General features: G+C 41.4%; 25 protein-coding genes, 1 long non-coding RNA gene and 1 other non-coding gene across 43 annotated transcripts in view; 12 read left to right on the forward strand and 15 right to left on the reverse strand.

The window, feature by feature from the left end:
* The first annotated feature begins 393 nt into the window (after nt 1–393).
* Nucleotides 394–5177, forward strand: LOC129583676 (uncharacterized). 3 transcript variants are annotated; one of them, XM_055475576.1, is made up of 9 exons: nt 394–604; nt 1939–2090; nt 2831–3110; nt 3464–3594; nt 3696–3783; nt 3863–3973; nt 4040–4100; nt 4285–4546; nt 4760–5177. In XM_055475576.1, the coding sequence occupies exons 2-9, from the start codon at nt 2058–2060 to the stop codon at nt 4883–4885; spliced, it is 1092 nt and encodes a 363-aa protein (XP_055331551.1). In that variant the 5' UTR covers nt 394–604; nt 1939–2057; the 3' UTR covers nt 4886–5177. The 3 variants fall into 3 exon arrangements, with proteins under 3 accessions (XP_055331551.1, XP_055331552.1, XP_055331553.1); XM_055475577.1 differs by lacking the exon at nt 394–604 and adding an exon at nt 642–804; XM_055475578.1 differs by lacking the exon at nt 394–604 and adding an exon at nt 1567–1690.
* A 485-nt stretch (nt 5178–5662) lies between these two features.
* LOC129583600 (uncharacterized) lies at nt 5663–11942 on the reverse strand. Of its 2 annotated transcripts, none has more exons than XM_055475461.1 (13): nt 11492–11942; nt 10756–10875; nt 10576–10638; nt 9472–9585; nt 8905–9153; nt 8738–8842; nt 8493–8648; nt 8024–8311; nt 7777–7893; nt 7150–7560; nt 6715–7002; nt 6593–6649; nt 5663–6504 (listed from the first exon to the last, which is right to left on the reverse strand). In XM_055475461.1, the coding sequence occupies exons 1-13, from the start codon at nt 11750–11752 to the stop codon at nt 5878–5880; spliced, it is 2856 nt and encodes a 951-aa protein (XP_055331436.1). In that variant the 5' UTR covers nt 11753–11942; the 3' UTR covers nt 5663–5877. The 2 variants fall into 2 exon arrangements, with proteins under 2 accessions (XP_055331436.1, XP_055331434.1); XM_055475459.1 differs by having other exon boundaries at nt 10756–10905.
* Nucleotides 11943–13422: 1480 nt separating this feature from the next.
* Nucleotides 13423–20187, forward strand: LOC129583766 (uncharacterized). Its single transcript, XM_055475717.1, has 14 exons — nt 13423–13811; nt 15346–15419; nt 15581–15661; nt 15905–16054; nt 16499–16579; nt 16731–16905; nt 17057–17189; nt 17876–18015; nt 18106–18268; nt 18478–18581; nt 18806–18958; nt 19121–19270; nt 19568–19725; nt 19836–20187. Exons 1-14 carry the CDS (start codon nt 13656–13658, stop codon nt 20008–20010), a joined length of 1893 nt encoding a protein of 630 aa, XP_055331692.1. The 5' UTR covers nt 13423–13655; the 3' UTR covers nt 20011–20187.
* Nucleotides 20081–22415, reverse strand: LOC129583770 (methionine aminopeptidase A-like). Of its 2 annotated transcripts, none has more exons than XM_055475727.1 (5): nt 22292–22415; nt 21323–21888; nt 20839–21002; nt 20591–20736; nt 20081–20477 (listed from the first exon to the last, which is right to left on the reverse strand). In XM_055475727.1, exons 2-5 carry the CDS (start codon nt 21836–21838, stop codon nt 20299–20301), a joined length of 1005 nt encoding a protein of 334 aa, XP_055331702.1. In that variant the 5' UTR covers nt 21839–21888; nt 22292–22415; the 3' UTR covers nt 20081–20298. The 2 variants fall into 2 exon arrangements, with proteins under 2 accessions (XP_055331702.1, XP_055331701.1); XM_055475726.1 differs by lacking the exon at nt 22292–22415 and adding an exon at nt 22012–22106.
* Nucleotides 22270–25763, forward strand: LOC129583767 (uncharacterized). The gene is made up of 6 exons (XM_055475718.1): nt 22270–22968; nt 23555–24020; nt 24490–24739; nt 24805–24846; nt 24908–25148; nt 25283–25763. Exons 1-6 carry the CDS (start codon nt 22632–22634, stop codon nt 25480–25482), a joined length of 1536 nt encoding a protein of 511 aa, XP_055331693.1. The 5' UTR covers nt 22270–22631; the 3' UTR covers nt 25483–25763.
* Nucleotides 25764–25885: 122 nt separating this feature from the next.
* Nucleotides 25886–28309, reverse strand: LOC129583769 (uncharacterized). 2 transcript variants are annotated; one of them, XM_055475724.1, is made up of 4 exons: nt 27774–28309; nt 27476–27568; nt 27132–27338; nt 25886–27047 (listed from the first exon to the last, which is right to left on the reverse strand). In XM_055475724.1, exons 1-4 carry the CDS (start codon nt 27957–27959, stop codon nt 26169–26171), a joined length of 1365 nt encoding a protein of 454 aa, XP_055331699.1. In that variant the 5' UTR covers nt 27960–28309; the 3' UTR covers nt 25886–26168. The 2 variants fall into 2 exon arrangements, with proteins under 2 accessions (XP_055331699.1, XP_055331700.1); XM_055475725.1 differs by having other exon boundaries at nt 27448–27568.
* A 543-nt stretch (nt 28310–28852) lies between these two features.
* On the reverse strand, nt 28853–31622 carry LOC129583768 (uncharacterized). 4 transcript variants are annotated; one of them, XM_055475721.1, is made up of 8 exons: nt 31436–31622; nt 31102–31314; nt 30778–30990; nt 30454–30681; nt 29913–30119; nt 29624–29827; nt 29331–29435; nt 28853–29238 (listed from the first exon to the last, which is right to left on the reverse strand). In XM_055475721.1, the coding sequence occupies exons 1-8, from the start codon at nt 31550–31552 to the stop codon at nt 29074–29076; spliced, it is 1452 nt and encodes a 483-aa protein (XP_055331696.1). In that variant the 5' UTR covers nt 31553–31622; the 3' UTR covers nt 28853–29073. The 4 variants fall into 4 exon arrangements, with proteins under 4 accessions (XP_055331696.1, XP_055331695.1, XP_055331697.1 ...); XM_055475720.1 differs by having other exon boundaries at nt 31102–31320; XM_055475722.1 differs by having other exon boundaries at nt 31102–31328; nt 31436–31575.
* Nucleotides 31623–31684: 62 nt separating this feature from the next.
* LOC129583765 (glutathione hydrolase 1 proenzyme-like) lies at nt 31685–36017 on the reverse strand. The gene is made up of 14 exons (XM_055475716.1): nt 35745–36017; nt 35326–35658; nt 34659–34810; nt 34453–34592; nt 34275–34391; nt 34012–34214; nt 33867–33954; nt 33675–33805; nt 33532–33620; nt 33326–33478; nt 33116–33221; nt 32443–32569; nt 32253–32363; nt 31685–32010 (listed from the first exon to the last, which is right to left on the reverse strand). Exons 1-14 carry the CDS (start codon nt 35745–35747, stop codon nt 31841–31843), a joined length of 1923 nt encoding a protein of 640 aa, XP_055331691.1. The 5' UTR covers nt 35748–36017; the 3' UTR covers nt 31685–31840.
* Trnan-guu (transfer RNA asparagine (anticodon GUU)) lies at nt 32658–32752 on the reverse strand. The gene is made up of 2 exons: nt 32715–32752; nt 32658–32693 (listed from the first exon to the last, which is right to left on the reverse strand). It is a non-coding gene; the product is annotated as a tRNA-Asn (tRNA).
* A 1386-nt stretch (nt 36018–37403) lies between the features above and the next one.
* On the reverse strand, nt 37404–39576 carry LOC129583514 (neuroguidin-like). The gene is made up of 5 exons (XM_055475325.1): nt 39371–39576; nt 38992–39188; nt 38601–38910; nt 37833–38302; nt 37404–37566 (listed from the first exon to the last, which is right to left on the reverse strand). The coding sequence occupies exons 1-5, from the start codon at nt 39423–39425 to the stop codon at nt 37528–37530; spliced, it is 1071 nt and encodes a 356-aa protein (XP_055331300.1). The 5' UTR covers nt 39426–39576; the 3' UTR covers nt 37404–37527.
* Nucleotides 39577–39758: 182 nt separating this feature from the next.
* Nucleotides 39759–44163, reverse strand: LOC129583513 (fibroin heavy chain-like). 3 transcript variants are annotated; one of them, XM_055475324.1, is made up of 9 exons: nt 43576–44162; nt 42997–43126; nt 41964–42924; nt 41512–41807; nt 41254–41374; nt 40923–41037; nt 40710–40860; nt 40496–40634; nt 39759–40189 (listed from the first exon to the last, which is right to left on the reverse strand). In XM_055475324.1, the coding sequence occupies exons 1-9, from the start codon at nt 43616–43618 to the stop codon at nt 40016–40018; spliced, it is 2130 nt and encodes a 709-aa protein (XP_055331299.1). In that variant the 5' UTR covers nt 43619–44162; the 3' UTR covers nt 39759–40015. The 3 variants fall into 3 exon arrangements, with proteins under 3 accessions (XP_055331299.1, XP_055331298.1, XP_055331297.1); XM_055475323.1 differs by having other exon boundaries at nt 41964–42615; nt 42685–43126; XM_055475322.1 differs by having other exon boundaries at nt 41964–43126; nt 43576–44163.
* A 1461-nt stretch (nt 44164–45624) lies between these two features.
* LOC129583504 (glutamate-gated chloride channel alpha-like) lies at nt 45625–48960 on the forward strand. Its single transcript, XM_055475295.1, has 10 exons — nt 45625–45898; nt 46452–46528; nt 46797–46897; nt 47084–47273; nt 47441–47489; nt 47591–47673; nt 47745–47897; nt 48039–48121; nt 48184–48334; nt 48400–48960. The coding sequence occupies exons 1-10, from the start codon at nt 45807–45809 to the stop codon at nt 48696–48698; spliced, it is 1278 nt and encodes a 425-aa protein (XP_055331270.1). The 5' UTR covers nt 45625–45806; the 3' UTR covers nt 48699–48960.
* On the reverse strand, nt 48937–50716 carry LOC129583662 (FMN-dependent NADPH-azoreductase-like). The gene is made up of 6 exons (XM_055475550.1): nt 50432–50716; nt 50162–50316; nt 50015–50096; nt 49754–49837; nt 49367–49494; nt 48937–49248 (listed from the first exon to the last, which is right to left on the reverse strand). The coding sequence occupies exons 1-6, from the start codon at nt 50568–50570 to the stop codon at nt 49210–49212; spliced, it is 627 nt and encodes a 208-aa protein (XP_055331525.1). The 5' UTR covers nt 50571–50716; the 3' UTR covers nt 48937–49209.
* A 97-nt stretch (nt 50717–50813) lies between these two features.
* LOC129583661 (NAD(P)H-dependent FMN reductase PA1204-like) lies at nt 50814–52324 on the forward strand. The gene is made up of 5 exons (XM_055475549.1): nt 50814–51190; nt 51249–51407; nt 51508–51585; nt 51657–51740; nt 51861–52324. The coding sequence occupies exons 1-5, from the start codon at nt 51061–51063 to the stop codon at nt 52076–52078; spliced, it is 669 nt and encodes a 222-aa protein (XP_055331524.1). The 5' UTR covers nt 50814–51060; the 3' UTR covers nt 52079–52324.
* A 393-nt stretch (nt 52325–52717) lies between these two features.
* On the forward strand, nt 52718–54781 carry LOC129583686 (NAD(P)H-dependent FMN reductase PA1204-like). Of its 3 annotated transcripts, XM_055475608.1 has the most exons (7): nt 52718–52820; nt 52944–53076; nt 53196–53486; nt 53730–53966; nt 54063–54146; nt 54259–54395; nt 54463–54781. In XM_055475608.1, exons 2-7 carry the CDS (start codon nt 53031–53033, stop codon nt 54487–54489), a joined length of 822 nt encoding a protein of 273 aa, XP_055331583.1. In that variant the 5' UTR covers nt 52718–52820; nt 52944–53030; the 3' UTR covers nt 54490–54781. The 3 variants fall into 3 exon arrangements, with proteins under 3 accessions (XP_055331583.1, XP_055331581.1, XP_055331582.1); XM_055475606.1 differs by having other exon boundaries at nt 52741–53134; XM_055475607.1 differs by having other exon boundaries at nt 52741–53076; nt 53186–53486.
* Nucleotides 54782–55005: 224 nt separating this feature from the next.
* Nucleotides 55006–56908, reverse strand: LOC129583685 (BTB/POZ domain-containing protein 3-like). 2 transcript variants are annotated; one of them, XM_055475605.1, is made up of 3 exons: nt 56446–56908; nt 55502–56384; nt 55006–55438 (listed from the first exon to the last, which is right to left on the reverse strand). In XM_055475605.1, the coding sequence occupies exons 1-3, from the start codon at nt 56601–56603 to the stop codon at nt 55274–55276; spliced, it is 1206 nt and encodes a 401-aa protein (XP_055331580.1). In that variant the 5' UTR covers nt 56604–56908; the 3' UTR covers nt 55006–55273. The 2 variants fall into 2 exon arrangements, with proteins under 2 accessions (XP_055331580.1, XP_055331579.1); XM_055475604.1 differs by having other exon boundaries at nt 55006–56384.
* Nucleotides 56909–57076: 168 nt separating this feature from the next.
* LOC129583649 (FMN-dependent NADPH-azoreductase-like) lies at nt 57077–59220 on the forward strand. The gene is made up of 5 exons (XM_055475534.1): nt 57077–57322; nt 57823–58059; nt 58121–58204; nt 58724–58857; nt 58938–59220. The coding sequence occupies exons 1-5, from the start codon at nt 57196–57198 to the stop codon at nt 58950–58952; spliced, it is 597 nt and encodes a 198-aa protein (XP_055331509.1). The 5' UTR covers nt 57077–57195; the 3' UTR covers nt 58953–59220.
* Nucleotides 59221–61307: 2087 nt separating this feature from the next.
* On the forward strand, nt 61308–65643 carry LOC129583648 (lipoamide acyltransferase component of branched-chain alpha-keto acid dehydrogenase complex, mitochondrial-like). Its single transcript, XM_055475533.1, has 9 exons — nt 61308–61874; nt 61976–62129; nt 62256–62337; nt 62573–62760; nt 62829–62956; nt 63186–63306; nt 63397–63686; nt 64804–65073; nt 65186–65643. The coding sequence occupies exons 1-9, from the start codon at nt 61818–61820 to the stop codon at nt 65423–65425; spliced, it is 1530 nt and encodes a 509-aa protein (XP_055331508.1). The 5' UTR covers nt 61308–61817; the 3' UTR covers nt 65426–65643.
* A 5623-nt stretch (nt 65644–71266) lies between these two features.
* LOC129583626 (fez family zinc finger protein erm-like) lies at nt 71267–75949 on the forward strand. 2 transcript variants are annotated; one of them, XM_055475509.1, is made up of 6 exons: nt 71267–71712; nt 73255–73896; nt 74036–74284; nt 74906–75097; nt 75217–75360; nt 75442–75949. In XM_055475509.1, exons 2-6 carry the CDS (start codon nt 73258–73260, stop codon nt 75730–75732), a joined length of 1515 nt encoding a protein of 504 aa, XP_055331484.1. In that variant the 5' UTR covers nt 71267–71712; nt 73255–73257; the 3' UTR covers nt 75733–75949. The 2 variants fall into 2 exon arrangements, with proteins under 2 accessions (XP_055331484.1, XP_055331485.1); XM_055475510.1 differs by having other exon boundaries at nt 73255–73869.
* Nucleotides 75950–76775: 826 nt separating this feature from the next.
* Nucleotides 76776–83771, forward strand: LOC129583591 (neprilysin-4-like). The gene is made up of 18 exons (XM_055475443.1): nt 76776–76970; nt 77109–77392; nt 77548–77575; nt 77715–77792; nt 79261–79316; nt 79625–79711; nt 79885–80300; nt 80664–80923; nt 80992–81214; nt 81294–81344; nt 81439–81567; nt 81819–81981; nt 82063–82182; nt 82555–82745; nt 82828–82903; nt 83084–83112; nt 83233–83284; nt 83497–83771. Exons 1-18 carry the CDS (start codon nt 76918–76920, stop codon nt 83619–83621), a joined length of 2421 nt encoding a protein of 806 aa, XP_055331418.1. The 5' UTR covers nt 76776–76917; the 3' UTR covers nt 83622–83771.
* On the reverse strand, nt 83368–88291 carry LOC129583589 (uncharacterized). Its single transcript, XM_055475442.1, has 7 exons — nt 87344–88291; nt 87013–87113; nt 86630–86799; nt 85862–86236; nt 84872–85697; nt 84405–84612; nt 83368–84131 (listed from the first exon to the last, which is right to left on the reverse strand). Exons 1-7 carry the CDS (start codon nt 88027–88029, stop codon nt 83894–83896), a joined length of 2604 nt encoding a protein of 867 aa, XP_055331417.1. The 5' UTR covers nt 88030–88291; the 3' UTR covers nt 83368–83893.
* Nucleotides 88292–90867: 2576 nt separating this feature from the next.
* Nucleotides 90868–95607, forward strand: LOC129583784 (acetylcholine receptor subunit alpha-like 1). Of its 2 annotated transcripts, XM_055475750.1 has the most exons (14): nt 90868–91615; nt 91688–91703; nt 91805–91833; nt 92151–92260; nt 92428–92554; nt 92669–92793; nt 92944–92977; nt 93253–93355; nt 93631–93770; nt 94019–94042; nt 94109–94144; nt 94269–94319; nt 94424–94768; nt 95120–95607. In XM_055475750.1, the coding sequence occupies exons 1-14, from the start codon at nt 91421–91423 to the stop codon at nt 95336–95338; spliced, it is 1554 nt and encodes a 517-aa protein (XP_055331725.1). In that variant the 5' UTR covers nt 90868–91420; the 3' UTR covers nt 95339–95607. The 2 variants fall into 2 exon arrangements, with proteins under 2 accessions (XP_055331725.1, XP_055331726.1); XM_055475751.1 differs by lacking the exon at nt 94269–94319.
* A 45-nt stretch (nt 95608–95652) lies between these two features.
* On the reverse strand, nt 95653–99916 carry LOC129583785 (protein phosphatase 1 regulatory subunit 7-like). Its single transcript, XM_055475752.1, has 10 exons — nt 99559–99916; nt 98903–99493; nt 98684–98766; nt 98506–98574; nt 98143–98273; nt 97611–97773; nt 97385–97501; nt 96972–97076; nt 96779–96865; nt 95653–96204 (listed from the first exon to the last, which is right to left on the reverse strand). Exons 2-10 carry the CDS (start codon nt 98958–98960, stop codon nt 96028–96030), a joined length of 990 nt encoding a protein of 329 aa, XP_055331727.1. The 5' UTR covers nt 98961–99493; nt 99559–99916; the 3' UTR covers nt 95653–96027.
* Nucleotides 99156–101743, forward strand: LOC129583786 (uncharacterized). Its single transcript, XM_055475753.1, has 5 exons — nt 99156–99836; nt 100313–100451; nt 100648–100831; nt 100909–100964; nt 101282–101743. The coding sequence occupies exons 1-5, from the start codon at nt 99490–99492 to the stop codon at nt 101462–101464; spliced, it is 909 nt and encodes a 302-aa protein (XP_055331728.1). The 5' UTR covers nt 99156–99489; the 3' UTR covers nt 101465–101743.
* Nucleotides 101744–103464: 1721 nt separating this feature from the next.
* Nucleotides 103465–104808, reverse strand: LOC129583713 (uncharacterized). Of its 2 annotated transcripts, none has more exons than XR_008689812.1 (6): nt 104694–104808; nt 104555–104636; nt 104246–104329; nt 103883–104010; nt 103655–103763; nt 103465–103538 (listed from the first exon to the last, which is right to left on the reverse strand). It is a non-coding gene; the product is annotated as an uncharacterized LOC129583713 (long non-coding RNA). The 2 variants fall into 2 exon arrangements; XR_008689813.1 differs by having other exon boundaries at nt 103528–103538; nt 103681–103763.
* Nucleotides 104809–114295: 9487 nt separating this feature from the next.
* The window catches only part of LOC129583726 (kelch-like protein 12), a 20551-nt gene continuing 4057 nt past the window's right edge, over nt 114296–130789 (reverse strand). The window contains exons 4-7 of the mRNA XM_055475659.1: nt 130748–130789; nt 130153–130227; nt 128823–130068; nt 114296–114824 (exon numbers count right to left, since the gene is read on the reverse strand). The exon at nt 130748–130789 is cut by the window's right edge and continues 582 nt beyond it. Coding sequence (XP_055331634.1) covers nt 129845–130068; nt 130153–130227; nt 130748–130789 — 341 coding nt within the window. The 3' untranslated portion in view covers nt 114296–114824; nt 128823–129844. The remainder of the gene's footprint in view (nt 114825–128822; nt 130069–130152; nt 130228–130747) is intronic.
* Nucleotides 124446–127793, reverse strand: LOC129583725 (uncharacterized). Its single transcript, XM_055475658.1, has 4 exons — nt 126101–127793; nt 124927–125950; nt 124540–124663; nt 124446–124486 (listed from the first exon to the last, which is right to left on the reverse strand). Exons 1-4 carry the CDS (start codon nt 127627–127629, stop codon nt 124446–124448), a joined length of 2718 nt encoding a protein of 905 aa, XP_055331633.1. The 5' UTR covers nt 127630–127793.

The following is a 130789-nucleotide window of genomic DNA, read 5'->3' on the forward strand; positions in this document are numbered from 1 at the left end:
GGTAACGATAAGAACCACAGAATGGAGACAGTAGATACAAGTTATGGCAGAACCTACAGTAGTGAAACGAGGGTACTGCATTAAGGCGGCCGAAAAAGAATTCACCGGCCGAAACCGAAGGTTACTATAGTACATTTTTGCAGCGCATAAAGAATAAATTAATTAAAGAAACGTATTTGGAAACCTTTTTTTGGGTTAGTAAAGGCTAAGATTAGTTGTAAAGTACTAATAATTAGGTATCAATTATATAATTCAAATAATTTAATTTTTACATGAGCTGTGAGTGTGTGAGAGTGCAGTGAGTTTCGTGTGTTTTTCCCCGTGAACTGTGCTTACGGACGCCATGGGTCGAGTCTGCTGTTTCTCGCAACAAAAAATCAATTCGTTCGGTTTAAGCAGAAAAACGCTTTTAATACGAGCTTCATTACTCATTAGTATCCCTTTGCGTAACTTATTGAGATGACATTTTCCGAATCTAGTTTATACTAATAATTAGCGTGCTCGTAATCATAATTAGCGGGCGACGTTGGAAAAGGATCCACGGCAAGACAGAACTTCGAGCGTATGCAACTTGGAGCCGACCAGATCGAACGTTAACCTGCAGGTTTGTCTAATACGCGTATTTGCATGGTACGTAGATTATTAATACGGATGTGGAAATCTCTTCATAATTAGTTTACTGCACAAAGTTTTCCTTTAGTATTTCCGTTTGTTTTTGTGCTCTAGCTCCTCAGTTTATTAGTCTAAGTTACCGTTGAGGTGGTGAATACGAGCTCTGTCTTTAACCCTGGAGTTGAACAGAAGGTACTGAATCAACTTGCACGTGCACGGTCATGGCTTGGTTTATCCAAATTTTACCTGCTTCCTAGTAATTACGTTTTTCGACACAACGAAACACACATTTAGAGATGAAAAACCACACAGTTACGTTTACGTACGCAGTTTGTTTATTCCAGCTAACTTCTTGTGGTGAGAATTGGCAAAACACTTGCTTTTGGAGATTTGCTGTGTATCGTATAATATTGTTAAGTATTGTACCGTATGTTTTGTATGTACCGTATAGTACGATCTGTGAGATTGAGAATCATGAGATTCCTGATCATTTCTGGCGTTCACTAAATATTGAGGCTTTTGTCATTTGTTCGTTTTTTCGTTTTCATTAAAACGAGAATTGTTTGCCAGGTTGCTAACTTCTCGGTGTTCCCAACCGGGATATGGTACACAATACACAGTACTAGCTAGTATGAGGCAGGAAGACGATGTGCGATGCAGGAATGTGTATGGTGTATGGCGAGCATGAACATTTTGAGACACCGTGAAGGCGTAAACAAAGTCCGGTGTTTTTTCCTTGATAATTCTACGCGCGTTGCACATGCTTTTGTTCCTGTTTGTCTCCCCAAATTGCTTCGTGTTTCTTACGTCATACCAGTCTATCATAAGTAAGATGATTATGGATTTGTCTGTGTGCATAGAGAGCAGTTATCATAATGACAGAGAGCAGTTTAATATCATGACTTTTCATAGGGCTCCTAGCAGGAAATATACCGAGTAGGCGAGTGCAGATAAAAAATACTTATATAAATGTTTATAGAATTGTTGATATTAATTGGATCATTGTTGACTGCTACAATATTAACTGTTTTCAAAATTAACAGTCTGTTATAGACTATTCTGTTAAAACATTAACAATGTAAGTCCAGTACTACACACCACCAAAGTGCTACTACCGATGCGTTGTACCCATGGTTTTACTTTGAAGTAACTATGAGTAACACCCGTACGTTGAAATGAGTTGCAAGGGATTAATTTGGCGTTACTGCTGCATGTACGTCTGCAGCATTCACATCCCTACTCATCCAATGTAGTCTTATATTTTCATGGAATTCTGTATAATTTTTAGGTATATGTGCACAATACGATGCTATATTCCCTTTGCAGGTGCGAAGGAAAAACACTTTTCGAATAAAGGCTGGGCTTGCAGGGAAAGTCCAGAGCAATATTCTTATACGCTATATGAATCTCTGCTGAAGGTGGCTAATTGTAAGCCAAAACAAGAAATGGAAGTGACCCAACGAAAAAGTAGCCGAAAGGTAATAACGGTGATGAAGTTCAGTGTAAAATTGTTCGAGATGTTTCAGCTGTGTGGAAAGATCAGTGGATAAAATCTGTGCACAGCATAATCTGTTGCTTAATGGGTCTCTTTCTCAGACAAGTAACTTGTAGGGCAACAAATGAAAGCCGCCGCGGAAAACTCCAGAGTAAAGGTGTAACTGTAGACATTTTAAAGTCACGTCTGCTGTCTTTAGCAGATGGCAGAGCGCTTAAAATGGAGGTGGTATCTTCCTTACTCGTACCAATTGTCAAACTATAACGCTGCTTACACGTTAGAAAAACGGGAGATCGAGCTCTACTGTGCTTTTCCGAATCTTCCGGTTTCTGCTTTTATTCTTGTTTAATTCTCGTTTTACAACTCGGAAGTGTCAGTCACTCCTGGGGTAATAAATACGGTAGACGTTTCATTGTACGTACAACATACTGCCAGAGTTATTTGGTTCTAAATTCTTTTTAAATTATAATTTCGTGTTGGATTATTCGAAATCTTTGTGATACCAGTATCTTTGTGATAGCAGTTTTGGGATCTAACACAAGTATTTTCTCTGTGCTTTTATAAACAAGGCAGGATGATTTAAAAATAAAAGTTTTATCTCCTTCTTTTTTGTTATTTATGTACTGTCAAAGCATGTTTTCTGATAAAATTTTTACAAGTAGTACTTTTAAATCAAGATTTGCAATTGGCACGTAAAGGAATAAGATGTCATTAATTTTTTAGCCTGTGCCAAAAGCTTTGCCACCGGGCTATGTGGATCCACGATATGCCAAGCAGTTCATGGCAGATATGGAGAAGCAAGATCAGCTGATGGCCCCTCTGCAAACACCGGCCAGGCGCAGCCGTGTAGTTGTGCGCCGGCGAGTAGTCGTACGGAGATCAGCTGCACAAACCCATCTTCCCAAGCAGCCGGCACCTACCACAATGCCGTGTTTTATATGCAGAAAGGCTTTTTTGCCGGAAGATCTCGAACGCTGCGAGAATTTGAACTGCACTTCCGCTGGTACGTGTTTCAACAGTTTTGGTCGCTTTAACTGAGTAATGTACCATAAAATTATCATATTACTGTTATCAGTCTCAAAAACTTGTTAAGTATTGCTCTATGGAATCACATGCTACATATTGACGATACTGTAACTGAAATTCGGAAGTGCTAATTTCGGATGAATTGACGTTGAAGCCGTTGTAATAAGTATACGGATATAATTATATTCGTAATAAATATAGACTGTATGCTATTCGGCATTTTGTTTTGAATGCTTATACTGCACAATGCCTGTTCTCTTAAGATTGCCGTGCAGCAGTCATTGCCAAAAGCCGCAAAAATTCGTATTAATTTGTGTCTTTGTATGGTAGCTTGTGGTACATGCAAGCATATTGTTCCGGCCACAGCTGAAAGATTCGCTCATAATGGAATTCCCCGTTATATCTGTCTGAAATGCGTTCGATGTGGGTTTTGTGGGAAATTCACGGACTGGACTTCGCGGGTAAATTGGAAAATTACTTTAGTTAATCTTCTTTTGGTGCCTTTACGTGGCACTCATATGCAGTCATGAACTTGAAGTGTAGCTAAACTTCTGATTTGCAGGAAATTTTGCGATGCTCAAAATGTGCTGTCAGCGTCATCCATCTCAGTTGTTTCCGGACATTGAATATTGGCTCCGAGGATTTTCTACGTATGTATCGTGACGTCCAACCGGCAAAATGTTTTACATACTGCAAAATATTTTGTATGGAAATCGTTATTTTGTGCAGACTGGACATGTACGGATTGTAACTTCAGCATCATGAAAAAGTTCATCGGGTGGAATGTGGACAAGGCTACAACAACATCGGATATCGCGTTGCCTCAGCAGAAAACTACCGGTAGGGTCGTTGCTTTACCTCAGAGGTGGAATTGCGTGCGGTGATTTGAGAACGTTATCGTTTTAGGAAACACTCTGAACTCATGTGTTCCGGAGAAATCGGTCGCCAAACTCGTGCCCTCTCAAAGGTACTGATATGAGCTATAGTGGATTATATAGGGATTAGGGATTCGACAGACAACCAACAAAACTATACTTAATGTTACTCATCTTCGTAAAAACAATAGAATTAATTAATATCGTATATTGTAAGATGTTAGTCGAATATTGATGGCATACGATTTTGATTCTAGCGAATTTTTTTCGCTCTAGCATGGCGAGTGAGGCGGAGGTGTCTCGACAATTGGTTCGTGATCTCTTTCTACCCGTATCTGACAGCAGTGCCATTAAGGTCTCAGAAGAAAAGCGCAAAAAGAAAAGAAAACTGAAATCTGTCGAAAAACCGTTTTTGTCTGGTGCGACTAACGCGAAAGCAGTCTGCCGAGAAACAGCAAAATGCAAATGGACGATCGAGCAATGCGTACAGCACTTTGGACAGTTTATGCCAGAATTTGGAGCGGTTATTGAAAAGCATGTAAGATTTGAGCAGCTTCTGCAAATTATTTTGAATTTTTTAACATTCATATGTCTAATTTCGGATGCTTAAATAAATTTCTTTTGCTGTTACATTTTTTACTGTTACGCATTAATGATCTCAAGTTCGTCGTTTTCATAGACAGTTGCTCCTGTTGCTTTTTTATTTCTTCCGGTTTGCCGATGTTACGAATACAGAGATAATGATTTGCAGGACTTGACTGGTGCCGCTTTGTATCTCATTCAACGGAATGACTGCGTAACGAAACTGGGACTTCCGGTTGGGATTGCCGTAAAATTTCATGCCAGGATTTGCGAATGGCGCGGAAGTCATTTCTAGTTCCAGTTACTGTTCATAAGATACTCTTTGGTAGAGGATGTTTCCGGGTGTACAGTTTTGACAGTAACGCTTCTAGCACATATCGGTGCGGTTGTTTAAATTTGGTGCTTTCGTTTACATAGTAAAACGATGCCGTTCCCGTTTTTCTGTCTTCTGAGGTCAATATTAGAACGGTTTGCTTTATATTATATGTTGGCACAGATTTTTCGGGATATTTTTTTGGTACTTCAATAATACCGATCGAGGTACTTGTTCTTTACGTGCACTTGCAGTTTATAAAGCGTTTTGAATGCGGATCGCTTCTGTAATGGTGTGCAGTTTCTGTTCATTTAAAATCGTATTATTTTCTTGAGTTCGCTGCAAAAATGGTGGAAATTAAACCTCCTGCGATGCGGAAATGTCCGAACACGTTGGCAATGTATCGCCCAGCTGCCGGCACTTTTTGCTTAATTATTTGTCGATACTTATTGTTAATTATAGATACTTTACTTGATAATTACTTAACTTTACTTTATAATTAACTTAATTTATAATTAATAAATTTATAATTAATAATATTATTAATATGTAATACTTTACTCAATAATTAATTCTGCGTATTGTACAATTAATTATATACCTGACCGTTTTCTTCGTTAAGGCGTTGACAGTTAACACATGGCCATTCAGTGTTTGCACACAGAGTGCAGATATGTGTTTACGTAAGTTACGTTTATCTGTTAATGTTAATTTATGTTTTGAAGGGACGCTGCCCCGTTACGTAAAATAGCGAATATAAATCAAACTACGCGTTTTATAGCGTGGTATTTGCACATTAGCAGAGGCTGAAGTAAAGAAAGAACACTAAGCAAAAACGGAGTCTGTACATCAGCAAAGGCTAACGAAATACGAAACGGAAATGACAAAAACTGCGAAATAGATCTGTACAACTATACATTATTACCCAGAAAAAAATCAGCAGAGCTTGATCAAAAATCAAACAATAACGAAAATCACGAGCTCTTAGCCTTTCTCGGGGCTCCCCGTCGCAGGGTGCTGGTGCTCGCATTGGAATTATTCCTCTTCTTAATAATCCATAGTGTTTCACCAGCGGTGTTTCCATCTTTATCGACCATATCGGTCGACATACTGCCATCCTCAGCGTTAGGACCCGCTTCTTCTATTTTCTCTGCTGTCGTTTTCTCTGGAGACACAGGCTCCTGTGTACTTACGGGGATGTTAGCTCGTGAATGTCCAGCATTATTTGCTGCCTCCTTTGTCACAGATTTCTTCCCTCTTTTCGCTTTGGCTCGGGTCGGGTCTTTGGCTTTCTTTTTTGTAGTTTTTGTCTTTTTGGCTGGTGGTTCGCCATCAGTTTCAGCTTTCCGTTTTCCGGTATTCTTTGTCGGCGAGATAGCTGTACGTTCTTTCTTCATACCATGTTCTCGCTGCATGTGTGTACATAAGGCTTGATAATTGTTTTGTTTGGCAAAACTGCAACCTTGTATGGGACACACGAAGATGAAAGTAGGATTAGGGTGTGTTTTTTGGTGTGCTTCCAGGACATGATTGCGCATATGCAGTAATACAGTATTGGAAAATCCACAGCCCGGCACAGGACACCAGAAGCTTCCAGATTTCTAACAGAACGTTTTAAATTTCAGTCTAAAAGTTTTACTCAAACTTTTACATCCGTGACCAAGGAAGGGTTGCAGATGTTCAACTTACGTAAGGGCGTCCGACTATCTGCACGGGGGTGTGGCACTGATCACCTGCGGCACTTTCCTACAAGCAAAATGCAAAACGATACTCTTCTACATTCAGTCACTGCAATTCCAACAAAAAATTACCTTAGTTAATGAAACATTGGCGGGATGCAGCAGACCACTATCATCCGGCTCAGCATGCACGGACTCCACATGGTAATACAAAGGTTTAGGCGGCCAAATACATTCGTACGTGCAGTCTTTCATTGGACAGGTAACGACAATCGGCTGTCTACGATCCACACTAGTGTGATAGTGCGCGTAATGCCTCAACAGTTGGGTTTTGTCCGCTCCACTAAAAGGAGGTTTCGTGCAACCTGGGAATAAACACTGCAACTGGAATGGTTTGACAAGCGTTCCCGGATGCAGAACCTGCAATTATAAAACCAACAAAATGCAAATACCGTAACAACTGGAGGAAGACGAAAAAAGACACGTGCCAAAACCAACTTTTATCATAAAAAATCAATAGTACCAGTTATCTTTATAAGAAATAATTATTCATTAGTATTCACTCACGTCTTCGACACCGCTGACACGCAACTGTTCTTCTGATTTTACAGGATCACCGGACGTCAATGTTTCTGCTTCAGCCTCTCCACCTACAGCATTTCCAGAAACTGCAGACGCCTCATCGGTTGCGTTTATCGGAGCAAGTTGTCCTGCTGCCATATCCGCCAGGGCATATTCGGGATGGCTTCTTTTAATATGTCTCCAGATGTTGGTTGAAGCCTGCTGCTTGGGCTGCTGCAACGTGGCGTTAGTAATGAAAGTACAACCCTCCACAGGACAGAGAAAATGAAATTCAGGATTTGGGTGGGTATAACGGTGCTGCTTCCAAAAATGCCGCTTCATCAGCACCGTGCTAGTAGCGATAAAGTCCTGCTTAGGACAGTCTTCAACCGGACATCTCAACGGGTCCACGATCATCTAATTTCACACAAAAGCTTATAAATTCGATTTCAATCTAAAATATCTATATCCAAAAGCAAAAACTTAGTGCGAAGTGAAGGACGAGATACCAACTATCCAAATAGGTATAATATCTACAGCATGTTGACGAATACGATATCCCTAGTTGGAAGGCTGAGCAAATACTCGACGTTTCATAACTAAGTTCAAAAAAACCATTGATTATCAGCTTACATTGGCAGAACCTTTCATAAATATTTTCGTTCCAAACTCTAGTGGCGCCTCAGAATCCATTTCGTCCGTCTTCGTCTGCTCAGTGGCATCAGCCACAACCGACTCTTCTGATGGCATCTACAAACAGAAATTACCACAAGTAACAAAAGGTCAACAAAATGTCTAAAAATTCGAAAAAGCAGCGTAACAAACCTAGACTGCACTCTGATGATTACTGAACAAAAGTGAAAAAAGCAATGGTTCTCACCAACACGTCTTCCACAGGCTCGGTTGTTTCAGATGGTTGTTCCCCGGTATGATGCACCAACTGCGCCTCATTATTGGCGATATCATCACCAATTTCGCCGTCAGAGAATATCATTCCCGGTTCGGTAACAGTTGGCACGGCCATGCCGTCTACTTCAGCCGATGTAGTCTGCAGTTTTCCTGCATCCTCCATTGGAACTAGTGGTACAGCTAGGAACATTTCCGAATGGTCGGCCTTCATATGCTTGTACACTCGAAAATTCCCCACTTCGGAACTATAATTGCAACCCTGTAAAATAATCCCCTAAAATTTCTGCAATATTCAAAGCGTTACTTTTATCACAACAAACTTTTATCTTAAGAAAATCGTATTTAATTTAGACATCAATAATACTGGTAATCTTTCTACGGAAATATTAATTATTTATAATAACCCTCCAGATGTAAGGATTTCGTAAAGCAAAAACTACCTCCACAGGGCAGCAGTAAATAAAGTATGGGTTTGGATGTGTAAAACTGTGCAGTTTCTCGAAATGCTCCACCAGTTTCTTCATGCTGCTGTATTTAAAGAGGACTGTGCCCGCCTGGCATACCGGTAGAGGACATCTCAAGCCAAGCTTCTCCATCTGCAAATTAAAGATACATCCTGATTATTCATGTAAATTACACAACATAGCGGTCGTCTCGACTCCCGTTGTGTAAGTGGAGTACATACACTAATCGTGCCCAAAATAGGAACCGGGGTTCTTTTGATTTCGCTAGGTAAGACATCAATGTCCACCCCATTAAGATCTCTTTCGGTATTCGGAAGCCCTCTTGCCTATGATTGACAACGAGTTTCACGGATTTAAAATGTCCATTAATATTGTCTTCCATCAGTACCAAGTTCTGTTCCAGTTGGGCTAAATATTCCCGGTGAACATTCTTGATGTGAGTGTAAAGGGCATACGATGGTTCGTTATATGAAATGTATTTACATCCATCAAACGGACAAAGATAATTGAATATCGGGCTAGGATGAGTGGCTTTGTGATATTTCTCGAAGTGCTTCCGTAGCAGATCGCGATCCCATGCTCGGTAGTCGGCATGTGGGCAGTCCGGTAATGGGCACCGTAATGGGATCTTTCGGGTCTAATAGCAAACAACACAACTTGTAAAAATTTGATCTATCCAGAAAAACAGCGAAACATTTTCAATATTCCAAATAATAGTTTCATCGTTTTCAGAAATGGCGAATCCAGTATTGATATCAGCTTACAGTCAATCACGAATTAAAGGCACTACCAAAAACGACAAACCATGTCAGCCGCATAGTATGTCCAAAAATTAGCTAAAAAACGACCGGATTAGCTCGTAACACTAGGTAGTAGTAAAGTTTAATATAGAGGAAAGATGCAAATGTATTTACTATGGACACCATATCTGGATGTCGGTAAAACGACGTCTTACATGAGGTGAGCCAAGGACCAGAACGTGCTGACCACGCTGTCGTTGTCCATCTTGCCGCACATTCTTGGCTTGGTTCTCAACAGGGGAAATCACCTCCTCGTCCAACTGCTGTTCCTGCAGAAAAGAGCAAGTCTGCACTAGCGAGTCTGGGTAGACCGACAAAAGTACAAACGCTGAAGGCTATTTCTAAACTAATCGTACAACAGACAAACGAAAACCGAAAAGCATGCGGCAAAGATGATCCCGAGCATAAGAAAAACTTTATAATACATTACGAGTGCACAATCAGCTTTCCTGTGTGTCAAGGAGTAGCGACGGAAAGAGGCGTTTAAACCGCGCGGACTGTGGTACAGGCGCAGTTGACAACCTTTTACTCGTCAGCCGGCCGGTTCACCAGTCAGAATGGAGCCGAAAGGCCTCTCATGGAAAGATCGCAAAAGGCCGGATGTAATCAAACTAATCATTACTCGTAGTCTTGTACCATGGGAAGTTGGGAACGCGGAAAGCCGCTGGCTTTCGACGTGACATGCGTGGACACACCCGCTGCCTCGTACATCAGTCGTACCTTGGTGAACGTCGGGGCCGCAGCGGAACACACCGAAGAGAGAAACTGACGAAACACAGCTTGCTAAAACCACGGTAGAACTTTATGGCGGCAGCATTTGAAATGAACAACGCAGCTTGTGGAGAAGACTAGAAGCGATATCGCCACCGCCACAGACCGGAAACGCGCGAAAAAGTTTTTCAGGAAAGCGACTTTCTATCCAGATACACGGGGAAATGCCAATTGTGTAATGGGTACAATTTCCGATCCGGATAGCATTGTGCTTCTGTTATAAATTTTTCCTAGTACAAAATTTGTACTCGTTCCGGGATAGTTATCAAAGGTATTATATTGCCATATGGATACGAAAACACTAAACCAGTAGACAATTTAAACTCCTCTAGCCAAAAAAATGGGCGAACAACAGGTAAAACGGGGACACAGATATAATCCAATGAACACCGAGGGGCATTCAGTTACGTAAGCAACTTCCCAGAATTTTTTATCGTGAGCTTTTCTACACATTATTACCGCCACCGGCAACTGGCCCATTTCTTTACCTGCGACATTTCTTCACCATCCGCTTCATTCTCCTCGTAATGTTCGTGCTCATGATCCTCTTCCTATAAAACACGCTTCGCCAGATATTACAAGCACCAAAGTTAAACTAAATGAGCGCTCCAGAGATTCAGCATAACTACGGTGTCCTGGAACGCAACTGGTTTTTTTACGTGTCTCACCTCCGTGGCATGGTTTCCAGCGCCACTCGCGTCTGTCAGCAGTGAACCAGACGCTTTGACGTGGAGTATTCGCTTGGATAATAATCCCTGCACGTGCTCCGCCGGCTCGATCGTGGTCACCTGCACAGATGGAACAGATCCCACGGCAATCTATACATATCCACAGATGCGATCAAAATTAAACAAACGCGTATAACAGAAGTCACAAAAAGGACTGAAAGTCAGAAAATTAAAGAAAATGCTAGACTACTATGTCCATAGTCTATGGCTATGACTTAGTCTCTTAGTCTACGAGATAGGCAGCCCGAAATACCGTACAACTCCGTTTTAACATAGAATGAGATGCGCAATCGATTTTCAAAGACCGCCGTAAAAGATGGCCCAAGTTTTCCATTAGATAACCGACTAGAAGTCCGTAAAAACGAAAACAAGCAGCTATTAATATGAAGTGTTAACATTTGAGTCACATAACTAAGGTCTTACGATTTTTTAATAACAAAGCAAATTACTTCTACTTCTAAAATCAGATAAAAGTTTTTTCCGTATGAGTAGTTAAAGTAGTATCCAAAAATAAATTCCGACTTATCAAAGTTGCTGTTAGTTATCTGACGGAGTTTAATTGTTTTGCTCAAGAATATATTGTTGGAAAATAAAAGCTCATTGTCCAGACTCCATACTATGTACATAGGTCTGCGGTGCCTAAACAATTACCGCAAAATACTAATATTAAACTTACCACAGGAGTTTGGACAAACTGCACTGGATGGACATCAGCAAATGCAGAGAGTTCTTCCAAACTAACGGTTGGGAATTCCAGATTCCCATCCGCATTCTGCACCAGTCCAGCGGCTGCAGCAGCTGTAATAATTTGCTGTCCTTGGGTCACACCTTCTCCATTCGTCAATCTGTGGATATACGTCTTCAGATTTTCTATCGTTTGCTGTAGATTTATAATCGTATTGTCCTTCGCTACGCATTCCCGACAGATTTCAGCCATTTGTTCAGCAAGCTGTCAGAATCCACTCAAAACACAACTCCAAAATAAAACGTACAGTCAAGAATAACCAGATAAAGTAATTCTTAAAACAGCATTTTAATGGGATCCGAAACCTGCCCAAAGATCCGGGGTACTGGCTTTGATAACAGAACTGTTATCATAAAAGAAAATCCAACCATCGCAAACCGTATGCGTCTATCATCTATGAAATGTGAAGAGCTGGAAAACGCAGAGTTTCTTCGTAAGGGATGTACATAACGGCGTACCATGTGCTTTTAAACGTAATTTTTATATTTGACTGCAGAGTGTATATCAATTATAATCCACCAGTTCTGATACTCGTAGCGCGCTGAAGGTCTGCGGTACTCACCACGGCTACCGGTAATGCACTGTACTGCTTTGTTCGTTCGGATTTTTGAATTTCAGGGGATATTCAGTATTTCTTTTGTTCATAAAGGCTAATGCAACAAAAGTACTTATACAGTGACCTCTTCCCGACTTATCGAACCAGTTTCTGCTGACAAGCAAGCCTTTCTTTATGATTAGTGGTGACTGGTGGTAACCTGGCTGTTGTGCTCGAACATACGAGAAGCCAAAAGCCTGATTTCTGAACATTTTTACTGACCACTTGCACATCGCGCGGCCAGTGTACTACCGGTATATACAAGTACTAGTACAGTATCTTGGAATCAGTCATGCAGTCACTTTTGACTTGGTTTTGATTCTTGCCATTTTGCTTTCGCTCCGGAATCTCCTGCTTAATTTGTGGCATTTCTCTGAATACTCGCTAATTACCTATAAGTTCTTCGCAAACGTTGTTGCCTGCGTCAAAGTTAGTTACGCAGCTTCCGGTCAACATCGCTGTCGACCAGTCAACCTCAGCCACATTAAGCAGTAAGACATATAATTAACAGATCGTAGTAAATAAAAGTGGACAAATCAATGCTTTTGCGCAGCAGCCGAACCGGCCAATATCACATTATATAATCAAACCATTTTATTTGGCCAAAGCCAGTTCAGATGACAGTTTTTCTCTTGTGCACATTCATTTAAAGGAACTACAATCAAAATTTCAACACCGAAAAGAACATCGTCATTGATGGTGAAAATCTACATATTGCAGGCCGTCGAATATTCTATATTCTTCCAAAACAGCTGCATTTCCTCTAACGACAGCTAATTGCGCGCTGCAGTGTCAGGAAGTCGTAAAACGAGAATCAGCTAACTTGTCGCGGATTTTTCTGCCCACAAAACGTATAGGTATGTACCTTCGCAAAAGGCCGCTCCGAATATTCGAACGGTTTGGACTGCTACCCTACTCGTAATGGGTGGAACAGGTTTTTGCAATATTAGTTATATTACACGTACATGCTCACACTTTACGGCAAACTTTGTTTAAGGCCGTTATGTAGATCTACAAGCAAAGTATCAGTGTATCACTAATCAGTAAGGCATAACAATCACAAAAAAAATATAATAATATGTACAAGACACTTCGATCAGAGGGATGTATGGTATACTGGAATGTGGCTTATGCCTAAGGGCAGTGCTTGCAGCATGTCTTCGTGTAGTTTATTGGAAATCATCACAGTAGATGTCCACAGGGTACGCCACAGTGAACCACGCCAAAATTAACAAGAGCCTCTTACAGTATGAGTGGTTTACAAAATGTGAGAATTAGCAGCCTACATTAACAATTTAACATCCAGCGAGACCCTTACCTGACCGCATGGGCAACACCGCGAGATTTTCTGTGGTGACCTTGAATTTGTTCTCTTTTATTCGCCAGTAAATATATCAATATTCCATGAATTCGTGGATATTTGTAAAGGATTAATTTTATCTAGCTAACTAAAACTTTGCAAGTTTCTACACTACTCTTAGACCGAGCATTTATTTTCAAATGTCGGCATCAGGTGCTTCGGTTGTCTTGTCTGTGTTACGCCAGTCGGATGCAAAATTTTATGAGTGGAATTCCTTCTGGAAGAAAAACATCGAGCCACTGGCATTAGCCGATAGCACAGACAAGGATGATATTCTTTTGATTGTGAGAAGTATGGTAAGCGTTTCACTATAAGGTAGTACTTGCTTGTTTGTACCAAGCTGTTTGTTACGGTAAATATATATAATAATTATGTTTAAATGTCACTTGCATTGGGGTGAAAGCCCCCTCGAGGCAACAGGCAAAAGGTCAAAGGGCGATGAAAACAGCATCAAAATAAGCAAAGCAGGGACTGAGGCAGACAGAGAAAAACCAAGGTTTCAAACCAAACACAGCGTAGTAGTATGAACACATGTATTGTAGCAGATTAATTATTATATAAACTTATAAATTTGAAACAGAGCAAAGTTCGTTTTGAGAATTAATGAACATTGAGAAGCCGTTTACATATCAGCTGTAAGAATTCTCCAGTCAACATTCGGGAGTGCCAGAAGGACGTCAACGGCAAGCAGCTTTTTGAAGGAAAACACAACTCATTCCATAGGGATCGGAGGCAGATAAATCAGAAAACAAACAGGCAACACCTTATTGTACGAGTATAAGCATACAAAAAGGCTGAAAGCTACGAGACTTTTACTTATGGTTAAGCGAAAACAGGATTTTTAAAAAACACGCGGCTCCGCTTCGTGACTTCGCTGTCTTGAGGTCGAGTTCTATGTATAGGCAATAATCTGAAAATATACAGTATTGAACTGATTATGTTTGACGGAACGTTTTTTGTAACTTGTTGTACTTAGGATAGCCTAACAAAACTGTTTTCTTTAATGAGCTTGCAGTACTGTAATAATTCACAAAGCACTTCGGTGCAGTACATACCTTGCACCGGTACGTATTGCACCGGTAGCTGCTGTTGTCAAATTTTACAAGTACTTTAACGTGAAAAATGAAAACAAGTACTTCGTCAGTTTTCTTCAAAAAGGCACGCACGTTGTAATCTGCCTATTAAACAATAAGATTAATGCTAGAGCAGCTTAAGTAGCTTTACCAACAGTTACAGATATGTAAGAGCATTTATTGGCTAATTGCCAAATAACAAAGAAAAAGCGCAAACACTGACTTGAAACCAGGCGACGATGTGACACTAGACAAACATCATTGAAACTGCAGTGCGAGAAAAAACGCAGCCGTACTTTGCGATTGCTTTATTCGGCTAGTTGTTTCGAAAAAAGTGCAGAAGTGCAAGCATTTTGCAATTACCAGCGTCCAGCTCTACCGTAAACCGCGACGCGATCTATTGTATAATACACTTATATTATACACACTATAAGAGTAGTCACTGCTTACCATTAGTGAATCAAATTCAAAGAATCGGATTGAAACGTCCGTTTTGAAAATAATAACAAAAAAATATGAAATTTGCAAAATGCGATATTTTTTGGCGCGTAAATTTCGATGTAGCTAGTTATGCTACCGTTTAATAATTGCAGAATCAATAATAGTTGTTACCCGGGCGCTTTTGCAAAAAAAAAACGTTCTAAACGGCTGGAAAGCGTTCTTATGGAAGCGAAACGCCGAAATATGCTAAAAGCGCCGTAAATAAAATACTGGGCAAGTTACAATTATACAGATCAACTTCTTGATTTTTTTTCAGGAGGATATTTATCAAGAAATATGTCGATCACAGCAAAGGATGTCTTCGGTTTACAGCCGTCCGTTTCAAAATGGGTATTAAAGAAATAAATATTACCGTACGAGTACACTTACAATTATTAAGTAGGAAGTCAATATAGCTGTAGAAAATATATACTTGATAGAGCAATATAGCGCAATGCAGTGCATTGTGCACGAGAATCGCTTGTCTTTTATGGTTTTACATGGTTTTTTAGCGGACAGCAAATTCGAAGTCCACCTTCTATCAGTCCCCAGTTGAGCTTGAACAGCGATGTGGATTTCAGCATACATCTTGGGTAATAAGTTACAAATAATTTCCCGTTTGGGTGCCTATAATCCGGTGCTGTAATAACTTGCAAAATACTGCTATCAACGATTTTACTTTAACTTTGATATAACTGTCTATACTACTTCTATTATCCTATAATATCTACAAATCCTTATGTACAAATAGCCACTATATAAAGCCAATATAAGGACTGTTCTTTGAATATGTATATATGACAATTTAACAAACAACCAACTTTAACTGTATATAGTACGATATCAGACGCAGAAGAGAAAGACGAAGTCGAAGAATTGGTGCACTCATTCGAGCCAGGGGAACGAAGAGGAACGCTCACTCCCATGCAGCTACCTCCGCCTGACCTTTCCGGATCCCCATCTGGTGGAAATCGATCAGTTAATAAGTTCGTGCAGAAGTTCTTGTCAAACGCTTTAGATAGACGTTTATGTCTGATTTAAACAAGTATGCCTTGAAAACCATGATAATTAATAGTAATCAGCAGTAAATAATAACCAATAATTACTAATGTTAATTATCAGTTACCATTACCTATGCAGCCTATTGTATAAAAACTTCATCGCGCTATTGTATCCTAATTACGTGTTAGCATTGCGATCAACATCATAATTATTAAACAATTCCGCTGCATGCATATCTGCATTATATATCTGTCAGGCTATATATTTGTGTTTCCAAACTTCGCATTTGATTTAACAGCAGCATCTGCTACTGTATTGTAGACGGTTAATTAATAGTGTTTTTAGCAAGTAATATTGCAAACTGCTTAGCTGTGTTCCATATGCTAGCGTAGTTAGCAAAAATACAAACGACCGAAATTAATTTTTAGGAAAGCGGCTCTAAAAAATTATTTGCGATCGTCCAGCGTGCAATCTTCTACGTCTGCTGAAGCTGGGTCGAATCCATCAAGGTACGAAGTACCTGCAGTATCATCAGTGCGCAAGACGAACTTATGAAAACCAATTACAACAAAAAATTTAATATGCCTTTATTAAAATGTTATCGGTAATTGTTAAAAACTTTTTCGTGTTATTAACAGCACGACTTTGGTTTCTTGATAGTCGCCGAATCAGTGCGATGAAAGCGGGGCTAGAAAATGATGCAGTTTCTCTGGATGGTCAGTCGTTATCGACAGATCAGTCAGTACCCGGGAAGAACAGCCGGCACCCAACTCGTGCACGTTCGCCCTCCAGTGTATCAATGGGAAATGTCTCGACCACCGGTACTATAATGACGGTAAGTGGATAACCAGTCAAGTAACCAACGCAATTTCACTTTACAGATTTAATAAACAGTTAGTACGTATACATTTCATTTATATTAATTAATGAACATCGCATAAATTATGTTAATACTGTAACATAATCCAGTGCTTATGTATCTGTAGAGCAACTACTTCCAAACAGTCGAAAATTACTCCGAACTGGACCTCAAGCCAGAAGTGATTCAAGGACTGGAGCTTTTTGCATCCAAAGATTTAACTCTAACGCAGAAAAGAGCTATTGCCCCGTTATTAGAAGGTATGTGTTGAACTAAAATGTGGCAAAATTTCAGAAATAGAGAGTTCATCCGGATCCGCTGACAAGCACAACATGATAAGGACAACATGACAAGCACAACATGTTCTAACCTTTCTATTGCAATTCCAAGAATATTCCAAGAAAGTGAATCGATATCCTCCCAAAAAATCTTAATGAAGCCTTTAAATTAACCATGCACCTTATCATACTTTACGATTTTGGTATCAGAATACTACCAGTTTAATCTATTTCTTTGATGAAAGCGCGTAAAACGTGAATTAATATTATTTAAAGCGGAAAATTGCGTAGTATTTGCCGGCTGTTCTGTTTGAAGAACTATCGGTCTATTACACAGTGTTTCTAATAATATTAACTTTTTTAACACATATTTCCGTTGAAATTCGATGTGTATTAGGTATTTTGCTTCTAGCGACAGGTCTACCTGCGATAAACAGCACCAGTGTTTTATTGTTCAAGTTGGTAATGCTACTCAATAATCACGTTCCGTTAGTTGACGGCTTGACGATAGCTGCAAAGTAATACCGAAACAGCAGTTACAAAGTAATTGCTTTATTTTTATTGCCTAAGATTTTAGTGTACTGCTTGGTATTCGTAAACTAAAATGCCTGACTTTTACCATATAGTTCACGCTTGGGCTTAAGCCTTTTGTATAAATTTTTGATCAGGCCGAAATGTTATTATGGAGGCACCGGAGAGGAGCGGAAAATGCGCGGTTTGCACAACCACTATCCTCCAACGACTGGATACATCGAACTTGGAATGCCAGATTGTTATATGCACAGCTGACAAAGACTCAACAGAAAGGGTGAGAACTGATCTGGAAATTTTGTAACTTGGTCTCCGTTTAAAAAAATTGAATACTTAACTGAACAATAATGATCCGTTTCTGCTGCAGTTTCGAAGCCTTTTGAAGACCGTCGGGCAATACGTCAGACCGAGAATGCATGTGTGCGATTCTTCCTCCGTAATGAATGACATTAAACGCTTAAAGAGTGACCGGCAGATTGTCATCGCTACTCCAGAGACTCTGGAAAAGCTCTGCGCAAAACGCGTTCTGTGTACGTGGATTTTAAATTTTTCAGTGGAAGGAAGCATGTACTGAAGTATTGTAATAAGGCTTTGGCACATTAAAGTTAACTTTTATTTATTTACTTTTTTATTTTACTTATGCAGCGATGAACTAGGGTTAGCTGTTAATTATACAGCCTCTAGGAATGTTATAGACTTATAATGTCAGAATATTACCTGCCTGCTTTCACTGTTACAGATTTAAAGGAAGTGAAAATGTTTGTTATTGACGACGCAGTCAGTATGAAAAATTCACAAAATGCTATACGCGATGTTTTCATTCGATTGCCGGAAGATGTGCAGGTAAGTGCAAAAACTATACAGCATTACGAAAATGGGGGTCTGGAATACGAGTACTGTTCACGACTTTTCTTAGAATACGAGAATAGGTATGTATATTCTTAGAATACGCATGCATATTCTTCTGTCTCGTGCACTGTAGACTGTAATGAGTACCGGCGACATGGGAGGCGACATGATTTAAGAGTAAATTAAGAGCATTTCAACATCAGATGTCGCTTTCACAGGTTGTCGTTTTCGCCCCCAAAATACCACCGGCAATGTACCGCCTCTTGAAAACCTTCGTGCTCGATCCTGTCTGCATCATGGTTGACGAAAAAGAATGGGCAGCTTCCACATCTCATGCATACTGGCACGGTTATTACAATGTGCGGAATAGTGTACGTACAAATTGTTCTAGTGTCAAAATTTTAATTTTAGTTACTTACTACCGTAAGTCACAATTTCTAATTTATTATCCTTTCTAACAATATTACCTAACGTGATGGGCGATTGTGCAGTTGTGAACTGCCCATTGGGTGATTAACAAATCATTTTCGCAGGAATGGAAGCTAGACACTTTAAAAGCATTGTTCAAGTCCAGAGCTCTGCCATATACAGCTGGAAAATCTCTTGTGGTTTGTCCCAATCAACCAGAAACACAGCTGATAGTGACGGAGTTGAAAAAAGCCGGTTTCGTGGTTTACAATATGGTTAGTAAATGGAATATTAATTTAGTAGACTTTATAGAAGGAGAAAAACTAATTACTTTTGTATTTCACCGACTCTAATAAAACTTGTCAAACTTCATTCAAATTTCCAAGACTACTGTCATGACTTATTAACGGTAAGTATGTACTCATACGACACGACATACGTAATAATAAATATAAAATTATTCCCTATTTTATGCTGTGAGTACTATGTGATTTTCCTACTCTAGAGTAGGTATCAGTAGTTACAGTAATTGTGTCTGGCATACCGTTCTACTGACAATGAATGCTTTGTAGGATCAGAAAAAAAATTTACCTGAAGAATTCCTTACCAAGACAACCGGCATACTGGTAATGACTTTAACAACACTCAAAAATTTTTCGGAGAAAATGGGAAACCTTAGGCTAATCGTGAACTATGGGTTACCTCCTGACATCAAAGACTACATCTATACGTAAGTTTTGTTCTCGTTCTTTGGTAAAACCTTGCAATTTTTTAGCATTCTCAGTAATAAAAAAAGGGTTTCATAACAGTCCATCTTTATAAATATATTAAACTTTTTAGACTTCAACATCTGGACTATCCACAAGGGAAATACAAAGGATACGTTGTAAATTTTGTGACGCCGGGAGAGATGCTTATTCTGCAAGCTATTCATGATTACCTTAACATAACAATCGAGCAGATTGACAGCAGCGTCTTTTCTGAACTTAAAAGATATCCAGCAAAAGTGACGTGACGGGAGCATGCCAGACTTTACGCTACAGCTGTAACAGTATATGGTACAAAGCGTTTGTCCGACTGCGGTTTTACTTTGAATATTCATGTTCGCATTTGTTAAATGAAATTTTATTCTCCTCAGAATTTTGGTATTTTCAGTGAATCCCGAATGTGCAAGACACAGATAAAAAAAACCTTTGAACCAGTCTAAAGTTTGTCCACATGGATAAATTATCATCATTCAAACCTTCTCCGGAAGAATACGGGATCACTTAGCGGCTCTAAAAGTAGTGTTATATTTCACGCTTCATCTGCTCAAGTCAGCAATCTCAATCGTATCATGGGCAACGGTCAGTATTTCGGCACAGTCTTCTTTAATTAAGATAGTTTCCTCAAACTGGGCGCTTCTGCTGTTATCCACACTGATAGCTGTCCAACCATCCTCAAGAATAGTAATCTTATCGCTTCCTTCCGAAACAACCGGCTCTAAAAGAAAATCAGCACTTCAGAATCTAAACCACTGATATAAAGTAACGAACTGTCTTAGCTCAACCAATCAAAGGAAAAATTTCGGCCGCATGCGACCAAGGTTTACAGACCTATTGTAAACACCATTCCTGTTTCCATGATAGTTTCATCGATATTGGCACGATGTATAACATCCGGCAACATATGGAAATCTTCACCGATCCCATGACCACAGAAAAACGGAATCACGCTGTAACCGTGGTCCGAAGCCGTTTTCCTGTAGATGTAAAAGAAAATTAACTGTTATTCTGCTCGGTCATCGGCGCCGGTTCTGACGTCTGCATACTGCATTCTTTGCATAAAAAAATGAAATGCGTACTCTATTATTTCACCGATTTCGGACATTGATTGACCGTTCCGACAAATGCTAATGGCATTTCTCAAAGCTAATTCAGTGATGTGCAAGAGCTTTTCCGCTTTTTCATCGATTTCGCCAACGGGAAACGTTTTTGAGCAGTCTCCATGATATCCACCTAGGAACACCTTAATTCTACGTCAGTTGCTCTCGACCTATATCACTTTGACATTAGAATTTACATGCAAAAACATTAATGGCAAACCGAACAAAACTTTAAAACAACTTCATTAAAACTGTAACAAGTGCGGTGAAAGGTAATCGGCGACTAATCGCATTTCATAAGAAAATAGTAATTAGAAACCCAGTCAAACTCAATTCGGTTTAGTTTAATTTACACGCATTATTCACTCTTTTGAAGTCCAATAAATAGTCTTTATATTTTTCACTTAATAAAAATCAAACCATTTACATAATAACAACAACTTCCCATTCCAGAAAAACTTACCGTGACATCAACATTGACAATATCTCCCGCGATCAGCTGTCGACTGTCCGGTATGCCATGGCATGCCACATTATTAACCGACGTGCAGATAGACTTCGGATATCCACTGTAATTCAACGGCGAGGGGTATGCGTTATGCTTGACAATAAATTCAAAGGCAACATTGTCCAAGTCGGCAGTGGAAACCCCTGGCTTGACGTGTTTCCCAACATACTCCAGTGTTTTCCTTGCTAACTGGCAGGATCGCCTGATGCCTGCAAGCCGTTCTGGATTGTGCAGATCGGTCTGCTTTTTATGCTGGCCAACCGGAGTTCCATCGCCATATGACGGCGCCCGGATATGGCTAGGAACTGTCTGAATGTTGACCCACGGGCTGGGATCCTGGAAGAGCCAGGGCTGAACAATGTCATAAGAAGACGGCCGAATACTGTTTGTCGAGGTAGCGATCAAATGTTGTTTAAACTTTCTCCAAGGTCTTAGCAAATGCTTCAGTATCACAAAGCGCGAGATCAACATTCCTTGCGCTTTTTCTCTTTAGCGATCAGTTGGCCAACACATCACATTTTCTAAATAGTGAATTGCATCAAAATTAAATCTTATGATAACATCATAATAACATTAACAACTTCATAATTATGTAGCTTTAATTCAAACGTAAACCACTCAATCCGGATGCTGCTGCAACTTGCCACTTGCCAACGAAGTTAGCAAAAAGATGCTGAGCAATGTATCGTTAGTATGTAGGAAGATGATCTAACGATAGAATAAGATACTTCAATGAAAATCTATAGAAACAAAAAAAGTTTAAGATTTCTAAAAATAAGGTATCCCAGATCTCTCGCATCAGTCCAGCCCACGCAAACTGCGCGAGACGGCAGTTACTATAGCAACTGGATCTTTAAACGTTTCGAAACTTGTTTTGTAATTTGAACCTGTGACTTCACGGGTTTACCTGGCTCTTCTACTGACCTACTCAGTCAGTGAGTAGTCCTAGCCATCCAGTTTTGGTCCACCTATGATAATTTTGTTGGGTTCGACAGGCACGATTTTTACAGCTCATTTTTGCATTGTGTGTTATTATTGTAGGGTGCCGAATGTGTGACTGCGGGTGTGTCCGGCGTACCAACTCAACTGTGAAAAATCTTGAGCAGACACGGTTTATAGATGGCGTGAGCCAGCCTAGACTCTGCCTTGGGTGCTTGCGGCAGACTTAACATTCACAAGCTGAGCAGTGTGATAATTATTAAGACTATTGAAAGAATGTTGAAAGAAGCCTACTGAACTCGGCTTTTTTTTCCTGTATTTGGCCATGAATTCGCCACTGGGATCGCCGCCTATGCCGCTCTTTAGTCCCGCTTGGATCAAGTGGGCTGCCAGTGTTCCCGTAGCAGCGACTCAGAAAGATCCCGAACATCGTTCGCAATATGCCGAAGACGACTGCTTCTCCAGCCTACCTTATGACTTGGTGATGAAGCTGTTTGTCAACTATCTCCATCCGTGCGATCTTGTCAACATAATGTGTCTGAACTACAGCAGCTATAAAAGGTTCCAGGACGAAAACATGTGGAAGTCCCTCTGTGCCAGGCAACTCAAGTGCAAAGCGCGAAAGGTGGACGTGCCTTACCGCTACAAGCATTGTGAATCAGGTACGTAATGCACAGTACTTACATAAAATTGCTCACTGATGTGTTTTCTGAAAGAGATTTTTTGTGATTGTGCACCCAGTTTTTCGAAAACCGCGTGCGGCATCAGTTTTCTCCAGGTTTCCATGAATTATTAGTCGTAGATTTCGTAGATTGATATATTGGGAGCTTTTGAAGAAACGCTGGGTAGTCACAACGGGATCTGATCTTGATTTCATAACCGCATTGTGCTTTGTGTGACGGGAACATATTAACATCCGAAATGTTTATAATAAGGCTCTTCTATCGTGTACCTCAAGTCTGCAGCTTTTAATTTGTTAGAAATTTAGAGTACGGCGACGTTCATAATCCTGTTCTTTAAACCAAATCTGAACTTTACGAAACAGCAGTTTTGTTTCATGAGGGATATCGAGTTCATGCAGTGGTGAGTGGATGTTAGATTAACATTTTGTTAACTTCTTGACTTTTATTTGGAAGCATACTTCTACATCATATTTGAAGAATGCTTGTAGAATAAAATTTTTATAAATTCATTTGGGTGAATCTGATCACACAAAATAAAATTTGCTAAAGTTGTTATTTTGTTTAGTGGGTGCCTGTAGCTCTTCCGTGAAGAAGCGTGAGCTGTCAACGATGGACAGCTTTGAGGTGATTCAAATGTCACCGATGTCCTATCGGGACCTGTACACCAAATTGTTGTTTCCGTTTCGCGGATTGTTTAACCGCGTTTTGCGGGCTTCCTCGGAATCGACGCCCTGGGGCCTAATTTTGACCGTTGAGTATCGGGATGGTATTGTTTACGGTCGGCAGTGGATGTTGCCTGAAGATGCCGCCAACCACATGATTCCCGTGGCGGATTTCTCTGTTTATGTTGATGGTGCCACCGATCGCGTGGAAATTGTTAATCATCTAGTGCGCTCCAGGATTTGTCGTGATGTCACACAACTCCGTCTGATGATATTCACCGATCAGTTCACGATGTCTGAGCATCAAAAGCCGCTGTGTTTTCAGTTTCGGCGGGGAATTGGGGAAAGTTATACTGGATGGAATGCTGAGTAAGTCTGGATGTTTAACAAAGTGCTAGTAGAAGCGCTATTTTTTTGCATTAACACACTTCTAGCAGATGGCGCCATGGCAGAAAACCGAAAGTATTAGTTGGTGTGCCTCAAATCAGTCAAATGGCTACAGTCATTAGAAACCGAATAACCACCGAATAATAATTAACAAGATAGCACTTGAATCTGTTTCGTTAACTATTAAAACGAAACGATCATCGGTGCCCCCGTAAACCGGGTGCACAGAATTCGGCGTAGTGCAACCAGTTTTCTTCCGCACGTCTTTGGGGTTTTGCGTCTCCCGGCAAATATTTACATGATTCTTCACAATTCAAAAAGCAGTTCAGTTTCTCTCTGAAACGCCCGGCCATGGATGAAATAAAAAAATTTGGGACTTCTTTTTTGTTCCAAGCTGGCTAACCTCGTTTTGCATTCGGTTTCTTCTGCAAAGCATCGTCATTTTATCCAGGTTGGACGATGAATTCGCATCATGCCGTAAATCCTGCGGTTGGTCATGGCCAGAGGACCAGTTTTTCGTCCCGGAGCGCGGTTTTTACAAAACGAAGATGAAATGGATGGATTTACTAAGGCATGATTTGAGTTATCATCGATTTTATCCTGATTCTTTGGGGCTGCAGCCATCGAATCTTCAAGGAGTTGGTGTCATCTATGGATATTTTAAGGCTAACCTGAAAGGGCGAGGTACTCAGTTGTTCAAGGTGGGATCATTTGAGTGTTTTCTAATTATACCATTTCCGTGGATGTAACTTTGTTTATTCCATAGGTGTTTTCACCGACCCGGGGGGATTCAGTTGATGGCGTGAAGGTGCGTCAGAAATTTTATCGTAAGTGCAGATATATACATCTGAAGATGTTATTGTTGATAGGTCACTGGAGATAGTGCTCGCTCGTGTGAAATGGTCGCGTTTTGGTTCAGCTTTCGAAATGGTATTATCGTGCCTCCTGATCAGTTGCAAGCAGTCCATCAGCCTCCTGAAAGCAAGTGGAAGCAGCTCAAAAGCAAAACTCGTTCAATTACGGGCGCTGTAAAGCAGGAATTTAAACTGCCAGTGGAGATGCATCCACATATCGCATTTGATTTGTTCAAAGTCCCGAAGTACTGTTTGGGTGAGTCTTTGTTTACCAATCATTCTGTTAAGTTTGTTGAAATTACTAACTCTTGAGAAATGCTTAAATTAAACAAATATTGACAGCTGACTTTTGTTGAAATCAGGTAATAATAATAGTTGTTTGGAATTCAGGGCGATTTACCGGGAAGTGGCATCCTTACGATCTTAATCAACGCGCGGCGCTGCAGCCGGAATCCACGAAACCTACCAACGCGCAGTTGGTTGTGTTCAGTGCCAGCAGTTTCTTGATTTTGTGGTATCATCCTTCTCCTGGAGCTATCCTTTTCGAAAAAATCCAGAGCGATGATCCATTCTTCTCCTTTGTTCAGTGATGCTCTTGTTGGTGTTTGGTAACCGTTTTTCAATTTTCCAGTTACTAATTACGTTACGCTTTGGTTGCCGAACGGAACCCGGGTTGGGTTGCTTGTTTTTGTTCTGTTTGTTACTTACTTTTGTTCTTTCTTTACTTATAGCTGCATGGTATATAATTTTATGGATTTTATTTTTCGGAATCTTTTAATCTTTGATTAATTTTGATCTTCAGAGAAAACTATTTTGTTGTAGCAGTTCTGGGATTGTTAGGCTGTACGCAAGTGACGATTTTTATTAAATATCGCACATCTGACGTGGATCTTTGCCTCGTAGTTCAATTATAAAGTTGTCTTTTTATTGGTGAGTAGTTGATTGCGGGAAAAATGATGAGTAATAATGAAAAATTTCAGAACAATAGCGCCAGTGAAATTGAGAATACTCTACTCTTGTACGAATATATTCTTGTACGTACACTTTGAATCACAAAACCTTGATAAGACCATGTGTTTTCGAAAGCAAGCGTTTACATACTTAATATCTGAGCGCCTGTGTGATATTTGATGACCTTATAGAAATGGCTTTAGTACTCGTACAGAGCATTAAGATTATGGCAGATGCCGCGGTCGGCGTAACAGCCAACATGTTTGTGGTTTTCTCGTAGTGAGTCGTCAGAGTCACGCATAGGCGAAGAAGGTAGATGAGAAAATTATCCTTTTTTGAGATGATAATCATTTTCCGTCATTCCATTCCGTCGAATATAATCCCGCTGTAGGTATGCGTCTTTGTAAGTGCTCGTGCTTGGTCCGTTATGGTCGTAAGTGATCAAAGACTTCATATCGTGGTTTAAAGGAAGTTGCGGTTCTGGCCGGCGTCCGGTCAACCAGGGATATTCTACAGAATATGTGGTATGGTCCCCAAATTTTGTCAACGAAGAACACTGACTGGGAAGTGAACAATCAACACGCCTTGAAATTCTCGCAGCAGAAGCTTCTTTAGCCTCGTGGTGGAGGCTGGAAATACATTCTTGGTCGGTTGTGTGCTTTTCCTTTATTGTATAAAAATCGGGATTACCGGCGGGAAGACTGCGCAGAAGAGGCATGGCGCTTCGCAACAAATGTTTTCGGACACTGTTAATGTTTTCCATAACGCTTTCGGAATTCGCCTGAGCTCTCTCATACTGGTGACACGAAGGAATGGAAAAGGTCAACGGATGGCGCTCATCAATGCCTAATCCATTGAACGCTTCTTTCGATTCCGTTCGCGAAAAAAAATGTCCACCACCAGAAGTAAGTGCTCCGCTTCCTTTACATGATTTCGGAGGTTTGTAATTTTCTGGAGATTTTACAAATGATTGAGAATACATGGATACATTTTCTGGTTGAGCGAAATCCGGAAAGCCGCAATCTCTTAACGTGAAACGATTTGATTGGGCGTTGTCGCATGTGTTAGTGATCGGCAAACTAGTGGGCGGAGTAATGTCTCCGTGGGGCGGTTGTCCGAGCGATCGCCGAAGACTACTTTGGTATTGGAAGGAACCGGTTCGGTCCGGATGCAAATATGCCGGTGATAAGTCTCGAAAGGAATCCTGCTGACAAACTGGAAGTTAGCGGAAGCTGCGGCTCGATCCAGAACTTAGTGACTGGTCAGTGATGCACCTAATTATTTTTACCTGGGATGTGGTGACTGTGTGCAGCGGCCCACTGCATAACGGTTGATCACGCTGCCGGCATGTTGTGCCGCGAAGCATCTGTGCTGCTGCCGAATTATGTTGTACGAATCCGGTGCTATATTCGCTAACGTATGAATCAGAAAAACGTGTTTTTGGAGTGTAATCCACAGAGCATTGTGTTGGCGGTGTCTGAGTTTGTTTTTCTGCCTGTGCAAATTATGCAAGGTCTCATACCGCATCTTTTGGATAAGATATTCCAGCAAACACTATGCGTTATTGAAATTATTTACAACTACAATTCTAGAAACAATTTTACTAGTTGATTTATTGTAGTTCGGTGATACCAATGGCGCATGCAACTGGATTGCTGCAGGATTTTCCTTTTCCTTGCTTCGAATACTTTTTTCGACGGACATCCATGACACTGCCGGTTTGCACTGTAAACGTTAGTACTGTACTTATTTGTTAGTTCTGTACTTTGAAAGAACTACGTAGTCGAAAAAAGCAGTTGCAAACTACGGCTGTTTTTTGCACTTAAAACTACTTATTAAAATTATTAGCAACTTAAATTAAAAATGAGATGCAAGCATGAAGCTATAAACTCGCTTTACTAGCAAAAATTAAAGAATATCAACATCTTACCGAATAGCAAGCGTTGTAACTATCATGATAATCCGACTCCGCCGTAAAGGACTTCGCCAACGTATATTCATAAGGATATTTGCAGCTATGCGTCGCGTTCGGCAAGCTTTGGCGAGAAAAGTTTTCGATATATTCCGATGGAGTGGTTTGCAAGAAACCGAATATATTCATCCTTGTGATGCACATAAGCGTGAATTTGAGAATGGACTGAATTTTAAAACTGGTGGAATGAGACCAACAAAATGGCTAGGTGACTTCAGTTGAATTCTGTCTTTGCCATTGGCAATCAAGAAATTTATTTATTACTATTTACGCAATACTTAATACTAATGTAGTGTCTCAGCACAGAAACTATACCGGCTAATTCTAAAATTATATGCCCCACTGTCTGAGCGGTGAATGCGTTACAAAGTATTCCGATAAAAATAAAAACAATTAGTTTTGCTGTGTTTCGAATACAGTACTTCTCATAAAGGTTAGCGTGAAAGATTTCACTGTGTTCACTGTTTTCGTGATGTAGCAGTTTTGGCTGCTTCATGCCGTTCATGTTTTGCATACTGGCAGGTATGCTGTAATAGTTTGTTGTTGAAAGTTGGTAAAATCGCGTTCGATGGAAGTCTCGCAATATACAGAAAGCACAGCTCCCGCACATTATTGCTCCGATTAGCATTACTAATTACGCAGTTACTAATAAATAAACAAGTTTACTAATAAGTAAACCGGTGGTATAATTTTCTATTGATCATCAGTTGAGCTTATAGTGAAAGCTTTTTTTTGTATTTTACAGAGTTAAATTTTACGAATGCTACATTTTTTTATGTATGCCCGTTTTCAGACTGATACGAGTACAACAATGCACTATCCACGTAAACCAATACAAGGCCATGACCATGCAATATAGGCGGCACTGTGTATCAGTTTCTGAATTATCGTTTTTTTGCGCTTTCTGAGGCGGATGGTGATGGGTTGTACAAAATGTTTCTGGAATCTGCGGACAACACGCATTTAATCGGCATGGGCCATTTCACATTAATTATTTTTCATTTTTTAATTTTTTTAAAACTTTTACTGATGCATGATCTAACTACTACTTACACACTTTATAGAATTGAGCAGCAGTAAAACAGTAAGTGGTAAGTATTAATAAAAATAACTTTTACTGTTTCAGATAACAGGCATTCTTTTATCGTTGCTGTGCAACCATTCGGTAACCGTCGCCTGTTTTGTTTCGCCAGTTTTAAGCAGCATCAGTTTTTAATACTTTTATGCAATTAGCGCATTTAATCAAAATACTCAATTTCTAGGAAGATGCAACTGGAATTTGGTTTGTGTTAACCGGAGCCGTGTTAGCGGTCAAAGAAAAACGAGACTTGTACTCCGACCGTAGTAAACCGTAGTCGTCCCCATAATCCATTTTGAACCAAGAGTTTTTCACAGGCAAAACTTTCGTGACCGGCAAAGTGGCCTGGAAATCATGACATTTTACGAACATCTCAACCCATGGTGTAGTAAGGGTTAGAACCGTTGTGTGAGACGATTAATTTTATATATTTTAACCTTTGCCTGGAAATCGTTGCCGTATGTCGAAAGAGAGTCCATTTTTTCTGTTGGGTCCAGGTACGGCTTACGCGGTCTGACGTGTCTTTCATGCATATGGTTTAACTAATTTTTGAAAATACAGTCTTAACAATATGTTTCATGAAAACAAGATATACGACTGTATACAGCATAATTATCTGAGTTGTTATAGAATATTGTTTTAACAACTACCTTATAAGTTATAACCTGTTTACACCACGAGTAATATATTGTATTATTACCGCCTTCGTGCATTCATTTTGTTAGGTTACCGGCTTTTGGGCAAAAGCTGAGGCATAACTTGATTCGTATTTTGTTTCTTCCTTTGGCATAATATATTCTGGATGCGGAATAATTGGCAATCTGCGAACGATTTCTTTGTGCGCAAAATCTTTTACATATGTCGATTGGCCTTCAAGTTTTATTTGTGGTTTTGTGTATGGTTTCGAAGGTCCTTTCTTTCGGTCAACTTGGATCTACAGATACTTATCTCATCAGACCATGTCATTAATTCTAACGTGGTTTCCCAGGGAGTACTGAATAATTTTGTAACATACGTACGGGCTTGCTCCTGTTGTAGGTGTCCTGGTAAGCCGTTTGCAGCTCTACATGGTCAGCAGGCGGTGTAAAATCGGATCGGGGAATAATAGGGGCCACTTTCTCTGCCGCTTTCTTCTGAAAGTCGTCCGCATACAGTGACCTTTCCGTCATTTTATCTGTTGGCGCGCGATATTCCCTGACTTTATGTTCCCGTGCTTGATGCATTATCTGCCAATTGTAACACATTAGTACACATTCGTACCTCAAACACGCATTTAAATAAGTAACGTGAGTTAACTTAAAACCCTAGCTAACCGCTAACCAACCATATACAGTCATAACCATGATTACATGATAATAAGAACTTAACCATAGGCATAGCCACGAAAAATTCATAAAACTTCTTTCTTGTGCGCGTTCTATTATTTTGATAATTAATTTTATTGTGTTTTATTAAAAAAAACATAGCGCGCTGATTTACATATCTATTGCACGCAATACTAGTACTGTATATCGGGTGTTCTCGATCGACAGAATACTGGTTATAGTTATAAGGTATTACCGCCGGCTGAGACTGCATTTTAAAAGCACTGTGGTAAGTGCTGTTGGGCAGCGTTTTATTCGTTCCATCTGCTAGTCCAGGAAAACTAGAAGTCGGCTTTACAGGTGGCAAACGGTGACCGGCTTGTGCGACAAACTCTTGGCGATAACTGGACGTCGCGTTGAATGGTTCATCGGTGAGTGTTATCTCTCCCGCTTTCGGAACTGGCCGAATCCGATCAGCCACAACCTACCAAGTATAGCATTTTACATAGAGTGAGTACAAAAAGGAAATTAATAAAAAAAACCACATCACATGTAGAGCCTTACTTTGCTGCGTTCGCACCTTATTTTCTCCACAAAACATCGCCTTATAATTAGTCTCGAACGGTTGTGGGCCACTCGGCGGGATGAAGTCCGACTGGGGTTTTATAGGTTCTCGCTTTTCAATACGGTCGCTAAAGTACGTATAGTCTTCTTTGTAATTCGACACCGGACGGATTTTCTGCGAAGGGACAGTGTACGGCTTGAAAGGACGCACCGCACGATCATAAGTGATCTGCAAAGTGCATCGGAATAATCGAAATGTTGCAATAATACCGTCCTATGTTCCCGTGCTTGATGCTGACAAAGGTCACTAAAAATGGGTCCAGCTCTAATTTTTTTATACCGGTTTTGCAGTAAATTCTGAGTTGTAATGGGAAGACAACTCATGGGAATCGTCTGGTGGCACAAAGTTCGCTTCATGAATGATCAACGGCCTTTTTTCTCCAGGTCGTCCGGTATAGTCTTCGTGATAAGTGGATTTTTTACGATGATTTTCTTGCAGCAAGGGCATAATCGGTTCGGCATCGTGAAGTGCCGGTTCAACATCCTGTCCTCGCTGAAACTACGAAACTGAAATCAGTAAATAGCCCGCTGGTTCAGTATCAGTTGATTATTTAGTATGGTTATAGTGAAAACTAAAACCATAATCTGATGTCACGCATGATCAGTACTCGTACCTGTTTTTCAGCAGCGGAGCGGCCATCGTTATTTAACTCTTGTTCGCCGCCGGCAGATGTCTCAAATGAAACAGACTGAGATACGACAGTTGTGTTTTGTACAGTTTTACCGGTCATTTCTGAATGGCTAATTCGAATTTAGGACAAAACTATGCACGATAGCTTTCACTACTAGTGACATTCTAATTCATATTTGTTTTACTAATTGACCTTTGCGAACAACAACGGTTGCTGTGGGACTTCATAAGCGGACACCATTTACTTAACCGCGCCTTCTTTGCCCCACATTCAAAATTATCCACAGATCTGAGTTAAAACTAAATAAAAACGAAAACATCAAAACAACCGGGATTGCAGAAGACTGAGATTTCCAGAGAGAAGATCATTTATTACATAAATCGAAAATCAATAAATAGCTGCATCACCGTATTTTCGGCTGTCGGAATGAGCTGTTATCGTTTTGTTGTTCTTTATCACAGCTTGCACCACATTCAGTCCTTCCTCCGCTTTCGTCATATTGTGACCCCACGCGACCAAATCACTCAGAAGCTTTTCGGTCCAGACATTTGCTTTATCTAAAACAAATTCATTAATACTGTAAACCGGCCTCGCAAAAGCAGCAAAAAATACCCGTGCAAACCATGATTCAAAACATGATTCCATGATTCAAACTCTTCGTTTAAAACAAAATGCTTAAAAACTGAATACGAGTTTTACCCAAAGAAGCTCTAAAGTAAACATGTTCAATCGGAAAAAGTAGTCTGCGAGTTTCAATGATACTGTACACAATAGGCGCACAAAACTAACGGTTACGAACCTTCATATAATTCCGGGTTGGTCGCCAGATCGGCAAACATTCTTGGATATTCAATGGCATCTGTCACATTCATTCCAAATACTAACACATTCATAAGAACACCCAATACTCCTACAATCAATAAACCCCACTGGATGAGAAAAACGCATGTTTGTCAAGAGAAACAATGACACTGTGATCGTTACGCTACCGGCAGGGATATGGGTTCCGTTGGATGCACCAACAGCCGTCCGGTTCGTGCATGCTCGTAGATAATGATATGCCACCGTAGGAACCATACTCGACAGCGGCCTTTTGCCTGGCTTTGGTAAATTATTCTAAAAAATTATGCAGATGACAATCCAACCGAAGTGATTAGTAAGTCGAATACAAAGGTACAAATAAAGCAAAAAAGGAAAAAATTCCCGCTCCTGGGTGGATTCGAACCACCAACCTTTCGGTACCCGTTATCATCATTTAGCTTAACAGCCGAACGCGCTAACCGGTTGCGCCACAAGAGCAACTGACAGCCTCGAAAGCCGTTTAGGCCAACAGCAAGAAAAATTAAGAACTAATCGATAAATCATTCCAGTTGATTGGTGTCGGGTACTCAATAAGGCTAATGTGGTAAGTAATAATCCAGGTACTGTTTCATATTATCTTGCTTCAGAAAAATTGTGGAAGACTAATGGCGCAATTTCTCGTTGGAAGTTGGCTGTGATCGAAGGCAATCATCAAATCGATTAACAAGATTTCAAAAAAGTTTCATGTCAACCTCATTTTCTTGAAAAACTAACTGCATTTGAAATAATTTAAAAAACTACACTTGTACCGAATTCAAGACTATTACAATAAAGCCCTTCATTAGCGAAAGGACTGCTTACTTGCTCCTCGTCGTCCATTTCTTTCCTGGCAAAATCGCCCAGCTCATCGTTGAGAACAATTCCCCCGGAAGTCATAATTCCTGATCCAAAGTAATAATTGACCGTCCTAAAAATGTTACTGGGAATACACTGTGCCAAAAACTCCCACAAAAATTGCAATTAAATGTCTATGCAAGCGTATCAAAACAAAATACGTGGTAAACAATTTACGTGGTAAAGCTGACGTAGACATCTTTGGAATCAACAACGGAGATATGCGAGGTTCCATAGGGTGTGGGCTGTGTTACATTAGCAGCAAGGGAGTAATTACTAAGCACTCCATCGGCTTTAATCCGTTTCCGTAGTTCCTTCGCCGTCTTTTTGCTGCAACAAAAATCACATGAGTAAAGACCGATGCAACTGGCAGACTAGCATACTCCATCATTGTATGGGCGATTTCCGGGACATCATGTTCGAAGTCCGGATCTCCAAGACGGTTCTTGTTAGCGAATTCAAACTTTAAGGACTGCAATACGATAGGTGTAAATAGTCGTAAAAATGCAGCCACCCAAATATTTACTTCAAGGTAACGGTGCCAGTATTCCGCCGTTTTAACATCACCCATTGAAAAGTTAAATCCTTCCAGGATATTTAAAGCCAAAATAAATGCTGGACCGGAACTAGGAGGTGGCGCAGTAAGGATATTGTATGCTGGAACGACGAATGCATGTACATAATAAAATGAAAATAACACTAGAATACGTTTTCTTACCACCGAAGCTAGCGTTTAGCGGCTGTCGTTCAACAGCTTGATAATTTCGTAAATCATCCTCCGTCAAAATTCCTTTCAATTGTCGAACCTGCCATTTTTTACCTCATTATTTTTACCATCAACTTAAAATTTAAGGGATGCTCACTTCTTGTACGATTTCAGAGGCCAGCTGTCCTTTGTAAAACTCATTGGCGCCACCTCGGGCGATTCGATCCAGAGTGTCGGCGAAATCCGGGCGGGAGATGGTTTGACCGGCTTGAAGTGGTTTACCGTCTCTGTACAGGAAGTTTTTCAATCTGGCACTCGAAGGCAAATTTTTAATGCTGTCGAATCTCCAAATATCCTTTGCTGCAATCCCAAAGCATCGAGAAGCAGAATGGCAAAAAATTCACACAAACATTTGAATACCAAGTGGAGTGGAAACTTTAAACCCATTGCGAGCCAGATCCCTCGCGGGACTGATTAGTGCCGACCAGCTCATTTTTCCGAATTTTTTATGCGCAGCTTCCATTCCCTTCAGTTCTCCTGTAATAAGCATTCATTTCAGCTAATAACAACTCTCAGACAACTGTCATCACAAAAGTACCCGGCACGCCAATTAACAAGTGCGGTTTTTGTCTCCCAGCATCAACCATGCCCGGAGTCAGAGCCGCAGGACCGGTTTCGCGGAAATCCAAATACCATGCGGATTTATTCCGATGATCGTACACAAGCATAAATCCCCCACTAAAAAATCCACGGCAAATTTCAAAAAGTTTTCTCCAGCGTTATCCCGAAATTAGCGCTCTTTACCCGCCGATCCCGGAACTCTGAGGATTAACTACTTGAATACAAAATGCCGCAGCAATAGCGGCATCCACCGCAGAACCGCCGTCTTTGAGGATATCCAACCCGATATCCGAACACTGTTTAACGTCGGTTGCAACCGCTCCATGTGGTAAAATCTAAAAGGAAATTTTTTTAAAATAAACTGCGATTTAATCATTTACTCATAACATATTTATAACTTTCAATAACGCGGAAATGGTGTCTTCTGGAACCGGATTTTGCAAGTAAATTTCACACAAACAAACTCAAAAAAGGATGAGTTCGTGCAAACGGAAAAGCAAATACGCGCTATCTTCAAGGAGGGCACATATCCTGATTGCAAAATAAACTGCGACTTAATCATTTACACTGTACACATAACATATTTATTATTCTAACTTTCAATAATGCGGAAATGGTTTTCATAATTTACAAATACACATTCGCAATGAAAATGAACATAACTGCAATTTAACGAATAAAGCAGGAATAAGAAATGCCGACCACAAAATCTAATATTACTCGAGTAACACGCGAAAAGTATTTCATATTGAAAAGTCATAACTGCACTAACCTTATAACACACAAGCATACGAGGCAATAGCCGCTGCCAAACATTCATCAATCGCCACAGTGTGAAGTGTGAACTAACCTGCGGTGGGCCAATTAATATATGCACAATTAGTCCAATTAGGATGAGCAGCGAAATTATCGCACATGCAGCCAGAATATTTCCTAGCCCGTGGAGATCTGAGGCGGTAATGCCGAAGAGTGTCAACAGGATTTTATCGGTCCGAGATCCCGGTTTGATATTCAGAGCGTCTCCGTCGTAAGAGCTGCTGAAATGTCCGACGGTGGAGGAGAACACAGCGTGCGGAGTGTCCGGATCCAAAGAAACTTCTTCCAGGCCTACTGAATATCGAGGCCCACCCAGAACATCGTGGTTAGTCAGGATTTGCCGTTCCGTCTTAGAATTAGATTCCGCCTACATTCACACTCCATCTTTATCGTCATCACTCACATTTAATATAGATTCTTTTAACTTTACTGTAATATTCACTCATTACTAACCATCTCGGAATGTATCAGCAGTCAGCACTGCCTGCGTCCGTGCAGCAAGCAGCAGACGGGTGAATCTTCGTTATTCCGCAGTCTCTACTCGTCAAGCATGGACGGTGTTAGGGTTAAGGCTCTCGAGCTACAGTTCGTTCGCAAGCTTTAATCGTTTAGCTGACGCCAAAAACATCAGGACCAAAGCCACGTTACAGTTACTTAATAAAATGGTAAAGTAAAGACTGTAAAGGTAAACAATAAATTATAAAACTAAACATTTTATGAAAACAACATAAACGCAAGACCTATTCCGTGAGGCGGTTACTTACTACTGAGACGAAGCAGCTAGCTTGCTTTCAAACTGTAGGGCCTGCCAACATACCGCGATCCGGAAATGCATGAGTGTTCCCGCTGTTCCGTGTTTTTACTCGAGTCTTGCGCGTTTTTTTATTTTTTGCAATTTTGCTTACAGTTTTACTTTTGGTTGATCTTATTTTCGTTGATTTCGTTGTACGAACCGTTGGCCAACATACAGTATCAATTTTGGGTTCCTTTACCAGTACATCTGTGAATTTGCGGTTTTGCAGCAGCTTTTGAAATACTAAATACTTCGTGTACGTATTTCAATAACTCTGTCTCTTGAATTTTCGTCGGGAAGATTTCCGTTTTATTTATCGGACTATTCGGACTACAACATGACTAGTGCCGACAACGCTCCTGCACCAACTAAGCAAGAAAGGAAGGTTTGCTGGGATTCACGGGATAAATATTGGCAGTGCATGGACGAACATGGAGATGAGTCAAAATGTAAAGCTCTCCGGGATAGCTACGAACAAGCATGTCCTGCGCAATGGGTAAGTACTGTAAGTTTGCAGCCTCCCGTAAAGCGATACATCCCTTATAGTGTGGTATTAACCGTCAAGGCGACCGTACGTCTTCTGCTCACAGTACTAAGTCTTTGTAATCGTAAACTATATCCTGCGAAGTGCGGACCTACGCATATAGTATTTACGATTAATTAAACACAATTTCACATATCTCGTAACATTATAAGCTGAAAGCGTTCCGTTACTTGTGCTCAATATGCTCGGGTGCCTTTGTCGGCACAAATTCATATATCGTAAGTGGCACATATGTGACAGATTTATGATTTTTGGAATTTAAGTTTAAACTAAATTACTGCCTCTGCGTCTTTGTTGTAGAATTTGTTTGAATGGTAGCATAATAGTGCGCTCGTATGTAGCTGGAGGGCTTACATTTTTCTCATCCAGGTAAAACACTTTGACCGGAAGTACGTTTATAACCAGTACAAGAAAAAGATTGAAGAAGAAGGATACGAACCGGTAACGAGCGAAAAAGTCGGGAACGCTAGCAAAGCAGCAACTTCGGCAACCGGCGCAAAATTATCTCCACAGAAAGTTGAAGGGAAATAATTTCTACATTGTTTTAAGTATCTGCGTCAGTGTGATAGTGCATTTGGAATACCGGCGGGAGTGGGAGTTTTAATATTTACTACTACAGTAGATGACATGCGTGTGCGAGTGCTTTGCTTTCAACGTCGAGTCATCTTTTACTCCTTTGCTACGAGGTAAATTTGGAATGAATTGTGGGTTCTTCCGTGTGTACTGTGGTAGTTACTACGGGATGAATACTACTGTTGAAACAGCTCAAGCCGATGTAAATAAATGTTATTTAATAGTGCCATCTGTGTTAGCGAAAAACAAGGATGTACTGTGTAGCAAGCTCATTTGCAAACGGGATAGCAACACAACTTAATTACAATAAAAATGACTGTTTTTCATCACTTCTTGAAATGTTTGGCTTTCTTTGTCTTTTTTCCCTAAAAAAGCAGCAAACAGAATTTTTCCACAATGTTGCGAACTTTCTTTCATTCTACATGTATGCGCTGTGTTCGGTTTAGCTCATCAGCTTAACTTGCGACGCTGTGCTGCAGTACATACAGTACGTGCAACTTATTGTTAACACAGACGATTTACTGTACTCTACTCGGTAGTAATTAAGCAAACTCCTGATTACTGTCACTTAAAATCTATAATAATTATCCATACTCCATAGCATAGATTTGATATCAAGTGAGTGCCTTACTTTGCGCTTGTATGGTTGCTTCCTTTTCTTGTTCTTCGAACCAAACTCCATATCATCCATGTCTTGATTTCGAGTCATCGGGCGAAAATCTTGAAAATCCGCCAAATGCGCTAGACTTCCCATCGTGGTCATTCGTTTCGTGCGCGCTTTATCCTTTTTGCTGACATTTAACCGGACCATATTCCTCTCTTCGTACTCTTCGCGCTCTTTGGCACTTTTATCTGCTTTCGTCCGATAGATATCGCGATCATGGATTTCTTCCGGTTCGTCGTAGTAATCCTGTCGTAATTCCTGCATAATGGTGCTGTGTAAAGCGCGTTTCTTCGCTCTTTCGGCTTCCTTTTGCACCCGATCTCGAGGGTTTTCGTCCACGTTGTACGGCACTGCCGCTAATCTCGGTGGAACATAAACACTGGTACGAGACTTTGACGAAGTTTCCGGTGCGGCTTCTTCCTCGATCTCTTCGTCATCTGCCGGGAATTCAAATACATATAACATTGCGCAGAAAAATCAAATTGCAAGAAACAGCAATAATCATAGTACAAGATAAAAAATCATGATAATTACTGCAGCAACCATTTAAATTTCAGATCTTTCTCTGAGCACGAAGAATTCAACGCCGAAATAAGGGTAGCATTATTTAGAGGCAAACCGATATCAAAATAAATGCTGCATAACTAATAAGCTTCCAAGTAATTTTTAAATAACAATTAGCCAAACATAACTGATAGCATTAAAGAAGTAATACTACTATGACAAATTGATTACCCGTTTCTTCAGCTGCTTCTTCAGCTTCCCCAAAGGCACTCATGAGCTGGTCTGGATTAGGTTTATAACGCGACGGATCCGACTCATCCGCACGGCTATCCACGGCTGCTTTCATCAGTTTGTCAATGTGGTATTTAAGCTTCACTTCCATCGGCCGCATTTTTTCCAGAGCAGCCCGTGTCTCCACAATCCGCACAACAGCTGGGTCGTCGGCAATGGATATTCCCGAGGCCTTTTTCAGCATAATAAGTACGAGGTTCTGAAGATAGTTTAGCATCAGATGGTTCTTCAGTTCCAGGAAGCTCATTCCCTGAAAGAATATGTCAGGCTCATCCAATATCTGTCATCGAAATAAATGTCACAGCACTTCAAAAGAATGCTGAGCACATACCGCTGATGAATCGTCTCCGTCTGCGGAGGAAGCAGTGGTGGTCTTTTTCCGAAGCTTATCTACTACGAGCTGAGCATCCGCAATCTGGGTCTTCAGTGAACTGATAATCTGGCTGAATGTGCCTGAATCATCTTCGCTTGCGTCAAAATTCATGGCTGGGCTACGGAGCGACGATAAATCACAAAGAAGACCAACAGCTGAAAAATGGCAATGAAATTCAGAACTTCTCTCTCACAATTTGTGACAATCATGAAAAAAAACTTTAAAAAAGGACAATTAACTGTGTAAATTAACTTTTTACACTACTGAACTTCTGCGGCAAACCGCAAAGGAATCAAATAAATCGCATAGCGGCTTCCATAGCCACTTGAAACAGTACTTGTCGGCTTGCGCAATCCCCAGTGACAACCCATGGCGGTCGGAAAGGCGATCATTCGTTTTCGCAAAATATGTAGTTTTTATTTCATTAAACGCGGTAACATCACAAAATCGGTCCCCCTCAGAATAAAAAAAATCTTAAAATATCGAGCTCAGCCATGCTCCATCAACCACCATAGGCTAATGCCAAGTGCCAACCATACTTTGCGAATGTTTAGTACGAGTACCAAATTTAGAATAATCACTAAAACGAGGGCTTTGTTGTTTGCATGTTGACAAAGATGATAAAATCAGTGGTACGACATGCCGGTATAGCTATCCCAAAGATGAAATGATAATTTTATTCATTTTACAAGAAAACTACAGCGAGCTGTAGAAGCGGTAACTGGTCACAATTCAAGTTCTGATCAGTGATCATGATAACAAATTAACAAGGTCGAAGTAATCGAAATAATTATCCGCGCCCACAACATGAACAAGGTTTTTGTTGTTCGGACAAGCCTTAAAATAATCTAAAGATAAAATGTTGTCGTCAAAAGTTTCAGATTTTGAGCTTAGTACCCCTTCTTATAACTATCAATATAAATAATACTTTCAACATAGTTCATTTGGAAGTTGTGCTTAATACAGTGACAACTGTCACAGGTTATCCAAATATTCTTGACCAAAAGCCTGGTTTCGCTGTTGTCGAAGCATCCCAAGACGTTCCACTGTAATGTATAACACCGGATTTGGTTGTCCCGCCGACGCTGCCTGGAGTAAAGGCTTCCCTGAAAGCGTCGGCCCCGCTAAGTCTGCCGGATGGTTGCGCTTGGCTTCCCTAAACGACATATTAAATAATAATGTTCGCGCTAATTATTTCAACATTCAGGATAGTATTGTACTGCTTCGCATTCTGGGAGCTTTAATCACTTTGTAATCGCGGTAAATACTGTATCAGATTTGCAATGCAGTTTAGTAGTTCTGTTTAGATATACGAAAAACACTTTAAAATCCTCACATACGTTATATGGATGCATCTATTTGTACAATACGTGCGGTTTGTTAGCTATGGCTGGGTAATACATACTTCATATTATCAACTACTCGACAACTAGCTAATTAAATAGCAGTACTATTCACTTACAGAATTAGAAGCGTTGTCGGCTTCGCTGCACAGGTAAAAATTTCTTGCAAATAGATTTAAAATTTGCAGATGGTCGAGTGTGCAACCGGAACTTGTGCTCTTTGGTGTACATTTAAACATATCTGGACTCAACTGACGACTGCAAAAACCAAAACAAGATAACAGGTTTGTTTGGTCGCCTATGCGGCTATCGGTCAGTAACAAACGAACATACCGGCAAATCTCCGCGCTCCCGAACATGGAATGGGGCTCTTCGAGTTTAAGCAACTGTTCGGGTGTGAGGGAGTAATCTAAGCACGGCAGCACTTCCGGATTGGTTACCGTTGCTCCTTGTGGAAGGCAGAGTTTGGCTGCATTCACAACATCTGCAACACAAAGCAGTGTTATAATGTTCAATTTTTTGTTTTCATTAAAATGCAGTACGTACCTTTGAGAGCGTCGGGATCCGAACTCTTGTTTGAGTACAAGCTTAGCATATGCCTTAAAGATGTCAGCACGGGCTCTTCCTGTTGGACTTGATTGGCGCTGTTAACCAGGGCACTCTGCTCCAGAGAAAAACATTAACGTCATATTCATTATGTCTCTAAATTTTTCTAATTACGGTATTTCAAGCTTTAGACATATGAATTAGCTGAACAGAATCCTACAAGATTAGATAGTTGTTATAATAATTACGTGATGTTAACTGTTTTTGTACAGTCACTTAATCAGTCTGCTGATGACAACCTATGAGCAATGGCCAGTGCTATTTCGCTGACCTTTGACACTTTGATATTGCAGGCGCTCAAGTCAAATCCTGATGGTATGGTGAATATATCTGCAGAGCTATTGTATTGTTCATAGGCATCAACGGAAGCCGTAAGAAATTCGTACAGGAACCTGGAACAAAAACATAAAATTACGCAACTGGCCTGTTATATTTATTTGGAACTAAAATGGATCCAAGGCTAGCCATCAAAACTCGCCATCAAAATAATACCTTCACGTATACATTTACGATGGTATATATGTCTCACTTTGCTTTGTCTGACGTAGAATTTCCGGATATATTGTTGTTTGCCACAAATTCAATGGCCATATTTGGTAATTCAGCAAAGGGGATCTCACGATTCCACCGGGCCAACATACACAGGTCGACGTTCTTCGGAGCAGGAGCTTCGGTTGCTGTGGCCGGACCGGCATTCGCATTATTAACTGGCGCGTCCTGATTGGGGCTTACTCCAGCTTGGTTTGTTACAGTGTTTTGGGACTGTTGAATGGTGTCCGAATGGGTATAATAGTCAGCATAACGGTCTCGGTATGGAACGTATGCCTAACATTGTAAGACAATGTTCTTAATTATGCACTTAGTGGTTTGCGAAAATCTATCAGCAGTTAATCTGTGTAAACTCGATATACATGATTTTAATTTGTTTCCAGTATTTAAGTATGTATCGACTATGACGTAGATATTAATATCAGGACCCACCGAATACGGGGAGCATCCGCCCATACAGCCGGGAACAACGTAACCTCCATAACCATAATACGGTCCATAACCTCCATAATAACTGCCGTAGTAGCCTCCACCATATCCATACCCGCCCCCATACCCATAGGGTGAACTCATTCTACCCATCATTTTTCCCAAATAATAACCTCCGATACCAGCCGCTGCACCAGTGGCAATCAGAGAAGCCGTGCTGTGTCCCCGGCGCGCGCCTAACAAACTGCTACCTCCATATCCGCCTATTCCACTAAGTCCGCTGTAGCGCGATCCAGATCCGTAATTGTACGTCGTATACCGGGGCGAATAGTTGACAACGGTTGGTCGGCTGATAGATGCAGCGGGGGCAGACACGCGTGGACGATATGAAGATCCGTAATTCGGTCGAGCCACACCGGCGCTGGGCGTGCGAATACCGGCGCCGGCAATACCGGAAGTTCCCGATGTCCCATGGCTGAATCGGTCGCGAAGGCCGGTCATACCAGTCTGACGGGAAGTGCCCGATGAAGCGCTCGATCCCCAGCGGGATCCAGCTGCTCCCGAGCCGATGGCCGCACCCGTTCCGGTGTTGACCTTAATGCCACTTCCGGATGTTCCGGTATAGGAGCCGCCACCGTAGCGCACACCGGATCCACTGTAAGAAGTACCGAAACGTGAACTGGAAGGAGTGCGTACTGCTGCCGATGGACTACTTGATGCCCACCTGCTTGGACTGCTGCTGCCGAATTTCGTGCCACTACTACTACTCGACGGGCTGCTACTGCCGAAGCGGCTGCCGGATGAGGGGCTACTCGCGCCGATCTTGGAACCGCCCGTCGAGAGGGATGATCCGGAGCCGTAACGGCTCGAGCTAGAACTGGACGGGGAGGAGCTTCCAAAACGACCGGACGAGGAGGAGCTTCCGTAGCGGGTTGCTGAACCGGAGCTTGAACCATAACTGGTTCTGGAAGGTAAGGCACCGAATGAGACGCGTTTTTGTCCGCCGCCATACCCCGAATATCTGCTTGTACCCCACCTGCTGCTACTGCTGCTCGAGCCCCAACCGCCGCCGGATGATCTGATGCCACCAGTTCGTGCAGATGATGTACCCCAGCTGCCGCCCCCACTGCGTCGACCGGAAGATGGATAAATTGCCAATAAGGTTACTGAAAATGCGAGGTTGACACTTTATCCATGTACAGAAATTCAACTTTTTCGACCAAGATGTGTATTTGGATTTGTGAAATTGTTTTTTTAGGCTTTGAGGCACTTTTTATTTCTAGACTTTTATAAATACTACATACTTAAATTGTTATCATAAATGCACATGTCTTCGATAATTATTATTCCCAAAATATAACGTGCAAATTTTCAAAATTGAAGTTAAAGCGATTTCGCTACCATTATCAAGTAAAAATCGGGGTCAAAGTTGAACATGTAAGAATGCACAAGTGCTCGTAGTAAACTAAGTACGAACTACGAGTAATTGTGCCTCTTAATCAGTTCAGTGCTAAACAACCTTGACAAGCAAAAGCCAATAACTTGCAGATGGTCGTTTATTTAGAATGTTTGCTGGAATTTGTTAAGTGTTAAAAAATATTTCTATCGAGCTTACCTAACAAGGTTATCGCAAATAATCCACGGTTCAGTGGAATCATGATGACCGGAAATGAATGGAATGGGTGTTGGAATTAAATTTCCCACGGCACACCAGATAAAATTATTTGGTTACTGCAAGTTGCTTCAAATATAAAACATTCAGTTCACATAATTATGAATCAAGTGAGGAAAAGTGATATCTCAGTCCGAAAGCAACACACATACTACTGTTGCATGCTTGTCAAACTTGACTGACTGTTCGGGAATTACCGTTGTTAAATCATGACCTAACCCTAAAGTGCTTCTGCATTTGTAATACGCTGAAAGACTGATAAGTCACCAACACATACACAGAACAACGCTCAAGTGCTGTCCATTCAACGACGCTTTCCATACATACCAGATCAAAAAGTAAGAAAGAGTGAATTTTTCGATAATGATCTTTCTTTCCGCTAATATATCCAAATCACCATACTTTCTGGCGGGTGGCAGCACACTGACAACATCAAATAATTTGCCGACAAGATCTCTCATGTAATCAGGACAACTGTTTGTATGCGGTTGCACCAGTTAATGTAATGTGGCAGCACAGATTCCTGTTTAATGCGTAATAAAATTTGAGATGTTAGCAGGTATATATATATGTAGGTGCGGTAAATACAGAGGTACTGTGGAATAATTATGCTCAGAAGTCAGTATCGGCTTTCCATGCAAGATATCGCGTGTTGACGGGACGCACTCAGTGAGTCATTCGATTTCCGGTGCTGATGCTCGAGTTTTTTCACTTTTTGCCACTCAGACAACAAATAGTATATGAAGGATACCTTTGAAACATTGTTTAAGTTACAGGTAATACTGTAATAGTGACGTTTCCACTCCGCAGAACTGCCATAAACAATCACACCTGACCACGGTTTTGTGCAAATATATGTAGCTATCCAATATCCATCAGAATCCGAAACTGAACGGAGTTGAAATCTCTCCGTAGTCTTCTTCTCCAACAAAGAAATTCTCGCAGTTTTTGAGATGGCCATTCGGTCGTGGTTAGAAAGTTTGGAAATCGTAGGGAAAGGGTAATAGTTAAATTCAGGATGCTTTTTAGCATCGTAGGCCATCTTAATATAAAGCGGCAGCTTGACCGGGTGCTGGTTTAATAAATATTAAACGCTGTACAACACGTGAACTGCTCATGTCTGCGGGACAGCAAGGCAAAGATAGTACAATATTTATATTTCCTAACCATGTTTACGCCTTTTTTTTAAATCGCATAATATAAAGTTAGCAAATTTAATTGAAGCAACCACCAGACATATTTTCGGTCAATAGCAAAGCGGAAATCCACGTTGGCATGCCGGTAAGCCATAAGTATACAAGTACTGGCCGTAAGTTATCAATAAGATTCAGCGATGGCCATGGGTGACCTGTACATATTTTGGAGATGTAGAGTTGCTGTAGACTTGTGCTCCATTATTATTATACAGTCTTCCTGCATGTGCTCCTGTAATTGCGTAATTAAGCGTAGGCTACTCTCCGTGTATGGAAATCTAATTTAATAACTTACTTCTGGTAGTAACGATACTGGGCATGATAGCGCAACAGGAGGTAACAATAAGGTGCACTATGCTTTGCTCAAAACTGTGCTACATTTTATGCCCCTGTATAAACATTCAAAAACACTTCGTATTAAAGTGGTTATGATTGGTTCATTATTTCAGCATGTGATATTGGCTATCACATACACTATGCACAAACACGAAGTAATCTACTGTGGCATGCATAATACTAATTTTTGCCTTTCGATGTGCAAAATTGGGTATAATGATATCTGTACAGCAACATCAACGACGCACATTTTACAGTATTAGAAACCCTTTAACTACCTATCATTTTCCAGTAGGGTAGATATTTTTCACGGTCAACCAGTTTGTTGCTCTGGGCGAAAGATTATCATCGTAAAATGCAAGTACAATACAGAGTCTGTACATTGTGGAAGGACAAATTGCCGATAACTTATTGTACGTACGTATGTACATGCATGGCATGAAATTCACATTTTGTCATGTGCCATTTAAAAAACAAATTTCACTGTTGTACATACGTTAGTCGATCGTATTTCAGGAGCAACTGTGTAGAGGTTTGATTTAAGTAACAGTAACAGAGCAGCTTACCATTCGAATTATTTGTCAAGTCGGAAGCCAGAAATTGTTTCTGGAGAAACAAGTGGCCGGTATCTGGATTTGTTTTGAAATGGCGCATTCGGACAATTCCATTATTTTCTTACTTACTTCGGTGTGCCTCTTGATAACTGCCGCTCGAATCAACGGAGGCAATGCGAAAGTGTAGGTTTAGCGCTCCGATAATTTTGCACAGCGTCCTAAAGATCTTTGAATAATTTTATCCATTTTTTTGCGAAGCAGAAATAATATATAGATACGTACACTGAAACACTACTTAACACATTGGTGTAAGAAATCTAATGCAGTATATGTTGTTTATTTGTAACTTGATTTGTACGTATTTCTTTCCATAGCAGTCGTCCTTGCAATATGCGTGCATGACGCAGTGCTATGGGTGCTATGTAATGCAATATTTTGGTTCTTACTGTCAGCTGCAAGCAATAATACCAAAACGTAACTTATGACCTGCCGTACCTAACTAAGCTTCTACCTACAGTAAAATGTGCCACTTGTTTCTGCGCGAATTTACAGTGCGAAAGCCCGTTTTGATATAAAAAAAGAATCTTATCGGCTTAAAAAAGCGCTGGTAAATAAACATGCTCAGAAAATTTATTCTACTTGTTCAGATTCATATTATATGCAGATTGTTCAATTATATGCAGGACTGCTGTATTTATGATCTGTGATCATTTATGTTCATATCCTGCAACTTCAGGGAATACGCACCCACTCCAGTATTAAAGCGGTTGGCAGAAGGAATCAACCATCTCCCGCCATCCGGAAATGACTGGGGTATAATTTCATATAGCAAGTTTTTGGTTACTGCGCTAAAAAAATCTTACGGCTAGGCTCTAGCTGAAGCTTTAATTAATACATAAGTGTTGAATTTGCTAACTGATATGTTAGTACTTATTTCTAAGCCAAAATCAATGTGCAGGCGACTGCTTCAAACTAATACAAGTATTTCTACACATGTAGCATACACAAATATAGTCTTTCGCGGTAAGAAAAATTTCAGGGTATTTTCCACGAAAGAATTTTTATGACTGCGTACTTGCAGGCCATCATGAAAGCGAGATCAAAGCACAAGGCGGTGTTGCTCCCGTAAATGTCACAGTAAACATGTATCTGCGCCAGATAAAACTGGATCCAACAAAAATGGTACGTTATGCAGTATCAGTCGTTACCTTTAAAAATAAAAGACTCTTATCCGAAGCCGTTAGAGAATTTTCGTTTTTTTCGGTTACTAACAAAACATACGTACATTATTCCAAGCCACTTCTATACTAACCAAAAGGTAGTGATTTACGACAGAAAATGGATTTTATGCACAGTACGTGACCGCAGGAACTGAATACCGATATGACACTTCGCGTTATGTGGATTGACCGGCGTCTTTCATGGGATACCGACAAACATCCGGAATATGGAAAATATTTGAGTCTGACCGCAAAAGATGCTCACCATGTAATCTGGATGCCGGATTTATTCTTCGGCAATGAAAAATCGGCTCATTTACACCAGATTACAACTCCCAGTAAATTGCTTGCTTAACGATTTGAACATCTTCCAGCAGTTTTGTTTAATGCGCAAAATGTTAGGTTTTAATCTTAACCTAATTTCCTCATTTAATTTTCCTCATCTGATCCCAAATGACCTGATCCCAAATGACCTGATCCCAAACGTTTCTGTGTATGTTTTTAGATTTCCTTGTGCGAGTATATCCGGACGGTCACGTTTACATGAGTTCCCGGTAAATTATTGTGCCCTTTCAATTAGCCGACGGAGACTTTTGGATCTATACAATTATTTTTGATTGCTTTTATTAATCAGCATACAAATAATTCATTACAGAATTTTGATGACATCATTTTGTCGCTTGAATTTCTACTGGTTCCCATTTGACAACCAGACCTGCACATTGGATCTGGGAAGCTGTAGGTTATCCTGTATAACTCCATCATTTCATTTATGAATGTACGGAATTCCACCCGGAATTATCTTGCAGATGGACTAACAACCGAAGACATACACCTTCAGTGGAACAGAGATGGTGGTTTAAGTTCCGGTGAACCTGTTACTTTTAATCTGATGGGATCCACGGGAAAATATGTTATTAGCTACTTTCAAGTCGACGAGCACGATGCGGTTACCTTAACTGGTAAGGTAGTTTTAAGAACGGGATTTTTAAACGCACGGATCGACGCACCAACAATAAATTTGAAAAAATCTGCACCGATAAAAGACTATTTTACCAATAAATATTTGTACGTCGTAGAGCTACATATTTTAGCTTTTACAGGTACATACAGGAAATTAACTGTCCAGCTAGGACTGCGTCGAGAAAATCATGCTTCCTTTGTTTGGCGGTATTTCTTACCAACGGTAAATATCCCTGGTTAAATCATATACTGTAGTTCTTTTGTGCCACCCGAACGATTTTACAGGGCACATTGGTGTGTATTTCTTGGCTGTCCTTTTTGATACGTCCCACAAAAATTGCCGCAAGATTGCTTATCGGTCTAGCTGCTTTGTTGGGTTTATACCATCTTCAGGTCAGTTCCGGCCTGGAGCCATCGGCAGCGACCTCTACAACCGGTAAAGGGTGTCTGGTCTGTGTTAATCCAACTAGCGAAAGTTATTCAGTAAGTTGCTTTTCGTAGCCTTTGATATCTGGGGAGTTCTCTGCGGACTGATCGTTGTCGCTTCGCTTGTGGTGACAGTGGTTGTTAATTACCTGGCGCACCGCACCACGGTGCTGGTGACAAAAGTTACAACAGAGGAGTTTCTGCACCATCAGATACCGGCGTCCACTCCACTGTTAGATCCAGATCACCGTCGATGTGATAAACAGGTTTGTACTGTCACACAGGGCAGTGTGTTGGATAGAATCTGCCTGATCGTTCTTCCGGCCACGTTCTTCATAACTTCTGCAGTGTTTTTCGGAATTTGTTTGATGTGATTTAATCGATGTCAGGGGTTATTACAAATGAATTTAGCAATTTAGCCCTGTTCTTGCCGACTTCTCGTCATATCTTATTGGGACTGCCTTGTTTTATAATTAAGTTAGTACAGTAACTGAACTGTTTTAGAATTCCTCTGTATGAATTTCGCTACTTGGATTATGTTATGTATGTACATTATACACTCACCGAGCACTTTTTATTACTACATTGCAATTGTCTCAGGTTATCTGCGGATTGTAATACCGAACCCATTTTTTATTTGTGCTTCTGTCGTCATTTCGTGAATTATTGGCAGTACTAATTGCAAAAGTATTACTTTACAGTTTACACCTACAGCAAAGTAAACATCAGATGTCAAATAGTTAACATTCACTACATCGATATCGTTGAAATCCGACAGTGAAGAATTGTTTACTGTATATACGTAGTCTATAGCTTGCAATTTAAGGCATATTAGACTGCTTGTAAGTTGCTCCCATGCAATAAGAAGATAAGAAGATAGTGAGATTATATCCAAACCTTTCCCTTGAACAGAAGCTGCTTCTTCTAAAAAGCGAAGAATGCACGCTTTGAAATATTCCGTAATCTTAGCTCATGTATGCACATGCAATATGTATTTCCTGATTAATTTGTAAATTAAGGATGACGTCAACGCGGTTCTTACATGTTTGTAATTTTTGACGGCTTTTGCAAACCAAACCAATTCCTCCACCAGCGCATCCAGGGAGGAAAGTAGCTGCGCATTGGTTGTGGTGCCGTTCTTTGTTACAGTTTCTTCAACCTTGGCAATAGCTGAAAGGCAGGCAACCTTTAAGTATTCAAATTTTCATTCGATTTCAAACGGTTTTGGCTTTATATTTGCTTCGTTCTGTTTTTTGTTTGTTAATTCTCCTAACGATCGATTCTCTGTAGCTGCCCAAAAACAAAGAAATAGAGACGATGCGCGATTAATTTTTCCCCATTGTTGTGCACTTAGACTCACTTTAAAGTTTCATACTTGCTAAGATCAAAAAGGGGCAAAATTGACTGGAATGTTTTGCGCAGCACTTACAAACCACACTAGGGATATGTACCATGCCCAGTTCCGAAAGATACGTTCGCAGCTGTGTTTGGGCTCGAACACCACCGAATCGGCCTGCAAAAAAATGATAAATTTAGATTCAAAATGTACAATTTCTTACGACGTAAACGGTTGAATAATGCATCACCAGAAGCGGGTATTGTGCGTTATTATTTCTACTTTTACTGAATAAAAGCCGAAATTTTCTTATTGTGCTGGTGTGCCATAGTGTCTGTTTTCTTCTTGAATGACCTTTTGAGTATGTAACGATGGCTCCAGGACGGTAAGCGTAGGACAGGGGAGGAAACTGGTCCATCAATGTGGACAAGGATGGCTGTAACGGCAAATAATTGGCCTTCACTCAAACAGTCAAACGTACTTAAATCATCTGAAAGTTACCGCGATAGCACCATGATACTCAGGAGAAACTATGACGAAGCCGTCGGCTTTTGAGATCACTTTGCTGAAATTTTTCAAAGATTCCGGAGCGTCTTCCTGGTTAGCGTAATAATGCAGTGGCTGTACGACTTTGCTGTAGTTAAAATCTTTTGGATCTGTACTCACAGAAACAGCTCAAGCTAAACAATTGTAAGCATGTACTAGTGCGAGTGATTTCATCAAGTATTAAAAATGCTTACGAAATCATCGGGAAAAAGCGTGTGATCTTACCGAACACGGTCAGCGTCAGATTCGCGGATTCGAGCGCTCGAATAACCAGAGGCTTTACTCTGTCGGCATTTCGGTTTTCTCGCACCGACCCAAGAAACACTAAAATATTGAGTCCCGCGGTGATTAATGGAGCCATCATGCAGGAATCTGATAAATTTTGGATGTTGTGCAAATTAAGAAAACTGGGCTCATAAACTCCGTATTCGAGCAATGGAAAAATTTGCCGACCCCAGACTGCTGCAGTTTAAAAGAATGCTGCAGTTCCCCTTTAACCTTTTTTGATTTTGCAAAGCGATACGAGCGCCGCATCGGCGTGCAGCAAGAGAGGCTTTTTATCGCTTGCTTAATCAATCTAGCCAAGTTAAAACTGAAGTGTAATTTGCTGTAATTTTAAAGTAAGGAAAGTGCATTTTTAATACTCTACATGTTAAAACGCGTACACGGAAACCACTTGCAGTTCGTTTTCAAGATTGTCTGCTATCAGATTTAAGAATTATGTTGCACTGAAATATACCAAGAAAGTAGTCGCTTGGTCTCTCTACTTTTTGTAGGTCCGGGTATTACTATTCCATACACACCAAAAATTTACAAATTTTAGTGCGTACAGCAGTACACTGACGGCAATAAACATGGTTCCTGCAGCAGGACTGCATTTCATTTTATTTTTTGGCTCCGTGAGGGACCCCCGCAACGCTGACCGGGTTGCCCCTTATGTGATAAAAGCGTTCGAGGACAGGAATGTCACCGTTACCGTTTTCGGTAATACCGAATTTTTTGGATTTGTACAAAGCATAAATAACAAGTCTTTCATTTCCAGATGCGAAAGAAATGCATTTCGATTCTGTTATCAAACCGATACAGTATTATGGAAGAAACGAAACCAAACCAGCTGAATTAATGAAGTTTAATACGGAAATTAAAAAAGCGGATGGCTTTATTGTGATGACCGCCGAATACCATGGACAAATCGCACCAGGTTGGTTTTCCACCCATATCGAAAAGCCTAACCATCCGCGACGCGCGCTAATTTACCGTTTAAATGGGATCCAAGGATTTCGGTAGTTATTGAATTTTAGGTTTATTGAATCTGATGAACCAGTTTCCCCCAAACTCATACGTATTCCGGCCAAGCGCAATTGTTGCATATTCAAAAGGTAACTATTGCTTTACAAACGCATTGTTGGAAATTAATATAATGCTACGTTTAGGATTGTTATAATTACAGGACGTTTTGGAGGTATACGAGCAGCGATGCAGCTTCGAACATACTTGGCCGATATCGGAACTCTTCAAATGCCTGCAATTCTGTGTAAGCTTATAGTAACATTTGGCTAACCGGTAAGTGTGACCGGCAACAAGCCTGTTTTTACTACAATGCGCATACGGTGCGGCGTTTCGCCAGCTTCTTTTAAATGTTGTTCTCTTGCAGCGATTCCTTTTGTTGAACAGGCCTTCACAGTTGATGCAAAAACGGAAAATGCGGATGTAAACAAATCTATGAATTTGTTAGCGGATCAGTTGATTTGGTATGCGGAAGCCATTAAATTACAACGCGAAGAATCGGGATATCGCTGTGAGGACTGTTATGATGACAACAACTTGGCTTCCAAAGGGCTACCGTACAAAAACAAGAAATGGTCAAAATAGCTGAAAAATCTTCTGGTTTTTTAAAATGATATGTCTAGTTGGCCGTACAGTGGCGTACGCAGATACCTACAGTCTGTACAACATGACATTGTACGAGTATAAAATGACATCCTTGCGCCGTTTTGGAAGAAAATAGTAATTTCGGTGTGCATGATGCGCGACAAACTTTATTTCGGATGTGCTTGTAATTTTAGTGCCATTTTTCCAACCATTTGCGTTGATGATAAGCAATAAAAAATAATGGAATACGGCATGTTGCAGAAGAGACCGCGTGAATATGAATAACGAGAATAAGCTAATAGTAAGTTATAATATTTCACAATAGTGTTATAATACGCAAAGTAGTTTGCTTTTATAGATTAAGCACTTACGGACGGCTATATATTTGTTGCTTGATATGCAGACAAAAATACCGGTAATATGACTGAGGCTTCGAATATTAATAATTTGATAAGCTTTTGATCAAGCTGTTAAAGTTTGCTTTATGTAACAGTTACGCTAGTGATGCTGATCTAAAACAGCTGACGCCGCCAGCAGATTTTATACTTGTACAATACGTGTACCAACCGCCTACCTGCACTGCACTGCGATTAGCAAATATTTACAAGCTTATTTTTGTATAGCATAAGCAGAGATTCTCCGATGCCGATATTTACAATAATCTAATTATAAGCTTCGAGTGTCTCTTGAAGCGAGCTTCTAATCTTTTCAGTATGTGTACGAGAAAAGGCGATTAGCAGCGGTTGGTGTCTAAATTGTATACTTCTTCTAATCACATTGGTCAAAACATTCGAAAACGTTTTTATTGAGTTTACCGTTTAGTTTAGGCTCGGGTGAAACTAAATTTCTAGTTTTTATTCCACAGCTACGCGCGCGCTCGAGGGCTAATAAGGAAGCGGGCATTTCTCAAAGTTCAGTACAGTTTATATTTTCTCGATTCGTAAACTGAGCGATGGATCATGATGCGCCTCCGGAGATTGTTGCAAATGTTCCAGTGTGTAAGCCAGCTTTGGAGCATGCATGCTGATACTGTACAGCTAGTGTGCAGTCAAAAAAGTTTGTCAATTAATTAATTTATCAAACCACCACACATTGTACTTTAACCAGATTGATGTAGACTATGCTCCCCCTGAGGCGTTTCCGCACATCCATGGTGCTCATAACTATCAAACGGTCACACCGGAACCTACCATATTCAAACCACAGATCCTGAAAGCCGAACCGAATTACTCCACATACAGACAACCACGTTCGGTTTCTGCGGAGCTGCCGTACTCACCTTCGTTGTCAGACAAACTGGACGTCATTGTGTTCTTAGGAAGTGTGCGCGCGGAACGGAATGCTACGCGGGTTGGGAGTTTTATAGCTGGACTTTTACAGGGAAGAGGTCACCGTGTCACAGTTGTCGGTAGGTCACTATATCCGAACATTTACAAAGTTTAGTATTAAGTTCATAAAGAGTAAATATAGCGCAAATAGTGTTTTACTCTCGATAAAACTTATGCATGCAGAGAAAGTGGAATTAATTGGCTATTTAAAAGAAACAATTATATTTCTTGGCATGCAGTTTACAAATAATTGTCAATTGTTGGAAACTGCATTTGTTCGAGGTCCCAAGGAGAGTGGTAGATTTAGATTTACTCATTTACAGATCCTCGAGACTACAACTTGGCAGTCCTCGAGCAACCACTTCATTTTTATAAATATGAGCTAGCGGTTCCCGATTATCTGGTTAGCTTAAACGATCAAATAAAAAACGTTGATGCGTTCGTCGTTGTGTCGGCGGAATACAATTCCGCCATATCCCCGGCGTTGTGTAGTCTTTTGGACCATTTCCCTCCGGCTTCGTATGCGTACCGCCCAAGCGCCATTGTTGTCTATTCTACAGGTGTAGCATACTATGAATCTTTTTGGTGAACCGTGGTACATTTCGAGTACTTTTATACTTTAAAGTACTCATACGGTTGTCAACGATGCATTACAGGTCAGTTTGGTGGAATACGAGCGGCGATGCAACTGAGGCAACATTTATCCGAACTTGAAACTGTTCACATCCCTAAAATGACCGGTAACTAATTACTAATGCTGCGGAATAAGATCACTCTGTTTTTACCGGTGTAACGGTCAACAAAGAGGAATGAATCCAACCGACCCACGTATAGGCTTCCTTGTTATTGCAGTAATTCCTAAAGTGGAAACCGTGCTCAACGGCAATGGCGGTGTTGTAGCACCCGCCGAGAACTACATACTCAATGCAGCGGAAGCAATGGTCGACCAGTTAGAGTGGTATGCACTGGCTTTGAGAGAACGTCGGAAGGTAAACAGTTTCAGCAGTCCAGTTTTTTTAACAATTACAGCGCTCGGGAGCAAGTCTTGCTTTTCAGAGGTCTGGAACATCCACGTTTGTATGAAGTCTCCACACTTTAGAATCTGAACTCAGATGAAGCCGTAAAGTTTGCAAACAAATAAATTAAAATAAGCAATTTCAGTAAACCAAACTGCACTTAAAGTGTACGCAAGAATGTCACGTGTAACGTGTAAACTCAGCTTCCTGGTTTTGATCTGAAACTGCACTGTTTCAGTGTGTACAGTCTACAGTGTACATTGTACACGCAAATTACGCATCTGCTCATTGTTCTGTTAAAGAATAGCTATTTAGTATTGGTTATTGAATTTACTGTTGCAACAAGAAAATGCGATCACGGTTCACTATGTCCTACTTGTAACAGAAAAGTTGGTAATTCTTGTTAAGAATTTTGACGGTCACTGCCGAAATGCCGATTGCATGTTCAGTGATTCGCTTTGACACCGTCTGTTGATTAGTTTATTGCGTATTGCTAGTTTAACTGGCTGCTACTGTAATTACGTCACCTTCATGATAATTCATTTCACAATTTCGGTTATCTAACTGTAAGAAATTAGGGAAGCAGCCGTCGTCGGATCCGCGAAACATTAGATTGGATACTGAATCTATGCATCATCAAAGACAGCTAATGGTAAGTAATCTTTGTGTAAGTAATCTTCGAGATAAACAAATTCTCCAATATAAAACTGCAACTGAAAAAAATGGGCTAAATTCACTGCAAAAAGAGAGAAATGCATCACCATAATGTGCGGCTGATCAGTATTACACACTGCATTACCGTCGGCATATGAACAACATTGTCAGTTTATCGCAGCCCGAAACCGTGAAAGTCAAACAGGAACCGGATTTGCGGCTATCCACTTACTAGCCTCATCATGCGGAATTCTCAAATCTCCCAACTGGACGCTGCGCTCTCGGCCGGCCAAATCCACATTATGCGCACCAGCCCGCTGGGCACCGTACGTCGCTTCCTTGAAGACCTTCCCATCGAACACCTCAATTCGAAGACCACGTTTTAGAATTTTCTTCGCACAAATAATGTCCTTTGGAAGAGCCACCTTTTCTTTCTCTTTATCAGTATCTTTCTCCTCAGGGTACCAAGAGAAGGTGAAGCTCGTTTTTTGCACTCCGATTACTTCCGCCGGATACCAACCACCGCCATATGGACCGCCTGTATTAGCCACGAATATCTGCTCCCGTGGTTTAAAAGCACATTTATCGACGCAATGCATCAAATGTTGTCGCGGCTTCGTCGGAAAGCAGAGGGCTGGTTTATTGATTGCTGTGGTATGCTTGTGCAAATAGATATTCTGCAACTCCGGTGGGATCAGTAGACCACTCTGAATGGGACCATCAGCCAGTTGAGCATCAGTCAACAACGGAAAGCGAACTAAAAACAAAGCCGCGCCAAGCGCCTCACGTCGGTTAGCGGCTGAAGGTTCCACAAGCCCAACACAACCCTCCGCAGCCCATTTTTCCACAGCCGTGTAAATAACGTTTTCGTCTGCGGACAGCGTGTCGCGCTGCAAAATCATTATTAGTGTTTCTCGTCCTAGCGCAGTAAACTCTTCTGACTGGAAAACAACAGTGCTGGATGCATCCACCATGTCCAAGCATTGCTCTATCAGACCGTCACAATCCGGAGTCCAACGGACTGCATTTTCCAGAAACAGCAGACAGTTGTCGGGCTTCAGTTGGCGCAGGACGAAGCTCGTGCAGAGCTCTGCCAGCCACGGCAAATCGTACTTGCCCGCACAATACAACGTCTGCATAACGTTCTCGGCCGTCAGATTATCCATTGAATCCGTGTATATGTAGCTTAGCATATTGGAGAAGGCTTCCGCGGGGATATCCGGGACATCGATGGCCGTTTCGGAGCATTCAGCCAAGCTCCCGTAGAGCATGCGATGGAATACATCACTGCTCGCGCTTAGCGCCAATCTGCCATAAAACACACAATCTCTGCTTTTTAAAAAAATTTGATCAAGAAAAAGAAGCATACTTATGCGCTGCGAAGGCCTTCACTTCACCATGCTGGCGTCCGACTGCGAATTCAACATCGCTCATCTCGCCACTAACCAAAAGATTCTTCAACCGACTGCCGACTTGCGCTACAGTTCCACGACGCTCGGAACTCACAAATGATGAGCTGTCCGACATAATTACTGCCTTGTGTGAGCTTTGCACTCCGCCGTATAGATGATCACGTTTTAACGGTTTTGCTCTATAGTTTATACCGATCGCAAAAACTCACACGCTAACACAAGAATGATCACACGGTTCACACTTCACACCGAATCCCTTGATCAATGCCAGCACGCAGCAGTCAAATTATTACACTCCGTAGAAATGAGAATACTTTTGAAAAATCCGTAGAATGTCAGTCACAACTCAGAAGCTCGTAATCAGAACAGGATCGCAAAAACTTGGTACAAAAATGTTACGTATAATTTGGTACAAAATAGCAAAATCTCAAAAATAATCTCTCTTCACGGAAACAGAGAAAAAAGGATCTCGGAGTTTTCGCGCTAATGCCCTTAGCCAGGCAACCCCTACCGGTTGGCGGTCGTTTCAGACCCTCTTGCCTGAAGGCGCTAGACTGTGTTGTCGAGTGTTCAGAGTGGAGTGTTGTCGAATCAGCTGTGGATTAGTGCTGCAGTGAGTTAGTATGTATGCCTCGTAAGTTATAGTGCTAAACTGTGTTTGCCAACAAAAAACTGAATTCCTGGCACAGAGTATCTTCCAAATAGCCATGGCAAAGGGGGGACTGAATCTGCTGCTGTTTTTGGGAAGTGTGCGGGAAGGACGGATTGGTCTTCGGGTGGGAAAGTACGTTCAGAACCTTCTGGAGCAGCGAAGCCACAAAGTAACCGTTCTGGGTTGGTACTCTAATTCAAACTTGTTCAGTTGTTGTTATTTTTGTATCATTTATGGTTTATTGCTGCACAGTTAATTTAATTTTATGGTTTACTGCTGCACTAGTATAGTATTAATTACTTACAATCAGTATCCGAGTAAAGCTTGCATCAATTGTGTGTTAAAAAGTTTTGTTGCTGCACACATAGCGGTTCACTGTGAAAATTGAAAAAGTCAGCTGCTGTTAGAAGTGTTTTAGTGTTGTGACTGTTGTCAGATATAACCAGAAGTGAAAATATTTATAATAGTTAAGTATTTGTAGAAAAAGTGTGCAGTTTTCCGGATCCTTTCTTATTGCATCGGTAAATGATAAATCTTCTAGTTGAAAGTAGTGATAATACTGATAATATCCATAATTTTGTAAATCGGTATCGCTGTCGAGGGAAGCTATGCTTCTGTTCAGCCGTAAGTATCGCAGTTTTCATGTACCGCACTGCACCACTCGTAGCCTTTTTTCTCGTAGATCCCAAAGAACTTAATTTGGCCCAGGTCGTTAAACCTCTGCATTTTCACAAGAATCCCGCTGAAGCACCGGAGATCTTGCAAAAAATTAATAAACAGATCAAAGGAGCTGATGGCTTTATTGTTGTTTCGCCAGAATACAATTCAGCTTTTGGACCCGCTTTAGCTAGTTTGATGGACCATTTCCCTCCTGCTTCATATTCTTATCGTCCTAGTACTATTGTTACTTACGCCGGCGGTAAGAAATGTGGCGCCTGAAAATTTTCCACAATTTTTCCAATCTGTTTGTTTCTTCACAGGAGCATTAGGCGGTATCCGCGCTGCAATGCAGCTACGGCAGTATCTTTCCGAATTAACTACGGTTCATATGCCTAGTATGATTGGTAAGGAATCAGTTTTTCTTTTGTCAGTTACCTTAATACTAGTCAAGAGATAATTATGACAAAATTTTAAATGTTGGCGCTGTTTACGCTAGTACGAGCGTATACTGTACTATTAACTTTGACTGCTGGATGGATAACAAAAATTTTATGCGTTTTGTTTTAAATCGCATCCTATGCTTACCTTTTGCAACTACGAAGTTTCACGATAAAAATTAATAAGTACTGTAATGGCTGTGCACAGTTCACCTGTAAAAGGTTTGCGAAAAGTGTTAAAGTGTTGTCATCAAATGTCAAAACTTATTCTCAGATTTTGTTCGCATTTAGGATAGATGGAATGCCGGGTAACCCGGGTTACAGTAATTATTACGAATGTGTTTAAGGATATATCTTATTCTGTAGATACTGATTTGAAATTTTGAAATTGCCAAATTTTTAGCTACAGCCTACAAGTAATACAATGGTAGTGTGTTCTATCGCATTTGATTTTACTAAAATCAGTCACATGTTTGCCTGTTGTAGTTATTCCAAATGCACCCAAAACTCTTGACGAGGAAGGGGTACTGAAGGCAGAAAGTGGTGATCTGGTAAAATCGTGTACTAAAGCCATTGATCAATTGGAATGGTATGCTGGCGTATTGAAGAAGGGCCGTGAGGTACTAATGCAAAAAAAAACACCTTAAAAAAAACAAAAACGCCAGTCTCTTAATTTTGATGTGCGTTTGTTTCTTTGTAGGAAAACCCGGTGTGAATTTTAATTAATTTGGTTTAAGTTTCTTTAGTTATACTTATGATAAACTTTGGAATCCCTATACTGCTAGCGTAGTAGTTTATTTTTCTCCAAATCACAGACCTCGGGATGTTATTACCTACTATTAACTGAACTGCTTGAATTTTTCATCTGTTTCTGTGACTATGAGTTTAATGTATTGGTTATTTCAGCTTGTTTGTTGTTGATTTGATTTATTTGGTGTTTATTGCCTGATTTCATAGCTTACTCCGCAAAGCTTACTCATTGCGAGGTATTCGATTGACAGAAGAGGCAAATAAGTTTCGTACGAGTACATACACATGTTACATATTTATATAATAATTATTATATTTTATACGGTATATGGGTAATAGAGTAATGATCTTGACAGTAATGGCTGCCATTTTCCTCGAAATTGTGATGCGAAACAAATCTGTTTTCGGTTCGTTTGTTTTACTTATGTTATTATTTATACATATACAGCACTTTTCGTGCATATTGATACATACAAAACAAATTTCGGTCGCTAATTTTAAGTACTGTAGCTGTGTAACATATTCAGTTTATACTTCACAGTTTGCATTTAATAATCACGAGGCGAAAATTGTAGCTGAGCGGTTGACATTGTGCGTTCTTTATAACTTTTGTTAATAGCACGACTAATGATCGAAAAGTGGTGCTAAATTGCTGAACTTTGCATTATTTGTAGCATAGGGAAATATATTCTGATCCTGGGCAATTACTGTCATTTATATTTCCGTTGTTCAGTAGCCTTGGTCTGTGAATAGTGAAAATCATCTAATACTCATAAGTCATAACACTGAACAGAATGCCAAAAGGTGCACACTGATTACGGTTCCGCTCCCTTTGTGGGTTTAATGGTTGAACGGCGTTAGTAAAAACAGACCCCATAACTTCCGTTCAACGGTAACAAACGGTATTATCCCGTGAATAGTGGTATTATTCCTATATAGCGGCCAGCGGGTAAATCTTGTTGAAATTCGGCGGTTTCAGAATGAAAAATTCCGAAAACGTGCATCGTACTCGAATTCGAAACATGGTAAATCCAATCGCATACGTTGTTTTTATCTTGGACATTGGCCCCCGTTCTTATGTGGTCTAAGCCGCTAACGCTAATACAAAGTCCCGTAACTTCCGTCCACTCAACAGAGCTAACCGGTTCCCGTTATTCAGCACAGCCCGTTACTTTATTAGCTAACATGGCAGTGCTAAATTGGCTCTCGTTGAGCAGATGGGTGTCACTAACTATCTGTATGAAGTTGTTACGGATAATCCTGTCAGTCAGTCAGTCTGAGTTAGCCAAGTTAGTTAGCACTGAGCAGTGGGCAGGGCCCCGCAGGGGAACTGGTTCCGTTCTGATATAGTCTTAATTTTTAGGAGCTATTAATACGAGTTCCTGTAAGTAATTTTTGTTCTTTCGGCATGTCTGTTTAGTCACTTCAGTGGTCTTGCACTGAACGCACACTGAGCACACAATGCATGAGCAGCTTTGGCAATCGCAGTATGAACCGATCTTCTGCAGATTTTGTATGTAATCGAATACGAGCATCAGGGTCATTTTAACACCGAACCAAAGTTCCACCTTTCTAAAAATTCTAAAATGAATCTCAAAATTTTTGTTCCTTTTAAATGTACGGCGCGGCTCGTTTTGAACCGCCCAGCGTCTGCGATTGCCTTTCGTCGTCATTGCACCGTACGGACATCGTGCGGCGCAGTAAACTACTTGCCCCGGCATCCGTCAAGCGGCAAAACAACTACACCGAGAGCTCGAAAGCGTTAAACGTACATTTAATATCTTTAATTTTTTGTTTTGTTGCCGACAGTTTTTGAAGCCAGTCCAGTCCAGTGAACAGTCCAATGGACTGCTTTACTTTAGAGGATTTTGTAGAAAGGTGACAAATTGAAAAATTTTTTTATGTTTGTAAAAAAAGATCCGTTTTTTATTACATTATCGGGATATTAATTGCTCCAGGCAAAAGTGCTTTAAAGGATCCTTCGAGTTCGAGGTCACCATGAACTCAGCTCTGTACCGGTACCGACATCCGAGCGATGGACCCAGGGCAGATATTTTTGAAAACAAAATGCATGTGCGCCCTTTTGGAACATGCTAACCATAAGTTCAATGGTGATGTCGGTTTTTTAATCTGCTTGGCGGTTTTTCAAGCCTTGTTCCACGGGGCGGCCGATCATAATACATATCTATTTCCTTGATATTAAATTAAGTATTCAGCGGTTAATATCATTCAACGAAAGAAAATGCGAGATCGCCGTATTAAGCTGCGGTTAATACGAACAAAGTCGTTAGAATTAATTATTTAAGAATACGGTGAGTGCAAATTTGTATGAGTTTACCATTAAAAAGGTCGAAACAAAAAGGTCTATATAAGTACGTATATACGTACTGATGCGTCAAATGCTCTACAAAATTATCTGAAAAATAGTGCTACGCAGCGTTCCGGTTTTCCGTTCAGGCTGCAGCACTCTTCACCGTAGCCTCGTGCGGTTGCCATGTAGACAGACGTCTTAATTCCGGAAAATGGGGCGGTTGGCATGTAGACAGTGTGTCATAATCCTCTGTGTATTACAGTACTAGTTTTAAACTACCCAACCATATTTTGGTATTTTAGTCACGCAACAGCTGATCGTTTGATCAGCTGGCAGTGGCAGTGGCAGGCAGACTTTATATCAAGCTTTGTACACCGTAACGGGTAACGGTATAGCCGTACTGCATGGTCTTTTGTGGATTCTGAAAATTACGATTAGTATTTATCGATTCCTTGGTAAAGCAGTCGTGATCGGGCTTATTATCTTTCGTATTGGTAATTGCCATTGCTGGGATTCATCATGCTATCCAGAAAGTTACTGCAGCGGTGTGCATTGCACACATGGAGGTTTCGTGCTGTATGTATTCAACATGTTACATGATAACATGAATACTCTGACTGTTTGAATTCTTCCATCTTGAAGATACTGTGGCCCAGTGACGATGCTTCGTTCTTCAGGCATCTACAACGTCAGCTCAAACCGCATATGCTCTGCAGAAGAAGTCCTTGATTTTCGGTGAAGAAATCTGTCGTGGGCCAATTTATGGGAGCATATCCGCACGGAGCGCGCATTTCGGCTTGATGTTCGTGCGGAGTGCCCAGACAGCTGCAGGCAAGTTCGCTGCTCGTCCACTCAAAGTGCTTGGCTCGGATTCTGCTGCACTGATCCTGACTTAACCGTTGTTCTGAGTCTTCTGACTGCTGGCATGCAGCAGTTTGTTAAGTTTTCTGTTTTCAGCCGTCGCCCCCGATGATAACATAATACAGTTTAAACTTTCCGACATTGGAGAAGGAATAGCCGAAGTGATCGTTAAGGAATGGTGAGTATTTGATTGATTCATTGTTTTAGAAGCACCATAACTTTCTTTTAAAACAGTGCAGAACAATTCCTTGCTTTTGATCTTAAGCTACGACGTAATCTGCGCACTTATGGGATAATAACAAATAAATCTAAGGATATTGTTTTACACAAGAGCTCTGGTGTGTCGCGCATCGAATATGTCAGTACAAGGATTATTTACGAATAATTACTTATTATTATGAGTTTTTTGGTAGGTTTGTTAAACCTGGATCCAAAGTCAACCAGTTCGATGCTATCTGCGAAGTGCAAAGCGATAAAGCTTCGGTGACAATTACCAGCCGCTACGATGGAACCATATCCAAGTTGCATTATAATGTCGACGATATAGCGAAAGTTGGCACGGCACTTGTCGATATTTTACTAAAAGATGGCATTCAATCGTGTAAATTTTCTTCCGTGGTCGTGTTGGTAGTGACTAAAATGACGGATGTTTTTCGTGAATTTTTGTAGCGTCTGGAAGCAAGCAAGCGGTTGTGCCGGATGATATGAGTTCTTTGCAAGATACTCGTCGAGAAATCAAAGAGCATGTAAAATCGCTAGCGGCACCGGCCGTCCGAAGAATAGCCATGGAAAACAATGTGAGTTGTTCTTTGTTGCAATGTGAGTTGTAAAACCTGTAAATGTGATAAATGCAGATAAGTCCGTATTGTATCCATACCAGTTAACCGGGGTTAACTGGTTAAAAATCATTTTTCCTTCAAGATACTACTCGTAGGATATGATTATCTGTTTCACCCAATCACCCCTTTTCCCTTATGGAAATTATTGGAAATGTTAAATCAGTTTTTTTTTTTAATTTTGTGACAGATTACCTTAGCCGACGTGCAGGGAACTGGAAGGGATGGAAGGGTGCTAAAGGAAGATGTCATCAGGTATCTGGAGAGTATGAAGGATACGAAAGCGAGAATCGGTGCGCCTCCCATATCGGGTAAGTCTTATGCGATTAGGTGCAAGCCAGCATTCGAGGAGAGATCTCCAGATTTCCTCCATTAAGTATCGGATTTGTTTGTTTTTATAGCCGATACTCCCACAAAACCGACGACTTCAGCAGCAAAACCTACGATCCCGGCGGCGGTTAAATCTATTTTACAGCCGTCTCAGCCAGGAAAAGTGCCTGCTGACGTTACGGAGCCAATTAAGGGGATCAAAAAAGCCATGGTTAAATCGATGACAGCCGCGCTATCCATCCCGCATTTCGGTTACTGTGACGAAATTGACATGTCGCAGATTCATGGTCTGCGGAGACAGCTGAAAGAACTGGCTCAGTCGCGGGGAATAAAATTTTCGTATATGCCAATCGTAATAAAGGTAAGTACTGCATGTTTACATTAACAGATTACAGTAACTGTAATATGTTGAATTCATACGGGTACAGTACTTATCTGTTTTCCCCAAAACAATCGGAAAAGTATGAGGATAGGGAAAAAGTTTTTCTGCCACCGTCCACACAGTATGAACACACCACACATTTCCGAAAAATCTGTCTTGCAGAAAATCTTTGTGAGGAAGTTGTATCTTGATTTCATTGGCTGCTTGCCTCGAATTTTTGGAAGTAAAATTCGGAGAGCATTAGCAAATTCAATGCTTTATGGTGACCTGCAGTTTTGTAAACAACTTTTATTTTTGTTTGCAACTTACAAACATAAAGACATATATCCAGCATAAACATATATATCCAGCTCACACTTCCCTTAAAAACATTCTTACAGATTGTAAGAATGTCTGGATTACTGTAACAAAGAATGTCTGGACTAATACTCGAGTTGGATTAATACTGTAACAAATTTCAGCGATGAATTTCCGGGCGCTTAGCAAACTGACTACGGGGTGGCCGAACAAAATGTCGCTCTGGTTCTTATTGTTTTTCTTAGCTAAGAAATTGTCTATCGAACGAGTCTATGCAGTTTAAATTACGTCAAGTAGTTCGCGCGGGTATAAACAAAGGCGCAGAGTGACATTTTGTTCGGCCACCCGGTATGCGCCAGGAATTTTTCGGACGCGTAGCAAATTACAGTAACTGTGCGCCAAGAAGTTTCTTGGCGAATAGAAGTGACCATAATAAAAAGGTGACCACTCCGTACACACCCTTTCACTCCGTACACAACCTTTTGCACTCCCTTTCATTCCGTGCACAACCTTTTTGCGCACTACCATTCACTCGGTGCACTAGCAAACTTTTATATATATTTATATATATTATTTCAGAATAAGATTTCCAAAATGTTTTCTGCGGAAAACGGAGAAACTTTACTGTGTCGAGGAAAACAGAAAAGTAGACGCTAGCATTAGACATACGTAGTATAGCGTACTGCACCATAGCTAGCTTTGTTATTTATTATCAGCTTATCATTCTCATAAACGCAGACAGATAAAAAGATATTTGCATAAAATAGGAAATGTAATTTTGTCACGCGGGTTATTTCAGGCTGCTTCGTTGGCTCTGACACAGTTCCCAATTCTAAATGCTCATGTGGACGAAAAATGCGAGAACATCATCTACAAAGGAGCGCATAATATTGGTGTGGCGATGGATACTGAGAATGGTCTGATGGTGCCCAACATAAAAAATATTCAGCTCAAAAGCTGCTTGGAAATTGCTGCGGATCTGAACGCCCTGCAAGACAGAGCGACAAGGAATCAGTTACTTCCTGCCGACCTGAGAGATGCCACATTTTCCTTGTCTAATATTGGTTCGGTACGAAGAAGTGTAGTATCTAGAGCTGTTATCATTATTATTTTGTTGTGCGCAGTTTTAAGAGTTTGGCGCAGTGAATCTTCCTGGAAATAATTTTCATCCTGATTTGCAGATAGGAGGAACATATGCCAAGCCGGTGATACCACCTCCTACAGTTGCTATTGGCGCTCTGGGAAAAATTCAGATTTTGCCCAGATTCGGGCAAAATGATGAGGTGAAGAAGTGCTACATAATGCAAATTAGTTGGTCTGCTGATCATCGAGTGATTGACGGTGCGACAATGGCACGATTTTCCAATCTGTGGAAAGCATACTTGGAAAATCCTTCTTTGTTACTCTTAGATATGAAATAGTTCTTAAAGATTTTATTAGTTGGTTTTAAGTCTCAATCCGGAGAATTTTAGTTGAAATTTAAGTTTTCCCAGTATAACTCGTAATTGTTGTTGTTCGAGAGCAGTATATCATTTGGAAAATTGTGACGGCATTTCTGGGACTTTTATTGTTTCACCAGAGTTGTTTCGTTGACGAATGAAAACGAATATTAAAAGTCGAATCATAGAGGGTTTACTCTTGCCAAATACAAAGTAGAATTATAAAGGTCGAGTTGTAGTAGTCAGCTAAGTAGTCATTTTGTCTATTTTTGTTGAAATGGTTGTATCATGTGCACAGAAAACGACGGCCTTTCTGGCCGATTAAGTTTTTGGTTTATGTGTTCCAGTGTATCTGTACGTTCGGGTTGTAATACATATTTCTTAAATAAATAATATGAATCACAACTATATGTCCCTTGTTTTACAAGCCACACCTCTTGTTTTCAAGTTTGTTCTCACAATCTTTCTCCAGACAGTATTATCCTATTTGATCGCATTGAAATTTTTCCTTGTCAGCAATACGAGTGTACACCGAATAAAGGCCGTGGTTACGCGCAAAGAATATCATTAAGGGAATTACTTCCTAATTAGGTGTCATGCCTAACAATTCGCCGCTATGATGCAACCCTGAAATAGCAGTGATTCAGAATGAGTTGGGCGGAGTACGGTAGCCGTCCTTATTGCTGCCCCTTCAATGCTAATTCTCGCACATTAATGAATACACCCTGCCACTTCCCCTTTGACGCAATCCACAGTGTCTCTTTACGCATGGTCACGTTGGTGCATTATTCCAGCGCAGCAACATGGACCTAATTAGTCCTGGATTTTATGGTATATTTCGCATTCGTGTCCTTAATGAACAGCTGCCTACCCTGTTAATCGGGTATTGTTTAATAATTACTTAGCCTTTTGGACTGGTTTAGTACTTATGCGCTCGCGTCTTAGCCATTTTTGGTGTGTGGAAAAAGTGCTACGCGCGGCCCCATCCGGTCACGGAAGTTCTTTTGTCAGCACGTTATAAATCTGTTTAATCTGTTGTCAATTGCCACAAGGATTTCTTCCAACTCAGGAGGTGTGCGGATTATTATCCATGTGTTTGGTTTTGTTTGAAGCAAGTAGTTTTAATGGCTGGGATATCTTCAAATCACATGGCAGTCCATGACAAGAATACTGCTGATCTTCTTTTGTTCCATGTTTGAATGGGAACTTGTTCGGAGAGAAAATTATCGAGTCTTAATCGGCTTGTCTGTAGATTTAACAAACGCTCGGACTATCCATTATGTATGAACTACTGTTCGGTTTAATAACCGCTAATCTCTCAGCTTAGCACTACACAAATCACACATATTCGTTTAATTATTGTGGTTATACCGTACATATATAATACACAAATTAAGGTGTACTCTGTACACTAAGTTACCAACTACAATAAACCCAAATATATGCACGCAAAAGTAACTGAAGCGCACAATATAGATATATTATATTACTATTTAAGTAATTAATTGATACGTTTTATCGCGTTACCGACTTACCGTACATAAAATTCAAAGAAAAATCTTCGCTAAGCGCATATTTGTGTTATTGTGCTTGTTCTTTATTTTTATAAATAAAACATTATTAAACACGAAATTTTGCGTTTCGTGCTTGGAGAATCCATATTAAAACACATTTTAGGAGTTGATACAGTACACTCGTCATTTTAACGTTGAACATAATCCTTGCGTCTATGAGCCAAGAAAAATTAAGGTTTCCATCCCAGTTCCGGATCGGATACGAAAAATAATATCAGTCATACACAAAATTGCACGCTATGCTATACAATTACTCGGTGATCGGCGCTGCGCCTTCCAAATGCCGCACCTCAGCCATATAAAGAAAGGTCATGCTAAATATATAGTGCACTTACGGCTTTTGCAGCATATATACCGCGTTAGTTAGCGAAAAGGCATCGTATAATCTCGAAATACACACGTATAAAATAAATTAACTAAATTTGTATAACGACACATACTGTGATAAAAAAATTAAAATCCTAATATTACGTTTGAAGCAAAAATTTTCCAGGTTTTCGGCAAAAACCGAAAAATATTTTGACGTATTGTGCGTATTTAATTAAGTAGAATTTCCTGAATGGTGTTCATAATGTTTAATTTTCCATAATGTTAAATTCTTTTACAATTCTTTGGCAGTGGATTAAAATCTCCCGAAAGGAGATTTAATGATGCTGCCAGAGGGTAACCTGCAAATCTGATTTAATAACTATCTAGAGGCGCTGCTAGTGATAGTTTTCAATGCGCTATTGATCCTGTTTCGGATAACGGCGATCGGCTTTTGATCAAACCTTTTAAGCCAATTAAATTAATGTTACCGCTTGAGCTGCTTACTAGAGAGATGATTGTTACGCGATGCTATAACAAATCATCGCCTTTGGGGTAGCGGGTCTCATCGTTCGACGAAAGTAAATTATTAAAGGCCTGTGTTATGCTTAGCTATAGGTTTCTTTATTGACACCATTTATACTGTTAATGTAGCGTGCGCGTATTCCGCCAAGAGGTTTGTATTGCGGAGGCCCTAAACGCCAGTCGCACTGTGCCAATCCGATTGAATGGATGCTGCTTTTGACCTTTTCTCCCAGATTTCCTTTTGTACATCGGCATATCAACAAACTGCCGGTGAATGGATAGCAAATGCTAACTGCATAATAACGCTTTATGCCACCTTTTTCTGAGCTGTTAATCCGCCGCTGTATAAATAATCCAAAATGACCCTACATAACCAGTTCATTTTGTTATATTTACCGCATCGTGATATGTATTCCCGCACGCGGTCGCTTGTCAGATACCGACGATCTTTGGTTTGATAAACAGTGAATGAACACGTATGTTTTACCAAACCTATCAAAAAACTTGCCCGACGTGTTGCTCGTTTTCGCCGTCACATAAAGCATAAGGTATTTATTACAGAAAATTTGCCTGTTCAGCAAAAATGGTCATTGATACACATACATAATGCATTACTGGTTGCCAGTTCAATGCTGACTGGTTTGCCGTTTGTGAAAATATAAGCAATGTGTATTTCAGCAGGTGATTTGGAAGTTTCACTCCCCACAAATAGCATCCATCATTGCACAGATTTATTGAAGATCAACCAAGCGCAATGAAATATGCTTTCTTAATCAGAACAAAACGGCCAATTTGAATCTGACGCGACAGATTCAACAACAATGTGTGCTGCGTATGTACGAGTGCTAACGCTTCGAATTTTAAATGCAGTTTGACTACGCCCGCGCATTTTCCGCTAGAACTCGCGGCATGTTACAATTCTAGAATTATTATGGAAAATATTTAAAGCTTGAATAAATAATTTTTATAATTATTAGAGCTACAGATCACACTTATTAGTCAGTTGAATAGAACTAGCTCATAGTTTTTTTTCAAAATACTGCTTCTTACTAGCTTTCGAAATCTGCCATGGGACAACTTTGACATTATCAGCGCATTACACATGATGTCTACTATGGACGTCACTTGAGCATCGTTCTACGCAAACTGCAGTAATATACAATAAATATGAACAAGCATCGTAGATACAACTGCCAAATTTAATAATAACAAAAAATTGCACGCAAAACGAAGAACATAAAAAAAGACATTGAGGTACGGTGTCATATGAATTTCGTTCCCACGCACAATGTGAATGCTATTGTAGCAGAGAACACAAAAAACGGCACAGGAGAGTTTTTGATAAAATTAAAGTTTTGTCATATTGGCTCGTAGGACATACAAACCAAGTGCTGTGCTTTTGATAAGCAATTTGTCAAAGAGCTGAATAAGACGGTCAGGAGAGAATCCACGCGTGAAATAGCTTATATGACAAAAGTACGTGACGCTTTTGTGTTAAGTTTCTGGCTTTTTCATGAACATCTCATCAAGTGGACATCCTGCGGTGCCATTGGTTTGTAATGCTTCGAACTATGCGTGAATAGTGATTTCCGACTAATGAGTCCGTAATAAACGTTAGTGGTGAGAAATGTTACTTGGCAGCGCTTTATCAGTTCTTTTGCACTAAATTATCTTGAATTAACTTTATATTTTTTACAAGGGTCAGTAAGTAAGCCCAAAAATCCCCGTGAACAGTACGTACATGAACACGTTCGTTAAAGACTCTCCAAGTTTTAGCACTAATAAATCGCCGAATATTAAAGACTTTCAGCTGCATTAATGGGCAAGTTGGCAGCAGCAGTAATACTGTAGTTGGTATAATATTGTTTGATGCGAAATGTGGACTTGTGAAGCACAAAACAGTTAAATTGTCGCGTATTCTAGCTGATACTGCAGCTGCGAAGTGTGAGGTGCTTTTTGTGATTGGCATTCCACAATCCACATACGCATCCATAGTTATTAATTCGGTCTTCTGACCATTCAAATTTTAACCGCACGTTGTAATGGCTCGAAAAAGCAAACTACAAAATAGCCGGCGCACGAACTTAAATTCTAGTATATATATGAATTAATGGGAATTTAAACCAACATAAATATCTCCGCTAATTTTTGTTACAATAATCATATACTGTAACTGCGGCGTTAAATATTGTACTTTGAACATTTAAGTCGTCAAGGTATTACTGCACTACACCGGATTACATGCCTTCCCTTTTGATATTCAAGATGAAAACGGCAGACATATTATTGAGCAGCCCGTTCCACAAGCCAGGCCACTCCAGACTTGTTCACGGGACAATGGAACGCTGGCGGATAAAAGCGTACAAGTTAGCTGGCTGTATTATAGCAAAATGGCAACTGTCACTATTCTCGGCAGTCCAACAATGCTGATCCCCAAATGCGTCAATAGGTTCATTCAAGCTGAAATATGCTGAAAATGTGCGCTGTGCATAGTTTATAAAATGAGAAAATTTTGATTTTAATGAGGCCTGTGATTTCTGGATTGGACCCGCCGCCCCGGTCACCCCACTGCGCCGACACAGTTGAACCGCCCAGTGCGAATCAGCATACTGCAGTGCGCAGAGCAAATCCCGGTATTGTGACCAATTCATTAGGCTGGCAGCATCAGCGCTGCGCTTATTTATCAAACAGCGTACGCACCACACTCATTCATTAAGCAAACGCTTTAATTTTAGAGGTGTGCCGCGTTAGACAAATGTTGTTTATAGATTTGTAGCAATCAGCTGCAATCAACAGCCACATTAATGTACATGCCACCAATTTAACTGTGTCATTTCATGTCATATGAGTACAAATCTAACGTTTTGTTTACGATCCGGTTGATTAGTAGCTTCGAATGTACGCACCATGTAATTTTAAAATATCGGTTTCATCCTAAATGTAGCCTGTATATTATTATGAGAGACAATGAGTATATATAGACGGTGCATATTGTAGTGTATGTGTGTATATATATATGTGTATTCTGTTCAACCAGCCCTGTATACGTATTGCATTTTAGAGGTTACAAAGTAGTTCATTGTTAATGCGAATTAATATATAGCTAAGAAAGAAACTTGGTCGTTTAGGTAATTACGTGTAATAATATTTTCAGAGACTGACTGCAACAAAGACAAATGTTTACTGTTATGTAAAAAAAAATTGAAATTATAAGTTACAATATACACAGCAGTATCATGATATTTTTCGGTCGATGGTCAGTAAAATGTTGCCATGTTTGCAGGTGAAATGGACGCCAGTTTTCATGGAAGTAAAAGTTATCGGCGCTTCTGCACCATTTGTAAAATTTAACCGAGTGATCCTTATGGGAATAACCAGTATCCGCAGCGTCGATCACAATTCTCTCCAGAGAACAATTGAATAACATGACGCATGTTGCAAGGAGGGGCAATGTTGGTCTCGAAGCCTGTCATCTGAACCGTTCTCACGAATTGCTAAATTGTACCCGCCCCAGTCTCCGTTTATATGAGTACATATGCAACGTGCGCTTAGATAGTCCCTGTTGAAGAAAAATGGTGCGCAGCTAGAAGAGCATACATTGCGCAGCTGGCTCCTGAGTGCTCAGATCAGACGATCGTATTGCCGGATCGATTCACACAGATCCAGCCAGCAAGAAAATAAGCCCTTAACCATTCGACTGCCGATTGCCGATTTGACGGCGCGTTGTCCGAAGTGGACATCACCAGTTCTCTACTAGGCCGCGTGACCTTTCCGTCGATAGCTTTCTCAAATTTACACATTTGATTGTGGAACTTTCTGAACCTCAGCATTCTTTCATCACATACTTCAAGCCTACTGTGTCAGGTACGGGCTCATTATTATTTACATTTAAGTCATATATTATCCCAAATTTTTTTAATCTGCCGTTTAAAGGTTTGCAATTAATACCACATTTGCATGTCCTTTTCATTTGCGTTTGCATTTGCCTAACCTTTTGTTTAAAATTAGGTGTTCCATATATCAGATGTTAATTTAATTGCTGTTGATCACGATTTTGATATAATACGGGTTATAAAAGTAAAGTTCGATATTCAATATGATGCAGATATCCCAATCTCTTCCATGAGTGTAGTAAGGCATGTTACGATGAAAAAAAGCAGATTAAATTTTTTGTATCAATAGCATCAGAATAAATTTTTTTTGTGCTGTAAAAACTTCAATTTTAGTAGCTGAAGATGAACGATCAGATACATACGAGGTATATATTAGCTATCCTAAATCTTATACTCGACAGGGAATGTATATGTCATGGATGATGAAGGATGTCATATCGATAATTCGATGGTGTAACATATTCTTTGCTAGAAAGGGATTTTGAATTTCAGTGACCAAAAAAGTCGAATCCAAAACGGTTTTGATCTTGATCCTTTCTGCTGCTAGTATAATTCGTGTGCAAGCCAGTAAATTTAAGTACCGCTGACCTTTTGCTGCCCAGGCGGTTGCACGCATCCATTCACTATGAGTAATTCACAGCTGCTATGTGCACCTTAACAAAACAAGCGTTTGTTTTTTTGACTAACTATGGTATTGTTCCTGCATCCGAGGTCAGTTAATTCTCGCCTCTGTCCTTGCAGTTAGTTATCGTTTTTTTGCGATATTATATTTGATCTGACTATGAAATTTTCCGTAATACAGGTAAGTATTAGCCGGTACTGCACAACGTATGCATGTTTGTGGCTTTGTTAAGTCAATAATAATAATTATATTTGCAATTTTTTGTGTTACTTGGAAAAACCAAAAGATGATGCCGAAAAACTGGGAAGATTAGAAAAGTCACATCTGCCTATAATCATAACCTTTATCCCATGCGCCGTAGTACTACGGTAATGCTGCTGGTTGCATATATATATATCCGTAGCAGTCGATTTTAAAATGTTCGCAAACATTTGCTGATACAAGTACGTTGCTTTGAAGCGTCAGTTTAATTTCCAAAACTGAAACTGATTAGTTCAAGGTGTCCCGTGGGGATTCTTGCGGCTGAGCCACTTAAATTTTGTTGCCTCTTTCTGTCAATATTTTTAACACCTGAACGGCTGACAGCTCAATTTGCCAATCACAATATACTTTGCTGTTCAGAATTTACGAGCATTTACATGTTCTGCGGGAATTACTCACAAATGAGAGTACGTAGAATTGTTACGTATGCGCGTATTTAACGTTCCGATACACATTTATAGTTAAAACCCTAAAATAACAAATTCTGTAAAAGCCATGTTGCAGCTTACTTATGAGTAAAACTTGCGCTCTTCCGATGCAAGATTACAGTCAACGACAAATTTTTGTAACTTCAGAAATTTCTGTTGTACTTGTGGACACATAATACGTAGTATACGTTTTTCTTCCCAGAAAATGGACGACCAGAAAACAGCAAAACCCAAAAAGGACCTGTCATTTTCCATTGCAAAAATAATGGAATCAACCTCAACCGACAGCGCCCGTAAAGAGGTCTCAAAATCCTTACCGGCTAAACCTATGGTACGGCCAGCCAAAGCGGCGGCCTGGCCGTATGCGCCACCGCTGTCCATATACGGCGGACTGCCACCAGCTGCACAGAACACTGCGGCAATACTGTCCAATCCCATGGTGTGGATGTCGCACTTTATGCAGCCGTCGGTTACCGATACATTACGTCGAATGCAACAACATTCAGCCGCTGCAGCAGCCGCAGCCGCCGCCGCCCTATCGATTCCCACACCAGGAGCACTGCCGCAGCAACCGATAATTAAACAGTCCCCATCACCCTCACAAGCACCACTTCCATCAAAGCCGTTTTCCGATCCGTTTGCCAATTTTGTGGCGGAACAGCAGCACCATCATCATCACCACCACCGTGTGCACCCGGCCAGTAGAAGACCTGGCACACAGGAAAGTCCTAATAAAAGACGCCATGTGGAGAAACATGAGGTGCGCTCAAATGAACAACGCCCACCAAGTGCCGGTGAAGCAGACGCTGAGCGCCCGGTAAAGGAGCACAGAACAATGCAGCCAGTACGTAGATGTTCAGGGGAATGTAATGAAAAGAAGTGTCACATAAGGCCATATATGATGAATTCTTCAAGTGGCCACCACGTTGATTATGAACTGGGTATGCCTGTAGCGGATGAATAACGGGTATTATTGTCTGTAGGCCGGTAAGATTGGAGTGGATGAAAAAGACAGTGAAGAGGAGGAAGATGAGGATGAAGAGGATTCCAATGAAAGCAGTCCCGGTGAACAGATGGAGACCGATGAGAGCTCAGACCGGAATGACCTTTCTGCTGGGGCCTCCAAGGGGAAGACCTTCGTCTGTCCGGAGTGTGGGAAAGTGTTTAACGCGCATTATAACCTTACGCGTCACATGCCTGTTCATACAGGCGCTCGTCCTTTTGTCTGTAAGGTAAGAAAATCGATGACATTTTTCGTGTGCAGTAATGTGTATTACAGATTTTATAAATTCAGTGTTTTCTTAAATTTTCACTTCAGTGTCATTAAATTTACATTCAGCGTTTACGAAATTTTAAAACAGAAAGAGATGTAATATTAACGACCTTGTCTACGAATTGAGTACGTGTTCTCGTACACTAGCAAATGCTGCAAATGATTTATTTGGATAGCTCATGCTCTCACACTTGCCTCGCATTCTGTTGTGCTGTAGATATGCAGCCGGAATCGAACGAAAATACTAACGCAGGTTGTGCAATGAAATTGTGGAAAACGAATAGTACAAATTTGATCAAATAACTCTGTTTGACGGCCGATTGTCACAAAATGCATGCCGAGATATAATAACGGCAGTTTAGTTCAAATTTAATGTTACAATTGCTGCACGTATACAGAGAAAATTTTTAAAATTTGTACTTACAGATACAGTACACTATAAGAATTATTTTGTATGGTGTACCACTTTCGTATAGTCGGTGTATAGCGTAGATTGTATAATATGAATTGCCAAAATGTGCTCCACTATATTCATCGTGGGAAGTATTCAAGTAAAAAGTTAGACATGTTCCATTTTCAGGTGTGTAACAAAGGTTTCCGCCAAGCCAGTACGTTGTGCCGCCATAAAATCATCCACACAAACGAAAAACCGCACAAATGCGGCGTTTGTGGCAAAGCGTTTAACCGAAGTTCCACACTGAATACCCATATGCGCATTCATGTTGGCTTTAAACCATTTACCTGCGAGATATGCGGAAAAGGATTCCATCAGGTACAGCTGTAAGCAGGCGTTTTTTTGATGCACTGATGCTGGTCATGTAACGCATGATGACTTCCTATAGAAAGCACTATAAAAGGGAATCTGATGTAAACCACACATTTGCATTGCAGAAGGGAAATTATAAAAATCACAAGCTGACACATAGCGACGACAAAGCCTATAAATGCAAAATTTGTCACAAAGCCTTTCATCAAATATACAACTTGACGTTCCATATGCACACTCATAGCGATCAGAAGCCTTATTTGTGTTACGTAAGTATAATTACGGAGTATTTATTTCATTAAGAGTCGCCGTGCCCTTTCTTTATTTGACGGATGTTTTCATATTACCAGGTTTGCGGCAAGGGATTTTGTCGCAATTTTGACCTTAAAAAGCATATGAGGAAGCTGCATGAACATATTAAGGGCACTGCGAGTGGGCGGCACGCAAGGTCACCAGAAGAAGGCTACAGCGGTGGATCAGCTAATAGTCCTCCAAATTACAACTTGTCGTTGTTCGAGCAGACCTTCAGTGCATTTCATCCCATGACAGCAAATCGTCATAGTCAGTCCTTGTTATTTCCCCCGACAAGCTCTTTCATGAGCACAAAGTTATTTCCAGCGCTATCATCCAGTAAATTATAAAGTACCTACAAAAAACTAAGAAGCAAATAATATGAACTTATGAATTTAAATGACAGCTTTGTGTTGCTTATGAAGGTTTTAATTATATGGAACGCTGTAAATACAATGCACATAATGATCATACAACAGCAAGTTTGTTTTAGCAACCTCTCTGAATTTTAAAGAATCACTTGAGCTGATGACTGCGGTATGATAATTGCAATTACCGGTTACTCAATAAAATCCCTGTGTTTATCATGATGTATTAGACGGTGGATTTATTTTGCTCTCCATTAAAAAAATACACGGCCGGAGTCAAACCAGAGTGGTATTCTGTTCCAGTAAAACGATAAGAAATTAAGAATATTGCCATATATAATGCGTTCACCATAAAACCATTACATGTTATTTTCTTGATGACGGTTACACAGCTCGTAGTAAATCAAAACACACTGTTATTATATATCTATACTTCTATAGATAACATTTGTATAGCAGAACGTGTTTTTATGACATTAAGTGTAAGTTAGAGCACCGAAAACCAAGCTGTTCACTGAGATCGCTTGCGGTTGACCGTGAGACGATAATTTATATTTCCCAATCAGTATCGAAAACGTCTAACGGAATAAATGCATATTTCACAATCAGTATCAAAAACGTTTAGCGGAATAAACACATGCATACAACAGAGTTTCCAGGAAAGGAAATCCTTGGTAGCCGACTAACATGCATGATAAGAAATTATCTTCCAATATTGTTGTGATTATTACTAGCCTACCGGTATTAAAACGCGCCAATGAAACAACTTTCTGTAATGGCGACAGAATATATGCGTAAATTTTCATTCAAGTACTCTGTACAGAGTCTGTATGTGCAACTTCATGTCAGCAGTAAATTAACAAAGAATTCAAAATTGTCCTTATAAACAATCCAACCACGTTGGTTCGTTCATCAATGAATTTTGAGTTCTGTAATTATCACAAAACAATTCATCCAAAACTATATACCTATTCTCGCTAACTGATAAAAACTTTGACTGCATATCGCTGACGTAACGGCGTATCAGATTAATCTGAGTGTGCGTCGGCACAAATTTTATGGATTAATATGACTGCATATAAAAAGGTTTTAATGAATATTTGCGCGACTTAGTTACTAGCTTACTGCGGTAGATCTCACACCCCGGCTCATCCAAGATCAGCAAATATGGCGACCACAACCAGAACCAAGGAAACATTTGTTGTGTCGGATGGTCCCAGGTTGGCTAATTCAGTTCCATTTATGTTTCGTAATTCGATTAAATGTAGGCTAACTTATTGAATACTTAATTTATTAATCGGCTTACTTCTATACTAATCGTAAAGTATCTCTTGCGTACATAACTGAGTGTGTTTCAGTTCCGATAATAAGTATGGCCGAAAAACGGTGTACGGATTGGGAGTGGCCGTTTTCGTGTTCCTTGTGTTGTCCATCACGTTTATTGCGCTGTATGCTACTGCGCCAGCAGCCTCCAGTGAATGTGGAACAACACCAAGTGGAACAACACCAAATGGCACAACACCAAGTGGAACAACACCAAGCGGTACAACACTAAATGGTACAACACCAAGCGATGTTCCTACCACAACGCCGCTGCCAGTAAAGCCGGGTGAATGTGGCACGGCAGGCTGCAGAAGGGCAGGTACACTTGATAATTATTAATTTGTGTCATTTGTTGATCAGTAAAACGTGCAAAGGGTAATAATAAATATAGTTTAAATATAAGTTTAATTATATCTTGCCGCCAAAGTCCTGATCAAATGCGTCGGAAATAATACGGTTGGCTTACTGTTTCAGCGGAAAGCCTACAGAAATCCATAAACAAGTAAGCATACAACCGCGACATTATTCGCACTGATCGGCAAGATCCAGAATACATAATTTTACACAATATTGCTGTTTTTAATATTTAAGATTTTTACCTGAAAACCTGTGTCAGCGTGCTTTTTCTTTTTTTATCTCAGAGACGTTCAACCTTGTGACAATTTTTACGAATTTGCTTGCGGAAACTGGAATAAGACGGAGCCGATGCCTGATGACCGGTAGGTGTTGATTAAGTGAACTTTTATTAATTACGTAAATCTTTGCTGTTTAGTTCATGTTGTACAGAGGGTTATTCAGCCAAGTGTGGACACTTCGAAAAAAAATTCCTTAAAAATTTCATTTTAAGAGAAATGATGCCATAAGCATCTCAATACAACGACTAACTAATCTGAATGCTTTTTGCAAATTTTGGTGAAAATCCAGCGTAAAATGCTCGCGATATTGTCTGTTAACCAAAAGACTCCGACTACTAACCCTTGACCAGTCAAAATTTGGCTTTCGATCACCTGGCCTTAAAAGGATCGTCAGTTTTTCCAATCTGAGCGGTTTTAGTTGTGAAAAGCGACGATCCGAATATTTTTTATAGCAAAAACGATTTCATATTCTTGCGCGTTCTTGCGGTAGGACGGTTGGAAAAAACGCGAAAACAGGAAGAGACCCGCAGGAGCCATGCCCATTGCGCGAACTCTTACGCACGAAACTATAGCTATCCTTTCCGTCCCTCCATAAACTAAAGTTGTAAAACAAGTCTTTCTCTACCGTTTACAATGTTCATTGGTCGAGAAAGACGCTACACGGATCAAGCCTGGCAGGGAAGAAGAAGTCATCCAGAACCCGAGACGTGCTCCCGGGAGCACTGCTGAGTAAACAAGGATGCAGCTTCCCAATCAAGAAATACTAGTAATTCCTTCAGAAAAAGGATTGTTCGAAACCCCTGACAGGTTTTCAACGGGTTATGGCGAAAATCCAAATTTTAGATAAATTTTGAATGAAGGCAATCCATTTCCTATAGCTGAACTGGTCAACTGTTGCCAACATGGGGGGGACAAACTTAATTTTTCCTGAGCTACAGGATGAAGAAATCGTGACTCGATTGATTTTAAAGTATGATTGGATGTTATGGCTACCTGACAAAATTTTTAAAAGAGTAAAATGAGCCTGCGACGGCTAAGGAGAAATTTTCCAAAAAGTGTCCACACTTGGCTGAATAACCCTCTGTACTTACTCCAAAAGCATAGAGATATATACGTTAAAGTACGTACAAACTTCCAAAACTAGACTCCCGAATGGATAAAACAAATTGTCCTAAAGGGGAAAATAAAGACGAAAACAGATATCTTAAGCTTATTATTGTTTGTCCCAGGAAATATTGACTAATCAACCACCGCCAAGTTAATGAATGGTTTTTAGTATGCTTTAATACAAGTTAGTGCAACTGCAATGGCACATCCTGCAGTACTGAATAATACTCGTACTTCCAAGCAGTACAATCATAATAATTATGCTTCTCAGCTACAGTATCTATTTATATTGAACGCGAATTGACTTTCTGGTACTATCACCTGTTACCGTCAATTCCATCCGGCATTGTAATCGCATCCAGATAATTTGGTGGACCACATAGATAATCAACAGAACACAGAAACGCGAGGTTGTTTACTAATTATCGTGTTTGGTGTCACGCAGGAGTACGTGGGGCGTTTTCAATGTTCTGCGAAGAGAACTGGCAAGCAACTTGAAAGGTAACGGAAATTAAACAGCTAAAAAAACTGACGGTGGTAATTTCAGTGTAATATTTCTGTTGATAAGTATCGAATGACGTATTATAAACCAAAATACCTGTAAAATATTGTAATGCTCATGTTTTACAGTTGTTAGTAGTCGGTCATATAATATGCGCATCTCAGAGCAAAAATATGCAATAGAGTAATAAAAAGAAACTTTGAAAAACCTCTTACTTCTTAGAAATCCTTTTTTGTACAACCGAATGGGTTTAGTGAACAAAACGGGTTAAGTGAACCTGAGTTATATATATGGTCATGTTTTATAGACCTTTTGAACGTCACTCATGGAGATACGACTTCCCTCAACTCAACACAGAAGATGCAACAATATTTCCAAACATGCGTGGACGAAGGTGTGTTTTTGAATGGCAACATAATGCATTATAATTTGCAAAATCGCAATATTAACAATATATCTGTATGTCCTGCAAGATGTTGGTTTGTCGGCTTCCGTTGTACTGACTTGATACTGTTTTGCGATTTCCGAGTCAAGAACCGGGGTTTACTTTAGTAAATTTTTTTTCAGAAAAGCTGGAGGACCAGGCAAATATCGAAACTCTCCGCAACCATATTATAGCAGTTTTTCCGGAAACGGTCAATTTCCCATTCAATGACAGTCCCATTCCCGACTTCGATGCCTCGTTCCGTGCCATGGCGAAGGCTCGTAAATTTGGATTAAGACTGGGAGTTTTTAACAATTTCATCCAATCAGACAATGACCAACCGCGTGTTAATATCATTCATCTCGATGCTGCGCCGCTTGGCATGGAGAGACATTTCTATCTGAGAGAAGATAACAGTACCGAAGTGACCGCATATCGAGAATATTTAAGGGACATGAAAGTGCTGTTTGCCAGGAAATTTGGACTTACCGGTATTACAGAAGCAATGGCTCTTGAAAGTGCAAACAGATTTATTGAATTCGAAACCGTTCTTGCACAGGTAACAAAAATGTTTCTTGTTTTACTGTATTAAAAGCATTTGGAGTACAGTAAACCATACGTTGACTGTTTCATAAATATATTCAGGTACTGTACTACATTCGGATTAGGTCTTCTTATCGCTTTAAAAAAGAGCAAAGTTGTTTTAAGTATGTATTGGTAAAACGATCAACTATGAGACGTACAGATATTTTTTCATGGACACTTAATTTGCTGAAAAGGGTTTTTGTTTTAAACTTCATGCTAACCTTTCTTCCCTTTTTCTGTCGATTTTTCTTATCGAGTTCTCACTAATAAATAATAAAACCATATTTCAGTAAAGTACTCAGTCGTAATGCATGTATGTATGCATTGACGGTTGCAGGCAAAACTGACACCTGAAGAAAGGAGAGACCCCAGAAAGACCCAGAACAAAATGACCATCGGTCATTTTGCCGGCAACTACACGGACAGAATGGGTTTGAATGCCTCTGAATTAGTCGGCTATTTCACGACAGCGTGGGATTCTGACCGAGTTCGTGCACGCTTGAATGCTTCCGAAGTTATTAACGTGCGAGAAACCAACTACTACGATGTTCTCACTGACTTGCTGCGAAATTATACAAACAACCCTGAAGGTCACCGGTAAGCGCTGCCCGCTCACGTTAGTACGCAACAGATGATCAGTTTAATTAAAGTTAAAATAATTTCAGGTTTCTAGCCAATTATCTGATATTCCAGTTGGCTAACAGCTACAGTGGGCGCCTAGGAGCTGAGTTTCGTAACATTAGTCGAAAATTCAGTACGGTCCTTCAGGGTCCCAGCTCCCCCATTCCGCGCTGGGAGACCTGCGTTAATCAGGTTAACAACGAGTTTCCCAATGCCGTTGGTCGACTGTACGTCGAGAGTCACTTCCAGAAAACTGCCAAAGTTCGGGTAAGGCTTGGGTATCGATGGATTTGATATGTTCATTGGGGCAGTTATTCGTTCTCGACTCAATTGTTCAATTTTGCAGCTGGAAAAGATGGTGAAATACCTCTTCGATTCCATCCGCACTATTATTATCGTAAGACAAACGGACAGTATTCCATTATTAAATTAGGTTGATCAACGGAATTGCTGATTCAGGAATAAATAAAATTGATGGGTCTCAATTGCAGAAATCGGACTGGATGACACCGACTACTCGAATAAACGCTTTGCAAAAGGCCGATCTTTTCACAGTTTTGGCTGGCTATGAAGATTACATTGTAGATGATTCCGACAGACTCAACAGAGAACACGCAGAGGTGAGCGGAAATAGCAAAAAAATACATTTTTTTTAAGTATAATAATTATTCTTGTGAAGACCGATATTCACAGAATTATGATAAGATGGAGGGTGAAGCTGAACTAACAAAGAAGTATGAAATAGCGTTTGCAGTAACCGCAGTGTTTGATACGGCGATCCGCGTTTGCAGCATAATATTACAGGAAAATAATACGCAAAACGTACGGTTAGAAAATTACTTGTGCTGACCACAGTCTGTTGTCAATTCAGTTCGCTGTGTCCGAAGACTCATACGTGGCCAACGCAATCAGTTACGGAAGCTGGTCAACAAATCTGGAAGGTGAAGAGTTTGTGAATGGTACCAGACGAGACACTTGGATAACAGGAGCCGCGGTCGTCAATGCTTTCTTTGCTCCTAATTTTGCCTCCATCTGTAAGTTTACAACACCTCTTTCCTTACGATTATGCAGCATCATAACAAATTAAAGACAATCTCTACTTCACGGAAATCTAGCGTTCCCGGCCGGCATTCTGCAGCCCCCATTCTTGGGTGATGATTATCCGGATTACTGGAACTATGGTGCCGTTGGTACAGTTATCGGCCACGAAATTACGCATGGATTCGATGATAAAGGTCAGTTTTGGGATAACAGTTTCGAAATGTGTTTGATAAGTCTTCAACAGTTATATCATCAACCTATTTCGTTACCACAACGGGTTGGTGATAGACTTTTAAAAGAATTCCAGCATATACAATAATATGCAACCTATCTTGTTTCTGTGTTGCTGCACCAAAAGTTGCAAAACAGTATGATAAGGCTGCCGTTTAGCAGTTGCATGAATGTTCGATGCAGATAGCGGAAATCAAACCCGCTGCTTTGTGATGACCTTGCTTATTTTCCGAGGATCTGTAATATGGCATAGTGAACTTAACTGCATATATTTATAATTTCGCAATCCTTGAGTTTTGCCTATACAATTGTTTTTAACACAATTTAATTTTCAGGGTCTCAGTACGACGGTTATGGAGTATTGACTAACTGGTGGGACGATGAATCCAGGTTAAATTTCACGAGCAGAGCAAAAGGCTTGATTGACCAGTACAGCAACTTCTCTATGATGGGAGTTCAAATGAACGGAAACTTAACTCAAGGCGAAAACATTGCTGATAATGGTGGAATTAAGGAAGCCTTTATGGTAATAACCATGGCAAAATGAGAAAGTTTGAATAACGTTGTTTTTACCAGTTGGATGATGGCATATTTCACCTTTTCTTCAGGGATATCAAAACTACATTCAGCGTGAACATGCTGGTGTCCCTGAGCCAAAATTGCCGGGTCTCGATTATACTCCAGGTATATAAGGCAGACTGAGGCGTGTGTACAATACTTATCTGCTCTTGGTTGTGTAATTTCGTCTTTAGTTATGCCGTAATATTACTAAAAAAAGTATTTAGTAATATTATGGTCATGCACATATTGCGAGGCCAATTTTCCGTAAAATCAGCTTCTAATTTCGATAATTTAATTTTGCAGAGCAACTGTTCTTTTTGGCAAACGCTCAAGTAAGTACAACCTGACGAATTCATGTTAAACTAAAAAGAGAATGATTATTGTTCCGGAAAAACTGATTTCTCATACGGTTACATAAGCTTATATTGGAGCGTCTGCTTAATAATTAACAGGTGTGGTGCAGCGATTTTCGGCAACAAGCACTGGAGAACCAAGTTAGGACAGGTAAAGGATTTTCATATTTGCAACGAGACTGAAATAATTAGGAAGTTATACGATATCCCGAACACCAATACAATCCTTACTGTTAAGTCAATGTCCTACATAACCGCTATCATAAATTTATTACAGTTCTGAAAAACCTAATTTGATGCGTAACACACCAGCGCGCTATTATAACATTCCTATGCTTTACGAATGCTTTGGGTATGTAACAGGAGCTCACAGTCCGGGTCGCTTCCGTGTGATTGGGCCCATGCAGAATTACGACGAGTTTTCTAAAGCTTTCACCTGTCCCGCTGGATCATTCATGAATCCAGAAGTAAAATTTGGAGTGTGGTAAAACGTTAAGTTGATGCGGTACACGACAAAGTTGCCTGATCTGTGATCTCTGTTGAACGTTTGCCTGAAGAAATGGAAAAGTGGTTAAACTGAGGTTGTTACCACTCATACTGCGCAATTACTGTATTTATAATTAAATTTTTGGTCAGAATGCACTTACTGGACTACTGTCTAAAAAAACAGATGAATGAAATCCGTCTGATCGAGCTACCAACGCATACAGTGTCATAAAAAGATGCATTAAAAATGAAGTGTTTTTAACAGTGCGGTACATCAAAATTTTCCAGTAAAGTTCGAAAAGGGCTGTATATTTCGCCACGCCTGACTATGGATATTGTCATTGGTGACAGTATTGTAACGTTGCTGCGCTCTCTCGTGAAATTCCAGTTTTTTACAGAGAATGTTGGTTAAGTGATTTTGGTCGTTGGTAAGACGGTCTTGAAGAGTGTTTTTGTGACTGTCCAGACCCGGCACGATTTCTTCAATTTGGCTTGACATATCCGCAAAAGTTCTGAAAAGATGTTTCACAATTTAAACTTTTTGCAACAACATCCATTCACTTTATAATCAGAGTACGATATAATTCTAAAACTAAACAAAAAGACTGCACTCACTTGTATATTCGCCCGAATGGTCTAGATCTAGCCGCGTCTTTTAGAATAACATTACATGAATTACACTACGTTTCAACATAATAATATATCAGTGCATGTTAACAATACAAAAATCCTCATGATTACCTGGATGTTGTCGGATTTAGAAATGCAACAATTTTTGTTCGTACTTTGCTAATAGTGGGTTCGTTTCGAAATACCGGAAACCGTTGACGTAGCCATGAAGGTCAGATAGTCGTGTTCTTTCTGCGTCGTTTGTGAGTAATAAAGCGAAAGCTCTTTCTTTGAGAGCCAATATATGTTCACATCGTACAATGCGCAGACAGCAGTCCAGAATAGACGAACGAAAGCCAGTGTCATCGCAGTGCACCTCAAGAGCTATCAATACAAAACCAACAGTTGCATAAGTTGTTTTGGCTTTCCAACAAACAAAGTTTGCTAAGCTATCGTAGTATACGGCCTTTACATAGAGCAATGCAATTCTAGAACATTTACTGAGCATAGAGCATTTACTGGCTAATGCCACAAAAAATCAATTTTTTAAGCGTCTTTTAAAAAATTTTTCGTCTTCTTGGCGTCATATTACATATACTGAAATTTTCGTTTGCCTTGCTGCTACGTGCCTTGCTTATCTTACCTTTAAAAGCTGAACAGCGCACAGCTCCGCAGTAATCAAACTGCACCATTTTCAGCAGCAGTTGAATTAATTCAAAACTTATTTTCGGAAAGCAGTTTACTGCATCCAGAGCAGCTAAGCGAACGGCTGAGCACTCATCATTTAAATACTGTACTAAATTCTCTTCCAGATTCGGGACACTTATTTCAATAGCCTTTAAGTGATCCAGTATCCGCAGCTTGTCGGTTATCTTTTCTGGCAAAAGTTTCACTGTGTCAGCGAAGTATTTGCAGAACTCGTCCATCCATCTTTGCTTCTGAAGGCAGTCCACGGCTTGCAAGCGCACTGCTGTGTGTTCTTCGTTACGGGCAAGCGACATGACCTTTTCTTTAACTCCATTCCATCTAGCGGAAAGTTCCTCCTCTAGTGGATTCGATAAATAAAAAATATTACGGCACGCTCGAATTCGGTCTCCCGAACTAGGAGAATCTAGGCGCCCGGATATTTCATCGGCAATTGTATCGCAGTAATTGCTCGGAAAGCGTGCAAGCAGCTGGACAAGGCGGTTTTGGTATTCTGTTTTCTTAACGTAACAGAACAGGAGATCAAAAATTTCATGGAGAATTCTCGTTGTAAAAATTTCATTAATCACAAATAAATGGCATGCTGTCCAACGGTTAACGAACAACGCAGAACGGAACATCCGCCACATCTCCTTTTCTATTTCTGCACCAAACTTGCCGTGCCGGCAACCTGTAATTATGGTGGCGGCAAACCGTACGGCGCGAAATGTATCCGTGCTTGCAACCATTGTAATAACTCGCATCAGCTCCTCAAAGGCGCGATTCTGGAAATGCGAAAGAAAGCCAAAGTCATAATATAACGAATTTTGCATAATCAATAATTAATATTTTTCTTGAGTGGCTTTTCGTTAGGCAGCTTCCCACTAATTTGCGGTTACGTATTTATTACAAATTACTGTTGTGGAAAGTTATTTTCTATAGTGCTAACCCATGTCTCTAGTTGCAGCAAGACTTTATTCTGCAGCAGGAAATATCCTTTTGCTCGCTCGGTGGACGGCGCATTGGGCAGAAGCGTGCTCAGGACACCGCGTAGGCGTTCGATCCCGGTGGGGCTAGCAATCTGGTCAATTACTTCGACAGGTTGCGGATTGTTGGTGCTATACGGTAAATCCGCCAGCAGTGTGTCGTAGCCGTAACCGACGACCCATTCTTGTAGCAACTGACGCCAAAACAATTCACGCGCGTCCAGGTTGTACTGCGTCAGTTTTAGGCATTTTGTTTCCCAGTTGTACTGTAAATTAAACGCCGCTGATCCCTTCTGCACGGGTTTCTTCAGTAATCCGGGGCCGTTTGCGGGATGTTCCTGCGGAAAACCAAAAAGATATCAAGCCTGTATGTCTGCATTACGGTTGAGTAATATTACCATATCTATAGGTTCAGACTAGAAGTAATACATTCAAGTTTTTTACAATACCAGATACAAAAATGGTTTTTCTTGTATGGTTAAGAGCGATTGCAGTCTAGCGGCTGCATAGAGCAAAAGCGCGCAAATGAAGCACTGCAGGGTTTCGTCTTTGTCACTGAAAAAATCTACGACTTTGCATGAAAATATTACCCAAAAACTTAAAAGTAGTTTGCTAATTGTTTGTTAGTACCCTTAAAGCTGACCGCGGCCGGACACGTAAAACGCAATTTTATAGCGAATATGTGTAACAAAAATATTTGGTATATATATTATCCCAGCGCACAAGTATACCTTCCTGGATGGCTTCGGCATTTTTCGGTTTTGCTTTCCGGTGCGAATTTTGTCCGAGTTATCTCGCTGATTTTGAGTCAGCTGGTTTTGTTTGTTCGCGCCGCTCTGTTGTCCAACAAGGACAACCGCTGCGCCTGTATTTTCAGATGCTGCTGACCGCATTCCAAATTCTGATTAACAAAAACATACTTTAGTGTCTTATCTACATACTTTAGCGTCTCAACATACATTAGTGTCTTATCTTATGTATTATTCTTTTTTGTATATATCTACACCACTAACCACAAGGACTGCAAATTTACTCGTATAAATTACTGACTTCTCTGAAGTCGCGTTAATACTTTGCAGGAGATAATGCAAAAATAATTTTTGGGTTGTATTACCATGGCTCGGGGAACTGCGTGTTTGGATCTTAGGAAGCCAGTCTATTTCGGCCAAAGGATCTTCCACCCAAAGATTTTTGTAGAGATTCTCCTGGTAAAAACTAACACTGTTGACTGTATAAATCGCCACAAAAATATGGTTAAAATTAAAGGTTCAAAAATTCTAAATATACTTGTATTTTTTAACGCATACACCCTGTCACTTTGCGATTGGTGGAAAGACGCCGTTATTTTATAGTGCAGTTTTAGTCTGTGAGTGCGTTTTTTATACTCGTATGTACTTTAAGTTATGAAGGGTATACAAAACGTCTGTGCATTTCTCGCACGCTACCTGAAAGCATCAGGTTTCCAGTCGTTCGATGGGATTTTTACGGCGTTATCTCGAATTTCCCCTAGTAAATGCACTTTTCGGATTGTGTTTTCTAAAAACAAAATTTCCTGCTCCTGGGCACCAAATGTTTTGTAAGCCGCAGGCAATAAAGACGGTCCATAGACGATATCAATCTTCTTATGAATTTGAGATTTTTTTGCGCTGGGAGCAAAAGTCTCAGTTAAAAACCTTCCTAGAACTTCATCCATCAAGGGAAAGGTCAGCATATTCCAGTACATCATCTCAAACTGCGCAGCGTCAATAATTTGCAATCTGAATTTTAAAGGAGGAGCGTATCGCTTATCTGTGACGTTCCGCACAGCATCTATCAGCTGTTCGTGCCAAGGAGTCGATGATGCTGCGAAAAGGTCATGGCGATCGGAATCGTGCTGTTTGACGAACTTGTAAATTGCTATGGCTCTTTGATGATTATTAGCAATCAAGTCGTTTATCCATGCATTGGTTTGTGAAGCTTTCTGGGCAAATCTGTTGATTCGCTGTTGGTCGGTTTCCAGTATTTTAATTTTGGGTTTCAACAAGATCCGTGACAGGAATGCCTTTTTCAACTTGGCTGCAAGCTTTGGCATTTTGTGAATAACTCCGATCGACTTCTTCCAAACTTTTTCGTTTCTGATGGTTAGGTGCATCTTAGGATGTACGATATGCTGCTAATCGACTACCGATTACCATCAGAAAATAACTTTATTTAAAAAACGGGTATCATCTCGCAATCAGTTTTAACAAGCACCGCTAATCCCCTGTTAAAATTAGTGCAGTGTTAGAAATGAATTTATCAGGAAGTTGCGTGCTCTGTTACATATAAATACAGCTATTAACGCTGATATTCCAGTGGGCAACTGTATACTTTGATGAGAAAAAATACGATATAATTGATCAAGTAAGTAGTTTTACGCGTACGACAACAAAATCAAAATACAGTACATTAACGTCACACATGAATATCCCCTTTCCAAGCAACCAAAAAGGCATACACGCGCGATTGTACTGTACTAATAACAAGTTTGTGCCAAATTAGGTGTTCTGTACGATAACAATATAAAACACATAATATTATTAATATGTTATGTCAATATGTATACCAAAATTTTCGCTGCTTATACTAACTGTAAGAAGTAAACGCTGTTTTCGTATTAAATACGAAAATACGTAGCTGCTGTGTCCGTAAAAGTAAGAAGTATGAAATTTTCATACTTCTTACTTTTACGGACACAGCAGCTGCTGATCTTACTATACGTACTACTAATCATTTCCTTTGTAAGACGTACGTGTTAGGTGCTAAAAGTTTTTCGCATAATTTGCTTTGTAGTTTGTGCTACGAGTAGAGTTACTTGAAGATGGCATTAGCACTGCGCCTACATCGGTTCTTTAACTGAAACGTTTTTGCAAGTTAATCACGCCTGTATTAACTTGCAAAAACGTGATTAACTAAATTATTGTTGACGTAATTTGTCCGCAAACTTTCGGCTGATTATTTTACACGGCAGAAACGTGGTTAAATATCACGACAGCAGCAAGATCACAAGAAGAATCGCAGCACAGTATCGATATACTCGTATTATAGTGTGTTTTATTAAGGAATAGTCATCCAAATCAGTAAAAGTACAAACGCTAAAACACTTAATTATAGGGTAATTTTTTTATACGTAGGTAACTGGTTTCCAGATAATATCGAAGTAACTGATTTCCAGATAATATCGAAGTATCATAACTATACAGACAGCGGTAAGATTTTCGTACTGCATTTACTCTACACAACGTATCTCTCCCTACATTATGTAAACATTTGAAGCGTTCCGACCGGTGTCAGGGTCAGCAGCATCCCGAGGGCTCCCAATTAAAGGCGTGCTTAAGTTTGAGCGCTCTTCGATTTTAGGTGGCAGAAGCGCTCTTGAAATGATGTCTTCCGTTTCTGAGGAACTTGCCTTGTGGTTTCTGGATACATTTGCGCGGTGAGGAGTAGACCCACTATTCAATCCAGAATCGCCACAAGACATTTCGGACATGAGAAAAATAAGAGGCAACAGACAAATCATATTCCTTTCCATGGTCTATTAATCGGCAACGGTTGGGAGTTCAATTAGTAAAAGGACAGCATTGGATACATACATATAGTAATGTCACGAATTTGGTAAAAGCGACTGCAGATATTCGCTAAAATCAGTTTTTTTTGTAGGTCTGATGTAAGATAAAACGCAATAAACAGGTGTGATAACGCGCGCATTTTATAGTTGCGGGAAACTTCCGGGTGTGTGAAAGGTTATCTGGCTTGTGCGACCATCGCACTTCGGAAGCAATAACAAAAAACAGTTATCATCAACTTTCGTTCAAAAATATTTTAATGGTTTTATAAATTGTACCGTTCATACCAGCACACCCGTTCAACATTAGTAGAAAAAACCATATACTTATATCCAGACTTGAGCTTACCGTCATAATTTTTATGTGGGCTGTAATCGTATAGTATGTATAATTCACGGAAAGGTCTTCAACTTGTCCACACTGTCCACACACTACTGTAGCTATAGATCGCTTGAACTGCTAATTCATCTGCCTGATATAGCCATGTACAACGGCAAAAGAAACCGTTACTTTATTTAAGCGCGAGTTGATTTTTCAAACCCAACAAATAAATGTGTTGATATGCACAGCCATTGTAATACAGTGAATGTCACTGATGCAGGCACAACGCTTTGTATTTCCAGTAATGCTCGAACAAAAAAGTATAAAAACCGAAGGATCGAATTACTTACGCAAATATATATAGACTTCCACCTTACAAAAACTCAACCCAGTCGATGACGCATTGCATATTACATGCCGCAAAACATGGTTTTTTAAATTTATTTTTGTAGAAGCTGCAAAGATAAAGGGTCATAATATTAATAATATTATTACAATCCTGATCCTCACTATCTTTGCAGCTGTCCCACAATATTGCTGGCACATCTTTGTGTTGCGTTTACGCAGTTATTAATACTGTTATAATATCTCGCGATAACCGCGAAATGCTTATTTTCATTGTGGCAGAATTACTCATACTGGAAGAGCGGTACATACTTAATAACGTATACGCTCGTTATTTTAATGATGCGTATGCATAATGATGTAACAGTTATTATAGTATTTATATACGAATATGTGTATCGTACCGCAGTTTATGGTGCACAAGTGGCTTTCGATAGTGCCTGTGCCACTGAGAAATTATTGTGAAAAATACGATGACTGCTTTGGGAATGTTTTAGTTTTGCAATATAGCAAATGTTACTCTAATAGAATATACCAATGTCCGGTAGCATTGCAGCGGACAGTTGGATGAACTCGTCGACATGTGATTAGGATCAAATTGAGTATTCAAAGAAAATTACTTCCTTCCCAGCTGAAAACTGACGTGTCCCACAACAAAAATCGATTTATGCTCGGATGGAAGAATTCAAGATTTTCCTAATGGACTAATCTGAAGAAGACTCTTAGCCACGCAATGCACAGTACATCCCCACAGTATACAGACACTTGCAGCTTTAATGTTCATGTATTTAGTGGAACATGAACTAAAATAGCTTAACTAAACATCCAGTCATGATCATGATGAGATTTCCCGAGCAGCTTCAGCAAGCGCCCAGAGCCGGGCACAATTAGTTACAGCACATCTTATGCTTGAAGGATTCCTCTTATGTCTGTTGGTGATTAACACTCCAACTGTGGATGGTCACTGTACACCGTTTTTATGGAATTATTTTGCCAAATAACCATGATGGAAAAGGCATGCGCTGTATTGCCTTTACATCAATATTGATTAATTCTTCTAAGCAGAATATAATCGTAAATTATATCAGCTGTGATTTTAATCGGTTGTAAACAGCCTGACCACCGGAATACGCGCGGTGCATGGTCTTTACTGTTATCAGCGTGACTCATGATCCCCATAATCATCGGCTTATTAATTTCGGATCTTATCATATGTTGTAATTTTGTCACATATTAAATTGTAGCAGATCAGAATGGTCTCCTGGATTAATTATGCCTCAATTTGCAACAGTATTACAGTTTTTGTTTATTTCCACGGTGGCTCATAACATTTATTCCAACTCTGATGCGGAAAAGTTGTACATCGACTTGATGCGCGATTATAACAAGCTGATTCGACCGGTTGTACATAACACGGAAATACTGAATGTTTCGATGGGACTAAAGTTTACTCAACTTATCGATGTGGTAATTCACGTTCAAACGTAAAAATCTTGTGTATGAAAGTCTTCTTTGCGTAAATATTATCTGCAATTTCAGGATGAAGTCAACCAAGGTATTTGAATGTTCAAATATTCATCTTTCTAAATTAACAACAAATTTACAACCCGCATCAATAAATTTTTCTGAAATTAACCGATGGTTTATTGTTGCAAGTGATCACAACAAATGTCGTCGTTCGACAGGTGAGTGCGCATAAAATCCCTTATACATACTGTAACAAATAATAGCCTGAGTTGTACAATGCAAAAAATTCCGCCGCAAAAATTGGTAGAGTAAATCGGTAGATAGAATCAAATCTCAGCGTGTTTAGATGTTACTTTGGGATACGCTCTTGTATAGAAATATACAAAGAATAAAGAATCAACCGTGCCGATCACTGATTTTAGAAACATATTTTTAAAAAAAAACGCTGTAATATTTTGAACTACGTACAATACAACGTACCTTCAAATACATCATTTTCATTCATTATTCATTTTTTGTTTTAACTTTTAAAAAGACCTGGAACGATTTCAAGCTCGTATGGAATCCAAAGAATTATGGCGGCATAGAAAATATTTACATTCCCAGTGAATCACTCTGGCTACCAGATCTTGTGCTTTATAACAAGTGAGTACTGTAACTGTACTGTGGTTCACTACATTAACGTTTGCCACAATGTTAAAGCGTTCGCATTTACGTTACGTTTACTTTGCATACGTGATCATTAATTCATTACTACACAACTAGTGATGTAAGCAACTTTATAGCCTGTTAATCGAATGTTTTAATTATAGTGCGGATGGTAACTATCAAATTACTATGATGACAAAGGTCACCGTACGATACACTGGAGATGTTATATGGGACCCGCCAGCAATATATAAAAGTTACTGCAGAATAGATGTGCAGTATTTTCCCTATGTACGTAAAATATGGAACTGTCTTGATGTATGCGCACGCAGCATTATTAGTAACCAATTTAACCGCTGATTACCTTCATCGTTGCTTTATATAAAAACGGCATGAAATTTTTAGGACAAACAGTCCTGCGACATGAAATATGGAAGCTGGACGTATGATGGGCTTAGCGTTAATTTGCTACCAATTCGTGGCTACGAACAGGATGATAAAAGAATTGAAATTGGAATGGATTTATCCGAGTAAGAGGATATAGAATTTTCTTTGTATCTTTAGCACACGTTAATTTTACAAAGTATTTGCCAAAAAGATGGCGCGCGCGGCTTAATCCAGTAAATCATCAATCACTTTACTTCTGCAATATTTTCTCTGTTTTGTATAATTAAACGCAGGTACAAGCCAAGCGTGGAATGGGATATTTTGGAGGTACCGTGTATCTATATATGTAGTTATCCACGTACAGGCAACTGGTGTAATATCCCATCGCGAAAAGAAATTCACTGCTGTTTTCAAAATGTAGCCAGTTTCAGGCTAAATATTTTCATGTCAATCAAAACTTGAAATATTTCGCTACGTTCTTCGTGGCAGCCTAAAGAGGAGTGCCACCGATAAACATGACATGTTTACACTGCCAAGTGTCAAAATGTCATTTGATCTGCCTGAAATCAGTGGGGAAGATTCATTAAAATCCAACTTTTTAGGCCTTTGCGAGCCGGCATACCCTTTTTTATGCATGTTGCCGTGAACCGTATCTCGACATCACCTTTACTCTTGTTATTCGCCGGAAAACATTGTTTTATACAAGTAAGATGGGATGTTTTACAACCGATTATGCATAAAAGAACTACTTAATTACTTCAATAATTCTTTTAAGCCATAAGGCTGCATATATAGCTTGTGGTCATGTTATTTCACACTTTATTCTCGACAGCCGCCTTATATGTAATTAAATAAGTAATAATTTCTCTGAACTATTATATGCGTATACTCATATTAAGAAGTTTATTACAGTACCACGCAGGAATGTTTAACACTATTATATCTTTCCACCAGAACTAGGATTAACAACTCTGTTGCAGTAAATTTGATCAGCCCCTGCGTTGCAATTTCGTTTTTGACGGTTTTCGTATTCTACCTTCCATCGGATTCGGGAGAGAAGGTCACTCTTTGCATTTCCATCCTGTTATCGCTGACTGTATTTTTCCTTCTTCTTTCTGAGGTAATTCGTACCGCTTTTCTGCATATGCAATACATACGACGTACTTAATTGCGTTGACTGTAACAGCAAGCCGGTCCCTACAAAATACTGCCAAATTAATGTAGCTTGTTTGCTATTAAAGTGATCCGTTCTTATTTTTGGTATATTATATTATTTATGGTATATTACTCTGGTGGTGCATTACTCTTTTGTTGTTACATTACTCTGTACGAGATTATTTATAAAACCAGCCTTTTGTTTCCACGCAGATCATTCCGCCAACTTCTTTCACGGTAAGCGTGCAATTTAGTTTGAATCGCGCTGAACTTGCAAGAGTTTAATACACGCAATTGTTGCAGGTTCCGCTGATTGGGAAATACCTTTTGTTTACAATGGTGGGTTATTAAAAAATCGAAAAAAAGTAGATTAATACATGAAAAAAATATTTATACACATGCGGAAATAAATTTTTGGTATAGGTATAACTAGAAGTATCATCATATGTTAAATGATTTACAGGTTCTGGTGACGCTTTCTATCGTCGCGACTATCATTGTCTTGAATATTCATGTGGGTTATCAAATTACCGATCACACATGTCTGAGTGAATTTTAATTTTGACACCCTGACTTAATTCCGTTCGGCACATCTGACAGTTGGCGCAATCATTTTAGTTCCGTAATCCGTCGACACATAGGATGCGACCGTGGGTGCGACGAATATTTCTCCAATTACTGCCCAAATTGCTTGGCATCCAAAGACCAAGTGATAAAGACCGCGCCAGAAGTCTCACCAAGAAGAAAGGTAATACGCGTCTGCACGAATATGAGCGGGTCGAACGGCAACCGCTATGCGGCTATCAATCACGCGGCGGCCCGTCAGCCCATGCCGTACCACGACCGGATACGTTATTGATCAGCGGACTGGCCCAGCGGAGATTAGGCTACGATCTGCAGAATGTGATTGATGGGATAAACTATATTGTGGATCATGTTAAAGAAACTACGGAGAGCAATCATGTAAGCAAACTCTGAACGCCCATCTGTAGACTACGGGAACAATCTGGCGGGAATCTGGATCGGCCAACACTACAACCGCCATGCTAGTTAATTCGCCACAGCGCCCAAATTACCCACATTGTCCAAATGGATAAATCAATAACAATTATAACAGCCCGAAAATTTCCGTGGTCGTAAATGGTACTGACCCGGAAGCATAAGGTTACCAATAAATTGCCGAATCACAAGCTGCTAAAACTTTAAATATATTTCGCGACCTCAAAACGCGCGAGGCCTATTATCCAGAGTAATTTTCGCCTTAAAAATAAAGTTCAATTCATTATAGAATTCAATCTGACAAAACTTTTGCAGACTGTACAAGACTGGAAGTATTTCGCATTAGTGTTGGATCGCCTGTGCTTATGGATATTTTCCCTCGTATGCATTGCCGGCACAGCCGCAATTATTCTGAATGCGCCGCCCTTGTATGAAACCCAGCAACCCATCCCACAACCCTGTCTCAGTCACGTTATACCCGGAAGTCTTGAATCCTGGCAATGTCTGTTTGCTAATTCGGAAGAGGAGGAATGAATAGAACGATGCCGTTATAAGCTGTACAGTTTTATGACCTTTAGATGGCACCTACTGTCAAACTGAGCCAAATGCACTCCTATCTTGATTTTTTGTATTTTTATCACTCTTTTTTAACTTCGTTTTGTACTGATCGGTGTATCTTGTCAAAACTCATTCCACCTTGAACAAAACGCAAGATCTAATGTACTTAAGCAAAATGCATTGCTTTGCATGATATTACTATGCAGGTAACGTAGCAGCGCAAACTCGTAATTTTCAGGATTTCTTCCCGCTGGGTCGCTGCAGATTAATAAGAATTTTTGGAAGAGCATGTTTACCAGAGTACCAGAATTTTAATTGTACAAAAGCCATGCGGTCACTGCGTGAAGTATCAATTGGAGAATCCTTACATGATTACAAATACAATAATCAGTCACTGCATTATGGCTGACACCATACCAAATTTTGTAGGTGTCGTACCTCTAAATAATAATTATACGTGCGTCGGCAGTATAATTACTAAACAAAATGTCTAGATAACTGTCCGCCTGCATTTTGCCAAGCGAGATCTGTTCGAGCAGCGTACAATAATAACCAATTTTAATCAATAAAGATGACAATTAAGAAACCAAAATTCAGAATCAGTCTTACGAGACGTCCAGTGTCAGCGTGGAAAAAAATGGCAAAGTCCAGTAGTCACTTTTGAATCACAGACGACAAAGAGTAGCATCAATTTGCTGAACTTGCGGCAAAATTAGCATCAACTTTCGACGGTATGTGCTCTCTGCATGAATGGGATTGGCCTCAAAATATACTGTCTTCAAGTTCGCAAGACCTTTCAGCTCATTCAGATCTTCCCACTTCTCCACCTTATTGTTGTTAAACTGGAAACAATACACAATGGTCATTTTATTGCTAACCTTAACTGCTAAACCGAAGCCTTTTCACAGTCCTGTAACTGAAATGACATTAATTTCATTTTACATACGTGGAGTCTCCTGAGCGTACATACTCGTACATTAGGCACGAGTGGTGCACAATACTTCTTCTACCACAGCCTACTTAAACTTTACATTCTCACTACGCTGAGGTCAATCAAAACTTTCAGTACTGCAAGTGTTAGTAGTGTTCACAGAGAGAATAAGTATTTTAATCAGATATGGCATTATTTGGCATGAAGCAGTGCTGGCGCTAGCACTTTTTGTTTTGGTGGCTGTTGCTTATTAAAATAGTATAAAAGGTATTACGGCAAAAAATATAAAAGGTATACCTCCATCGACAAGTACGATACAAGTATTATATCTATAAAAATTTAATAAGCTGCAAGTACAATAATTGTACTTGCAGTTGATATAGTGATACAGTATAATTGTACACAGCATCGGTCAGAAAGTTATACGAATTACTAATATAATTTTCTGACCGATGTTGTACAACCATACTACAATGCCCACATACCCAAAACTCTTCCAAACTGGATAAATGTTTCAGATTTTCCACGGCTGTAATCCTGTTAGATGCCAGATCAAGTGTACGCAAGAGTTTCTAGACGGAAAGAGTATTCCCAAATAAATTGTCAAGAAACGCGCGGTCACGCGTCATTTTACACTTCGCAGACAATATGGTTCAGTTCAGTTCGCACCATACTTACATTATTCTCCAGGCCTTCAATTTTAACTAATCCATTGTCGCTCACGTACAATTCTTCCAAATTGATCAAAGTATCCAGTCCTTCGATCTTAGTAATCCGATTGCTCTGTCACAGTTAATCATATTCAAAATATAAAACATTATAGTTACAACATGTAATATTACAGCATGTAAAAACAACAAAAATTAAGAAAACATCAAAGGAAAACAATTTGCGTTGACGATTATGGCTACACTTATGTCGACTGTCGCTTAGTCAATACAAAATCTGTTATCTGGTCAACCTACACGATATATATTATTATTATTATATATACGCGTTCATAAAATTAGCCCCCAAAGTCCACCGATATTAGCATATGCAAGGACTACAAGCAGCAAAGTATAAATTTACATCTCATACTCAAAACACACCTGAATGCTCAATAACTGTAAGCCGATCAAATGGCAAATGTTTTCGATCTTTGCGATCTTATTTTTCCCTAGGAATAGTTGCGTTATCGCTGTCAAGCCATCCAAGTTTTCGATTCTCTGAAACACAAATCCATAAATTTGGTCCTTGAAAAGAAGACAAAAACCATGAAGAACACCCCCAGGCTATTTCATGCACAAGTCAGTTGGATGTAAACAGGGTTTTTACCCGGATTTTATTCGAACCGAGCTCCAACATTTCCAAGTGTTTCAAATTGTCGAGGTTTTCGATCTTTTCTATCCGGTTGTTCTCCAGATACAACTTTTTCAGTTTCTTCAGAGTGGCCAAATTTTCTATTTTGGAGATGCGATTGAACGACAAATCCAAAACCCTGATAAACCGCGAAAAATCAATACATTACTGTACTTACTGTACTCGTATCGCAATATAATGAATATATTGGAGAAAATCGTCACTTTATCAAAACTACAACTTGAACAGTTTTCGAATGCACCACAATAAGAAGGTATACCACATGTATGCACTGGAAAATACAATTCAGGAAAAGCATTCATGTTCGAAAGATGAACAATGCAGCCAGACAAAAAACAACCATGGAGACAAAGGCAGGCAGAGAAGCGAAAGCGAACTCAAGCGAAAATTTTACGGCCTAGCTACGGATCTGAACAACCGATATTGTACTAATCTACCACGAGTACCATCTATTAAAATTTCAATATATAATAATTACTATACTTACTCTAAATTCACCAACGAATCCAGATTCTCGATGACCATAATCTGGTTATCATGGAAGTCCAGCTCACGCAGGTTGATTAAGAGATCCAGATTCTGAATTTTCGACAGCAAATTCTGACTATAGGTCAATATCTAAAACAGCAAAGACAACAAAATTAATTATGAATGATTTCTTTTGTTCATGTGAAACTAATATCATCGTTTACGAATGTTATCAGACTGTAAATCATAAAACTCGAAGCAGTTACTAAACAGTAGTAGTCCTACTGGCACACACGGAGAAGATTATTTATCAGAACATAAAATATAAGAACGATATCAATAAAACGGGTGAGCTGTAAAATGTAGAAAAGAGTACAGACACCTCGAGTTTGGTATGCTGGTTCAGATTAGCGGGTATCTCCTTGATTCGTCCATGGTTGAAGTCAGCTTCCTACAGAAAATGTATTTCATCGAAATAACTAGTGGTTAGCAGAAATTTTTAAGATTTGTCATTCGTGCTTGAAAAGTGTCAACAAATGCTGCGATGACTATTGACATACCGTGGCTTCGTCGTCAATATAGATTTCCTCAATATCTTGCACTTCTGGTCTGTCATCGCCAGCTTCTGTCTGGATCGTTATTTCTGCAGAAAGGATATTAAAATCAGAACCGCTAAGTACTGACGATTAGATCAGATTGTGCATGACTATCGGTCTGGTTATTGTTTACAGTTTACACTTTACAAATTACAACTACTGTGAACTACATAACATACTTACGAGAACCTCCAGGATCCTTGTCTTTCTTACGAATGGGCCTGTCACCGTTGTCATTCATTTCTGGCAAAGTCTTCGAAAGCCAACAGAAATCAAAACAATGATAGGCCGGTTGGGTATTACGGTAACAGAAAATTTTAATCAGAAAAATATTTTATAACAAAATTTTGTCATTAAATTTTAAAACTGGAAAGCAATGATATAAAGACGTAAAGAAGATAAAGTGAAGTACAAGTAGTCAAGCACTTATTCTATCAATAAACCTGCAGAATCCCAAATTTTCCAGGTTCGCATGCGACATGATCTCACATGGTAACCACAAGCTGCGCAGCTCTGCAGCAAGGCAGTTACTTTAAGTCTTCGCTGATTGGTTGTGGTAGGGTTCCGTAGACTTTGTATGATGGGGCTTTTTACAGTTTTGTCCCAAACGGTATTTGCTTTTTGAAATCCGAATGCTGCGGGCTCATTCTACGAAATCAGCGCTATCGAATGATCCGTAGATGTAGTTGTAGTGATCCAGACCGGGTTTTAATCGCTCGTTTTCCTTAGCGCATTCCCCTGCTGTTTCTGATCTAGATCTTTATTCGGATATGGCTGCGAATCAGGGATATGTGAATTTTCATGTTGTGGTTGTGGTTGACGACAAGGGACTGGCATACCATAGTGACAACGCAGTGCCCGGATTGTATCATGCCGTAGTGGATAATCTGCCTTATCCCCAAAATCCTCTTCCCCCTCTTCATCCTCATCGCATGTCTGCTCGTAGATTGTTGGAATTGCTGCATGAGGTTAATCGTGTTGGTCTCTTGGTGCTGCAGGATACTAACATCGATAGTCATCAGGGGCGTCCCGGATGTCCCGACCAAATATGGCTTCGCGGACGCTGTGGATATGGATATATCGACTCATATATGCGATATTTCGCTGACATTCGAGAGTAAGTATACGAAGGCGTTCGTTAAAGTTTAGCAAAAGATTCTTGCGCGATCAGTGCCAGTAGTGAGCTCAAAACCCGAAGTAGCTCTTATAGACTTGTATGTAAAAGGGCACCATCCCGAAGATGTGGTTGCCTAGAGCAGGGATCGCGTTTGACCAGGCGTTTGTGATTTAAACTTAAAGGAAGTTAGAAAAGGAAAAAAGGAAAGTAAAAATTCGGCTACCGTTCCCTGCGTAATAACTTCTACCTAAGAAATATGATTAAGAAAGTTGCTATAGACCATGAACTATCATATAAAAATAACAAAAAGATTTTTGGGTTCAGTGGTAGCAAAGGGGAATTTTTTGTTACTGCCCACACTTGGTGCGATCGATCTGTACTTAAAATGATTCAGAATTCAACAAAATTTAAATTAGCTGTTATCGTGTATTTTATAGTCATAAAATCTAATTTCCATCATTTTTTAATGAATTTAGCGGTCTGAATGAAAGCTGGGGCTACCGTGGCATTGGGTTCACGCTGCAGATAGCGCCGCATGGTTCCGCTCAAGAGGGTGGTTTCGCAGACGCAGGAAATGCGGACGATGACCGTGATGAGAGTGATACTTTTTTTTGTGTAACGGGAGCTTAATGTAAACGTTGTTCTGTTCGATTTTGTGCTTCCTCATTCTAATTAGTTATTCAGAATTTTTCATTACTGTAGGATCGCAGCGCTTTTTCCCGTAATGAGAAGCGACCTGAGAATTTCCGAAATTCTGATAGTACTTGTGCGAACCCATACTTCCCGACGTTACGAAAATTCTGTTATGTAGTTCCGCCACATGAGCCGCGATTTCAACCGATTGGAGCGTCAACTGTCTCGCGGATCTGGCCCCAACCTTGGTTCTCTTGTTGACCGCTCCTATCCGGTTATGCCACAGTTTGTCGAGGAGAGCGGTCGCAAGTTGGCTCGCTTCCACTTCGATGTTGGTGGCTTCAAGCCGGAGGATGTTTCAAGTACGAACTTAACACTGTTTAGCAAATACATCTTTCTCCGATTTGTAGTGTTCTTATGGTGGTTTCCATTTCTGTAGTAACAATTGCCGACAACAAGGCCATCATCACTGCCAAGCATGAAGATAAGGGCGAGGTACGTTTGGAAGTATTTTGATTTTGAATACGTAGCATAACGTAGTCAGTAAATCTTTAGATTCTCTGCAAACTGTCGGATAATTTTAGTTTCCTTTAATAAGTAACATTTTCCAGTCATGTTGTGGTTTTATAATATGGCATTCCATACAGACTGCAGTATGCTTTGAGCAGATAGCCGAGCTATGAAATTACGTATTACAAACAACGTCTTTCTTAACAAAATTTGTTCGGCAGTCATGTTATGCAGTTTTATGTTTTAGCGTGTTGCAACACGCAGTATCATTATCATCAAAATGATAATTCTTCTGTTTGCAGGATCACCATGCCATTCGCGAGTTCCGCCGTATGGTGCAGATTGCCCAGGGTGTGCAGTTCGAGCAGATGAAATCTCGTCTGACCCCGGACGGTGTGCTGACCATCGAGGCACCCTTCAATCCACCGGCCATTCAGCAGAACCAGCATCATGAGATCCCTATCAGCCATGAGACTCGCAAGTGATTAAGTCCCTGCCGCACTGGCTAGCTGAGGATGTTGTCATTGTACTTGGAATTCTGTCTTACATTTCCCTGATTATGATCACAATTAATGCGCGCATTAATTAGCATCTCGCTCTTTCGCACTGTTTTTTACTTAATTTTGTCCTTGTGGAAGTTCGATGGTGGTGTTCGATAGTGGTGTTCGATAGTGGTGTTCGATAGTGTTTGATAGTTTAATTAATTTTGTCCTTGTAGTAGTTCGATGGTGGTGTTCGTTCACAACCGGTTTTCTCACACTTAATTCGTCTGCATATATATGAAAATATGCGAATTAAAATGTTGTCAAGATTGTCGTCATCGTTGATTGATGTAACCGTGAAGCTATGTAATTACTTTAAGTTTACAATTATAAAGTCGGACTAAAACTTCCATCTCAGTTTCTCTCGGAAGTGTTATAAAAGGCTTACGTGATTTAATTTATTTGTAATCTCGTTTCTCGGACTGGCTTCAGATCAAAATTACCGACAAATAAAATCAATCACATACATAACGTAAACTTTGTTTTCCCAGCCTACTTTCTCTAAATAACCCAAAAGTCCAAAACCATAAATGGCCGGCAACAATTACGTGCTGCCTCTACTGGTGTGCTTAATTGCGCATATACGTACTTAACAATAATCTGGTAGGGTAGGCAGCTTGATGCGTCTAGCAATTGCAAATTGATAATCAAGCTATACACCTTCAAACAACTCCGCTTTGAAGACAGAAAAGGCCGCTCAAAGCTCAATCCAGATATTATCATATTTGTTTGGCTTCTTCGTATAAGGCCATAAGTATCATAATTTCAACGCCAGCCATCAGTCCAAGGTTATGCATTACCAGCATCAGGATATTACTGGTACCATACTTCAGTTCCGGAAGCTGTACATGTAATACAAACACCGTCAAAGCAGATTAAACCTGTTATTTTAAATTCTAACGTTCACACCCAAATGAAAATAGACTATCGCTAGTATCGGTATATTTGTAGAAGTAATATTTAAATTCATAAACTTTGCTCAACTCATACCATATCGGCTAATGCGCTTATAGGAACATGTCGGCAGCGATTGTGAAAATCCGTTGTCTGGCGGAATCGAATGATGCAACTGGAATTCCGATATAAAACCGAATCAAACAAGTCAAGGCCGAAATAAAATTAAGTATCAACGCCCGCCTAAATGGCATTCCGGTAATGAGCAAAATTCCAAAATCACCTTAACAATAATAAAACTAGTTCATGCAGTACTTAAGACGCCAAATGAGAATTCAGATACTAGCTCCAAACAAAGGCGATAGCCATAATCATCAATGATACAATAATTAATAGAATTTTTATCTCAACCTAAAACCCACTAGCTTTTTTAGACTTACCGGCAGAGATTACTATGTACGTAAGTAATTAAGCCGATATCGACAGACGTGACCTTATCTGACAAAGAACACCAATCTAAACTAGCGAAAATGTATCTGTACTGTACGCGTTTAAGTGCTACCATTGTGTAATGTGTATTTTACCTAGCTCATGAGGAACCTTATGACAAAAAATAGCAATGGAAGTGGAAATACCCGAACGGACACCCACGGAAAATGCAGCAGCAATTGCAAGGCCATCACCAAAATTATGGATAGAATCTCCCAGTAAAATCATCCATGCCAATGGAGCAATTCATGCAACGTACAATACATTTTCGGTTGGTGCACAGTTTACTGACCATTAAGGACACCGAAATGGTTGGAACACCCAAAAATTTCTCCTTGTTACTGGCGTGCACGTGTATTTAGTCATATATACCATAACTACTCTTGTTGTTGTCGACTTCTCGTCATACCTTGTTACAATTACCATGTTTTGTAATATTAATTAAGCTCGTAATAGAACTGCTTTATCTGAATCCCTCTATGAATTTCGATTTCGTACGAAACTCGGATTGTTTTATGTACTTACATTGCACACCTACCTTGTTGTTCCAATTAGCTGCGCGCGCATTAGCAGACCGACCCCACGTTTTTATGTGTGTTTCTGTCGTCATTTCGTAAATTAGGGACAATACCAACTGCAAAAATATTACTGTATAGCAAGTGAACATCAAGATGCTCGATGGTTGACACACGTGTACATCGTTGAAATAAACAATGACTTAAGCTTACAATAGCTTGCATTAGGACATACAGATAGAAGATACAGATATACAGTACATATTATACTGCTTGAAGTTGCTCCCAGTAAACAGTTAGTGGGATTATATCCAAATCTTTCCCTTGAACAGAAGCTGTTTCTTCTAAAAACGTAGAATGCACGCTTTGAAATGGTCCCTAGTCTTAGCTTAACTGCAGCGCACGTCATTATGTATTCCATGATTAATTTGTAAAATACAGGTGACGCAAGCGCATGACTTACATGTTTGTAATATTTGACGGCTTTTGCAAACCAAACCAATTCCTCTACCAGCGCATCCAGGGAGGAAAGTAGCTGCGCATTGGTTGTGGTGCCGTTCTTTGTTACAGTTTCTTCAACCTTAGCGATAGCTGAAAAGCAGACAATCAAATTTTCAATCGATTTCCAAACAGTTTTGAGTTTGTTTGCTTCGTTTTGTTGTTTGTTTGCTTCTCCTAACGATTGATCTTCGCTGCCCAAAGACAAAAAAATGAGACGATGCGTGGTTAATTTTCCCCCATTGTTCTGCACTCACTTTAAAATTTGTTACGTCTTTCTAATGTCAAAAAGGGCACAACTGATTGGACTGTTTTGCGCAGCACTTACACACAACACTAGGGATATGTATCATGCCCAGTCCCGAAAGATACGTTCGCAGCTGTGTCTGGGCTCGAACACCACCGAATCAACCTGCAGAAAGCTGCATCGAGTTTTAAGACTTACAAGTTAGTATTGCTTCGACACGGAATAGTCACCATAAAGTTACATTCAAAGTGTACATTTTCTTTCGATGTAAGTAAACAGTTCAAAAATGCAACACCAAAAGCGTGTTATTACTTCTACTTCTACTGAATAAAAGCCGAAACTGGTTTATTATGCTGCCGTGTCATGGCGTCTGTTTTCTTCTTGACTGACGTTTTGAGTATGTAACGATGGCTCCAGGACGGTAAGCGTAGGACAGGGGAGGAAACTGGTCCATCAATTTGGACAAGGATGGCTGAAATGGCAAATAGTTGGCCTTCACTCAAACGAACTTAAACCATCTAAAAGTTACCGCGATGGCACCATGATACTCAGGAGAAACTATGACGAAGCCGTCGGCTTTAGAGATCACTTTGCTGAAATTTTTCAAGGATTCCGGAGCATCTTCCTGTTTAGCGTAATAAAGCGATAAAAAAACCTATCCTGTTTCACGCCGATGCGGTGCTGGTATCGCTTTGCAAAATCAGGAAAGGTTAAAGGGGAACTACAGCATTCTTGTAAACTGCAGCATTCTTAATTGTGTCGGCAAATTTTTCCATTGCTCGAATTCGTAGTTTATAAGCCCAGTTTTCTTAATTTGCACATTATACAAAATTTATAAAATTTCTGCATGATGGCTACCACTATTAAACATACTTATCAACTTCTAAGTATTCGGATTTATTACGTTGCCTGATCATGACCGATTTTTTTCATCCTGCTAGCAATTAGTCACTACTCGTAATAGCTGTCACATAATTCGGTCCACATGGGCTGCGGCCGACCGTTTTGCGATAAGAAACTTGTGGACAACTAATAAATGTCGACTATGAGTTCATAATGGCGTCGTAAAAATTGTGCAAGGAGTTTTTGTGCTGGTATAGGTTTTTGGCTAGAAGAGAGTTCTTTGAAGTTTAAAAGAACAAGACTTATTTTGCACAGCCGTTATGTCTGCGACCATGTACTTAATAGAGCTTTACTATGCAATCACGATATTCTATGTACACTTCTTCTACATCAATGTACAACGGAAAACATTTAGCAATTATTTTAAACTTGCCGAAAAATATCAACAGAGAAAGCAACTGGTAGAAGCGTAAATTATTGTCGAACTATGCGCCTGAAACCCAAGGGTATACAATGCGCTAGAACTCTGTTTGGCAGCTAGTTTATCCATCTTACGTTAAAATAATCTTCGGTGATGTTTCGTGTCGTTCCAGGAAAGGCAGCAGTTGTCATGCTGGCAATGTTGTCATGCATGCGAACACAATCTAATAGATTGTGTTCGCCATACACCAACGATAGACGGTCCGGTGTACGATACGATGGAACACCGTATCGTAATCATATCGTCGGTAATTTATAGTGTTCGCTCTCATCACAGCCGACAAAACGATAAACGTTATACGGTGGAATGTTGCCTCCGAAGTGAATCAGCTTTGGCAGTGGCAGTTGGCACTTTTGATTGTGCTAAACTGCTTTTAGCTGTGAACCCGATGAAAACTAAAATTATAAATATTTTTTACACCAAAGCTGCTAGATTTGAGCGCCAATGAGCGTTGTTATGAACATTTAAAGTTAAAAGCAGGCGTCTACGGAGTTTGAGTAAAAAGTTCGCGCTTAGTACTCCAACGATCGCCGTAAGCTTTGCATGGTAGATTCAAATGGTTGTAAAACCGTTGGTTTTTGGACAAACTGCCCTCACTTGGTATCAAAAAACTTATTTTAACCTTGTCTTTCTTCTGATTTACTCCGTTCGTTAATCAAAAATCATTCGAACTTATTCTGACACTCAAAAGTTTCGTGATTTGACACCTGCAGCCGTTCCAATCGATGCAATCGCCACCAAGAGCGGTTGCTATTTCGCAGGGCTTAACGGTAAGCTTGACGATAGCTATGCTTTCTATCGTCAATCCTATCGTCAAACGGTCCGATAAGGGTACGCCATGATGACGTGCAAGAGCCTATCGTATATCGTACCGTATATCGTAAGCCTTTTTGTGCTTGCGAACACAATCTACTGAATCGCTTGGAGAGATGGCCGGCACCATTTACCGTAACCACTCTAATGAGGCCGGCTGACTGCCGCATTAATTTTACCCCATTAATATTCCACCTGTTGTCTTTCTCTTTTTCGCCGCTTGTGGCCCCCTTTCGTATTCAAGAGATCCGGCTTGATTACCGTAGTTTCTCTTGCCAATTTATAGCACTGAATCGCTTGGAGAGGAGAGCCGGCTAACTGCCGTAACAATTCCCTTGGGGCCGGCTTTAGAGACCGAATCAATTTCAACCCCAATAGATACTCCACATGATTTCTTTCAGGCAATCCTATGCTACAAACGCTGAAAACAACAATTACACGAATGCAGTTAATGTTAATATGTCACGTCGCCCTCATACAATCACCATTTTTCATTTTTGTGACGTACCGACAAATGCCGTAGACGCTCTTTTAATAGTGTGATCCTAACGATCAACACTATTCCATCTCATTTGAGTCGTCCTCGCCATCTCTTGGCGGGCGCTTCTTAGCGCTTTCCGGTTGATTACGGTCGGACGTTCGGTCAACTGGTTCCGTTAAGTCAACTTCCATGACCTTTGCCGGGTCAACTTCCCGCTGGCCACGACCTTTCCCTTGGCGACTTCGTTTAACCGCCTCAACTCGATGGCGTGCGTCATTTTCTTCCAACCGCAATCTTCGATTATTAGGGTCATCTGCTAATCGACGTTGTACATCGGCGAGATTGTCTCGAAGCTGCTGGTTTCGTAGGCCACGTCGTCCTATCTGGTTAGGGGCGCGTTCTGGGCGTCGGTCGCCTTTGTTGACCAGAAATTCCGTTATGTAAACGTCGACTCCATCCACTGGTTCGACATAATCGCTCCCCATGGTGTCTTTAATTCGATTGATCCTCTCTTCCACCTGGGAGGCATGGCGCTGTGTAAGATTGCCCTTTTCCATTCGTATCTTGCACTTTTTCAACGCCTTGCGAGCCGTGTGGGCTATCCCGACATGTTCCATGGGTTCGCCCAGCTTCGCCACATGAGGTCGAAAGAGCGGTGGGATATCGTCCTTCATGGTATTAGATACCAACTGATTCTGTGTCTTGTAATGTGCCAATCGTGCAGCAAAGACCTTCTGCCCCATCCTTTTTGCGACATGGTCTTTAGGATCCACTTGCAATCCTATCGATGCCCTTGCTGCAAGCAACTTGAAGGCTGGATTCACATGTCGTAAAACGAACTGAGCCACATATTCTTGTCGTTCGGGATAGTCTCTGTAATAGAATTGCGTCATCCCGACTGGGTCAGTCGTATCCAGTGGTACATCCAGTAAACTCAAATCCAATAGGCTATGTAACCCGTTCCGTCGAATAGGGAGATAACAATCCCTTACTGAATCGCGGGGGATGTATAATCGACGGAAACTTCCTTGTTCCACTCCCTCTTTAATTTCTTTCGCATAGCCCGAATCGAATAAAAATTGACGCAGCTGATTCAGAATTGTGTGAATCTTATTCGCTTCCGCTGAGCCATCTTCAATCCCCATGTATCGACAGATTTCCGTCTTTTGTTCATCAGTGTCGTTCATATGGTATTCAATGTCGATAGTATCAGGGTGCCGATTATCGAATCGGGAAGTCGTTCGCCGGTCGCTTTCACGTCGTTCAGCCGGTTTGCGCTGACTTTCTTGTGCGCTTCGTTCTCCTGATTCTGACTGCGGCGATTCATTACCCGCCGGTGTAACCGGTTGAAGGTCACTGTCCAGAATTACGTTTCGTCGATGCGTCACATTTTCTTGGGGCGTCAAATCCGCGACTGAGCTGGCCCCTTCCATCGGGCCATCTTCTTGTACCGCATTCACGATTGGGTTCACCACGTGGACTGTTGACTCCATTCGCTGATATTTCGGGGTGAATCTTCCCGTTCCGCACTCGATGACGTTTTGCTCGCGCCAGATTCGAAACCCGCATAGTACTTAGCTCTCTCTTGCCATCTCTTATCATGTGGGTCTGGCGTTCGATTTCGTGTGCGCTCGCGTCTCTTGTCCCATGACCTTTCGGGTGTTGCCATCCTAACGTTACGATTACAAAACCCAACTCCCAACGGCACCTGATGACCTTCCTTTTCAGGTTCTGTGCGGTATGATTCCGCACGCCGTTGTTCCTCGCGTCCTCTTGTTGCGACCAAAATCTTTGCCGTGTCGATTTTCCGCTGAATAGTAGTTTCCGTTATTTCATTTCCGTGGCGTACCCAGCCTCTTCCGCCACGATAATCGCGATCACGGGAACGTTCGCGTGACCTTTCGCTGCGGTAATCCCGTGTCCTTTCACGGGATATTCACGTGACCTTTCACTTCGTTTCTCAGAGGTTCGTTCATGCTCCCTTGAATGTCCGCGTGACCTTTCTCTATGCGGAGGAGATCGAGGTCGTGTAAACCCCTCATCCCGTTCGAAACTTCTGAGCGCCTGCAGCACATCACTTTCGGTTTGGCGAGATTTGCGTAATGCGTCCATACGTCTTTCAGTTTCCTTCTTTATGTACGGTGCTGGAGCAAACCCCTTCTGCAATCGCAGCTTCTCCCGCAATAGCGCGTCAAATAGTTCCTGTTGCATAGCGGCCGGGTCGTTTGTCAGCGTATCGATCTGAATGATAAGAGACTGACGTATGAGCTGCGCTTCTTCGTCGTTTAGGCTGGCTGTAGGTACAGCTGGACTCGACGTGCTAGACAGTGCCTCCCGTGCGGCCTGTTCGCTTGCCCTTTGGTTGTCCGCGTTCCATTTTCTGACGTCGCATCTTCTCTTGATCTTCCTCGAACTTCTTCCGGTATGCGTCCGTTTGTGGGCATTTCAGTGGCTCCAGAGTCTCATCCCAGCCACTTTTCGTTGTTCTGGATCGCTTCCCGGTAACGATCCTCGAGTAGCATTCGCTCTTCTACTGGGATGCTGCCGTAATTCCTCGCACTGATGAGGTTTCGAAAAACATCTAAGTTCCCACGTTTGGCTTCCCTGATCCTAACGAGTGAAACGATGTGTGGATCACCCAACTTGTGAATACATGTATAGCAGGGGAATTTCTTATCGACCTTTTTGTTATTCCGTAAACAGTCCGGACACTTTGGGTTATAGCCCGTAGATCTGTTTATCTCTGATGCCGTTCCTAAGCTTTTAGTGGTGGCTTGACCTTTTTGTGCCATTTTCTCCGTTTGAAATCTGCAATCAAAAAAACAATCCGTCATAGTAACTTTTCCGCGTTGATCTTTTCCATTCCTATCCATTATCAAGGCTTTCTATCATTTTTACGCCTATTCCGTTACTGAGCTGAGACTTTCCTAGCTCCTACTGCCCTCTCCATCGCCTTAACGTGGTGACCTTTCTCACGTTATCAGCACTTTCTGACTACTGTGATTTTTTCTATTAGTGTCTTATCGTCATTACTTCTCGAGTTGACCTTTTCCCTTTCAATTTTCCGTAGAATTTTTCTCTTTCGTTTTGAACTGTTTTATGCTTTTTACTGTAATATGCAGGGTTCATTACTCGCTGCACATTACACTCGTCCCATTCACTCAGACTCCTTCGCCGGCGGTTTATACGGCTTGAAGTCAACTCGGCCATCCTGGTTAATATGAAGCACTTCATCTGCAATCAATGCTTCAACGGCATTCTTGATCCATTCTTTATCGTTCTCGATATTCAATTCTCCCAATTCATAATGGACGGCCATGAAGTTCGAAAGGTCATTCCATGACGCTCCATTGGTACCGCCGATGGCGTCCAAAGCCACGTCTGTGATGGCTATCTTCCAGGCCTCTAGCTCCATTTTCAGTCTGGGTGTGCGATCCTGGCCCTGTTTCGGAAGGTAGTAAATAACCTTGTTATCCTTGTTATATTTACATCCCAGTCTTCCTTCCTTATATGCTCTTTTCAAGACTCGCTCGGTCATGCTGAGTGATGATCTTCCATTCGAGTTTTCAGCGACTTGTCTTTTCAGATGCACACCAAGCATCTCGCCTTCGCTAATATTCTGAAGTACAGCCTGGACTTCGCTCCATGTCCGGGTAGTCACGTCCAACGGTGCTCCTAGCGTATAATCTGTCGCCTCCTTTGTCTTCGTAGTACTAGATTCCGTTTTCTGGGGGGATATTGCCGAGTCCGTTGGGTCGGTTGTCTCTGTTTCATCAATCCTCAGTTTTTCCAACGAACCAGATGATGACTGAGCGGATTTCGGTTCATCGGTTTTCTTTTTCTGTGGCAAAGTCTCGTGACCTCCCACTTCACATGCCGACTTCGATCGCTCTTTCTCAAAAGCCTCCTTCAATGGTGCGAACAATGATTTCTCATACACCTGTCGCGTGGCGGCCGCTTCTGCTTCTGCCGCTACCTTGTCCATCGGGAGCATAACCTTTTCTTTTTCCCGTTTTTCAGAAGTCCCATGACCTTTCGGTTGAGTTTCTTCCGTCGCAGTGCCAGATGTCTCCTGACCTTTATACTTTTCTGTCGTCGGTTCCAAAGGCGTTGGGACAGAAGTGTCATCGTCACTCTCTTCCGATTCCACGTCCATCGGCCCTTTCATTTTCGTCGCTTTCTTAGAAGAAGCCTGAGCGGCTTCTTCTTCAGCTGTTAGCGGTGCGATCCGATTCAGTATGGGAGTTGTCGGATCCCCACTCGATGGCACAATTTCCATCTCCTGACTATCGGACATATTACAATGGACTTGTTTTTCCGGCGGTATCAGGCCTACCCTCGTGTATCGGATCGGGTATCCTTTATGTGCGTTTGTTGTGGAAATGATGTTCTGTTTTATCATCCTCGCCAACGCGCGTTCAGTGGCCGTGTCGATTTCCTTTATCATGCCTTTTCCGTCATTCCAAACAGCATTGATGTATTGGCTGTTTCGGTGGCTCGTTGACCTCAACGGGCTTGTCATTCCCGCGATTGCCCTTTCTACTCGCATAGAGGTATCTTCATTTGGAGTCGTCAGCGCCTTATCCGAACTTGACGGTCTGAATAATTTAGCCTTATACGCAAAATTCGGATGTTTCTGGAGAAGTTTTCCCGCATTCCGAGCGTATTCCAACACCACATCGAACTTCTGTTTGGTGAAGCTACCGTGCATTTCCTTTCTCAAATATTTCTTTAGCCCCGTTCTGAATTTCGATGTTACTGATGTCGTTCGTATTCGTGTAAAATTCTTCTCCGCTCCATCAAATGCATCGATGATTTCGTCAATCGTGGTCAAATTATCGCTGTCTGGATCTTCAAATTCCGCTTCATCTCCCGAGTAATCGAGTTCACTGTCACCGTCCGGTTCGATATAGTTGGCCATTGCTAATGCGTCGATTTTCATGGCCTCCTTCCCTTTATTTTTCGGCTTTGCGGGTTTGCTCTTTACTTTCTTCCCTTTCTCCAGAACCTCCGCTAGGCTTCTTGGTTCTGTAGTTTTTGATCGCGTCGTTTTAGGGTCCGTATGTGACCTTATGCTAACCGTTGAAGTGCTTGGTAGGCTCACTTCCGACGCTTCTGATTCGCGGGACGTCTCCCGTTTCGCTTTCTCACGCGTCCCTTTCTCTCTGCGCCCTTTCGTAGTGGATGCTGAAATAACGACTGGAACAATCTGTTTCACAGCTATGACCTTTCCCTTGGATGTTGACGGCTCAGGCTCGGTGACCTTTAACTTTGATGTAGCCGATTCGATAACAAATTTCTTTGGGATTATAGGTGTGGATGACCTTTCTTCCCCTTCGCCGGCTGATTCGTCCAATATTTCAACATCATGAGACGACGGTTCGTCTTTCTTCTTTTTCTCTCCCTTTTTTCTCCGGGTGCTTGTGCTCTCGCTTTCATCACCGCTCTTTTTCTTCTTATCACGGTTCATGGCTTCTTCCAGTTTAGCCGCTTCCCTCGGTTTAACGACCACTTTTGGAGGCTGATTATCTTCCTCGGCCATCTCATCATCTTCATCGGCCGGTTCCTCTGCCGAATCGTCGTTAGCTTCCTCCTCTTCGGAATCGTCCTGTTTCGATGGTCTCCTGGAACTCTCCGTTCCTGCCGCTTCGGCTACGGAGGTCTCTGCCATCTCTCCGGCTCCGCTTTCTTGTGCCGGGTGTTGGGCCTGAATTTCCAAATGTGGTGTTTCTTTTGTCTGTCCCTGTGTGACGATCTCCCACAAAGGGTTTTTCTTCGCGTCATAGAACACCGTTTTGTACGCTCCATTTTCCGTTCTCCTTGTTAGTCGGAAATGGGCTTCATCTACCTCCGCCCGATGTCGCATCATGCTGATCAGTGCATTCGCTTGAACTAAAGGATCTTGACGTTCACTTGCTGGTATCAAGTTCCACAGTTGTTCTAATGCTGCCCGATTGGCATGTTCGGCGCTCTCTTCTGGCACGTCCCATGGGGCGTATGGGATTGGATCTCCTGTTATCGGATCGACGATTAATGCGGTTATGCAATCCGTTGTTCCATCGCTGAAGTGGAGTGTCAGCGTCACTTTCCTACACGTTCCCTACACGACTCGTAATCGTCCAATGTTCGTTTATTCGGATCTGGGTCTGCTGTCGGTTTTGAGCGAGTTCTCTTTGATCAACAGTTTGCCATCCGTTGTGTATGTATATGCCATGGTCATCGTCTGTGCCTACTTTGATACGGATCCATGCATCTTCTTCGGTTGCAACTTTAGATACCACGTGCTTCATCATCTGAACGATAACTCTTGGGTTATGACGTTCTTCTGGGGAATAAACTGTAGCGCCTCATTGACTATCGTTTTGACTCTTTCCCAATGGCATCCTTGACTGACCTATCCGCGAGGGGATTATACGAGTCGATCTCTTTGTTCGTTTTCTTATCGACTATTCGTGCGGTGACCTTTCGTTCTCTATGGTCTTCGCCAGTGTACTTGGCCGTGAAGCTTCTACACTTCGGAAATCGAATTTGACCTTCTGTTCCAGCTGGTGTGGGTGGCGCGCTCTTTTCTACCCACTGGGACTGGGCCTTGTGGCTTTGCCGGCTCAGCTGGTGTTGCTTTACCTGACGTGGCCTTCTTCGTTCGCTGCCCTTTCTTGTCAGTTTCTTTTGGGCTTATCGTTGGTGACCTTGCTCTTTTCCACTCTTCGTGGCTCCGCTAGATGGTTCTGTAACCGAACTGGTCCGTCCACGTGTTGATCCTGCGGTCGAGCTGGCCCGTGACCTTTCTGCTCGTTCAGTTAATTCGGCATCAATCTTTTCTCTTTGTTGCCAAAGGTCACTGTCAGACATTTCATCCACCGAAGTGGCTTTTTCGACTAATGGCTTAGATGTTCCTGCGCTGCTGGTCGCTGGAATCGTTTTCTCTTCCGGAAATACTTTAAGGTATCTCAGAACCTTCTCGATAATCCGCGGCCACTGCCTGCCATGTACTGCCGGATGATATTGCCACATCGATGCAATTTTATCGCTAATTCTTTGCGCTTGACTTCTATCGCTTTTGTTTTCTCTTTCAACGCTGTGTGGCATGGTTTGATGACTGCCTCCAGGCTGATCAACTTTCCATACCATCCATGTTCGTCTTCCACTCTCATGTGAATTCTGTAAAGGTCACGGCACATCCTGTTAAAGTCCTGAATGGCCGTTCCATCCGCTTCTGTCAACTCTTCTGCTTTGTCCACGATTACGTTTAAACGCGCATCATCCTCTCTGAGGTCCAAAGGGAGTTTCGGCGCGTACTCGTGTACTGAAGGTTCGCCTGGTGGCGTCAACCGTAACCCATCTGGTCCCGTTTCGTCCAAGTTAGGGCCCAGTGATGGCAATATGCCTCGCGGTCGTGGTGAATCGAACCGGTTTCCGCCTCGTCTTCCTCCTCTCTGTGGCGAGTTCCGGTGAGATCGTTGCGCTCCAAGTTGCTGCGGTGTTCTCATGCGAGGCGCCCGATATCCGACAGTGACAAGCCTCCCGTCTCCGGAAAAGGCGGTAATATCGGAGATGACCTTTGTGATCGTGGTGGAGTTCCGCTGAATCCACCATGTCCCATAAATCGACTCGGTGTGGTCTGTTGCGGTGGCGGCATCAACATTCTTGCCGGTCCCATCATTACTTGTGGTGGTCCCATCGGTGGGGTATACGATCCTGGATACGGTTGATACGGGGCGCCCGTTACTTGTCCCGAATACTGGGTTCCGGCAGGTGAGCCGTGGTGCACCCAGTTAACCGTGTCCTGATAACTCGTCTGCTGTCCTGGATCGTGATACACGTAATATCCCTGGCCGCCATAGTAACCTCCTTGACTTGTTCCAGGTTCATTCTGAGCCGTTCCCACTGACGACGTTGATCCTTCACCATATGAGGTGTCATAACCGTATTCACCTTCCATTCTTATAGGTGTAGATGCTTTTAGTGGGTTTCCAATACTTTCCGAGTCTGAATTATCCGAGTTTTGTCGTTCCAATCTGTCCATTAACTGTGCTTACCTTCTATAAAACGAAACAATAAAGGTTAACTTTTGCACAGTGGTGACCTTTCTTTTTCCTTTTCGACTCCTATTTTTAATTTATTGTGACCCTTATTTATGTCTATGTGGTTATTTGTTCTCTCGTCCTTTAGTTATCCGATCAAGAAGTTCTTTCTCGGCTGCATCCTCAGGTTCGCCTTTTGGGTCAATAAGTCCGTAGGGGTCGGTTTCTTTTTTCTTCTGTTTGGCTTTCCGCTCGTTAATTGCTTTCGCTATATCACGGCCCAATTGTTCAGCTTTTGATTTGACCGCTTCTATCTCCTCTTCTCTCTTTTTTATGAGGTCATTCTCATTACCGGTAACAGTGCGTGGTTCGAAAAAATTCGGGTCACGCTCTGACATCTCAGCGTCCGTACGCTGTTTCGAAAGGTCATCCTTATCTTCGGTAGCAGTGCGTGGTTCGAAAAGGATTGTTGCAGGTCCTTTTGGAAGTACGCTCTGGTACTTTAGAGGTCGGTTCGTTGTCTTGTTCCAGTGACCTTTCTGCCAAATTACCAGCCTCCGCGTTCAACTTGATTGTGACTGCTGTTTCGAAATCCTTATCCTCTTTCTTCTTTCTTCCTCTTTTCTTTGTAGATTTGTTTTCTTTTCCATTTCAGGTAGCGGAGGTGGTTCTGAAAAGGTTCTTTTGAGGAGTATGCTCTGCGCCCTTATCCACTTTTTTTCCCTTTCAGGTAGCAGAGGTGGTTCGAAAAATTGATTGGTACCATTTTTCGAAGCAAGCTCGGCTTCTTCCGTTTTTTGTCTTTCGTTCACCGTTCGTTGCGAATCTTTCTCGTCGGGTAATGGCGGATGCCACGGCTTTAACCGATCAATAGAAACCACTTTTAGATCCGCTTCCTTCTTCGGATTCTGCTCGATGACCTCCGCTTCGTTTGTTCGCGGGAAGCTAAGAATTTTCCACACTTTATCGTACTTCGACTTGAAATCCGACTGATTTTCTTTTTTTCCTTGTTTAGTATCTTTTGGAAGTCGTATAAGTACCAAATCGCCCACCTTGAAATTCGGCTCCGATTTCTTCTTATTATAAATTTCCGCATTTTTCTCATATGCGTCTTTGATGTTACATCTCGCCACTTCTTCGGCAAAGGTCAAGTTCTTTTTCATGGTCTCCACCCATTCGTCTGGAGTTCCGTAATCATCGGGTATATTCGTTTTTGTAACCACATCTTCCGGCATTGTCATTTCTCTGCCGTGTAGCATATAGTATGCTGAATATCCCGTTGTGGCGTGCACGACTCTGTTCATCGCCGAAATAACATATGGGAGATACTTGTTAAACTTTCGCTCATTTCCCGCTTTTAGGTATTGCGCCAAGCCATCAGCAATCGGTCTGCATCTGTCTTTCCACTTGGCCTTGACCTTCTGGATGATACGCCGTTCCAAATGTGTGTTTAATTTTAAACACATTGGTGACCTTGTCAATACTTCGGCTGTGAAGTGCCGTCCACGATCCGTATGTAGGATGTGCGGTGCTCCGTGTACCAATATCACGTGCTTCACGAAGACTTTCGCGAATTCTTTAGCCGTTGCTGTCTTCATTGGTACCGCAATCACATATTTCGTCAGTTGATCAATAAACACCGCTATGTATTTGTATCCACGTTTCTTCGTTGGCAACAGCGGTCCTTCAAGTCCGCGTAGACTCGGAAGAATGGGTGTCCAACTTTATCTCCTGTAGTTTACCGGGTGGGCATTTCCTCGGTGTTTACGGAATTGGCATCCTTGGCAAGCAAGTATGTAATTCTTCACGTCAGTGCTCATTCTGTCCCAATAGTAGCGCAATCTTATCGCTGACAGAGTCTTTTCAAATCCCAAATGGCCTGCTGCTTTCTCGTCGTGCAATGCGTGGATTATCGCTCTTCGCATTGACAACGGTACCAACATATGACCTTTCAAGTTTTCCATTTTATCCTTTACTCGGTATAATATGCCATTCCACAACTGGTAATGCACTTCAAATTTCGATCTTGTTTCCGCGTCTGGTAGATGTTCCAGTTCGTCTATGATCATTGCCAGATGAGGATCTTTCAGCTGTTTGTTCGCAATTGCAAGTTTGAGTCATCAACCTCTTCTTCGTCACCTTGCAGGTTGACAATGCGAACTGTCGCTGTACTGAGTTCATTCCAATCCTTGATGACCTTGCATCGTGGTAACGGTTTATACCGCTTTTCGCCTGTTTTGGGAATCTCAACAGTTTGATTGGGCATTCGTTCAACGCTTGTGCCACTTTGTCCGTTTCCCAAAGGTCATCTCTATTCTCCGCTCTATCATCAAGTCCCGTGACCTTTCCATTCTGCGTTTGAGATTCCGCGTCAAGTCCGGTGACCTTTAAGTCACTAACGGCGGGCAACCAGCTTCTCACTCGGTTCACTTTTGCTTCGTTTTCAGCCGACTCGTTCGCCGTAGCTGAAGTGACCTTTAATCGCTTCTCTCTCTGTTCCACCATCTGCAGGAACAGCTGTCCAACTTCAATTGCCGGTTCCTTCGTATCAAACTCCTTCTTGTAATCCTCGAAATTCGGAATCTCGTCAAATTCTTCTTCGTGACACGTCGGACCTTCAATTGGCGCCCTTGATAACGCGTCCGCATTGTCACAGTACTTTCCCGGTTTGTATTCAATTTTAAACTGGTGACCTTGTAATGCCATTGCCCATCTTGTCAATCGCGGGTTCATTCCGACTTTATTTGTCTCTGACCTTAGCAAGTTCGTCAACGCCTGATGATCCGTCCTTACGGTGAATTCTGCGTAATCTAATGTACGGCTTGAATTTCCTGACAGCGAACACTACTGCCAGACATTCCCATTCCGTTACACCGTAATTCTTTTCAGCTCCATGTAGAACACGACTGGCGTACGCGATCGGATGTCCATCTTGTGACAGCACAGCTCCAATTCCTTCTTTACTTGCGTCGCATTCGATTACGGTCGGTTTTGCAGGGTCAAACTTTGCCAATACCGGACCTTCACATAACAGTTGTTTTAGACTGTTGAACTCTTCTTCATGCACTGCAGTCCAGTCCTTTTTCACGTGTTTATCTTGTCTCAGCAACTCATACAAGTGGCAAGTCTTCTGTGCGTATCCCATTATGAACTTGCGATAATAATTCGCCAGTCCAAGGAATGACCTTAGTTGCCTTTCTGTTTGAGGCCGTTTGAACTCTGAGACCGCGGTGACCTTTTCCGGATCCATTCGAATTCCATCTTCACTGAGTATGTGACCCAGGAATCCCATTTGTCTCATTCCAAATTCGCATTTCGTTGGCTTAATCGTGAATCCCGCTTCAACCAGGCTCATTAAGACATTTCTCAAATTCTGCATGAAAATCGCCCAAGTTTTTCCGGCGAAGATTACGTCATCGATGTACCCGAAAACGCAACCCTTTCTTTTCGCTTTCGAGCAATACTTTTTGTCCATGCACAGTTGAATGCTGGCCCATTGCAAACTCCAAATGGCATTCTTTTAAACCGGTACATTCCATCTTGCGTGACAAAGGTCGTCTTATTGATTGACGCTGGATCCATTGGGATCTGCCAAAATCCACTTTGTAGGTCCATTTTTCCATAATATTTGTTGCCTGCGCACGCGTCAAGCAATTCATCCGGGTTTGGTAGCGGGTAGTTATTCTTTCTCGTTAGCTTGTTAAGCATGATGTAATTGACGCAAAATCATGTTCCCATTGTTCCGTCGCCATTTTTTCTTTACTGCCAGCACGACTGGGAAACTCCACTCGGCATCTGACGGTTCAATTACATCTTGTGCTAACATTTCTTCGATATGTTTCGTTATAAACTCACGGCCTGTCCAACTCGTTCTGGCCGGGTTACATTTTACTGGTTTCGCATCTCCCGTATCGATTACATGAGTGACCCCTTTCACATCTCCATACGGTTTCTTTGATGTGGGTAAAACCTTCCAGAATTCCCAAAACGCGTTGTACACGTCGTTTTTCTGCTCTTGAGTAAGGTCAGGTCCCAATTTCAAGTTTTCGATTATCTTTTAAGTTCAGCTTTCGTTGTCTCATCCACCTCAGGGTCCTCGAGTACGTTCTTTACTGTCCCTGCGTTGACCTTTACATTCTCCATATGTTCGTACGGCTCAACGTATCCGAGAAGCTGATTTTTCTTCACGATTCGGTATTTGCTACTGTGATTTGCGATGACGATTTCGAAGTATTTTCCCTGTGGTCCGTCACTCCTGCCAACGGTTGCACTTCAGTTTCCACTTGTGGGACCGGTGTAAACATCAGCTTGTTTTGAGCCGGTGCATATTTTCCCATCTTGACCTTTACACGTGTGCAGTTTGACGGTTTCAATTTGATTCGCTGATCGCTGTAAACTTTGATCACGTCCTTCGACATTCTAGCTTTTTCCACTTTCAATCTTCTGACTTTAATATCCTTTTCTTTTTCCTCATCTACTTCGTCATCTTCATCCAAGTCCATTAAATCCTCTTGCTCCGAAAGGTCACTTACACCTGAATCTTCCGAAGTTGTTGAATTGTCACTTGAACTCGTCCACTCTGAATCCGAATTACTGCTCTCATATTCCTGTGCAGTGGCTTGACCTTTGTCAGCCTTTTCAAGTGGGCGTTCATCAACTCCCTCGTCTTCCGATGAAAGGTCACTTTCGTTTTCTCGCGAATCGCTAAGTTTTTTCGTTTTCGAATTTTTGAGCAGAGGTTTGTCCCCTTCTTTTGCCTTTCGCCCGTTTCGTGCGGCGACTCTTGGGTGACTCCTTGCTACCCGAATTCTCGTTGGTGACCTTTCTGATTGGTCGGAGTTTGACCTTTCTTCGTCCGATTTTGACTTTTCCAGTTCATTTATTTCTTCGCGGCTCGTTAATGGCTTTTCGGTCAACTCGACCGGCGGACATTCCTCACCGTTATCGAGTGACCTTTCCCCGTTTTTTGCCCTCAGTTACTGGGTTTTGTTGTTCGTTCGATATCCTTTCAACTTCCTCTTTAAACCTTTTCCACATTTCACCTCTGTCCGTTAACATTTGCGCAATATCGAAAGCCGACTTTGAACTTTCTTCTGTTTCATCTGATTGTCCTTCGGCTATCTCTTTGAACTGGTTCTCTTTCTCTGCTTCTTTGACAGTCCCTTTATCGACTTCATCCTGTTGAACTGTTTCGTAACCTTTAGGTCGTTTAGGACCAACAAAGATGCAGTTTGCCATCAGTTCTTCGGTGACCCATTCATCATTTGGAATCGTTTCATACATGCACCATGTATCGCCACCTCGTTCTGGGTAGTCCACTCCATCTGGATCTGGTGCAAAGGTCACCTTTTTCTTTTGCATTAATCCCGGTAACCTTCTTTTCCGGGTAACCTGTAGTTCTCGCATCTCTTTTACGTCAAATTTGGGGATTTCTTCCTCGAATTTCTTCCAGTATTTCTCGAATGCTTTTTCGTTTCCCTCTTTTAACGCGTTGTAGTACACTTCAAGTGATTCGTAGACAGGTGTACCAAGTCCTGCCGGGAAGATGATCGTTCTCCCTTCACCTTTATACATGTGGTTCACACGGAAGTCCCAGAAAAGGTCAACTCTCGCTTCTTCCCACATTTCTCCTTCCTCGGTCATTTCTTCTATCTCTCGTTCAAATCTCCTTTCTGTTGCTACCGGATCGAGAGGATCTTGGATTCCTTTCTCGACACGTTGCAACCAATGGTTTAGCCATCTGCCTCTTCCAATTATAAAACTTTCCACACATGACAACCACGTTCGATATCTATTCCAATGATACCGTTCGATGTGTGGTTTCCACATTTCGTTTGTCCGCATGATGCTTTTCACCTCCTTTTGGGCATGACCTTTAAGGTCTGCTAATGCGGCATTACATCTTGGCCATTCTGAAAGGTCATCTTGGGAGGCATTTTCACAACATTCCGCGCATTCCCACTGTGGTTGCACTCTGCACGGATCCTCAAAGTAACCGTGGTGACAACTCCCGGCTCGTTCTTCTGGAGTTAATGTCCTTTGACTCGCTTCAGGTTTAACCTGTTCCTGTACTGTGGTATCTTCCTCACATTCAATTGGGGTCACGCTTTTATCCTCAGAGGATATTTCAATGACCTCTGGTTCTTTTTCTGTTCGGTGACCTTTCAATTGTTCGAGTGCCTTGTCGCGGATTTCGCTTGTAAACATCTGTTCCTCTTCAACTATTCGTTTCAAAACTCGTAACCTTTCACTCTTTTATCCTTCCCCACTTTAGCCGTCTTTTATTTCCAGTGCCTCTGGTACTGGGATAGGCTTTGCCCACTCCATGTCTGGCACAAGAGATTGTTTCGCTGCAACTGCCGCTTCTTTCTGTGTGGCAATTATCTCTTCAATCGTTGGTGACCTTTCGGTAGCAGGTCGTGGTTCGAAAAAGGGTTCCTTTTGAGATTCACGTTCTGTTACTTCCTCTTTGGTTTTATCTGAAAGCCTTTCATTTTGGGTAGCAGATCGTGGTTCGAAAAGGTTCGAATTACGCTCTCGTTCCAAGTTCTCAGTTGCTGGTGACCTTTCGTCTTCCTTTCCCAGTGCCTCTGGTACTGGGATAACTTTTCCGACTTTTCCATTTTCATTTTTCGTTTCCAGTGCCTCTGGTACTGGGATAATTTCTTCCTGCTGCACTTTTGTCATTCCCGGTGCCTCTGGTACTGGGATGACCTTTTCTCTCCCTTCTGTGCCAGCAAGGTCCGATTTAATGTCTTTTCGATCTCCTGCTGAATCATTTGCAACTGCTCAAATGGTGACAATTCTTTTCGCGTCATCTTTTTCTTTTCGTTTCCCGGTGCCTCTGGTACTGGGATTAGCGTTTTATTAACCATTTGAGCATTTCCCGTCTGTTTTACAAGTTCGGTGACCTTTCCGACTTGAACTTTGGCGACTGGTTTTGGGTCGTCTTCTTTCTCTTCTTCACCTTCGTTATCCATTAGTACGAATTTCTTTTCCAAGAAGTCAAATCCCAATAACACTTGTACGTCGTCACACTTCGGTCGGACGTAGAATGAATGTTCGCTAGTCTTTTTCCTTAAGGTCACTGGCGCTACACAGTAGTGCGTCACCAGGAATCCTGACGTTCCGCTAATTCCATTTATTTTCACCAATCTGTCAGGTGGCAATGGGAGCATGTGGAGTCCATTCTTCTCGCAAAACGGTTTGCTGATCAGCGACGTCTCAGCGCCAGTGTCCAACATTGCGTTGACCTTTATGTCTCCCACTTTCACTTCGTGTGTGTACGCTTCAATTCTCTTGGGCAGTTTTCCATTTTGAATCTTCAAAGTGTGAATCTTACATTTCACAGGGATGAGCGATACTGGTCCTGGATCCATATCGGGAAGCACTTGTCCTTTTGCTGGAGTGCTATGACCTTTCAATATCTCGCTCAACTTATCAATCCTGTGTGGGACGTCAGTTCGAACATCGTAATATTTTCGCGGCTTTGTCTTTTCCGATTGCTTCTCTGGAGCCATTTTACCACTGGTGGCCTTTTGCACATTCCGCACTTGCTCATTTGCTTTTGTGCTGTGCACGTGACCTTTAGTCACTTCATTTATCGTCTGATGGATTAGTTCCTCTTTACGGTTTTCATTTCGCTTATCTTGCATCTTCTCAATAACTTCACTTGTTATTTGGTCAGCTTGCTTCAATTCCTCTGCTTCACTATCTTTCATCTCATCTGGTGACCTTTCATATGTAACCATGTCATATCCCTTTTCGGTCATCCATTGCATCACTTTTGCAGATACTTCATTGTTCGTTTTCGTTGGGTCAATTTGCGAAGACATCCCGTCTGTTCGGGCTGGTGACTTGTCATTGGCATCCTTTTGCAGTGCTTGTGATAAGTCCCGTGACCTTTCAACTGCGCTACTCTGTTGCGTTTGCGCTATCTCATTTGACCGTCCTTTTTGTTCATCTTGCGCTAAGTCCTGTGACCTTTCGTTGCGCTTCATGACAAATCCGCCACCTGTCAGCTTTTGTATGGGGACTTTTTCTCCATAATTCGGCGGTTTATCCTGTGGTGGAGCATTACGTGAATGATTCCAGTCAGCGAATGTCTTCTTATATTCCTCTGGATTGAATACTGGGACTGGGTTCGATGACCTTTGCGCTGGTTTCCCGGTAACCAACTCTTCCAGTCGCTTTCTTTCACATTGCGTTCGCAACTGTTGCATGTCCCAGTAGTCCTCTTGTGACATTCTCGCTTTCTGCTTTGCTTTCGGCGTCACAGGTATCCACATCCCGTGATTGCCATTCGGTCTGTAGGCCACTTTTTGCCACTTCTCCTTCTGTTGTAATGTTACTGCGTCCACAAGTGAGTCGTCGGAGTTCTGTGCCATTTCATTATTCTTTGCTGCGCTGTTCGCAGTGTCAAGTCTGTTTCTTGACCTTTTAACACGACGCTATCGCCGTGACCTTTATGTTCACACCTGCTCCGTGACCTTTCGCTTGAACTTTTCCAACAGAAGGTGACCTTTCATCTTTACTAATGACGGTGATATTCTGCTTAATCCATTCTTGCCTTATTCGCTTCTCTTCTTCGTCTTCTGAACAATTCCAAAACTTTGGCTTTGGTTCCCCGTAACAATCGCAACTTGGCTCCTTCGCCTTATCGTTTTCTGCCAAAAAATTTCCGGAATTTCGCGTGTTGCTCATTTTCCTCTTGCGCAGTATCGTTCTGCGGTGGTGAATTTTGGTCTTTCGATTTGCCATTTATCTGTTTCCGAAACCATTCGTGGTGCATTTCCACTTCTTCTGCGGTTTCAGTTTGCGGTTTCTTTTGGTTTAACAGCGCTTGTCGAATCTTGGCATTACGTAATGCACGACGTTCAGCTAACACTTTCTCGCTGCAATACGGTGACCTTTCATTTTGCTGCACTTTTTGCAGTGTCGCGCTACCGTCACGACAATTCCCACTCGCAGTACCATTCTGCGGTGACCTTTGGTCCCGTTGCACGTTTCCACTCGCAGTACCATTCTGCGGTGACCTTTTATCCACTTGTACTGGTTTCCCGATAACCAGTTCTTTTTGCTGCTGTGACGGCATCCTTATAGCCGTTTCAATTTCCTTTTGCAATGACGACATCCATTTAGCCGTCTCAATTTGCTGTGGCGGCATCCATCTAGCCGTTTCTTGTGGTTGCGGCATCCATATAGCCGGTCCATTTTGCTTTTTCGCTGACGGCATCCGTATAGCCGTCGCAGTGGTCACATTCACTACAGTACCATTCTGCAGTGGTGACCTTTCCCTCTTATCCGGTGGTTTAGGGTCGGGACGATCAGTAGGCTCACCGGTGCCTACTGATCTCGCCCGTTTCCCTGAACCGGCGCCCCACCTTGTTGCGCGCCCTGCACATTTCCTTGCACATTTCCTTGTCCGTCGTTATTTACCGGGACATAGTTTTGTCCGCCTCCATTATTCTGGCCACCACCATTATTTTGGCCACCACCCTGTTGGTAGTTTCCGCCTCCATTTGCACCGCCTCGGTTGCCGACCAATTTCCGCGGCCGAAGCCTCTGTTTCTTCCTCTGAAGCCGCCGCGGCCGAAGCCACCACGGCCGTAGCCACTATTCTGGCCACCGCCATTTCCATTATTCCCGTTTCCTTGTTGATTTGGGAAGTTTGCCCGAGCCTGATACCATTGCGCAATCAGGTCATATCCATTTGCCACTGCCTGTCGCCAACCGCCCATGCCGCGCAATCGTTGCCACTCGTTAAAGGCGAACAGGTTCGGGTTCTGTTCCGGTGGTGTGTTGGCGAATTTGCATCCCTGGGTTTGGTGGTTGCCGTACATACAATACTGGCACATCTGCACACCATTTGCAACCCATCCATCGATCATCTGAAACTTGAATTCCGTCCGTGACCCTGGTTCTGCTGAAAGTTATTCTGGTTTCCTCTGTTTGGCTGAAAGTTGCCTTGACCTTGACCTTGTCCCTGATTCTGGAAGTTCCCTTGACCTCCATTCCAATTTCCGTTTCCATATCCATTTCCGCCAAAGTTTCCATTTGGCATTCCCTGTTGCGGTATCGCTACGTTCGGTGGTGCCACATTCTGGGGTGCCGGTCTCACTTGAGCCGCCGCTTGTATCGCCGCCACCATCGCGTATGTTATTGGCTGCCCCGTCTGGCCATCGATAAAGGTCACTCTTTCGGTGACCTCTCTTACAGGGGTTTCCGCGCGAAAATCCATTTGCTGCTGGGCTGGTGCAGCCGCCATTCTCTGTTGCGGTACATTCTCCACCTGGCCTTGGCGGATAGTCACGTATTCCTGGTTACGTTGACCTTTTGGCGCCTTGTACTTTTCATCTCCTGTTGCCCAGTGTCGGAAAAAGTCCTTTACATCAGTCGGCGTCTTACACTTTTGTATGCGCAATGCCTTATAGAGTTCATTGTCTCCTTTGCATCCCTCGATTAAGAAGCCAACTGCCTGCTTCTCAGTGATGATTCTCTTTGCTTTGAATCGCATCATCGCTTGGTAGTACTGGTCAAGTGATTCCTTTCCGAGTTCGAACTTCCTTGCATAGGCCTCTCGTAAGCCTAAGACTTCTTCGTCTCGGTCACCATACTCGTCTTTGAATTTCTCCATCCATTCTTTGACTGTGTACTCGATTCCGTCTTCTGATGCTATGTCCTTTTCTCCTTCGAACCAACCTTTGGCCGGCCCTTTTACTGCGGTGGCTATTTCAATCATTATTTGCTTATCAGTAAGCTGGTAGGTATCCTGGGTTTCTTTCACCAATCTTGTCCAACCATTGACGGTGTCACGGCTGCCATCAAAGGTCATCAGAGGTGTTTTCCGAGCCATGGAATCGAGCGCTTTCGCTAATGCGAACCCCCCTCTCAGGTTGTCTTCTTCTTCGCTGCTCTCATCATCGTTTTGGTTTCGCCTCTGCTTTGCGTAGCGGGATTTCCTCGGACGCTCCTGCCGACTAGGGGGTCTGTCCCGTCGCCCTTCGTCGATGAACGCGTTGACTTCGATATGTGGGGGAAATTGTGAAGGTTCACCTCGGCTCGAGTGTGAATAACCTGATGGTGGTTCCTTATCCTTATCGTCTTTGACCTTTTCACCGTCTTGTTCTGCTTTGACATTTCCTCTGCCAGTGCCAGTCCGTAAGGGCATTTCAAAATGGAAGCTTTTGCCCGTGCCCGTTTCATGCGCCTTGCTGTAACTGGGCGGGGGAGACTCCACTGTTGCCGTCTTCACTCCATATTGCAGGAGTTGTTCGTCCTTATGTTTGACTGACGTTTGGAGTGCCTTGTTCTCATCTTCCAATCGTTTAGTTCTCAGTCGAAGTTCTTCTCTTTCTCTCTTTAGATCAGAATTTTCCAGGTTGACCTTTCGTAAGTGTTCGTGCAATTTAAAAGACTCCTGCTGGGTGACCTTTTCATTTTCCTGTTCCATCTTTTTGATGTGCTCGACCAGCTCACTCGTTTCATTTTCGAGTTGCTGATACTGCCCAGCGGCTGATCTCAGCTGATCCTTGATTGCGATCAACTCATCATCTTTTGCCAATGCTGTGGTGGTCATCTCGACGAGGTCAGTGTTCAGCTTTGCAATCTCCTGACTCTTTTGAGCGACCTGTTGTTGCCACTCTTTGTCCTTCAGCTCCAATGTTGTGACCATTGTGTCCAGTCGCCGTGCTTCCTTCTGCCATTTGAGTCCTTCCTTAGTGACCTTTTCAATGTCTTCTGTGACCTTTTCGTTCTCCTGGTTGACCTTTTTGATTTCTTCTTTCAGGCGTGCTCCTTCAGTGGCTGTAATGTCTCTTGCCTCTCGCATCGCCTTGATTGCCTCATTGCGCGACTTTTCAGCTTCGTCAGCCCGTTCCTGATGACCTTTCGATTCGAGTTGCAGAGTACTGACAGCCTCCTCCCGTAGCTTCAAGTCATTCCTTAGTTTGAACGTCTCCGTTGCCAGTGTTGTCAACCGTTGTGTGACCTCTGCGAATTTGGTCGCGTACTCGTCCCGTTTAGTTTCAGCTTCAGTGACCTTTTGACGCAACTGGTCACACTCGTCCTTCAATTCCGCTAAGTGCCGTGACCTTTCTGCTGATTCCTCTGACATGCTTTCATTAAGGTCACTGACGGCGAGATGACCTTCCATTTCTCTGTCATCTGCCATCTTTAGGTACTCTTCTGCAATTTCCTTTTGTCGCTCATATTTGACTTTCCAACCGTCTGCGGAGCTCTGGAGGTCACCCTGTTGCTGTTCCAATTCGAATAAGCGAGTTTCGAGTGTCGATAATCTGTCTCGATACTCCTGTTTCCGCTTGTCCGCCTGACGTTCAGTGGCATCAAGTTCATTTTCCAGCTCCCTTACGCGTCTCCTAAGAGTTAACGTAGGACTGTTTGGTGACTGTGGTCGTACATTGATAACCTTTCCATTCTGTGTCCGGTCAATTAAATGTTCGGGGATATCCTTAAACGGGGTCACTTCTTCTGCTCGGTCAGCCTCTTTCATTGCAGTTTGAAAGGACATATTCATCGTTGCGTCATCATCTGTGAAGTATGACTCGTTGGATTCATCTGAGACCATTGGAGTTGCAAAAAGGTCATCATCTGCCGCTTTCTCATTCAATGAAAGGTCATCCAATCCCAATTCAGTCAATCCCTCTTCGGTGACCTTTGTGTTTCTCTCTTCCACTTGAGCCAGGTTCACATTTTTATCCTGCTCATGCGTTCCGCTAATGGTAGCATCCAGCTGTGATGCTCCAACTGGTTCCACTCCTTTCCCTGTGGGCATTTCCTCCCCGGTGACCTTTTTCTGGTTCATCGGATGACTTCCCGCCGCAGATGCGGGAGTATCCTTTCCGTCACCGCTGGAGCTCTCCTCATTCTGTGTAGCTCCAAGCGCCACTTGGTATGTGCTATCACTGCCTTTGCTGTCTTTTCTTGCAAAGGTCACAGCCGCTCGGGTCTGTCTATCATGTCCGACTGGACGCGCGAGCGACTTATATTCCTTCTTATATGGATCAACTGCGCTTTGTTGTGATCCTCGGGAGCTCCTGCTTCCCTGACTGCTGGTAGATGTCGGTTCCTCTTGTTCTTTGTCCATGTTGATCGGATAACTTGGACGCTCCTGTCAATTGTTCTCACACACGTTATTGTATGGTTTATTCAATTTTCCTAAAGGTCACTTTGTACCTCCGAAATTTTTCTAAGTCCTTATTAAAGGTCACTTTTCGACTGAAAAATTTCGACTAAGTCCTTGTAAAGGTCACTTTTCGGTAAAAGTTCGAGAGATTTGCCCTAAAAGGTCACTTTCGGACAAAACTTCAAAACCGCTTTTACAGCTCAGAATACGTTAGCGAATGAAATCCTACAGCTGCTGATATCGCTGTACTATTAATCAACTCAATTCCAACTTCGTTAAAGGTCACCGTTGATCACTTTCAGATCATAAAGGTCACTAAAATTAGGTCAATTTGGTCAATTCCAACTTTTGGTAAAGGTCACTTTTCAAAGTCAAAAGTCAACTTCTGGTCTCAAAGGTCACTTCCGACTCAACTCAACTCAAAGGGTCACTTTCCAGTTCAATTTCTGTTAAAAGGTCACTTTCCACTCAATTCCAGTTAAAGGTCACTTTTAAGCTCAATTCGATCAAAGGTCACTTTTCCTTTGTCTCAACTCAAAAGGTCACTTTTCGTCTCAATTATCTTATCTCAAATCAAATTTCCCATTACGACTAGAGTTCAACGGAAAATCCCCATTCGGGTTGTTTACCTCTTTCCTATTGGTCGGCTAGCTCAAATTATTCAGTTCAAATTTCAACCAATCACAGCTCAGATAACCGACCAATCGCGTTAGTCCATTTAACTTTTATATTAGCCTGACGTCACGGTCAACGGCCAGACGTGCGCACCGTGTGCAAAACCCCGCCTACTTTTACGCTCAGCTCAGTACGGACCAATAGAAATTGTCAATTTTACCAACTAGCCAATCTCGTAATTATTAGCGGTTTTCTACCTGTTAACCGTCCGTCCGTTCCGCGTTCCACGGGGAAATGATCCAAATGATCCAGATTCTTCTTCCACTATCCGTTCCCGCGCTGCCGCCGGTTTTACCGTAACGGTGGTGCCGCACGCTTTTAATAAGTTACTGTGCCGGCTGACTGCCGTAGCAACAGTGGTGGCGCTCTACTCCAGTTTGGAGGAGTCTGATCGGTCTTTTCCGTACGCCCCTTTCGGCGTTTCGGCGCTTCTGCCCCACGGCTTAGGATTCGCTGAATCCTTGCCGAGTACCAGTGACACCAGTGTAGGTCTTCGCTGAAGACTCTACACCGAGGAACACTGGCGACTGCTCTCTTGAACTCTTGCACAGCTAAGGAAACAGTACGGTTCTTCGCTGAAGATCCCGTACCGAAAACCGAAGCTGGAAAATCCACGTCAGATGGAGGAATTGCACCGCTTGTGGTGTTGCGCTTTGCTGTGAGTACAGACCTGTGCCTTACTGGTCGGGTTCCACGTCAATAACAGGCCAACTTTGCCTGACACAAATCAAATCAGAGAACCGCTGTCGGCTCTGCTACCATCTAATGGTAGATCCAGAACAGATCCACAGACGGAGACAGAAACGGAATCTATCCCGTGGAAGTGAGCAATACGATCTGGATTGCGAACTATTGCGAAATCACAAAACGTCGCACCGTAAACTGCTGACTTTTTAATATTGAAAATTCCGACAATCGAAAATCAATAATGATCGGCGCAGCTCGATCGTAAAGCGTGGAGCCCATTCAACAGCGTGCAACGCTGTGCAGCACGTGCTATGCCGCGCCCACTAACAAAACACAAGCCAATCAGAAGCGAGACACAACACAGGCCATAATCCAAAGGCGTAGCGCCTAGCGCCACTGACGTGAACGCTAGTGATCCCGGTCTCACATGACTATCATCGCATTCCAGCCTCTCTGTCGCTTTCATTAGTTTACAAAGCAAACAATGGCCTTTCGGGAACGAACAACTTTGGCCTGGCAAGCAGGGGCCATTTTACATGAAAAACCGTTGGCTGGCCTCCTCGGTAACTTCCACAACTCCACAACCAAAGGCCCATTTTTCATGGGGCAAATGGCTGTCGCTGGTTGTCCATGTATCCGAAAATACATCGTAAACTCCGATCGAACTTTCACTACCTGCGTTGTATCCCCCCAAAACATATATTTTGTTACCGAGGCAACAAACCCCCGCGGAATTTATCGGTTGACTCATTCCACCTACAAGAAGTGTTAGTTGTCTAGCTTGTAATGTATTAACAGAATCACACGAATGTGCCACGATGCTAAAGTAAGAAAACTCACATTTCTTAGTCCACTGGTTAGTTCTTGGATTAAAAGCCTCCACGCAGTTAAAAATAGCTCCAGGGTTTCGTCCACCTAACAAGCAGTGCACATAGGGTTCAAGAGACGTGACAAAATAACAAGTTGTAGCTACTGGTAATAATTGCAATTGCACAACGTTGCGTGCAGCAACCTGTAACATTTAGCTTTTATCTGCAACTGCTTGCCAATGAAAATCATAAAAATTTTTATGAAGAAATCAGCGCCACCAATCGTTTTGTGGCGCTTGAAATTTAATGACGCCCCGGTGGGCGGTAATTTCGGCGGGGGAGGTCTTATTTTCCACAGCGATCATGGGAGGGGAGTGGGGACTTATTAGTTATTACAGATGAAGGAGAGGACTTTTTATTGGGGAAGTCACGAATTCGATAATTGTGCATTCCGTGTGAATAGAACAAAATGCGCAGTTGTTTGAAATATAACGCCCCAAGAAAAACATTGCTCGAGAAATAACACCGTCCCCCGAAATAGCGCCCCTCCCCGGGGACGTTTGAACTTTTTCACCGTAGAATTGCAAATTCGGTAATAAAGTTAACTTGATATTTCGGTACCGTACCAATCACGTAAATCCATCCGTCGGATCCAACGCAGGCTGAAG

This window comes from Paramacrobiotus metropolitanus, unplaced genomic scaffold, assembly GCF_019649055.1.
Source record: "Paramacrobiotus metropolitanus isolate TYO unplaced genomic scaffold, Prichtersi_v1.0 Parri_scaffold0000011, whole genome shotgun sequence".
NCBI classification, from domain to species: domain Eukaryota; kingdom Metazoa; phylum Tardigrada; class Eutardigrada; order Parachela; family Macrobiotidae; genus Paramacrobiotus; species Paramacrobiotus metropolitanus.

Excerpts from the sequence above, each read along its gene's own strand:
- LOC129583676 (XM_055475576.1), top strand. The coding sequence starts at position 2,058 with ATGGAAGTGACCCAACGAAAAAGTAGCCGAAAG. Across the intron at positions 3,111-3,463 it reads TTTGAACTGCACTTCCGCTG|CTTGTGGTACATGCAAGCAT; the intron begins GTACGTGTTTCA and ends TTTGTATGGTAG. Across the intron at positions 3,784-3,862 it reads TGGCTCCGAGGATTTTCTAC|ACTGGACATGTACGGATTGT; the intron begins GTATGTATCGTG and ends TATTTTGTGCAG.
- LOC129583600 (XM_055475459.1), bottom strand. The coding sequence starts at position 11,752 with ATGGCTGAAATCTGTCGGGAATGCGTAGCGAAGGACAATACGATTATA. Across the intron at positions 10,906-11,491 it reads AGTTTGTCCAAACTCCTGTG|ATTGCCGTGGGATCTGTTCC; the intron begins GTAAGTTTAATA and ends GGATATGTATAG. Across the intron at positions 7,561-7,776 it reads TTATGAAAGGTTCTGCCAAT|ATGATCGTGGACCCGTTGAG; the intron begins GTAAGCTGATAA and ends GTGTGAAATTAG.
- LOC129583766 (XM_055475717.1), top strand. The coding sequence starts at position 13,656 with ATGTCGGCATCAGGTGCTTCGGTTGTCTTGTCTGTGTTACGCCAGTCG. Across the intron at positions 16,055-16,498 it reads GGAAATCGATCAGTTAATAA|GAAAGCGGCTCTAAAAAATT; the intron begins GTTCGTGCAGAA and ends ATTAATTTTTAG. Across the intron at positions 18,959-19,120 it reads ATTACAATGTGCGGAATAGT|GAATGGAAGCTAGACACTTT; the intron begins GTACGTACAAAT and ends TCATTTTCGCAG.
- LOC129583770 (XM_055475727.1), bottom strand. The coding sequence starts at position 21,838 with ATGTTGATCTCGCGCTTTGTGATACTGAAGCATTTGCTAAGACCTTGG. Across the intron at positions 20,737-20,838 it reads GAAATCGGTGAAATAATAGA|GAAAACGGCTTCGGACCACG; the intron begins GTACGCATTTCA and ends TTACATCTACAG. Across the intron at positions 20,478-20,590 it reads AGGAATGGTGTTTACAATAG|AGCCGGTTGTTTCGGAAGGA; the intron begins GTCTGTAAACCT and ends ATTTTCTTTTAG.
- LOC129583767 (XM_055475718.1), top strand. The coding sequence starts at position 22,632 with ATGAATTCGCCACTGGGATCGCCGCCTATGCCGCTCTTTAGTCCCGCT. Across the intron at positions 22,969-23,554 it reads CTACAAGCATTGTGAATCAG|TGGGTGCCTGTAGCTCTTCC; the intron begins GTACGTAATGCA and ends TATTTTGTTTAG. Across the intron at positions 24,740-24,804 it reads GAGGTACTCAGTTGTTCAAG|GTGTTTTCACCGACCCGGGG; the intron begins GTGGGATCATTT and ends TTTATTCCATAG.
- LOC129583769 (XM_055475724.1), bottom strand. The coding sequence starts at position 27,959 with ATGTGCATCACAAGGATGAATATATTCGGTTTCTTGCAAACCACTCCA. Across the intron at positions 27,569-27,773 it reads GTTACAACGCTTGCTATTCG|TGCAAACCGGCAGTGTCATG; the intron begins GTAAGATGTTGA and ends TAACGTTTACAG. Across the intron at positions 27,339-27,475 it reads TCCAGTTGCATGCGCCATTG|GCAGAAAAACAAACTCAGAC; the intron begins GTATCACCGAAC and ends TAATTTGCACAG.
- LOC129583768 (XM_055475720.1), bottom strand. The coding sequence starts at position 31,552 with ATGACCGGTAAAACTGTACAAAACACAACTGTCGTATCTCAGTCTGTT. Across the intron at positions 31,321-31,435 it reads GCTCCGCTGCTGAAAAACAG|TTTCAGCGAGGACAGGATGT; the intron begins GTACGAGTACTG and ends TCAGTTTCGTAG. Across the intron at positions 29,436-29,623 it reads CAGCTTTTGCCCAAAAGCCG|TTAAACCATATGCATGAAAG; the intron begins GTAACCTAACAA and ends TTCAAAAATTAG.
- LOC129583765 (XM_055475716.1), bottom strand. Across the intron at positions 34,811-35,325 it reads TATTAATTGGCCCACCGCAG|ATTTTACCACATGGAGCGGT; the intron begins GTTAGTTCACAC and ends ATTTCCTTTTAG. Across the intron at positions 33,222-33,325 it reads GTCTACGTCAGCTTTACCAC|GACGGTCAATTATTACTTTG; the intron begins GTAAATTGTTTA and ends TAACATTTTTAG.
- LOC129583514 (XM_055475325.1), bottom strand. The coding sequence starts at position 39,425 with ATGATCGCCTTTCCGACCGCCATGGGTTGTCACTGGGGATTGCGCAAG. Across the intron at positions 39,189-39,370 it reads GGGATTGCGCAAGCCGACAA|CTGTTGGTCTTCTTTGTGAT; the intron begins GTACTGTTTCAA and ends GCCATTTTTCAG. Across the intron at positions 38,911-38,991 it reads ACGGAGACGATTCATCAGCG|GGAATGAGCTTCCTGGAACT; the intron begins GTATGTGCTCAG and ends ATATTCTTTCAG.
- LOC129583513 (XM_055475322.1), bottom strand. The coding sequence starts at position 43,618 with ATGATTCCACTGAACCGTGGATTATTTGCGATAACCTTGTTAG. Across the intron at positions 43,127-43,575 it reads ATTTGCGATAACCTTGTTAG|TAACCTTATTGGCAATTTAT; the intron begins GTAAGCTCGATA and ends TCGCATTTTCAG. Across the intron at positions 40,190-40,495 it reads CCGACAACGCTTCTAATTCT|GGAAGCCAAGCGCAACCATC; the intron begins GTAAGTGAATAG and ends TATGTCGTTTAG.
- LOC129583504 (XM_055475295.1), top strand. The coding sequence starts at position 45,807 with ATGGCGCATTCGGACAATTCCATTATTTTCTTACTTACTTCGGTGTGC. Across the intron at positions 48,122-48,183 it reads GGCGGTATTTCTTACCAACG|GGCACATTGGTGTGTATTTC; the intron begins GTAAATATCCCT and ends ACGATTTTACAG. Across the intron at positions 48,335-48,399 it reads GGCAGCGACCTCTACAACCG|CCTTTGATATCTGGGGAGTT; the intron begins GTAAAGGGTGTC and ends TGCTTTTCGTAG.
- LOC129583662 (XM_055475550.1), bottom strand. The coding sequence starts at position 50,570 with ATGATGGCTCCATTAATCACCGCGGGACTCAATATTTTAGTGTTTCTT. Across the intron at positions 50,097-50,161 it reads AGTATCATGGTGCTATCGCG|CCATCCTTGTCCACATTGAT; the intron begins GTAACTTTCAGA and ends TTGCCGTTACAG. Across the intron at positions 49,838-50,014 it reads CATCGTTACATACTCAAAAG|GCCGATTCGGTGGTGTTCGA; the intron begins GTCATTCAAGAA and ends ATTTTTTTGCAG.
- LOC129583661 (XM_055475549.1), top strand. The coding sequence starts at position 51,061 with ATGGTTCCTGCAGCAGGACTGCATTTCATTTTATTTTTTGGCTCCGTG. Across the intron at positions 51,191-51,248 it reads TGTCACCGTTACCGTTTTCG|ATGCGAAAGAAATGCATTTC; the intron begins GTAATACCGAAT and ends TTTCATTTCCAG. Across the intron at positions 51,408-51,507 it reads CCATGGACAAATCGCACCAG|GTTTATTGAATCTGATGAAC; the intron begins GTTGGTTTTCCA and ends ATTGAATTTTAG.
- LOC129583686 (XM_055475606.1), top strand. The coding sequence starts at position 53,038 with ATGATGCGCCTCCGGAGATTGTTGCAAATGTTCCAGTGTGTAAGCCAG. Across the intron at positions 54,147-54,258 it reads TCACATCCCTAAAATGACCG|TAATTCCTAAAGTGGAAACC; the intron begins GTAACTAATTAC and ends TTGTTATTGCAG. Across the intron at positions 54,396-54,462 it reads CTTTGAGAGAACGTCGGAAG|AGGTCTGGAACATCCACGTT; the intron begins GTAAACAGTTTC and ends CTTGCTTTTCAG.
- LOC129583685 (XM_055475604.1), bottom strand. The coding sequence starts at position 56,603 with ATGTCGGACAGCTCATCATTTGTGAGTTCCGAGCGTCGTGGAACTGTA. Across the intron at positions 56,385-56,445 it reads AAGGCCTTCGCAGCGCATAA|ATTGGCGCTAAGCGCGAGCA; the intron begins GTATGCTTCTTT and ends GTTTTATGGCAG.
- LOC129583649 (XM_055475534.1), top strand. The coding sequence starts at position 57,196 with ATGGCAAAGGGGGGACTGAATCTGCTGCTGTTTTTGGGAAGTGTGCGG. Across the intron at positions 57,323-57,822 it reads CCACAAAGTAACCGTTCTGG|ATCCCAAAGAACTTAATTTG; the intron begins GTTGGTACTCTA and ends TTTTTCTCGTAG. Across the intron at positions 58,060-58,120 it reads TATTGTTACTTACGCCGGCG|GAGCATTAGGCGGTATCCGC; the intron begins GTAAGAAATGTG and ends GTTTCTTCACAG.
- LOC129583648 (XM_055475533.1), top strand. The coding sequence starts at position 61,818 with ATGCTATCCAGAAAGTTACTGCAGCGGTGTGCATTGCACACATGGAGG. Across the intron at positions 61,875-61,975 it reads ACACATGGAGGTTTCGTGCT|GCATCTACAACGTCAGCTCA; the intron begins GTATGTATTCAA and ends TTCGTTCTTCAG. Across the intron at positions 62,338-62,572 it reads GAAGTGATCGTTAAGGAATG|GTTTGTTAAACCTGGATCCA; the intron begins GTGAGTATTTGA and ends GTTTTTTGGTAG.
- LOC129583626 (XM_055475509.1), top strand. The coding sequence starts at position 73,258 with ATGGACGACCAGAAAACAGCAAAACCCAAAAAGGACCTGTCATTTTCC. Across the intron at positions 73,897-74,035 it reads AGCACAGAACAATGCAGCCA|GCCGGTAAGATTGGAGTGGA; the intron begins GTACGTAGATGT and ends TATTGTCTGTAG. Across the intron at positions 75,098-75,216 it reads GCGGAAAAGGATTCCATCAG|AAGGGAAATTATAAAAATCA; the intron begins GTACAGCTGTAA and ends TTTGCATTGCAG.
- LOC129583591 (XM_055475443.1), top strand. The coding sequence starts at position 76,918 with ATGGCGACCACAACCAGAACCAAGGAAACATTTGTTGTGTCGGATGGT. Across the intron at positions 79,317-79,624 it reads ACTGGCAAGCAACTTGAAAG|ACCTTTTGAACGTCACTCAT; the intron begins GTAACGGAAATT and ends CATGTTTTATAG. Across the intron at positions 81,568-81,818 it reads TCAACAGAGAACACGCAGAG|TTCGCTGTGTCCGAAGACTC; the intron begins GTGAGCGGAAAT and ends TTGTCAATTCAG.
- LOC129583589 (XM_055475442.1), bottom strand. The coding sequence starts at position 88,029 with ATGCACCTAACCATCAGAAACGAAAAAGTTTGGAAGAAGTCGATCGGA. Across the intron at positions 86,800-87,012 it reads ACGCAGTTCCCCGAGCCATG|AATTTGGAATGCGGTCAGCA; the intron begins GTAATACAACCC and ends TTTGTTAATCAG. Across the intron at positions 84,613-84,871 it reads GCGCTGTTCAGCTTTTAAAG|CTCTTGAGGTGCACTGCGAT; the intron begins GTAAGATAAGCA and ends TTGTATTGATAG.
- LOC129583784 (XM_055475750.1), top strand. The coding sequence starts at position 91,421 with ATGCCTCAATTTGCAACAGTATTACAGTTTTTGTTTATTTCCACGGTG. Across the intron at positions 92,794-92,943 it reads ATTGGAATGGATTTATCCGA|GTACAAGCCAAGCGTGGAAT; the intron begins GTAAGAGGATAT and ends AATTAAACGCAG. Across the intron at positions 92,978-93,252 it reads TGGAATGGGATATTTTGGAG|GCCTTTGCGAGCCGGCATAC; the intron begins GTACCGTGTATC and ends CCAACTTTTTAG.
- LOC129583785 (XM_055475752.1), bottom strand. The coding sequence starts at position 98,960 with ATGAATGACAACGGTGACAGGCCCATTCGTAAGAAAGACAAGGATCCT. Across the intron at positions 97,502-97,610 it reads TCGGTTCGAATAAAATCCGG|AGAATCGAAAACTTGGATGG; the intron begins GTAAAAACCCTG and ends TTTGTGTTTCAG. Across the intron at positions 96,205-96,778 it reads CCAGTTTGGAAGAGTTTTGG|TTTAACAACAATAAGGTGGA; the intron begins GTATGTGGGCAT and ends TATTGTTTCCAG.
- LOC129583786 (XM_055475753.1), top strand. The coding sequence starts at position 99,490 with ATGGCTGCGAATCAGGGATATGTGAATTTTCATGTTGTGGTTGTGGTT. Across the intron at positions 100,452-100,647 it reads AGAGTGATACTTTTTTTTGT|TTCCGCCACATGAGCCGCGA; the intron begins GTAACGGGAGCT and ends TCTGTTATGTAG. Across the intron at positions 100,832-100,908 it reads CAAGCCGGAGGATGTTTCAA|TAACAATTGCCGACAACAAG; the intron begins GTACGAACTTAA and ends CCATTTCTGTAG.
- LOC129583725 (XM_055475658.1), bottom strand. The coding sequence starts at position 127,629 with ATGAACCAGAAAAAGGTCACCGGGGAGGAAATGCCCACAGGGAAAGGA. Across the intron at positions 125,951-126,100 it reads GAGAACAAGGCACTCCAAAC|AGGAAATGTCAAAGCAGAAC; the intron begins GTCAGTCAAACA and ends TGGCACTGGCAG. Across the intron at positions 124,664-124,926 it reads CGATACAAGCGGCGGCTCAA|ATGTGCCAGTATTGTATGTA; the intron begins GTGAGACCGGCA and ends AATGGTGTGCAG.